The sequence below is a fragment of the Gorilla gorilla genome, chromosome 17, assembly GCF_029281585.2.
Source record: "Gorilla gorilla gorilla isolate KB3781 chromosome 17, NHGRI_mGorGor1-v2.1_pri, whole genome shotgun sequence".
NCBI classification, from domain to species: domain Eukaryota; kingdom Metazoa; phylum Chordata; class Mammalia; order Primates; family Hominidae; genus Gorilla; species Gorilla gorilla.
The window spans coordinates 70670396-70814574 of NC_073241.2; the positions used below are offsets into that span (position 1 = coordinate 70670396).

The 144179-nt window shown below is 36.9% G+C and overlaps 2 long non-coding RNA genes across 4 annotated transcripts; both read right to left on the reverse strand.

Annotated features, from left to right (window-relative positions):
- Window positions 1–19823: 19823 nt before the first annotated feature.
- On the reverse strand, window positions 19824–76100 carry LOC129528206 (uncharacterized). Of its 2 annotated transcripts, none has more exons than XR_008673421.2 (5): window positions 75946–76100; window positions 74953–75161; window positions 70999–71134; window positions 55747–55903; window positions 19824–21853 (listed from the first exon to the last, which is right to left on the reverse strand). It is a non-coding gene; the product is annotated as an uncharacterized lncRNA (long non-coding RNA). The 2 variants fall into 2 exon arrangements; XR_008673420.2 differs by lacking the exon at window positions 19824–21853 and adding exons at window positions 34970–35883; window positions 36907–37039 and having other exon boundaries at window positions 74953–76100.
- Window positions 76101–77055: 955 nt separating this feature from the next.
- Window positions 77056–119558, reverse strand: LOC134757397 (uncharacterized). 2 transcript variants are annotated; one of them, XR_010131282.1, is made up of 3 exons: window positions 119398–119558; window positions 79936–80107; window positions 77056–77147 (listed from the first exon to the last, which is right to left on the reverse strand). It is a non-coding gene; the product is annotated as an uncharacterized lncRNA (long non-coding RNA). The 2 variants fall into 2 exon arrangements; XR_010131283.1 differs by lacking the exon at window positions 119398–119558 and adding an exon at window positions 81381–82580.
- Window positions 119559–144179: the final 24621 nt, after the last annotated feature.

Here is a 144179-nt window from a genome sequence, read left to right on the forward strand (position 1 = left end):
ATATTAATGTTTAAAAATTATGTCATTTTACCACTTCATACCTATTAGGCGTTATTTTCAGAAAAGTGGGAAATAATTGTTGGCTAAAAAGAGGAGAGGTCAGAAATTTTGTATACTGTTAGTAGAAATGTAAAATGGTGCAGTCACTCTGGAAAACTGTTTGGTGATTCCTTTAAAGGTTAAACATAGAATTACTGTATGATCTATAAATTGCACTTCTTGGTGTATACCGAAAAGAATTGAAAGCAGAGACTCTAACAGGTATTTGTACACCCATGCTCGTGGTCACATTACTCATAATGGCCAAAAGGTTGAAGAAACTCAAGTGTCTATCAACAGATGAATGGATAAGCAAAGTGTGGTATAAACATATAATGGAATATTATTCAGCCTGAGAAAATGAATGAAATTCTAACTCATGATACAAAATAAATGAACTTTCAAAACATGCTAAGTGAAATAAAACAGACATAAAAGGGCAAATATCGTACAGTTCCACTGGTCTGAGGTACCCAGAATAGACAAACTCATACAGACAGACAGTAAAATGAAAGGTTACTTGGGGTTGGGGAAATGAGGGGTAGAGAATTATTGCTTAGTGGCTATAGAGTTTCTGTTTGGGATAATAAAATATTTCTGGAAATGTATAGTAGTGATGACTGCACACATTATGAATGGCCTAAATGCCACTGAATTTGTACACTTAAAATGGTTTAAGTATGTTTTACTACAATAAAACAAATATATATTTTTAAAAAGTCTATGGATTCTATAGGACTAAGTTGGATATTCGTATTTGTTTATTTTTTGTTTTATTTTTGTTGCTATTGTTGTTCCAACTGTGCCTACCCCAGAATGATTTTATAGGTCATATTTATCTCTATTTGTGTCTTCTAAGTTCCCATGCATGAAGAACTTAATCCTTTAGTCTGCCCATCTCCCTCCATTAAATGTGCTTACACGGCAATCTCTATCATACCATTGCCTCACTTTTCTACGGTGCAGCTACAATACTCCCTCACTCCTAACCACACTCCAGATGTTCAATTTAACAGAGTGGCTACCTCAGACACATGCAAACCAAAAAGAATTGCATTATAATTAGGAATCTGATTATATTGCAAATGAAATGAGACTCTGTACTGTTGCTTTCTCATAAAATATATGTTTCTACTTAATTCAGTCAAGGTTTCATAGGTTTAACTATATTTCCTCATTTTAATCTTATCTCACTGTTGACAACCAAGCTGTATTGAGTCTGTAAGTTTATTTTTTAAGGTAATTATTTTCTTTCCAATAAGGCTTCTTCTCCATAATTATCTAACTAATGAAGAGGTGGATCTTCTATGATTCAACTCAGACAAGTCTATTCAGATTACATTGTCTGACAATCTGACCAACAACTTTATGCTACCTATTTCTTTGTTTCTCAGGTAAATACTTACCATTCATTCTCAGGTAACATTAGTCATTCTAATCAGTTCCAGTATTTTCTCTTGTAACTAGAAGCTAAAGTAATTATGCTTTTGGCTTAGTTACCCCAGAAATGTCTCTTCAGTGACTGTCTAAAGGTTATTTAGCCTTCATAGAATTTTCTAGATTTCTATCCATTTTCTGGAAAAGAAGTTGAGTCAATGTTCTCTTATCATAATCAATGTATTTATTTTATTCACCATTGTTCAATACCATTTTAAATCTCATAGCAGAAGCAAACTGATTAGAAAGTCAAATTTATTGCATAACAACAAATTTGACTTTAGTTACGCTGCTATTTACCCATAGTGTTAACTTTGAAATTTCATTAACTCAATGTGACTCCAAGGAGTAAATATTAAGTCAATACATGTTGATAGTAAAAACTTTTAAGATCTCCTTGCAATAAAGAAAAACTTTTATTGTGATAGGAGAGCACATTACCATCAGCCACAGACACATTATCTGAGGAGGGGGTATAATGAAGAAGGAAAGGGAAAAATTTTAATTAAATAAATCAGTCATCACAAATTAAACAACAATAACAGTAAAACATAAGTCTGCAATTTGTTTCATTAGGTATATGAAACATAAACTCTATCCCAAAGGCTCTTAAAACATAGTGGGGGAGATAAAATAATGTGAACAAGCGGGTTGCCCTTTTTCATTGCTATGGGTTCACAGAAGAAAGCTCTGAGAGAGTCAAGGCCCAGAAATGGCTTTGCTAAATTGTTAGGTACCCCAGCATCATCAAGTTGGATAAGATTGGATTAATGCAGAGGAGGGTGTAACACCCAAGAAAGGGAAAGATCCACAGCATATGGGGGCTGTGGCAGATTTGATGTGACTGGAGGTGATTAAGACCATCAGGCTGATAGGAGGAACTGATACTAAACAGAGTTATCAGTGACTCAGATGTAGTCAAGTGGCTTGTGCAGACAGCTTGTGCAGAAAACCTGTGTATGGCTTTGAAGTCCAAAAGATCAGACTCTGTGTTTGAGCAGGGGAGGCACCACTTTTAGGGTAGCACTTTTGGAGAACAAATATACTTTGAAGAGAGAGACTATGGAAGACAACAAAAAGAGGAAAGAGAAGAACTAAGGTTGCCTAGTGTGACCTCATCTCCATGACTTTCCTGGTGGGGTGGAGTAGGTGGAGAAAAGTACATCAGGTTTGCACTTTTCTATATGGGGAGGGCAAAGCATTTCGTCTCACTGTTTATTTTTTTTTTCATACTATATACCTTGATATTTCATAAACTAGGATTTATGGCTGGATTCAGTGGCCTATAATCCCAGCCCTTTGGGAGGCTGAGACGGGAGGACAGCTTGAGCCCAGGAGTTAAAGACCAGCCTGGTCAATAAAGTGAAACCTTGTTTCTGTAACAAAATAAGAAAATTAACCCGGCATAGTGCCATGTGCCTATGGTTCCAGCTACACAGGAGGCTGATGTGGGGATATCACTTAAGCCTAAGCCTAAGCCTAAGCCTAAGCCTAGGAGGTCAATGCTGCAGTGAGCCATGATTGAACCACTGCTCATCACTCTGGGTAACAGTGAGACTCTGTCTCAAAAAAAAAAATGTTATGTATTAGTTTGTATTATTTCATTTTCACACTGCTGATAAGGCATACCTGAGAGTGGGCAATTTACAATACAAAGAGGTTTATTGGACTTACAGTTTCATGTGGCTGGGGAGGCCTCACAATCGTGGCAGAAGGCGAAAGGCAGGAAAGATCAAGTCATGTCTTACATGGATGGTGGCAGGCAAAAAGAGAGCTTGTGCAGGGAGACTCCCGTTTTTAAAACTATCAGATCTTGTGAGACTCATTCACTATCACGAGAACAGCACAGAAAAGACCTGCCCTCATAACTCAATCGCCTTCCACTGGGTTCCTCCCATGACATTTGAGAATTATAAGAGTTACAATTCAAGATAAGATTTGGTTGGAGACACAGCCAAACCATATCAGGATATATTATATTTTCCAATGGGGAAGTTCTTGAAGGTTAAGATCTATGGCTAAGTAATAGTTTGAACTTTTCTTGTTTATTTTTGTTAGTCCATTTTTCAATTTATTATAAGTATGAATAAAATTTTTTTAAAGGTACAAATAATCATCTACATTTTTAAGACATATGTAGGATTAAGTCAAAAAAAGATTTTAAGATAACAACAATAATACAATAGCTAACATGTATTGATATTTACTATGTACCATCTAATATTCTAAGCATTTTCCTTATAAAATCTTGTTTAATTAGCACAAAAATCTCTATAAGACAAGTACTATTATTGTTCTTACATTATAGGTGAAGAAACCAAGACACAGAAAGAATGAATATGTAGAGGATGTCAGAACTAGGAAGTGATGGAATCAGGAAGAGAGCCTGGACAGCCTGCCTTGTGACTCATAGGTCATCTGGCCACAAAAACAATGGTAAACAAAATCCAAGATAAAACCTCAAAGCATAGGTACTCCATTAATCAATAACAATAAGAGGAATAATTGGGATGCTATATAGTCATTTACAAATTCTTTTACCAACATATTGTTGCTTGAGATTTTCACCACTTAAGAGGAGAAACTGAAGCACTGAGAGAACTGAGTAAGACTACTTGATAGAATCCTCTCAAAGCTTTGAGTTTAAGCTTGAAGTTATTTCAGTGCTTCAATACTCTTCCACTTTACTTAGCATACACACAATTACCACCAAAATTTAGCAAGTAACATAAAAAATGTGAGATGTTCCCAAAGAGAAGAAAGTCACCAGCAATCAAAACTGAAAGGAATGTCAAAATTAACAAATAGCACCTGCAGAAAATGAATAAATTAGGCACTTGTAATGTTTTATTATTTTAAATTATGGCACCACTAACTGAGCTGGGAAGGCTTTTTTTCTGATTATTGTATCTTTAAAAATATGAATTCCATCTTGACTGCCTCTTTAAATAAGATTAATTCATGGCATTCCCCATTTAATTGCTTTATCTGTTTTGGTCCATTAGATTCTATTTGAGAATATAGCTTTTATGATAAATTAAATTCTAGGGTTTTATTTTGACATCTAAGTTAATTTTTAATTCTGGAAAAAGTTCTGCCCTGTGCAATTTAGTTCTTTCAGAAGTGCTGAAAAAAATGAGAGTTGAATCGCTGTAAGTTTTCTATAAAACAGGTATTTCACAGCCAGCCTGGCTGGGTTTTCTTTGGTTTTTCTTAGGCCTTAGCCACTCCAATGAAAGCCTTCTTTGAGGGATGCTTGCATATTAGCTTTTCCTAAAATTTCCAAGAAGCGACTTCATCACAGGAAATTGCTTGTTTGGTACATACCTGCCTGTCAGGATGGATTGAAGCTCTGATATAGTTTGGACGTTTATCCCCTCCGAATTTCATGTTGTATTTGACCATCAGTGTTGGAGTTGGGGCCCGGTGGTACGTGTTTGGACTATGAGAGCGGATCCCTCCTTAATGACAGTCCTCATGATAATGAGTGGAGTCTCACTCTTGGTTTCCATGAGACCTGGTTGTTGAAAGAGTCTGACACCTTCTCCCCTCTTTTTCCTCCTCTCTTGCCATGTGATGCCTGCTGTCCTTTCTCTTCTTCCATGAGTGGAAGCTTCCTGAAGCCTTCACCAAAAGCAGGTGTTGGCAGCATGCTTCTTCTAGAGTCTGCAGAACCGTGAGCCAAATAAAACACTTTTCTCTATAAAGTATCCAACCTCAGGCATTCCTTTGTAGCAATGCAAATGGACTAAGACAATGTCCATGCTGTTTTCACTTGAACAAATAAAAATGCATTTGAAATTTCCATATAGGCCATTGTCTATGGATTAGTCTGGGTTTGGCCATGGCCATGGAATCAGAGCCACTCTAACAATTAGAGGGATAAACAAATTTAATATAGGAATTAGGGCTAACACATATGTAAAAAAACAGCAGGGAGGCTGAAGGTCCGGAAGGTTGGAGAAACCGTCCTCCCATCAGCACTAGCCAATATAAAATTTTGACATATAATAGAAGCTTAATAAATATTTGAGGGATAACTGAAGATTGGATTTCAATTAACATAATATTTTTGTTTGTTTCTTTGTTTGCTTTTTCAGAAGAAAGGCAGAAATATATCTTTAGGCTGAGAGTAAACTCCTTGCTCCTTGTCATGGATGGTTCCCCAGTGCTAGGTAAGAGCATCACAGTTAGTGGTTAGATACCTAATCAAGAGTGCTTTACAGAGGTCTCAAACCAACAAATTAACTTTGAAACATTAGGAACTACAAAAAGAAGGACAAACTAAACCCAAGCAAGCAAAAAAAAGGAAATAAAAAGTAATAGAGCAGGATAAACAAAATATACAGTAGAAAAATCAATGGAGAAAATTATAAAATCAAAAGTTGATTTTTTTGAAAAGATCAACACAATGGATAAACTTCTAGCTAGATATAACTAAGAAAAACAGGCCTGGCACAGTGACTCTAACAGAGTTTCTCTTGCTTTCTTTTGGGCAGCACTGTTAAGTAGAGCCACTACTACAATTCAGAGCAGGCCAGAAGAGCAAATGATAAACTTTCTCTAGTAAAAACAAAGGAGAAGGTTGAGTGCGGTGGCTCATGCCTGTAATCCCAATACTTTGGGAGGCCAAGGTGGGTGGATCATGAGGTCAGGAGATCGAGACTATCCTGGCTAACACTGTGAAACCTTGTCTCTACTAAAAATACAAAAAATTAGCTGGACATGGTGACACACATCTGTAGTCCCAGCTACTTGGGAGTCTGAGGCAGAAGAATTGCTTGAACCCAGGAGGCAGAGGTTGCAGTGAGCCGAGATCATGCCACTGCACTCCAGCCTGAGCAACAGAGCAAGACTCCATCTCAAAAACAAACAAACAAACAAACAAAACTAAGGAAAAAATAAGACAGAAGACACAAGTTACTAAAATCAGAAATGAAAGTGGGAACATTACTACCAGTTCTAGAGAAATAAAAAGGGGTTATAAGACAGTACTGTGAATAATTATAGGCCAGCGGATTGGATAACTTGGATGAAATGAACAAATTCCTAACAAATTCTAAATCACAAATAAATAAAAACTATGAATAGATCTACAATGAGTAAGAAGAATGAATCAGTAATCAAATCTCCTAACACAGAAAAGCCATGGACCTGTTAGCTTTACTGGTTAATTTACCAAACATTTAAAGAAGAACTAACACCAATCCTTCTCAACTTTTCCAAAAATATGACGAGGAGGAAACACTTTTTGATTTATCTGATGAGGCCAGCATTAACTATGATACCAAAGTCAAACAAGAGACTATAAGAGAAGGTCAACATGCCTTATGAATATTGATTTTTAAAATTCTCAACCATATACTAGCAAGCTTAATTAAGCATTAAAGGGATTATATACATTGTGACCTAGTAGAATTTATTCTTGGAATGCAGGGATGAGTCAACATAGAAAAATCAATTAATGTAATATATCACATTAACAGAATGAAAGAAAGGAATCATATGATCATCTCTAATAATGCAGAAAAGGCATTTGAAAATACGTAACATCATTTTTTTCATTAAAACACTTAACAACAAAGGAGTAAAGGAAAACTACTTCAACATAACAAGAGCCATATATGAAAAGCCCCGAGCAAACCTCACACAAAATAGTGAAAGATTGAAAGCTTTTCCTGTAAAATCAGGAAAAAGGCAAGAATAACCACTTTTACCACTGCTATGCAATATAGTACTGGAAGTTCTAGCCAGGGCAATTAGGCAAGAAAGATCACACACACACACACACACACACACACATACACACACACACACATACACACACACACACCTGTTAGAACTAATAAATAAATTCAGCAAAGTATCAGAATACAAAATCAACATATAAAGATCAATTGCATTTATATACACCAACAATGAGCAATCTGAAAAAATGAAATTATAAAAACAATTCCATTTACAGTAGCATCAAAAAGAAAAAAAACTTAGAAATTAACAATGGCGGTGAAGGACCACCATATATTGCTGAAAGAAATTTAAAAAGACATAAACAAATGAAAATACATCCCATGTTCATGAACTGGAAGACCTAATAGTGTTAAGAAGCCAATAGCACCCAAAGTTATTTACAGATTTAATGCAGTCCTTATCAAAATCACAATGATTTTTTTTTTTTGCAGAAATAGAAAACCTATCCAATAATCAATATGGAATCTCAAGGGATCTCAAATAGCCAAAACAATCTTGAAACAGAAGAACAAAACTGAAGGACTCAACCTTTCTAATTTTAAAACTTACTACAAACCTAAAGTAACTAAAACAGTGTGGTATTGACATAAAGACAGAAATATAGACCAATGGAATAAAATAAAAAGCCTGGAAATAAATGCTCACATATATGGTCAAATGATTTATGACAAAAATGCCAAGACCATTCAATGGAAAAAAGGAAATCTTTTCAGCAAATGGAGCTGGGAAAAACTGGATACACATACAAAAGATTGAAGTCAAACTCTTCCCTCATGTCATATACAAAAATTAAATTAAAATGAATCAAAGGCCTAAATGTAAAACTTAGAATTACATAACCCCTAGAAAGAAAACACAGGAAAAAAGCTTCATAAAATTAGATTCAATTATTTTTTGAATATGACCTAGTCAATTATTTTTGAATATGAGACCAAATAAATAGGCGATAAAGGAAAAAAATAGATAAATTGGACTTATGAATTTTTAAATGTGCATAAAAAACACTATCAACATAGTAAACAGGCAACTTATAGAATGAGAGCAAATATTTGCAAATTATACATCTGATGAAGGATTAAAATTGAGAATAGGTAGAGAACTCCTAAAATGCAACAACAAAGAAATAAATGACCAGATTCAAAAATGGGGAAAACACTTGAATAGACATTTCCCCAAGGACAATACACAAATAGCTAATAAGCACATGAAAAGATGTTCAACATTAGAGAAATGCAAACAAGAAACTGCAACAAGATACCACCACACACCCATCAGGATAGCTACTACTGGGGAAAAAAAAAGTAAAAACAAAATAATAATAAGTGCTGGCAAAGATGTAGAGTATTTGAAACCCTTGGGCACTGTTAGTTGAAAGTAAAATGGTAGAACCACTGTAGACAGCAGTACAGCAATTCTTCAAAAAGTTAAAGGTAGAATTACCATATGATCCAGAAATTGCTCTTCGGGGTTTATACCCAAAGTAATTGAAAGAAGATGCAAAGAGATGTTTGAATACCCATGATTATAGTAGCATTTATTTATAATCGCTAAAATGTAGAAGTACCCCAAGTATCTATAGGATGAATGAATATGCAAAATGTAGGCTGAGGTATGAGAGAATTTGGAGTTACTGTTTAATGGGTACAGAGTTTCAGTTTTACAAGATAAAAATGTCAGCGATTGATGGTGGTGATGGTTACTTGACATTATGAATATTTTAAATCACCAAATCGTACATTAAGAATGGTTTATATGGCAATTTTTATGTTGTGTATATTTTTGCACAAATAAAAAAAGTGAGAAAGAATCTTCTATGACATCTACAAAATGTCACGAAGGAAGAAATTTCCTGTCTGTGTGTTCAATATTGATGGAACTGGCAAATTTTGGAAAAACATGCATGGTATAATATTATTATAAGAAATATATACCTAGTTTTAAATTTTAGAAGACTGACTCATATTCCTATTTGACAGAAACAATTCTGAGGACTCTAGGCTTAAAACCTTTTTGTAGCCACCTTGAGCCTTCAAACAGCCCTTCAAAAACTCAGTTTTTTAACCCAACAGACATTCAATCCTATACTAAGTTATGGGTTATTTTAAATCATTGTCTTCGGTTATTATTCCCTTGTACAATCAATTCACTTTGCATAGGGGTGTTTTTTTTTATTTAAGAACTTAAGTAACTTGAAGTTATGAATAAAATATAACAACATTTATTTGATATTGGGTTTTGTCCAGTCCAATTCAATATATAACAAGTAGTCAAGATATATCTTTAAGTCAATTCTTGATTCTTTAACTCATCTCAATCAAGTAAATGGTTTAGTGACTAACGTGTGTTCAGCACTGTTCTATGCGCTGTAGGAAGACAAATCTATGCAGGCTCCAGCATATTTGGAGAAAGAAGAGTGATGTTGCAAGGTTTCTCATCAAACACAAGGAGGTATTTAGAAATGTCTACAGTGCTTTTGGTTTTCACAGTGACGGGGCACATTGAAGCCATTAAATGCTAGAAATTTAGGGATGATCAATATTCTGCCATGTGGGGGACAGTCCCACAAAAGTAAGAATTATGTTGTCCAAAATGTTAGTAGCACTCTTAGTTGAGAAACCCTGGCTGGGTATTGTGGGAATTAGTTAGAGTTATGTGAAATGATAACTCATGCTGAGGAAGTAGGTTGTTATCCTTTAGACAATGGGAGCTATCAAGTGTGTTTAAGCATGGGGGAGACTTGATTAGCTTTTGATTTTAGAAAGGAAACTGAACATGTATAGGCAGAAATAAGATGCAGGAAGACCACATAGTGGGTAATGTCAGCAGTGCAGCTAAGGAGTTGTTTCTTGTTTCTCATCTTGGTGTAGCTCTGCCCAGGGCATTGTAAGACATAAAATCATCAAATATTTCTTTAAAAATAGGCAGGAAGAAGAGATTCTAGCAAAAGTGACATGCCCATCTTTAAGCACATTTGCATGCCCAGGTGATGGGACATGCTAATTGGATTATTGTGATTGGACTAACGCTTAGAGCTAGGAGTATGGCCAATCTTAAACCAGCTACCTGAGAATAGAGTGATATTCTATGGGAATTCAGCGTTCTTTCAAATATACCAAAGAAAGAGGAATAGGAACACACAATAATATATATATACAATGGGGAAACACATAAAATAGTTGTAAAATAGTATATAAAAGTACACATGGGAATGTGGAAACTTATTCTTCCAAAAGCTCTTGGAAGTCTTACAATACTTAGCATAGAATCAAATATGTAGTGAATCTCCAGTAAAAACCTGCTCAATTGTATTGTGGGAGGTGTAATACATTTTAATTTTACCTTTTGCAAGAGAAATATCTAAAAATTGCTTATCAATTGATGGACTGCATACAATATTTTGAGATATCTATGTAACCGACAACATACTAAACATTCTGTTCTCTGCAGAGAAATCAAAATAGCAAAGGTATTTATATACTAGATAAAAAGGTAAAAAAGAAACATATGAAGAAAGTAAAATCTAGTACTTAATTGAAGATATTTAATGCCAAGAATGAAAGGATTTCAGAGAAGAGTGATTGATATAAACCGGTGTAATCAGTAAAGTTTTTGGGGAAGAGAACAGCCTAGAAGAACAGAAAGAAGTTGGGTAAAAGGGTAAAGAATTGGGGCAAACAAATGAGACTTAAACAATTTGGGTCAAAAATGGTGATGTAGGCCTAGTCTCAATTTTGGCGTTTACTTCTCTGCGATTGATCCTTTTTGGTCTCAGATTTCTGATCTGTAAATGCAACTAAAGAGGCTTATCTTACAGGACTGCTATGAAAACTAACTGAGACGGTATGTGTCATAGCTCCCGGAACTGTGCTCAGAATGCGTGCTCAGATATTCTCAATCATTTGTTTGTTCATTCTTGGAATGAGAACTTGTAACTTTCACTGTGACAAGTCAAAATTGTGAAATGTTATTTTTAAGTGACCTAAGGATCACCTCTGACCATTTCAATGTCCTCTAGCCATTCAGCTGAGTTGCCCACACTGCAGGACTGGATGCTACTTTATTAGAAAACATATTTCATTTAGTACTGTTTCCACCTCTATTCACAAAAAATTGGGGAAAAGAAACCTGTTCTCATTACTCCACAGACACTGCCATTACCCAGGTTCCTGCATGGAAACCTCTGGTTAGAAATAGGACCCCTTTCATCACCAAGGAGAAGGAGGCCCTCATTCTTCCTCATCAAGTGTCTTTAATTAGGTTCTTGAGAAAACCACAGGAATCAATGTTTGACGCCAGAGATGACTAAAATAAAATTCAGTACTGAAACTTCCATTGTATATCCTGATTCTTTCACTTGACAAAAATTATTGACAAGTCATTGGGATGTCTTTTTGTAAGACTTGTTTCCTTCTTTCAGTTGCATAATTTATTTTCTGTTTTTTAAACATTTTTATAAGCTTTTTAAAGAATGATTTTATTATTTTTTCAAGCAGTATATTGTATATAAGTTCCCAAATTCAGGTAAATGTCCTTATTTTCCTTCTGCCTGAATTCCCTTTATAGACCCAGTTTTCCTTTTCTCTTTCTTCGGTACTTCACTCTCTGCCTTCCAGTCCTCCCTCCATATGCCCTGTTTCTTTCCATTTGTTGGTTTAATTTTCTGTGGTAGTTTGATTCCTCTCCGGTTGATCCCAGTCAACATAACAAAGATGGCAGCAGAGCGGGGATTGGACCGAATTCTAGAGACAGGCGCTGTTCTTCAGTCAGAGCAGGTGCACGGAAGCCAGAGGGATGCTCCGTGCCGGCAGAGCCAGCAGCTCTCTCAGCATCAAGGTAGCTGCTGCTGCCTTACTCAGAGCTCGTTACGTTAAATGGAAGTCAGCTTTAAACATTCATTCAGATCGATTTATTTAAAGGTGTTTAAGGTTCAGCTGAGTTTATTACTACAGATGTGGTTGGGGCCCTTGCAGTTTAGCATAATGTTTCATCAGTTGCAGTTCCAAATACACCCATGTGGTGTCCGTTGACAGGGGTATAGGGGTCTTTTATAGCAAAACAGAGATTGCCGGAGAAGGTTTGCTAGAGAACTTGTTTCCATAATACTCTGAGGGGGTTAACGTTTATGAAGATTTTAAATCTTTCCTCTTGGCTTGAATTATCTTTTTTTTTTCTTTTTACCCATCCCTGTCTCCAAAGAAAGCAATAAGCCTGTCAAAGGAGGAATTAATTAAGCAAATCAATCAGTCAGTTTTATTAAGGAATTACAAAACCCAAGTGGAGCATTAATTATTCAGATAATGGGATATCTCTGAGCCTTTCTTTTCAATTATTGATAAGCTGCTATCTATCATTCAAACTGCTTTAGTACTGATTTAGCTGTGAATGAAGCCAGGTCATTCAGCCAGAGCATATGCTAGTTATGAGCAGTGCTGGGAAGCTGAGGGTATAGGAACTGGCTGGGGTACTGTGTCCACCCAGTGTGAATGCAAGCAATAACTATCACGAGGCAGAGACTGGGCTACACTGCAGATATCTCAGTAAAAGTCTCACCTCACTGGCATCACCCACCTGATTAAAAATGTGCACTGAGGTGATGAAGCCAGGGACTTCTTTTCCTTTACCACATTTGCATTTTTTCTTGGCCTTACAAGAATGGCTACCAAGCAAAGTAACACTTGCCATAAAGCGAATGCTGTTGTTTTACAGCTAAGAACAATTTTTTAAATGGCCTTTGTTTTTTTATACCTGCAGAAACTTTAGATTTTTCCCCTCCAACATCAGGGACAAAATATTTCCTTCAACCTCAGAAATATCTGGAATGCTCCTTGTTTTAATGTTTATACATATATCGATACGAATAGATATATACAGATGTAAAAGATTAAAAGTTCTGCTCAAATCTTTTCTAATTTGTTTTAGGAGTTCAATCAATTATTCTCTCTCATCAAAGATTTATTTAGTACTTACTAGGTGCTGAATCCTGATCATGTAAAGACTGAGATTACAAGGCACTCATGGTGCTGTGACAAAGGCATATACTAACACAAGATTTATTTTATTTTAATCATACAAACCATCAGTCTCTCACAAGGAAATTTAAGATAAGCAGAACCAAAGATCTCAGTGTGGTACAGAGGATCACAGCAATGAGTAAAATAAACAGATAATTTGTTCCTCATAAATCATAGAAGAAAATGTATAAAACCCAAAGGGTCCACCAAAAAGTTAAAGAAACGCTCATGGAATAAAATGATATGTGGCTGGCACCAGGGCAAAGGGAAGAGTTTCTGGGCAGAGCCTGAGAGCATAGGAACAATCCTGACTCTTTATATCACTAATGGCTTAGTTTTGGGCTCACTGGCCACAGATAGATACATTTCTTAAGCTCTGTGCTCAAGCCAAATTTTGAAACATTAACAATATATCTCAATACTTAGAAAATTCAGGAGTCAGCACCAGCTTATTGGAAAACTGTTAAACAACACTGTAAAACTACCTACTTCCAAGTTATATCTCCCTCCTCTGAACTCTTATAGCACTTTACATTACTCATATCCCACTTAACATATCCTGTGCATGTTCAGCCAAAGGCTTTAAGCCTGATACCATATTAAAAGCTACTTGAGGCAACACCAAAAACATGAGCCATAAACTAAAACCTTGATTAATTAAAATTCATAAAATTAAAAATGCTTGCTCTGCAAAAAACACAATTCAGAGAATAAAAAGATCAAAGCCAAAGATAGGGATAAAATATTTGCAAATTGCATATCAACAAAAAAGTTACATCTAAGATAGATAAATAATTATCAAAACTCAAAAGTAAAAAACAATTAATTAAAATGGCTAAAAGGTTTGAATATAGACTTCACCAGAGAAGACATATAAATGACGAATATGCACATGAAAAGATGTTCACAATCATTAATCATTAGTAAATGCAAATTAGAACCATAATGAAATACTACACACCTACTAGAATGGATAACACTTTAAATCTGACAGTACCAAATAAATATGCAGAGCAACTGGAATTCTCATACATTGCTAGTGGAAATGTAAAATGGCAAAACTACTCTGGAAAATAGTTTGGCAGTTTCCCATACAATCAAACTTACACTTTTCATATGATCCAGCAATTTCACTCATTACCCAAGAGTATTAAAGACATGTTCACACAGAAACTTGTAAATGAATGTTCATAGCAGTTTTATTTTTAACTGCCTAAAACTGGAAACAACTCCGATGTTGTTCAACAGATGAATAGATAAAGACAATCTGGTACAACCATTCAATGGAATACTACTTATCAATAGAGCGCATTGAGCTGTTTATACATGCAGTAATATAGAAGAATCTCAAAAGCATTACGCTAAGTAAAAGAAAAACAGACAAAAGCTTACATACTGTATATTCTATAAGTATAAAATTCTGGAATATGCAAAACTATAGGAATAGTTTTTCACATATTATTGGCAGCCGAGGTTTGGGGGTGGAGATAAGGTTTGTCAACAAAGGAGCAGCATAAGGGAATATTAAGCAGGAGGATGAAACTATTCTGTATATTGATTGTTATTGTGTTTTTTTTTTTACAAAAAAGAGTAAAGTTTACTATATGAAAATTGAAAAATATATTTTGAGAAAAGAACTTCTTGAGTGTAGGAACTGTGCCATATTCACTCTTGTAGATGTCAGAGTATAAGTATCAAGATATATACATGGTAATAGTTTAACACACATTTATTGAGTAAAAGATACTATAGTTCAAACTTGAAACTTCCACAATTGTTCATAAATATTTGATAATTGTTAGAATAAACTGATTTAGAACATTATGCTTCTGCAAATAGTGATTTTTTTAAAAGATTTTATGTAAGTCCTGGTAACCAGATCTTTCTGCAAGAAATGCTCTTACTAGTGAACCAGACATCATGATAAAACAAGCTTGCCTTTACATTACTATTAGTACAGTTCTTGACTCAGCACAACTCAGCACTTGAATGACAAACAAGAAAAGGCAAACATTTGTTGAACATTTGGGATATGCAAGGAATTTTAATAAATTTTGAACTATTTTCTAATTTGCTCTTTAAGCAACAATTCAGGAAGCTATTATCTCTGTTTTGCAGATAAGAACAGTTAAGTATCTTACCCAAGTTACACAATTGTTAATGGGGAGAGACATGACTCAGCTGAAATCTTCCTGGTTCTAGTCCCTGTCCTGTCCATTAATCAAAGCACTTTATATCAGTAACCACACATGGAAAGCAGCAGGTGGGAAAAAGAAAAGCAAGACATCGAGATGAACCAGGAATCAGGGCTGAGTCTGGGATAAATCCCAGAAATTATAATGAATTTTGAGCTGCTACTCTGAACCCAGATAAGTGGTGAGGGTTGATACGCCAGGGCTTGATTATTATGACCAGGGCCAGAAGGAAGAAGAAGCATGTATTAGGGAGTAAGGAGAGGGGAAAATGTTTTGCAGATGAGCTAGTAATTAAAGCATACCAATATCAGATGGCAAAGGAAGACAAAGTTCCAAATGTTTAATGTGTTCCTATTATATGCCAGACCTTCTGGTGAGCAATAGGGCCAAAAGATAAATGAGACAGTGTCAGCCTTTGAGGAGCATAGAATATATTAGAGGGAGACCATAGGGTTTGTGGCTCCTTTCTTTTTTAATTAAAGCATGCCAAAATATGCTGCAATAGTTGTAGGCACAGGATACAGAGTGGTCATAAAAAAAGGAATGGCCGCATCTATTTGGAGGATTTAGTGAAGGCTTCAGGGAGGAAAGGATGTTGTCATAGTCTCAAAAGACGAGTTGATTAGCCAGATGGCCAGAAAAAAATGGAGATGGTGCTAACATTCCAGGAAGAAGGGATAGTGGGATTAAAGTGTGAAGCTGATACTGGCATGGTATGTGTGAGAATATGAAAGACATTCAAGAGGATTAGGTCATGAGATTTGAGCCAAGAGTCTGTGGAAATAAGATTAAAGTTATGGGCAGGTGCATATCATAGTGACCTTTGTTTTAGTCATGGCAAGAAAATTTGACTTTATTTAGTAATTACTTGAAATTTTTGGAGGCTTCTTCAAAGAAGCATAGTGTAATCAGACTTGCAACTTTGAAAGATGCGGCAAATAGTCTTAAGGATTGCAAAACTTGGGTGTGAAATCTAGTTAGGACACTACTGTTATTCCTCCAGGCACCAGACAATGAATGTCTTCTAGGTGAAGAAGATGGATTAATATTCATACTCATCTCCTTTGCTCTTCTCCTCTCCTAAACATCCTAAAGTACAATGTTTTAAAGAAACAATACAAAATGTAACTAAAAGCAAAAATATTATGAGTAGAATCATCAGTTCAAAAGAAATGTCGACCAGCCTGGCCAACATGGCGAATCCTCGTCTCTACTAAAAATATAAAAATTAGCTGGGCGTTGTGGTGGGTGCATGTAATCCTAGCTACTCTGGAGGCTGAGGCAGGAGAATCGCTTGGACCTGGGGGACGGAGGTTGCAGTGAGCCAAGATTGTGCCACTGCACTCCAGCCTGGGCGAAGGGGTGAAACTCCATCTCAAAAAAAAAAAAAAAAAGAAAAAGAAAAAGTAAAAGAAAGAAATGAAATGCCTGTAAACTTTTAGAAGCTAGAAAACAGACAGAGGAGAAGTAACTGATACTAAAGAACAGAAAATACCATGGTTTGGGAGCACGTTAAAAAAATTAAGAGCAAGAAGAAAGCTCTTTGTTTTGTTTCTGTAGAACCAAAAAATGTGTCAAATTCAAGGGAAGTTTGAATATAAAAGAGTTTGCCTCCTACTCCCTCACCTGGTTTCTTCTGCATGCACTAGGCTTGTATACATGTTTTGCCCCTCTTCCTGATTTTCCATCCTAAGATTTTGACATCCCTTGTAGTGACTATAGTGCTTCTTTGCTTGTAGTGACTCCTTTTAAATATTTATTCAATGAATCAGAGTCATAAACCATTCATCTCTCACTATACTCAGCCACCTTCAGAGCCCCTCCTAATTTGAATGATCAGATCATCTGACTGCTATTTTAAAATACTGCTATGTACTAGACATCATGCTGGGTTGATTAAAATAATTCAAATAAGCAAATTAATATGGAAAGGATTTTGGCAACACCACCTGTAATCCCATTCAGAGTTGAGTTGCAGAATTATCAGGTAGGCTATGTGATTTCCTCAGCCTGAGCACTATGTGACAGGGAGGCTATGTGCTTTGGTGGCTTCCTGGTAGAATAGCCCCCCACATCACAGAGAACTCAAGTGTATGTATTTTCTTTCCCAGCCTATTTTTCATTTCTCACCTCTGTCTTTAATGATGGACCAATAGCAATGCCTTTAAGATGGAATTTGGGTTTCATAAATAAATTTGAAAAAGAACTTAAAAGTGTTAAAGAATTGGGTGGAAAGGTGTCACATTGTGATTCTGACCTTTTGGTTAGAAATTGACTTCTGCATCTGTTTCCCCCACTTCACCACTATGACATTATAAGCCTAAGAGAACAGTATGCCAACCCCAGTAGCACTATTAAACTCTCTTGTCTTCCCAGCTTTGACATGAGGTGGTCCTCTGACTTCCTCCTTTTGCCTCTGGCTTCATGATGTTACTTGATATTACTCTTCCTCCCCAACAGCATTGACTTCAACCCTGACTGCAGAAGGAGCTATTGTATTTAGGAGAAAAGGGTAAAGAGGACAGACCACTTGGCCCTTGTTCTGAACTTAAATATTCTCTGCAGAGCAGTGGAGTCTTTTGAAAGCTCTGTTTATTGGTGTTCTAGGTCTGGATTCCTCATTTCCTTCTCTGTTTGAGAGGTGAGGATGAGGGGAATTTTGGCATTTGGATGCTTTCCAAAGCTGATTTTTTGTCAAAAGCTGGCTCCCCAAATATTACCAACACAACCTCTTAATAAGAAAAAACCCTAATTATTTGCTTATTATTGTAAGGAAGAACACTACTTTGCAACACTTTGTCAGTGTCTTGTGGAGAGAAGACAAGGTTAAAAACTATTGATTTTAGGCAAATCTTTCAAAGTTGGAGTTTGATTACATTTGGGTAAGGATTGTAATAAAACTGTCCAGGATTTGTGGAAATAGCACAGTGAATATTTTGAGTCAGGAATTCAAATAATTTGGGAGAACAAAGTGTTGATGTTTTCCATTGAAGAATTGAGTCTTTCAGGAAGTTCCTGTAATGAACAATCAAAATATTTGCCCAGTCAAGAGACTTTTGAAAGAATAAGGCCATGCTAATGAAGACAGAGCAATAACAAAGACAAGCTAACAGAGACAGAAAGATGGCACAGTCATGCTATTGTAGGTGATAAAATGTGGTTTCAGTTCTCAGTGCCCAGGCAGAGTGTGGAGATCGACGGCTTTGGCTCTCATTGTCACCACAGTATCTGTCAGTATTTTCTGATTATTTTGCCCATTTGTTTTTCAACTTTATTAATTATCTCACAATAAGATTGTGCTCATTTATTCCACATAGTGGAACTGAAGATATTGATATTTGATAGGATTAAGTTTGAATTCAGGGTCTGCCATTTCCTAGCACTGTGACCTTGGTTGAGTTACTTCATCTCTCAGAGCCTCAGCTTTCTTATCTGTAAATTGGGTGTCTTAGTCTGTTCCTGCTGCTATAATAAAATACCTCAGACTGGATAATTTATACAACAGAATAGTACTGTTTTCAGTTCTGGAGGCTGGAAAGTCCAAGATCAATTCTCCTACAGATTTGGTTTCTGGGTAAGGTTTGCTCTCTTTTTGAAATATGATGCCTTATTGCTACATCCTTCCATGATTAAAGAAGGCAAGAGAGCTCACTTGAGACTCTTCCATAAGTACACTAATCCCATTTACGAGAGTGGAGCCCTTATGACCGAATTATATCCCAAAGGCCCCACCTTTTAACTATATTAGGTATTTGGGTCCACCATATAAATTTTGAGAGGATACTAGCCTTCAGACTATAGTATTGGGATAATGTTACTTACCTCAAAGAACAGTAGCTCAGATCAAGAGTAGGATTTCACAGCGTTGTGATCTCTTTGATAATGCTATGTGTGTGCATTTTTACTGGGTTTTCTGTCCTGACTTTGTTTATTGTCTAAGTCCTCATTTTTGGACAATCATTTCCCTGAAAAACTGGCTAAATTTTTTATTTTTCCCCCTCAAGTTTTGTTGCATTTCCAAGGCACTGACAATTTTGCGTGAACATTTGATTTATTATTTGGCCCAACCTTCTGAAATTTATGCAGCCTTAAGCATGGCGAATTGGAAAGGGCACTGGAATTGAAGTCAGAAGTTCTTGACTTAATCCTCAACTCAGCTACCAACTCTCCCTGTGACCTTGGGCTAGGATAGCCAGGCTGAAATTTGGCTCATTTACACCCCTAGTTCTAAATCAGGCCCTGCTGAGTGTTTGGACTTTGAAATACTTCTCTGAAGAGCCATATACTCATCTAAGCAGTTTGCCAACAATTTCGTGGAGTTTCCTGACATATCTCCATGGAACTCTCAGACTTTTCGGAGCATGGTTGGAAAACAACTGCCATGAAATCATGGCATTGAATTAACAAAACTCATTTTTTTAATCCACTCATTTATTCCACAAATATTTATTTTTGATAAGTGCCAAGCTTAATATGAAATAAATAGAAATGATCCTAGGGATAGAAGATAATAATTTCTTTGATTTAGAAGTCTTGTGATTCCAAAGTCCTTAAAATGAAAAGAAACCCTATCTCCCATTCTACCCTACCCCCAACACACACACACATATGCACACACACTTCACCACCACCATAGCTGCCAAGCTTCATAAGTTCCTCCATCTCTGCACTGCTTGTTCATTAAGAGGGTGCCCCTTCAGCAGCACTGGGTCCAGGCTTCAGCTGCTCAGTCATTCTCAATTTGTCTCAGCCATATTATTTCTTCTACCAGCCATTTCGGAGCATGTCTATGCCTTCCTTCCATCGTTTCTCCATCTCATTTATTTTTTAGTATTTTCTTAACAGTTCCTCCAGACGCTCTCATTAAGTGCTGGGCTAATTAACCTCCTGTTTCTGAGCAGTGGTGCTGTGGTGAGCTGCCTGGCCCTGCAGGAGGGCTCCCTGTTGCGTCGGGGGAAGTCGGCCCAGCTCCAGTCCGCTTACACACCTACTAATGGCTCACAACCAGACCTGGCACCTACTCAGCAAGGTTGTTTTTGTTTTTGTTTTTGTTTTTTGATTTTTTTTTCAAAACTGATATTCTTTATTCCAGACAAGCATACACCATGGCCCCTGCCACCCTCACTCACTGACAATATCAGTGATTGAAATCTCTCAGCCCCAGAAACCAGAGCTCTCCATTAACGTTGCAGACATGTTTTCCATGCTACAGACTCAGTAGGCACTTAGCAGCTCCTCTCCAAGATGCTCTGGTTCATGGTCAAGAGCAGCTGATACAGCCAGTACCACAAAGAGCCTGCACAGAATCGAAAGCTAGGGATCTCTGGAATTCTGAGGTATGCAAAATGACATGTCACCACTGTGGCTTTTCCTCCCCATTTTTATATCCAAGTGAAAATACATTTGAATCTCTTCTCCTAGATTCCTAGCATACCCAGCTTTTTAGGGTCATGGTTGATGGAACAACTGTTCAATTCTGAACCCCACATTTATAAGAAGGAGAGCAGTAAAATAAACCCTCTCCCTGACCTATTCCATATATAGCTAAGAGAGGAATTTAGTATTTTGCCCATCCTTGGCTGAGTCTTTCTAGGTTGGGATAATTGATGAATCACTTTTTACTCATTCATCTTTGTGTATCCTGTGGACAAACTTTTTTTTTTTTTTTACCATAATAGCATTGTAAGTTATTAGATGCTCTCTACTTTTTCTCCCTTGCTCTAAATAACATTAGTGTATCACTTTATAGTTAGCAAAACACTTTTAAGCGTGTCATCTTATTGATTCCTCAGTTGGATGAAAGTGTTAGCACCATCTGAGATTCAGAAAGACTTGCCCAAAGCCACCCAAATGAAAATGAGAACACCAGGAAAAAAAAAAAGGAGAGAAACTTAACTGCCTGAATCTCTGGAGGCTCCCCAGGCCTATTAGGTTTAGCCCCGACGTTACCTCCCTCCATGCCCAACCCTTTTCTTCTTTCCTTCTCACCTCCACATTCTGCAGACCTTTCCCTTCTACCTCTACCCTCTCATTTGTTCCTGACCCCCTTTCCCAGAGCATGGCACAAACATTTTCAAGGCATAAATTTACTTATACATACGGCAATTTTCTTAGTGTCCTATGTCTGATAAATGTCAAAGCTATTCTTCACCAGGTTTCCGATAAAAGTAGGGCAAAGCTTGATTAACACTATTGTTGAGGAACCACTTGAGAAGTGATATGCATGACAGATTAATATCATTTCTACTTACATACTTTGCTCTTATTACAGCCAATAAAGCTAGTGTTGTTTTGATGTAAAAGTATTACCTTCCCAACTCCCGTTCTGGTTGCTTCTCCAAGTTTCTCTAGCTGCACTTTTGATGAAGGGAGGTAGGCTCAAATCTCATTGCTTGAAGCCCTCAGCTTCTCTCAGGACTCCTGAAAGTAGAACAAAGGAAATAAGGTTTTATAGCTAGAGAGCAATGGAGCAGGGAGTCAAGCCATGTTTTCCGATTCTGTATGCCTCCTGTGTGACTCTGTGAAAGTCACTAAACCCAACCTGACCTCAGTCATCTCACAAGTCAATTGAGAAGATAAGCTAATATGATTTCAGAGTTTTCTTCTAGCAATGAAATTTTACAATTTTATTTCATAAGGTAGAGAAAGTTTTTTTTCCCATTGAGCCAAAGTTTGCTCACTTTTTACCAATTGATACAAAAAAAAATCACTTTTTCCCCTTCTTCACACAATAATTGCCTCGAGTGATCATGGCAACTTCCACTTTCTCTGTAGTTATCTTCTCCTAAGGCTAATTAATTTTCCAGCAATGTACATGGCTTGGTTCTGATGCTTTTTGTTAACATTTTGAATAGCTTTAACACATCTATTAAAATAGAGTATGGCTTTTTGGGTAGGATGTTCTTTACAGAAAGTGCAATTACAACCTATGGGCTGCTTTTCTTTTTTCTTTCTTTTTTTTTTTTTTTTTTGTTTTTTGTTTTTGAGACAGAGTCTCACTCTGTTGCCCAGGCTGCAGTGCAGTGGTGCGATCTCAGCTCACTGCAAGCTCTGCCTCCCAGGTTCACGCCATTCTCCTGCCTCAGCCTCCCGAGTAGCTGGGACTACAGGCGCCCGCCACCATGCCCAGCTAATTTTTTTTTTTTTTGTATTGTTAGTAGAAACGGGGTTTCACCGTGTTAGCCAGGATGGTCTCGATCTCCTGACCTTGTGATCTGCCTGCCTCGGCCTCCCAAAGTGCTGGGATTACAGGCATAAGCTACGGCGCCCAGCCTGCTTTTCTTCCTTTGTAATGTTATTCTTCCTTCTAGAAGACCATTTTTTCCCCTGATGACATTAGAAGCACAATATATACACCATCAGTCAATCTATGCTATGGTGTCTCTGGCCTCCTGGGGCTCCAGGTGGAGGTGTCCCCAACCCCAGATGCTGACTGCAGACCCCTGGGCAATACTGCTGATGTGTCAGACATTGTTGGAATGCTTTTCCTTCTTAAGTGTTCAATAGTCAGAATAATGTGAGATATCTCATATTTCCACTATAGATGAAAACTGGAGGATCAGCTTGCCCAAACCCCACAGATCATTTGACTCCAAATCTCAAGCTTTAACCATTAGACTATGAAAAGTGGTGAGGAGGTCATAAGGAAACATAAAATAGATTCCAAGGTAGGATAACAATATCTCTGATTCCAACATAACTTAAATAATTGAAAATATCTCAATTCTTAGCTGAAATATTAAGGAAGGATTGAGCAGATGGCTTATAGTAAAAAGATGAACCAGAGGTGCCTTTGATTATGATGAGGATGAAAGAGTAAGAACATATAAACTGCTTTCAGCATGCTAACTTCTGCAAGCCTCAGAGTGGTTTCTAGTTGAGCAGGTAGAAACATGGATGTGGAGCAACTCTGGATCAATACCCTGGTTTTCCTCCCGCCATGCTATCTGCTAATTCTCAAGCCTCTTCCCCATCTCCTGACTTCGAAATGCCTGAGTACCCAGCATTCTGTGCACACCCTCAGCTCTTTTGTATCCACAGTCTCTTCCTAAATGTCCTTCACCCAGGACTAAAATCAGTCTTCTAATCTTGGAATCTGGAGACCAGAATTTGAGAGTCCTATAGCCTAATCAGTCATGGATGCCTCATTTTATTTTTTCTTGTTTGCTACTGAAACTCCAACTCTTAATTTGCTACCTTTTATTAAGATGCAACTATTTGTCAGAGAGTAACATTAACTAAGGTTTTAATTGCCAATATGTTGGTTCAAATGTATTTACCCAGGTCCTTTCTTGAGATAAGCCAATACAGGGATAAAGCTCAGCCAACATATAACACATCATCTCAAATGTGCAGGTCTTGATGGGATACCTCAGAAAACCAGGAGGCAGCATGAGGGAGACATGAGAAGGAGAGGAGAAGCAGATCATGGGGCCAGGAAGAAAACTGAGGGTGTAAACTCATATTAAATATCTCTGAGCAGGTACTATGTTGAGCACCCTCTGGAGCCTACCTCATTTGATCTTCACAAAAATTCTACTACATAAATATCGTTATCCATATGTCATATGTTATGGCAGAAACATTCTCAGAGAGTTTAGTTAATAGACCCCAAGTCAGCTGATCAAGGATGATGCAGAAATTTAAATCTGAATTTTCCTCCATAGCCCAAGCTCTTTTTCACATATGAGCTTCTCTTCCTGGTAAGGACAATGCCTAGTACTTGGAAGTAATATTTTAAATGGACTTGAAGGCTGTTAGATATTATCAGATTGTACTACCTCAACTTGTAAACCACAGTTGCACCACTGTATTTGGCAGGCTGATCTTTGGTACATTGTGAGGTCAGAAGAGCTGTTGTCAAGGTTTCCCTTTTCTTCTTTTCTCCTTCCTCCAGGTGCCCACTGCTCTCCTTTCCCTTACATAAATCCATGTGCAGTTCCCTCCTTGACAGTATGGGTTTCTATTCTCTCCCCACAGCTTCTCTCTAAAATCTGATATCCTCTGCACCCAGAAGTTGTGGGAAGCTGGACAACAACCACTGCCATATTGAACTACAGTTGCGAATGGAGAGTGGCATATTTTTCAGTTGTGCTGGGTTTATACAAAAAAAAAGTCTGAAAATTGCTTGTTTTAAATGAAAAAAAAATTTAAAGCAGAATTTGCATTTTAATAGGGATTGGAATGTAAAGTGAAAGGAATACAGCTTAGAAAGCAAGTTTTGAGTGAGGGATTCACCATGGCATTTCAAGATCCCTAAGACCATGCCACAGAAGCATGTAGTTAGCTCTTGGGTTAAATTCTGATTCTTAAATATGCTTCCTTGCATTATAGAAAATACAACTTATCTTTTATCCTTTTAGGCATTGTTTCCAAATGTTGTCTTAATCTGAAAAATAGGTATCCTAAAGAATAAAAGATAGGTTTTTATTTTCCCCATCTTCAGCGTTAGAACCTTGACCACTTCATCCATGCTCTGGTGCAGATGGCCGTATTCAGAGGAGCTGCAGTAAAAGTTTGACTCTACATCTTTATGCTACTTTGCTTTCTTCTCAGTTCATGCACAGGACCCATAGCCATAGCTGTGTGGACTATTTTTTCTTCAATCAGTGTTTTCACAGCAAGCTTGATTCTGGCAGCCAACCACAATAGAATCATCTGAGACTGGCTGCACACCAAGCCCCTTTGAACTTTGGTCTGCACCAAGGGAGAGGATCATTCTGGGGGTTTAATGCTCACTTGGCAAGTTGATCTTGAGTAAATTATTTAACCTTCTGTGACACAATTTCTTCATCTATAAAATAGAGGCATTAATAGCATCAAGCTCATAAGGTTGAGGATTAAATACCATAATCCAATATAAAGAGCTTTTTACAGCCCCAGTACACATTCTATATTCAATTAATGTTAGTTATTAATACAATACACTCTTATTCACCCACCTTTCTTCCTTGTCAAAACATTCCTTAACTCCCAGAAGGAAGGGAAGACACCTTCTTTCAGAGAACTATAAATATTTTCAGAAGTTTCTTGTCCCAATGTCTGCTTATTATAAAATAAATGAATAAATAAATATTAAAGTCATTATAAGCTATCTGCCTAATATTTGTTTTATATACATGCTGTGGAACAATCTCACTGGTCACTCCGAGCAACTTTAGCTAGCAGGATAGAATTCTCTTTCAAGTTATAGGCCAAATTGATGGGGTCGTAGAAGGCAACTATCTGGTCAACCCCAAAAGTAAGCTAAATGAAACAGTTTTAGGCTCTATGTGGACACTTGTAGCAATGACATTAATTCACTCTGAATGAACAGCTCATTGTTTAAGACTTCAGAAACACCATTGCCACTCAACTCAACTAAATTGTGATGACTACTTTTGGATATGAATTAAGCTATTGCAATAAACACTACTTTGTGCATTTACTATGTATACCCTTTGGGAAAGAACTAGGCAGTGCAGTTTTAGTTTTACCTGACCACTTCAACTTTGCAAGATCTTAACCTGGAAAATTACCTCCAATGTTATATATGTTATATAATACCTCTATCTCATGGGAATGAAGGTGATCTAATAATCTCATTACACTAAAGTGTTAAGGGCATCATGTATTAGTGTTACTAGAAGGAATTACTTTTTAAATGAGGAGTCTGGACAGGTCAGTGGGTAATCAAAAGCAGCGAAGATTGATAAACTTTCAGATATCAGTAGTTGAGATATTTGAAGAGAGGAAAATACCTGGCATCCATCAAATCACACCACTTAAATGACTCCTTCTGTATATAAAGTTTTTTTGTAGCTACTTATTTGTTCACACAAACGTCTTTGATGAGAAGTTACTACTTGCAAGTTAGAGGTGCTGGTGCAATAACCAAGACAAGAAAGGTAGACATTTAATAATAAATTAAAGAATTACTATAAGTTACAAAGTATAATGAGTATGTAACAGGACTTGAAGGAGTTTGGAGAGTGAGGGAAGACTGACTTGAAGGTTTTCTACTAAGCCTTGGTAGACATTATACATAAAAGCGAGTTTAACAAGGGAGAGGAAAAGCACTTCACAAAGATGGACTAACACTTGCAATGGTCCTAAAGTGAGACAAGTATCATTTCTACGAAGCATTGAGAGGTTGGTATAAACAAAACATACAGGGTGGAGGAAAAACGTTAATGAAATCGGAAACTAATAGAGCCCACAGGCTTAATTTGTTTATAAACTATGGTTAATGGTAGCCCCAAGAATATCTGAAACAATGGAGTAATTGGATTATATACGTGCCTTTAGAAAGCACTCTCTGGCTTCATTGTGAGGAATAGGTTAGGCAGAAAGAAGGGAAGAATAAATGGGGGACAGACCACACAGGAAGCTATAGCAGCTTCCCTGGGAGTTTGAACCAGAGTGGAGGTTATAAATGGAGAGGAGCGGAAGGGTTTGAGAGATAGTCCCAAGGTAAGAATTAATAAGATGTTGCATTTGATTTTATAAGAAAGCTGAGGGCAAAGGAGACATCAGGAATAGCCCTTGATTCTTTGATTTGCTTAGCTGGATGAATGATGATGCCATTTGCAGAGGCAGAATTGTCTGGAAACTCCAGGTGTTTCTTCTTCAAGATGACTCTGAGTTTGTACTCTGATCACTTCTTCTGCTTTGCCACATTTTAAATATGGGCAAAATATAGAATGGGAAAACCACAAAAACATAACTTGGAAACAAATAAAGGAAATATTTCCACAATCCAGAAATAAAAATTGAAAATAAGGTCTATTTTGTTTAATTAAAAGAATAAATTAAAAGAAGGGGCTAAACCTGAAGGTCATCTTACCCCAGATTTAAAAACAGGTGGTGGTGGCCAGGGATTCTGCTTCTCTGGGCAAAGGAGACCAAAAACACTGCATTTTGGAAAGTGACTGAATTCAGGCTCTTTGTTTGAAAGTACAGGATGACTTTACCACATTCATGAAAATAGGCTACACGAAACAACTTTCTATTCTGATTTCTATTAAGAGAAATGAAAACCAATTTGCTTACCTATAGAGAATGTTTATAGCTGCTTTATAGGTAATTGCCAAAAAATCGAATCACACCAAATAACTCTCAATTGTGAAACAGATAAGCAAACTGTGGTCCATTCATACAGTGGAATATTGCTTAGCAATTAAAAGGACTAAACTATTGACACATGCCACTACGTGCATAACATTCGAATACATGATGCCAAGTAAGGAATCCAGATTCAAAAGGCTGCACACTTTATGATTTCATGTATATGACATTCTGAAAAAGCCACAACTATCGGAATGGAGAATACATCAGTGGTTTCCAGGGGCTGAATGGTAGAAATGGGAGAAGGATGTGGAGGATGTCACTACAAAAGGTAGCACAGGGGAATTTCATACATGATGTGTTGATGAGGAATGTTGATAGAGCAGTTTTGTTTCTTGATTATAGTGGTAATTTCAGGATTACATGCATTTGTCAGAATCTTCACTGTAGACCAAAAACAAGAAATTTTGTTCTATGTTTAATTAAAAATGAATAAAATTAAACCTGGATTATGGTTCTCAGAATGATGCTTGCACTTATGAGACCTGGATCTTGAAAACTAGTGGAGGTAGTTGCAAAACCACTAGGAGTGAGAGACGAGCACAGAATAGAAAGAGAACTAGAGAAAAATAATCTCCACACAACATACACCTATATCCCCAAATTTCAAAACAAATGAAAAAGTCAAATACCAAGTAAGAAAGTCAAAAGAAAAAAAAAAACTGACTAGAAGAATGATTTCCTCATTTAAAACTAATGTTATAGTCAGATGAAGAATTTAAGATAATTATGTTTCATATGAGTAAGGATATAACTGATAAAATAAATTTATTTTAGAAGAAGAAATTATTTTTAAAATAAGCTAATAAAATCAAATGCAGATAAGTAAAAGAAATGACTAGAAAATCTTGCATGATCAAATATTCCTATTGATAGAAATATTTTATTGATAATGGCATTTCAAGATGGGCTACAATCATAATTGTGGTACAACAATAATATTTAGAGTTGAAGAGAATATTTTTAAAAATCCATTCCCAAAATGCAGCACAGAGAAACAAACAGGTAAAACAAGGCTAAGATATTATAACAAGGAAAAAAAAATCCATTTCACTCACAAATTCAGATGCAAAAATTCTAGACAAAATATTATCCAACAGAATCTGCTATCATGTAGAAAGCATAATTGCCAATGTGGGTTTATTTTAGAAACACATATTAATAGATTAAAAGGGAATATCCATATAATTGTTTCAATAATTTCATAAAACACTTAATAAAATTAAATATAAATTAATGTTAAAAGTTTACAGCAAACTAGGAAGGGAACAAAATTCTCTATTATTAGTATTATTAGCATTATTTTAAACAGGAAATGTTAGAAGAATTAGGAATGAGATAATACACTCACTTTTATCAATTCAACTCCTTGACTTTGTATGGGAGATCCTAGCTAGTGTGATTGAAACAAAATAAAAAGCTTAAAGTTCAGAAAAGAATAATCAAAATCTCATTAATGTAAATGATACGTGACTTTATATTAAAAATTTAAAGAAACTATGAATAAATTTTAGGATCATATGGGAGTTTAGCAAGATGGCTAGATAATAAGATAACCAAACAGAAGTCAGTTGCAATTTCATACTCCAGAAAATATAACTAAAAAGAAGACAATATCATAAAAGAGCACCAAGTAACCAAGAATGAATCTAACAAAAGATAAGCAAACCTGTACTTAGAAAATTATATTTTATTTATTTATAGTCATTAAAGAAAGGCTAAAGTGAAGAAATGCTGTGTTCAAAGAAGGAAAAGATTAGTATTTTAACATTGTCAATTATTTCCTTAATTTATAAATAGATTTGATAAATTGTAAATTTAAAAATATGTATGAAACAATAAAGAGCCAAAAATAACCAAGACTGCTTTGAAAAAGAGTGAGAAGAGAGAATTAGCACTATCCAACATCAAGTTTTATTGTAAACCTATAGAAATAAGTCCATAAAGCACTGGCATAGGCAGAAACAAATTGACAAAAGAAGTGAGGTTATAACCCCATAATTGACTCGTGCATTTATGAAAAAAGTGGCCTGGCATACAAATGGACAGCTGTGGCCCTACAGTATTTATTAAATGGAGTTTTTCAAAATTGGCTATACACTGAAAAAACTGTTTTTGGATTTCCCACCTAATATCATATACAAAAAAATCATCTGTAGATGTGAGAGTATGTATTTAAAGGTGACCTCCAAAACAGCTCATGTGTCAAAGAGGAAATTGCAGCAATGTGAATTATAAAATATTTAGAAGTGAATGATAATAAAAGCATGATGTAATCAAATTAGGGAGTTACAACTAACACAGGACTAGTGGGAAGTTTAGCTTTCTAGACACTAATTTAGAAAGAAAAAAGAAAGAAATTAAAGATTGGAAGTAAATGATTTATGTTGAACTTAGATGTCATAGAAAAAAAAATTTTTTTTTTAAAAAAAGATAAAGGAAACAAAACAATAAAAAGCAGCAAATTAAAGAAAATAAGATAAAAATTAGTGAAAGTAAAGGCAATTTTTAGGACTATCTCAGCAAGTCTGATTTAAAAAAACACACAAAGTTGGAGAAGAGAGATAAAGAAAGGAAATATGTCTATAAATTATGATTAGAAAAGAGAATAAAAATGCAAACATAGTAAGGATTTTGAAAATCAAAACAATGGCTGGGCGTGGTGGCTCACGCCTGTAATCCCAGCACTTTGGGAGGCCGAGGCAGGCGGATCACGAGGTCAGGAGATCGAGACCATCCTGCCTAACACGGTGAAACCCCGTCTCTACTAACAATACAAAAAAAAAAAATTAGTTGTGCGTGGTGGCGGGCTCCTGTAGTCCCAGCTACTTGGGAGTCTGAGGCAGGAGAATGGCATGAACCTGGGAGGCGGAGCTGGCAGTTAGACAAGATCGCACCACTGCACTCTAGCCTGGGCGACACAGCGAGACTCCATCTCAAAAAAAAAAAAAAAAAAGAAAGAAAATCAAAAGAGTGGTACATAAATCAGATACAATAAATAATTTTCTAAAACAATATATAAATTACCAAAGTATATCAATAAAAATTTAATAACCATTAAAATATGTACATTGTAGTAAAATTTCCTCTCTTTCAAAAGGAAACCAGTTATAGATTAACATACAGTCAAGTTTTGCCAAACTCTTAAATAACCAAATAATATTATTTTCTCAATATTTCAGTCTAGGACTTGTGATTAAGGTTACCAACTCATTTTCCAAAGTTAGTTTCACTTTAATTCTAAAATTATCAAGGGCCCATATAAGAAATAATAATTGCAGACCAACTGTATTGATGAAAATATTGACCAACTTATAAAAAACAGTAAACCAATTTTAGCATCAGGTTCATGCATTGTTTATCCTAGGAATGCAATGATTGTTTAAATCAGAAACGTATTAAAGTAATACTAATGTAATTCAGCATATTAATAATTAAAAGAAGAAAGAAAAAAATAGGATCTTCTCATAATACTTATTTCCCGGTTAAATCAGAAAAACATTTGATTTAATTTTACGTTTGCCTATGATAGAACACTCAGCCAACAGAAGTTTCAGGTTTCTAAAGCTCACAAAGAGTACTGTATTAGATTTTTTTTTAGAGCTGCTATAACAAATTATGACAAATATATTGGCTTAAAACCATACACCTTTATTATCTTACAGTTTTTTGTGTTAAAAGTTTGCTACAGTTCTCACTGGGCTGAAGTCAAGTTGTTGACATGGCTGTGTTTCTTCTAGAGGCTTTAGGAGAATATCTGCATTGCAGTTTTTAGTTGCTAGAGGCTGCCCGTTTTCCTTAACATGTGGCTCCTTCTTCCATCTTCAATGCCAGTAATGGCTGGTTAAGTCCTCACACTCCGCCACTCCTGTCTTCTCTTCTAACTCCCTTTTCCACTTTCAAAGACCCTTGTGATAACATTAGACCCCTCTGGATAATCCAGGATAATGTATCTATTTGAAATTCATTTTAAGGTTAGCAATCTTAATTCCACTGGTAACTTTAATTCTCTTTTTCCATGTATTTTAATATATCCACATCTTCTAGAGATTAGAATGTGAATACATTTGGGAGGCCATTATTCTGCCTACCACAAGTACATATGAGTTAGGTTTGTTTTCAGCAAAGAACAATCAAAATCCTATCAGAAAGGGCTTACATAAGAAAATCTTCACTTGTTCCATGCTTTGAGAAGCAGCAGTTCAGGACCGTATGGCAACACAGGCATGACATCAGAGTCTCCAGCCTCTTCTACTTTTCTGTTATATAATCTTTGATGCAAAAGATGGCTGCTTCTCTAAGAGGCATCATATCTGCATTCTAGGCAAGAAGAAAGTGGAAGAGGGGAGGGGCAGTGCCTATGTCAAGAATGCAAAAAGATTTCCCAGAAACCTTAAATTTGCATGTCATTATCTAGTACTGGTATTTTAGCTGCAATGGAGTTTGAAAAAGTAAGATTTTTTTAAAAATCTGGACATAGTGCTGCCCTTTTCAAAATCAATTACCTATTAGTAAGATGGAAGGGGGGTAATGAATACTGCATAGGAAACTAGCAGTGTCAGCTACTAAATAACTATCATCATATTTAATGGTGATATTTTAGAAGCGTTTCAATTCGAGTCACGGATAAGGTGGAGATGTCCACTATCACTTCTGTTCATTCTTTTGGAGTTTCCAATCAATGGTAATACCAAGAAAAATAAATAGAAGGTATAGGAAAAGAAAGCAGAAAATCACTGAAGATGGGCATATTGTCAGTAGGACATCATAAATTGTTTTGCAAGGATTTTTAGGCACCTAGATAATAACCAAATAAAAATGTTATAGTTGAATATATGGGTACATGAATAGAGATGCAAATTTGAATCATAAGGGAACAATGGCTCACGCCTGTAATCCCAGCACTTTGGGAGGCCGAGGCAGGTGGATCACCTGAAGTCAGGAGTTCGAGACCAGCCTGATCAACATGGTGAAACCTCGTCTCTACTAAAAATACAAAAATTAGCCAGGTGTGGTGGCACATGCCTGTAATCCCAGCTACTTGGGAGGCCAAGGCAGGAGAATCTCTTGAACCTGGGAGACAGAGGTTGCAGTGAGCCGAGATTGTGCCATTGCACTCCAGCCTGGGCAACAAGAGCAAAACTCCATCTCAGAGAAAAAAAGAAAGAGACAAAGAAAGAAAGAGAGAAAAAAGAAAGAAAGAAAGAAAGAAAGAGGGAGGGAGGAAGGAAGGAAGGAAGGAAAGAGGGAAGGAAGGAAGGGAGGAAGGAAGGAAGGAAAAGAAAAGAAAAGAAAAATCTCTGTAATTGACTACAATTGCCTGGTGGTAGAGAATAAGGTTAAATAGAGGGGAAGAGTTAAGACTGAACATTAAATAATTACAATATTTAAAGACAAAACTAAGAAATGTCCAGAGAAGTGGGAGTAAATACAGAAAATACAGAGAAGTATGGTGTTAATGTCAATGACAAGAAGAAAGTTTCAAGGGGAAGAAGCTAAAAATGTTTCATTTTGCTGAGAAGAACAAAAAATAAAAGATAAAAAATAAGACAAAGTTGACTTTATGATATGGTAGGCTTTGATGACCAAGGCATATACTAGAATAGTGGCAATTTTGATGTGAGCCTGATGAAAATGAGTTCAAGAGTTCGTGGGGTCACAATAGTCAAGATATGGAAGCAACCTAAATGTCCTTGGACAGATGATGGGATGAAGGGTAACGAAGATAGGATACATACATACAGTGAAATATGTACTATTCAGATGTACAAAAGAAGGACATTCTGGAGTATATGATGACATGGGTAAGCCTTGAAGACAATATGCTAAGTGAAATAAGAAAGTCATACACACACACACACACACACACACACACACACACACAAAACAAATACTGCATGATATCACTTATATGAGGTATCTAATAAAACACATTCATGGAATCAGGTATTGGAATGGTAGTTTCCAAGTGCTGGAGAGAGGAAAATGGGGAGTTAATAATCAATGGACATGAAGTTTCAGTCAAACAAGATGAATAAACCCTACAGATTGCTTATACAACATTGTACTTAAAACCAACAATAATGTTTTACACTTCTGAGTGTAGATGACATGTTAAGTTTTCTGACCATAGTAAAATAAAATACAGTTCAAGGGAAATGGAGACATTGAAACAGCATAAAAAACTTTTGAAAATTTTAATTTTCAAGTAAGCAGAAATATAGGGCAATATTGGGGAGTGGGAATAGGGGTGGAGTTCAGAGTATAATTTTATTTATGAGAGACTAGAGTTTGTTAACTGCTAATTGGGATGATCCTATAAAAGAGTCTTGTGGAAGTACCAACGAAGGGATTGGTGAGCAGAAATATATCATTCCTAAATATCTAGAAAGGAATTGGTATTAAAATAAGATGTATAACTCGCCTTTTTAAACAAGTTATAGAGATAAAAGAATGGGTGTAGCTAGAAAGATGAAAAGATACAAGAGCTCCCATATGACAGCTTCAATTTCCCCCGTGAAGAATAAGATCATCTGCTGAGAATTGACAGGGGCAGATGGGGAGAACCAGAAGATTAATGAAAATGGAATAGGTTTGAAATAGCCACTGTAAATATTGGAAAGAAATTGACCAGATCAACATACTAGAATTATTGGTTAGTCTTGTTATTGGAACTCAGCTGAGGTTAGCAATCATAAATTCACAATGGAATCACATTGTTATGTGATATTTTTCCGGGAAAACATGATATTTCCTGGCAATAGTTTTATCCAAGGTTTGGATTTGTCCCAGATAAAAGCAATATAGAACAGAGGGGCAGAAGGATTTAGCATTTATGTAAGGTTTAATTGTAATGTTGGGACAAGCAATCTAAGCTGCATAGGAAGGAGAGTGACAGCAGATTTAAATCCCATGGATAGCAAAACCAATAGGGGTGAAAGCTGCAGATCTGAACATTCATGGTAGGGTTGTTTGAACAAACAAGCTAGAAAGGTGGAAAATTCAGGCCAGAGAGTAGTAACTTTGAACTAGTTATTTTAAAAGTAAAATCATTTCAAGATTAAGGCAAAGAGCTGGAAAGAGTATTCAGGAGATAATTTGAGACTATGAAGAAATACGCTGCTCCTAGAGTAAACATCCCAAAGAGGAGAATAATAATTTAGGGTTGGACTCAAGGAAAGCAATATAGAACATTTGGGCAAGATGGTGCAGTTTATAAAGTGGAATGAAAACAAGGTGAACTCATCCCTCAGATATTGACCAGGGAGCATTGAGCACTGGACTATGCCATGAAATGTGGATCTCTACTAGCCACAGTCATGAATTGAATCATGGTATGGGATCCTTTTCTATATTCACAGAATGTTCCACACATCTTCAAATAGTACTCCCTCTGGGATGACTTGGTTCATCTCAGTGATAAGTGGCATCTTCTGTTATTCATCAATTTCCTAAGCAGCCCAGACATACAAAACTGGGGGGCACAAATTATGCTGAGTGATAGTATGATCACATGATTTGAGGTTGTAAGTTCGGCTCCACAGCCCGCCTTTGACACACGATAATTTTGGGTGCAGTTTTCTTCCATCAACCCCTCCTCCTCTTTATTCATCCCACCTCCATGTATACACAATTGACTTGTTTATCCCGACTCTTGGTTTTTCAGACCTTACCTTGTTGCCTCTCAGAAGTCTTAAAGCAGACCACAATGCTCTAGGCTCTATCCTCTTGGTGTTCAAACCCACCAAATGGTGACAATCTGTTTAGATTCTCATTCCTTTTGGGTCTTGTTGGTGACTGATTGGCTAATCGGTCAAAACAATTTATGCAGAAGCACAAATGGCTGAAGGTAGCATGGTGCATTGTAATGTCCTTGTAACCAATTCTTCACTCAGGTTATCAGAGCTTTAGTCTCAAAGAGTGATTAATGGTATGAGTTTCAAGCACTGTGCAAAAGACAGTTGGAGTCTCTTTTCCAGGAAGAAAATACTTAAAAGTATTTCTCAAGTTCATTCCTTAATTCATGCAATAGCTGAGAGTCTGTTATATCTGCTATATCCCAGACATTGCTTAAGGTTCTGGCCATAAGAAATGCCAAGGTCTCCGACCCACACCTTAAATAATTTATAGTCTGGGAAGAGACAGATGCATAACAAAAATGGGTAATAGCTGCCACAATAGAAATCTGTAAGTGTGCAAAAGAGACATAAAAGAGAAAGTGAAAATCCTCATTGTCTCATTTCCTCTGGGAACATGTTTCAATAATGATCCTTTCTCTTCTGTTTACTTTTTGTTTCTTCTCTACTGGTCCTTTCTAGTCATCCTATAACTCAAGTCCATTTCATCTAAAAACAAAATAAAATAAAACAACAGCCTATTATTAACTTTGGATATCCTTCCATTTTTGTATTTCTCCTTTATAGCCTTCTTAGCAAAAATGTTCTTAAATTAGGTTGCATATTCTAATTACCTGGGGAAGGGGACTCATGCCTGGACCCCACTCCACAGAAATTCTGTTTATTTGGTCTGGGAAGTAGGCATCAGGATTTTTAAAGTCTCCCAGGTATATTCTAATACGAATGAGCCAAGAATGAGAGCTGCCATTCTGAAGAACGATAAGACTGATCACTCCAACATTATGTGCAGTGCAGGACATATTAAGAACTCAATAAATGGCTATTACCATTGCATTAATCAATAAATACGAGTGTGCTTTGAGTGCATGGGTGTCACAATCTAGTTAACAGAAAACTGGTAGACATATTTGCCTGACTGAGGTGGAAATGACTTAGTATTTACCAGCTGTTCCAGATTTGTTTCACTTCAAACTGTTGACAGCTAAAAGGCAAGACTCTTAGCACTCAGTTTCTCCATCTGTAAAATGGGAAAAATCACTTATTCTGAATTACGGGGTTGGTTAGAGGATTAATTAGCTCATCTTTGTAAAATGCTCTGCAGAGGGGCAAAAAAAAAATCTATAAGAGCTAAGGATTATAGTCTCTCTGAAGCATCTATAATTTGTAGAGACTTTCATAGCCCATCTGGTCAGTGAAGCCTATAGTTTGGAGCCTTACTTTTGCTTCAAAGCTTTAGAACACAGACTCTGGTTAAACTAACTGGGCTTCACTTAGCCCCCGGGAAAATGACTATAAACTTGTTGCTGTCGAAAATGTCCACAATCTTTGCTCTTTATACTCTGAGTGAATGTTCAATCCTACATGTTCCCCAAATGCCATCTTTTATGTCTTCTCTTGGGAAAGACAGTGGTGGAAGTGAAGAAGAAGGGCAAATGGGACCACCTCCCCCAACCCCGCTTAAACCTATCCATCAGTTGGATGATGTGTTTGACAACTAAACTGGATCTTTACCTATTTTTCTTGCAGGATTTTCTAGTAGCTGCTTTCATACCCCATTCCAGTAATATTTAATGTTGCCTCATCGTTCCATTGTGCTCAAAGGTCTTTGTAAGGACACTGAAATAAAAACGATGATTCCTGGCATCTGCACAGAGTGAAGCAAGAGAATGTTACAAATGAGAAAATAGAGCTGGGGTCTGCTTTCTTTCTTTTGGCAAAAAACCTGCTATAGAAACTAATGTAGATGAGGGGGCACTGAGCCATATATAAGTGAGTAATTATCTACTGTTACAGGCCTTATTATCTCTCCAAATGTTTGCTAAAATTCTGTTGGGCAGCCATCTGGACCCAGAGATTTACCCGTGGATAGAGAGTAGATTGTTGTTTTAACTTGAGATAGGAAAATTTCTTTCTTTAATTCTTTTCTGTCATCTTCTGTTAAATAATTTAAGTGAATGTCTCTTACACAGCTCTCTGTGAGTCCTCAGAGTAAGTGGATTCAGTGTGATAAACTCATATAAAATATTTTTTGAAAGTTTTCTTTTTTCCCTTTTCCCCCACCAGAGAATCCAAGGACAGTTTGCCATCTGTTGTAAGAATTTCATTAATGCACCTATTTTCTCTTCCTTTTTGCAAGAGTGGTCAGTCCAAATAATTTGTAGCCCTCTCCTGTTATGGGAAGGATTCGCTGCCCGGAAGCATCACCCCATCACAGCTAAGTCCCTGCTCTCCATTATGGCTTTCTCTCAGGTGGCTTTGTTAGCTCAGAACAACAAAGCCTATGTCCCAAAGCCTGGTTGGGTATCAATAATTTAACAACATGTCATAGACAACAGTGAACCATGCTGCTAGGGTTGAAATATTCCTAGGGCTTACTATCTATTATGCTGGGTTTTCTCACTATGCAGTGAATGGAGTACAGGTGGGCCCAGCATTTTCCCAATTCAGAAACTTACAAGATAAGATAATGGCACAGGGGAGGGTTTATTTGCATTACAAAAGATTCCCTGATTTACCAAAGGGTTCACTTTGGATCTTCTTTAAATTAAGAGCTCGTTTTCAGCAATTAAATGTTTATAGGCTTAATTTGTTTGGCGCTTTCATGATAACACTCCCAAAGAACTGCCTTATTCAGACAAGATGACTCTCCTTCCGACTTGACTGGTCAAAAGTCTGTGCAAAAAATATTTGAAACATAATATTCAAAGCAGAACTTTTACTTCATATTTTCTTTTGGTCTAGATTTCATCACAGTCTGGTACAGATAAGTGTAGCTTAGAGTCGGCTGCACCTGATTTGAACACAACTGACCCCAAATTCTCACTGTCTCACTTAGACACATGACCCAGTTACTCCCCATAGTGCCAGATAAAATGCCCAGGCACCAAAAACATCAGGCATCAGTGCAGAACGTTCTGTTCTAGTAATTACATTTGGGAGACAGAGGAAGGTTTACAGTGCAGTCCCGTAGCACAAAACCACATAGATACCCAGACATAGTTACATCATTCCTAAAGTCCCTCTCCAAGAATCACAGGTCCTCTCCTGTCTGTCTTCCTCAGCAAGTGCCCAAACTCAGGACCTGTTCTTCACCCTCTTGGAGTTTGTCCCCGCTGTGCAGAGAATTCTGCCCTGCTCAGTCCAGTTTCTGCTTCCCTACTGTCAGTCATCTCTGTGGTTAGCTAAAAACCATCTCCCCAGCTACCAGAAACTCCCAGTATATGCCTTCTGCTCTTTTTCTTTTATATAATGGTTTCATTTGTTTGTTTGTTTTAGCTAAATTATTCACCTTCACTGGAAAGGTTTACTCTCTTTGAGACTGGCCTGCTGCCACATATCAAAGAGGACAAGCCCAAGTTTGGAGCATGACACAGGGCCATCTACCATAAATCATCAGAACAGTTTGAACAAGGGGCAATTATAAATGCCCAGGAAAGCCAGAGAATCATTGCACAACTGTTTCTTACACTGTCTGAGTAGTTTACGCCAGATCAAGTCAGAGTGATTGGGAGCCTCACCTCCCCTCCTCAGGATGGACTATGATCAGGAAACCCCTGATCATAGGGGTTTCCATCAATCATGGGTTGTGGGTCTGCACAGGAATTTTGCTAAGAAGGGCTTGAGAACTAAGTGAGGAATATGAGGGGTCAAGGGTCAGATTTAGGAAGAGGGTACTCCTTTCCTCCTGCTTTTCTTACTAGGATTTATCAGGAACTCTCTTCTCCTATAAATAACTATCTTTTTGTTGTGGGTCTCCATTGCTATCCATAAGAGCATCTTTGCTGCTCTCCTGGCATTCACCCTCTAAGCCCCTTGGATATCGTGGCCACAGAAATCTCACTAAAGCACCACTTCCATCCCACCATTTCTCCTGCTCAAAAACCTACACTGCTCCTTATGTTCCTGCATCAGTTATAAAAGGCATGCCCATATAATTTATTGCCCAAACCAGGACATATTTGAGAGTAAAAAAAGGTGCACTTAATATTTATGTCAAGACCACAGGTGTAAATGGAAAATGCCTCATGTAACAGGGATATATGGTCACCTTAAACATAATCTCCCTACCTTGTGTTTGAGACTATGTTTCCATACTACTTATCAACCTAATCTTATTCCAAAGGTCAGAGCACTACTGCAATACTAAAAATAATAGCAGCAAAGGCAACCATAATACTAGCAACCACTCATGAGTTCTCTTCTGCATAGCAAGCACTATGTCTCAGTGACATTTACTTTTTTCACTTTCCACATTCTTATGAGATCAGGGTGCCATTTTTGCCATTTTACAAGTGGGTAAACTGAAATAAAGAGGTTTAAATACTTGGCCAAGGTCATGCAGCTGGTGAATGGCACCCCTGGAATTTAAGTCCAGGATAGTTTGACCCTGTGCTTACCACTGTTTGCCAAACCATCTCCTTACTTTGTTGCTGTTGTTGTTGTTGTTGTTGTTGTTGTTGTTGTTGTTGTTGAGATGGAGTTTCGCTCTTGTTGCCCAGGCTGGAGTGCAGTGCCGCGGTCTCGGCTCACTGCAAACTCTGCCTCCCAGATTCAAACAATTCTCCTGCCTCTGTCTCCCAAGTAGATGGGACTACAGGCGCCTGTCATCATGCCTGGCTAATTTTTGTATTTTTAGTAGAGAGGAGGTTTCACCATGTTGGCCAGGCTGGTCTCGAACTCCTGACCTCAGGTGATCTGCTCGCCTCGGCCTCCCAAAGTGCGAGGATTACAGGTGTGAGTCACTGTGCCTGGCCCATCTCCTTACATTTTTAGTGTACTTTGTAAAGCACATAAAGAATATTTAGGATTACAACGGATGGAATGTTCTCCTAGTCTGGATGTGGTCTCCCCCATACTGCTGAATGGCTGAATTAACATTACCCAACTCCTTCCCACCCTTCCATCTTTGCTTATGCTGTTGTCTCTAAATTTATTGCCCTTCTATGTTTTTCGTGTCGATCCATGGTCAGTCCATCTGGCAAAGCCCAGTTTAATTTCACACCCTCTGTGAAACCATAGCTGGCTACTCAGTTGACATTAATCCCTCCCACCTGTATCCTCTTAGCCTAATTATCGTTCGTATGGTACACAAATTTGTAATAAATTAAAATTTTCCTTTTCAGTTCTCTAATGATTTTATGTTTGTTATTCTTCTTTCCTTAACCTGTATGCAAATCCTTCAAAGACAGGGGACCTCCTAGAACAAAATTTAACTTGAAATTTGGCCAGATAAATATTGTTTAGACATTTTTTTTAACAAACTCAGTTAAGAGATTAAATAACTCATCTAAAATTCATATTAAAAAAACTCCCTAAAAAGATTGTTAATTGTTTAATATTTTTTCTACCAAAAAATGAGATATTCCTAGTAGCATTATTAAGACACTTTGAAATAAGATTTTTATTTAAGTAAATGGACACATACTAAAACAATTATCTTAAAATAAAATACTCTTGCTTTTTAAAGAAATATATCCAACTGGTTTGAGTTGTCTCACCTTGTGATGAGGAAAAGTAAACTCCAACATTTTCCTCACACCTGTAATGGGAAAAACACAATATCCTGCTGCCTGGACCAGAAAAACCAGCAAGAACCCCAGGGATGTTCTGTAGTCTCAAATTCACTAGAAACTTATTTGGGGGGAACAAGAAGGAAACTGATCTCAAAACAGACGTGTTGACTATATTGCCCCAACAATAATGTATTGAAATTCCCGACGAGGCTGAACAATACCTAAACCATCAGCTTCACTCTGGCTTCATTCCTTTTGCTAATAAATTGATGTGAACTTCCCTGGCCATGCTGAGGTCATCTGCCAGCCTGTGACTGATGATTCTACATGGGGAAATAACGCAGTAAGTACTACTCAGATAGCCAGCAATCTACTCCCATTGTCCCCAGGCCCAGGGAAGCATGCAAGCCCTGGCTTCATGGAGTGGTGGCTTTGGGCCTGATGAAATAGGCACTGGGCACATCACTTTCCAAAAATGATCAGAGAGCCATGATGGAGAAAGAAGGCACTAAAGGAACAGGAGGCATTCTAGAATACAGACAGTGCAGAATATTACAGTCACTAATTTGCAAAAGATTATGCCAGTAGGAAATCTTATGGCCTATTTGCAAAAACACTTCCCTGAGTTACTCTGCAGGATCAGTCAGTGAAAAATTACAAAATTAGCCAAGGTGCTTTTTTTTTCCTTTTGTTCCAGCATCCTTGGTACACTTCTGATGCCTGAAGTCCTTATGCTCCTCACTGTTCTTTCTCTAATACTCTATTGCTTCTCAAAATAATAATAATAGCAAACATCTAGAGATTGCTTATTATGTTCTAGGAACTACACTTTTCATAGAACACCTCTTTGATTCTTACAAATCCACCTTGAAATTGGCTACAATTTTTACCTTGACCTGAAGTTGTTGACAAATTTTCCCAGACACACGGAACTAGTTAAACGGCAGAACTGGGTTGTAAAGCCAGGCAGGGCCACCTGAGTCCTGAGTTTCGGCATCCACATAAAGCATACACCCAATTCACTCATGCAGCTATTTTTCCACCAAGAAGGAATGTGGTTTCAGAAACTAGTTTACTCTGAGATTACAGACTTAACCAATCCCCTTCCCAAGGTTGCTCATATTTTAAAAAATCTCAGAATAGAAACATTGCATGTGTGTCAGTAAAATGTCATCCCAATGGTAGATAAGATTTTTCTTTGTATAAGACTAGTCTTTTTTACTTTTTTTAACTTTAAGTTCTGGGATACATGAGCTGAACGTGCAGGTTTGTTACATAGGTATATATGTGCCATGGTGGTTTGCTGCACCTATGAACTCATCATCTATGTTTTAAGCCCCACATGCATTAGGTATTTGTCCTAATGCTCTCCCTCTCCTTGCCCCTCTCCTACCCAACAGGCCCCAGTGTGTAATGTTTCCCTCCCTGTGTCCGTGTGTTCTCATTGTTCAACTCCCACTTATGAGTGAGAACATGCGGTGTTTGGATTTCTGCTCCTGTGTTTGTCTGCTGAGGACGATGGTTTCCAGCTTCATCCATGTCCCCGCAAAGGACATGAACTCATTTTTTATGGCTGCATAATATTCCATGGTGTATGTGCCATATTTTCTTTACCCAGTCTATCATTGATGGGCATTTGGGTTGGTTCCAAGTCTTTGCTATAGTAAATAGTGCTGAAATAAACTTATGTGTGCATGTGTTTTTATAACAGAGTAATTATTATAATCTTTTGGGTATATACCCACTAATGAGATTGCTGGGTCAAATGAAGACCCGTCTTCTTAATCGGCCTGTGAATTATACTAGAACAAATTTAACCTCTATGGATCACAGGACTAGAGTGGTAGGTCCTCTTCTGAGTTGCCCAGAAGCTCCAGAGGCTGAAATAGATTATTTCTCTATCCTTGGATTCAAATCTTCATGATTTCAGTTCTTGTACATGTATTCCTTCCCTCCACATAGCCGGGAACCACCTTTTTAATTTACAAAAAAAATTCCGCTAGTTCAAGACTCATGTTTTTCTTAATGTAAGTCCTTATCAATTACAACCCAAATATATAATTCTTCTTTGAATTTGCCGTACATACATACTTATAGCCTATAGATGATTCTTATACTTGATTAATTCTATCATGCTCTTCTCTGGTAAATGTGTTATGTTTCACTTTCTGACAAAACTCAAATGTGTTTATGTCTTACTTCCTGATAAAAGTTTCTCAGTGAATGGAAAAGCAGAGAGTTATCAATATTTCTGACTATTTCTAGCACAAACTAAGTATGAAGAAGCTTCTTAAATGAGATAATGTGTGGGAACCACTTATGAGTGGCTGGTATATAGAATGTGTTTACACACACAGAGACACATACATTACATTACATTATTTACCTCTCCCTTCTTTTACCTTAAAAAAACACTTTTGGCTAAACAAACAAAAACCTAGCCTTTCTATAGTTAAATTCAAACATATATTTAGTGAAATTAAGAATTGTGTTTGCCTTAAAATCCTGTGTGTAACTAGGAACTGAACAGATGGTGAAAGACCTGGTCTCAGGCACATATTCCTTCTCTTCAAATAAGATGCCCCTTGATTTAAGGAGAACAGCTCCTGGGAGTCTAATTCCATCAGTAGGCTAGTCTCATCGTGCAATCTTGACACATTTGAGGAATGTAGACCAAGATAATCAACTGTCCTCACTTGGGCCACCATCACCTTTGAGATCAGTGGAGCCTGTCTCATTGCAATTCGCCAGAGTAAGTCTGCTCAGAAAGCACCTGGCAGGACAGCCTAATTTAAGTATTTACCCTGGCAGCCAAACTAGCTCTTTCAGATTCATTACGGTTTCTCAAACGACTAAAATTAATTTCTTTAAGTGAATAGAGAAATGACATTTTAAAATAACCTTATAAGGATACAATATTTGAATTATCACAATTGTTAGCTATTTTTAAATTCTATTAATTAATATTATTTTATCTCCAACATATGTTCTTGTTTTTATGGAACTGTACTCGTGACTAGTCTGGGATAAAATGTCATCAGTAGCCTCTGGCAAGTAGAGATTTCACATCTGGGTAACTTCACCTGTCCTTACTTTATAATGCATGAGCACCAGTCTGACACTCTGGAGTTCTTCCATTGCCGTGCCAGCAGGTAAAGGGGGCGAGGGAGAATCTGTGTTGAAATCTTATGACACAATGGCCCAGATTTTAAAATGGGCATAAAGAAGGGGGAGGAGTCCTTGGGTTTATGTGAAAATCCTCTCTCAAGCAAGACCTTTTTAATAATATAACTAAATATGTCAACATATTAAAATATTTTTTAAAGAAAGAATTAGATATACAAGTTGATATCTTTCTTGCTCATTCCTGAAGTATTTCCTCTCACTGTTGATTTGTTACATTTTTCTTTGAAATTCAGGGCTTTGGTGCATCTTCCTAACTAGCACATTATTCTTATTTATGATTTTGCACTGGCAACAGAACTTCAAAAGCAAGGGTATTACTAGAAACAAGGGTGTATTCACTTACAGCAATATGTAGCAAACCAGATGCTTTCTAATACTTGAAAATGACATTAGACTAGCAAGTCACAGGAGAAAACAAAGCAATTATTTAAAATATGTTTCATCAAGTTTATATATTATTTGATGTCAGATACTTTTTGTCTACTGGTTTTACTAAGAAATTGGGAATAGAAATAACCATTCTTTTTATGCCAGTGTTATTACTCAGGTGTTAAGGTCAAGTGTAACTGCCTGCATTAAAATCTTTTTTTCTTCTTCTTCAAATAAAGATTTTGGCTTAATCAATGGAGTCCCATGTTTACGCACACCTACGTTTGCAAATTATAACCATTCTAAAACTACACAAAAATGGTTTATATGAGTTTCCCACTTCAATAAAGCCTCCCACTCCCATATCACACCTTAAACTATGACCCACCAGTAATGTCATTTCCTCCAAAATTTCACTTGTATTCCTATTTAACAAATCCCTCACACATTTATGCCACTATCTCCAGCCAACAGTCCATCAACATTGGTCCCTAATTCATAGCCCATCATTCTTTCATTATCAAAGAGCCATTTTTTTTCTTCTCTCCTTTCCCAGCTTTGACTCCAGAATCAATTACTTACTCATTCCCTTGACCTCCGGTCTCTCCTTGGTGAAACTCCTTTTCTCAACTATCCCACGTGTCCCCTAAAGCTAGGGAACATGGATTGGGAAAAATATGATAATGCTGATTGCTTTCACTTTAAGTTTATAACACTCCATCTCCTGTGGGCTCTTAAAATGTTTCTGCAGTCTTTCTATATATCCCTAGTTCCTCCACTCTCCAAATCTCCTCTAGAACCCCTTAACAACTTTTCCTTTCTTCTCAGACTTTTAACATATCTTCACCCTCCTTTCTCCGTTGATGACTTCAACTTTCATTTCTGTGAGAAAACAAAGAAATTGGAAGAGAGTAACATCCTCATCTCCCATTACCAAACCCACCAATATATCTCCACTCTCATTTTACAATGCTTTTCTTTTGTTACAGTGGCTAAATTTTTCTTACCTTCACTGAAAGTCAAATATTCCTTTCCCACACTGGATCCCATTGTCTCTAAAATACTCAAAGGGCTTTGTTCCTGCAACTTTACTTATCCCTCTTTAACTGCATCATCAATCACTCCACTGTTTGTTCTCGTCAGTCTAAGTACTAGTTGTAATACCTCTCATTTTAACAATTTCTGTGGCCCTTCATTTCACTCATACATATTTCTTCTTCTCATTGTAGGAAAACTGCTGGAAATAGTTGCTTATACCCATTCTTTTCATTTCTTAAACTCCAATTTTATTTTTGAAGCCATTCCAGTCAAGTTTTCATCCAGTCACTCCAATAACACTGTTCTTGTGAAGTCACCAAAAACCTCCATGTAGTTGAATCCATTAGTGAATTCTCAGTTCTAATCTTCCTCTACTCTGTAGCAGCATTTGGCACAGTTAATCATTCCCTCATCCTTGAAACACTGTATTAACTTGGCTTTGGAGATACCTTCCCCTCCAGTTATACATCCTAACTCACTGGCTGCTTTCCCAGACAGAAGATGATTTGTCTTCATCTTCCCAACTGGTGTTAGACTTCTATTATCTTGACTTGTCTTGTCCTGTCTTGTCTTGACTTGTCTTGACATCTTTTCTGAATTATCACTTTGTGCATTGGAGTGACACCAAGTTCATGGTTTTAAGAATCATCTGGGCTGGGCGCGATGGCTCACGCCTGTAATCCCAGCACTTTTGGAGGCCGAGGCGGGAGGATCACAAGGTCAGGAGATCAAGACCATCCTGGCTAACATGGTGAAACCCCGTCTCTACTAAAACCACAAAAAATTAGCTGGGCATGGTGGCCGGCGTCTGTAGTCCCAGCTACTCGGGAGGCTGAGGCAGGAGAATGGTGTGAACCCAGGAGGTGGAGCTTACAGTGAGCCAAGATCCCGCCACTGCACTCCAGCCTGGGTGACAGAGCGAGACTCCATCTCAAAAAAAAAAAAAAAAAAGCATCATCTGTCCACTAACACTTTCACACTGGTATTTCTTACCTTAGCTTTTCCATTCAGCTCTGGAGTTGAATGACAAATAAACATCAAGCTAAACTAATAGTTGAATACAGAAGTTTTGAGACCTCTTTTTACCACCTTGTGCTCCAATCTAAATCTGCTTCTTCCCCATTTTCACAAATGGTTCCAGAATTCAGTTAGTTCTAAAGTTAAGTGTCATTCATGACTTCCCTCTTTACCTCACATCATCATCCCAAACAATATTACACAATCATTTGTTTATTTTCTTCTTTGTAGTCTATAAACCCCAATAGGTCAGGAGATTTTTCTAGCTCATTTATCATTGCATGTCAGTGCATAAAACAGTCTTTGTCACCTGGTAGTAAATATTGGTTTTTTCAATGAATGAGTGAATGGATGGTTTCTTCTAATCTCTGAACAGTTTTGTTTTGCAAGTTGTAGTTGAACATCCTTCTGTTATAGAGTAGTTCAAGATGTATTACTTTTCACTGTATGTGTTTTTATTTAGCATATATCCACATAATCCAGCAGTTGATCATGCAGTGTTGAGTGTTATTATATAGGTGCTTTACATATATGGAGTTTTATCCCATCTAAAATATAAAGTTCCTTGTGGGCAGAAACCACACCTACATTCCTATGTCTCTTAGTTTCTCACATTGTGTTTAGAACCTAAAAACTGAAGAAGCACAGTTCTTCTAAGGCATTAAAAACTACTTATGATTATTTCTGATCCTAGAGTTAGAAAGACTCTAATATTATTTGAAATATTAGTAGTATTTTACTTTAGTAAAATATTAGTAGTATTTTACTTTAGTAAAATATTAGTAGTATTTTACTTTAGTAAAATATTAGTAGTATTTTACTTTAGTAAAATATTAGTAGTATTTTACTTTAGCATTTTACTTTGCCCTAGAACAAAGTAAAGGAATAACTTTCCTTTACTTGTTTCTGGGGCAAAGCTTATGCACATGGAGGCCATAAAATGCACCAGCCACAAACAACAACAATGCCTCAAAAGTTATTCTGATAAAAGATTGAGTGAAGTGTAACATTAAATAGGAGTATTTGCACATCTCATTAGTACTCCTAGGATGTTGAATTCTGATTATAAGTGAAATATACTAATTTAACATTTGAGATTATAGAAAATAACAACTGAAAGTCATTCTGAGAGAAAAATATCTGTTCTGGATAGCTAATGTGTGAGGGTCTTCTTAATATACTGAGTGCACCTTTTCATCCAATCTTCAGGCCAACTGGGTGAGTAGAAGGGGAAGTTAAATCATTTTGTGTGACAGATCAAAAAAGGGAGGACCAAGGCAGAGGGAAGTCCAGTCATATGGAGAGAAGCGTCACGATTGTCTACACCAGTGGATTTATGTCAAGTAGCAAACTCCTCTAGATATCACCCAGGAAGACATAACGGAGAAAAACTAATTAACCAGTCCCCAGTATACATTAATTATACTAGAAGAAGAAACCAAATCATGTGTACACTCTGCTTCCATGAATGTTCAGACCTGTATCACCGTATATTTCTAGAGAACAGTCTGAAAACTTTTCTCTTCATAACCTCCCCACCACCCCCCCTTTTTTTTAACTTGGTAGGGTTTGTCTGATGGCATTCCACATAGAAGTCTCCTAGTGAAGCATGAATAATACCAAAGCTTCCCCTTTAGCAAAAGAGGCAGCTGTTGCAGAAGTATAACCATCTCTGCTTGCGGCTTTGGTAATTGTTGGGAGGTGGAGCACTGAAGTACAATGTCCATGTGCTTCCATCATCACATCCAATCCTCAAGACTTTTTATTTTTTGCTTTGATGAAGAGTGTATTTGTGTGTCACCCCTCATGGTATTTCCAATTCATATAGCTTTTTCTTATGTCTTTTAAATGTCTTTCCATTTTTTTGGTCCTTATCTTCATTTCTCTTGTTAAGAAAGTTTCCTAAACTAATTCAATTGATTCCTAATCAGTTATTATTCTACTTTTCACACAGTCACTAAAGTGCTCTTTTTAAAATGCATCTGACCCAGCTAATCTCTGTTTACAGGCTTTTGTGAATCTCCATCACTCACAGAGAAAATTCTGTGGCCTCTAGCATGACACTGCAGGTCATCACATGGCATGGCTCCAGTCTATCTTCCCAGCTCCATCTAATGAACTAATGAACTACTACTCATCCGTAACTGACTTACGATCTAATTATATTAACCCACTTGTAGTTTCTTGGCCTTAGCATGTTCTCTCTCCCCTGCCTCAGTGTATTTCATTACCTCTGCAATACCTCCTGTGTGAATTCTTCTCTGGAAGCTCCAGGCAGAGTCATATTTTCATACCAGATCCTATACATAGCACCTACCACATTGATGAGTGTGTTTTGCTTTTGAATTACCTGACTCTTTCACTAAACTGTCAACTCTTAAGGCCAATAAAATATCTGGCTCATGTCTGGTCCCCTAACACTCAGAACATGAAGATAGGAAAGAGTTAAATGAGGAAAGAAGATAAAACATGATTTTCTGCATACATTGTATTCAAGGTACACAATGTACATTGGATTCTTTATATAGTATCATATTTAATGTTTACCATAGATGATATAGTCATTATTATCCCCAGTTTATATAATGGGGAAACGGTATGTTGAAAAAAGGTAAATAAGTTGTCAAATAAACCATTTACAAAGCAAATTCTCAAACCTAAGTAAGTTTGTTTTAGATTCTTTTCCTGGTCACACTGTTCCTCCCAATAAGCATGCAAAGCATTCATTAAATAAATGAACTAATGATTTTTCAAGCTAAAAGGAAGTTGTTATTGTGGTTCTCTCTCTCTCTCTCTCTCTCCAGTCATATATGGGAACTTTGCTCTTTGGCAAAAACTGACTCCTAAAGCAAATCTGTATGTTGCTTGCTCTCTGAAATTTATGTGGCAAGAATTTCTGATTTTTGCTGTGGAAATTCCTTCTTCTTTTGATCAATTTATCTTTCTTCAAAGCATAAGGCAAGGCACATTGCTAATTTTTAAAGTGAACCAGTGTGATGACTACATCTAGATGAAATAAAACAGACAATCTTTAGTAAACTCTTATGTTCCTTAATGTATACCTTAGAGTGTTTGTAGTAACTTTCTGGATTTGAGATATCTAGAAAGCATTTCCCAATGGAATGAGTCTGCTTCTTCAAAAAGCATATTCTGCACTAATTTATTGGAATTATGAAAGTATGTTTCTTCACTAGAGCTAAAATTCATGTTGTTGATACAACCATGTGGACAGGTCACCAGATATCTGGGCTTAAACTGAATGGTTTTGAAACTGTAAAAAATAAGTCAGACATAATGATGTTTAAAATTGATAAAAGGTGAAAAGTCTATGCAAAATATGTAAGAATAGCATACATAATTGAAATTTTATGTCAATATTTTGCTATATCATATAAATATTTTTGATCAAAAGGTTTTATCGTGTATGTTTAGTTGAAATGTGTCAACTCTCTATATATTTCTTATTAATCTTCCTCTGTTTATTCACTTATCCTTAATTGTTTGATTTTCTCAGTTACCCAACCTAGCTCTAGTTTTTTTCCTACATAATAATTATGTAAATGTTACACAATTCATTGATTATCACCCTAACAAATTTAAACTTTTTGCTATAGATTATTGTTTCAAGCAGGAAATTAATGTTGGTATGTGGGAACACAAGTATATCATGATCCTCTTTTCTGCAAGTTATAAATCAAATTGAAAAAAAAAGAAAGGAGTCAAGTATTACAGATGAACCAGTATCCATTTTACATTTGACAAGATTGGATGAGAGAATGTGGCTCACATGGATGGCCATAAGCAGGCTTCCTACTACTTTCCCTTTTTGTCTAGAGCTCAACTCAGCCTACCCCAGGAGGAATATTTGTCTTCAGGATTTGATACACTTATCTAAAATTACTGTCCTTCACACTGGTGTGATTACCCATTTATTTATCCAACAAATATTGAGAACCTACTGTGTGCCAGGTTCCAGATGCTGTAGATACTGTGTGAATCAAACAAACTAATTCCACTTAAAGTTTCTTAACGCAGGAGAACAGAAACTGACAAGTCTATGCAATCCTGCAGCCAGCCAGATCCTAAAATGGGAAAAAGAAAGATCTGGGATGTAGGCTCTCTCTTTTTTCTTTTCTTTTTCTTTTCTTTTCTTTCCTTTCCTTTTCTTTCCTTTCTTTTCTTTTTTTCTTTTCTTTTCTTTTCTCCTCCTTCCTTCCTTCCTTTCTTTCTTTTTCTTTCCCTCTTTCTTTCTTTCTTTTTTTTTTTGACAGAGTCTTACTTGTTGCCCAGGCTGGAGTGCAGTGGCATGATCTCAGCTCACTGCAACCTCCACCTCCTGGGTTCAAGCGACTCTCCTGCCTCAGCCTTCCAAGTAGCTGGGATTACAGGTGTCTGCCACCATGCCAGGCTAAGGTTTTTTTGTTGTTGTTGTTTGTTTGTTTTTTAGTAGAGACAAAGTTTTACCATGTTGGCCACGCTGGTCTCAAACTCTGACCTCAGGTGATTCACCCACCTCGGCCTCCCAAAGTGCCGGCATTACAGGCATGAGCCACCGCGCCTGGCCAGCTTTCACTTTCACCAGTCATTGAACCATTCCCTATCCACCTTCAGGGAGGAGTGAGTGAGAGGATGTGAGGAAAAAGGCTGACATGTTTCTTATATGACATTCCCTCCTGGCGACCATAAATTCCTTCCACAACATGGGAGAAGGTATATATATGATAGCCTTTGTGATTTAGAAAGATAGTCCTATTGGAAGTATAAAAGATAAAGAGAAGAGGGACATGTTAGTCTCAATGCCTTTTGTAAAAATTCTCTTAAATTTTTTTGGGCAAGTTGCCTTAATGATGGATGCACAATAAGTATAACATGAAGAAATGCCTATCTAGAACATAGTGTTGAAATAAAGATTAAGAAATATAGCATTGTCCCCAATTCCCTTTGCATAATCACCTTTCTGGTAGACTAGACATTGTTTCTAGAATTGCTTGAGAATGTGAATATATTATTACATTAAGAGGCCATGTCTTTACACTGCAATCACTAGAATATATGATAGAAATAATGAACAGAATTTGCAGTGAGATTTTATATCAATGCTGAATTTTTCCCCTGCTTTATGATTTTCTATTGAAAATTAGAATAACTGCCAGAGACCTTGCAATTTTACTTACTCACAATAAATGCAGTTGCTCTTTCTGTGGTATCATTCTCATACATCTTAAATTGTGAGAGTATTTTGTAATACCTTTCTAAATCACTGACACAGTTTGCTCTCATATCTGCAAAAATTGTAAGGAAAATATTTTTCTTATACAAAACCACCATTCTCTTTAATTTGCATGGACTTTAAAAAAATATTCAGGCCTGATGCTGTGCACCCCTAGTTGCAGTTAGTCAGGAGGTTGAGGCAGGAGGATTATTGAGCCCAGGAATTTAAGGCTGCAGTGCGCTGTGATGGCTCCTATGAATAGCCACTGCACTCCAGCCTGGGCAACATACAGACACCCTGTCTCTAAACAAATAAATAATAGGCTTTAATTTTTTTAGATGTTTTAGGTTTATGGAAAAATTGAGCAGAATGTACAGTTTCCTTATAGTCTCTAATCTCTTCCCCTGCTTCTTCTGCTCTTCTAGTATTAATATCACACATTGTTGTGGTACATATGTTATAACTGATAAATCGATATTGGTACACTGTTATTAACTCAAGTCTATCATTTACTTAATTCACTTTCTGCATTTTACATTCTATGGATTTTGACAAACATATAGTATGATGACACGTATCCAACTTTGTGGTATCATATAGTATACTTTCATTGCCCTAAATATCTCCTTCAATCTGCTTATCTCTCCCTCCCTCTCCCCAGACCTCTGGCAACCACTGATCCTGATCTTTTTTTTTTTTCCTTTCTTTCTTCCTTTCTTCTTTTTTTTTTTTTTTTTTTTTTTGAGACTGAGTCTCGCTCTACCACCCAGGCTGGAGTGCAGTGGTGCAATCTTGGCTCACTGCAACCTCTGCTTCCTGGGCTCAAGCAATTCTCCTGCCTCAGCCTCCTGAGTAGCTGGGACTACAGGCACGTGCCACCACGCCCGGTTAATTTTTTGTACTTTTAGGAGAGATGGGGTTTCACCATGTTGCCCAGGCTGGTCTTGAACTCCTGACCTCAGATAATCCACCTGCCTCAGCCTCCCAAAGTGCTGGGATTACAGGCGTGAGCCACTGCACCTGGCTGATCTTTTTACTGTCTCTGTAGCCTTGCCTTTTCCTGAATGTCATATATTTGAAATCATATAGAATGTAGCCTTTTCATATTGGCTTCTTTCACTTAGCCACCTGCATTTAAGTTTCCTCCATGTCTTTCTGTGGTTTGATAGCTCATTTATTGCTGTTGCTGAATAATATTCCATAGTATATATGTATCACAGTTAATTTATGCACTAACCCATGGAAGTAAATCTTGGTTACTTCCAAGTTTTGGAAATTATGTACACTTTTGATATAAATATTTGTGTGCATGTTTTTAATTCATTTGGGTAAATGTGTATACTTTTAAAGCTCAAGAAAGAAGAACTTAATTTTTGAAATAGTGTATCTCCATTACATTCAACGGATTGAACGTCATTTGTATGCATGCAATACTTTGGAGATGGCATTATAGTTCTATATGTTTTTGATCATCTGAGCTTTTATCTGCTGATTATCTCCTCCATTTACCCATACCTCACCATTATTCCTAAGGTCTCAGCCTTGGTACTTGCCTATCCATATATTTCTTACACCATCTTTACTTTATCCTTTCTACTAGTTCCTGGCTAAGCTTTTTTTATAAAAAAATTTTGCAGGAGATCGGAAACATAAAGTTACTGGGTTGGGGGCTGTGGCATAATTAGCTCCCTCTTGGTTCATCCGTAAGTCAGCTTTCCTTTTATCTAATCCCAGTTAAACAATTGTTAATATGTGAGTTGGGGCAGGTGAATGAGCAACATTCCTTTAACCAGTTAAGAAAAAACAAGCTGATTGGAATACACTCCTGGAACATGGTTGAGCTGTGGCGAATGGAGGGAGGGAGTTGAGTTTTGAAGCATTAAAAACTATAGCAGTGACAGCATTCTTGGAAAGCAGTTCTACCAGCACAGAGAGTTTAGTCTAATTTGCCCCACAAACTGGCCTTTCTTTCCATGAAACCCATTTGTTCCTGAGTAGTCAATGAATGATTCTGGACAAAGTAGAGTTTCATCAAAACATTGCAATACACTCTACATCTGTAGAGTGCCATATTTTGCCCTTTCTTTTCTATTTGTTTTGCAATCTGTTTTTTTTTTTTTCCACAACAAACTTCTAAGAAAGGGAATGAGGGCACAATTCCCATTTTATGGGTGGGGAAACTGAGACACACAAAGGTTCAAGGCCATGCCTAATGCCACATGGGTAATTATGGGAAAACAAGAAGACAAAATCTGGTGTTCTGGACTCTTAGCCCTATGTACTCTCTTCTATAACATGCTGCCTTCACAACTGTAGTCATTAGTCTGTGGCTGGGATTGTGATGGTGTCATGTCAGTGGGGCCAGAGCAACAAATTTAATGACACAGCTGGGAAAACTTAAAAGTCTGCCCTTGGCTGGGTCGTAAGTGGAGGTTAATACAATGGTGTCATTACAGAGTTTTGCCTGCCTCCCAAAACCATAGCACAGTTCAAGAGAATCAAAAAGTTTCCATTGGGGGTTGGCTCAGGTCTGAATGAGCAGCCGAGGTCAGAATGGAAATGTGGAATAGACAGGGAACTGTTGAGCCCAGTGCAAAGTTCAAAACTGCACAGTGAATCCCCCATGACCCAAAGCCTACCTTTGCCTGCCAATTAAAAGATCATCCACAGTTAGAGTTTAAATTAAGGCAGCGTACTGCTTCTTGGGCTACAGATCTGGTGATTTAATGCAACTTATTTCTAAATCAATCCTTTTCAAAGTAACATGCTTGAAACAAGGCTCTATTACCTGTCCAAACTATTTTTAAAAATATTCCCTCTGTAACTAAATACAACACTCCAAGGTCCCGTTGCACACTTCACACCCCCTACCGTGTACTATAACTTTAATTTCATAATATATGCAGTCTTAAATTCAACATTTATTTGTAACACCTATATTTTAATGAAACATGAAATATAAAATGAAACTCCAGTCTGCCTTGTATGAGCATGAAGAAAAATCCTAATTACCTGTTTCAAAAGTGTGAAGCGCTTTCTAATTTTCCACCAGCCAGTTTCCTTAGACAGCACCTAGTATTATAACTATTTATGCCAATTGTGCTATTTCATGCATAAAATTACCGCATTATTGTTGGAATAGATGCCAGAGAGATATCTAAGCAGGGTGCAATCACTTCAGTTTCTATCAAATTGGGCTCCTGAAAGGTATCATAAATTTTATTAGAAGGCAAGGGGCTAATGGCAGCCAATCAGTGTTAATGCTGATAAAATTGCTCTATTTTACATTATAAAAACCAGATGACATTTTTGTCAGAGGGCCACCTTTTGTTTTATTAAGAATGCATCATGAAAACTATATTGTAATCACAGAAGATACTTAGGAAAGCTGCTTCCCTTCCTCAGGATGTGGGGGTGACATTCCTCTCGGGGTGCCCTGACAGTGGTTGGTGAGGCAGTCTTTGCTCTTGGCTGTCTGATTAATGGTAGCATAAAATGAAGCAATGCAAAATGCATCCCTCACACTATGAGTACGGTAATACAATTGCTTGCAGCTTTATTCTCTTAGGGTCCACTCTTTGGGAAACAAATATTAATGTTCCACTGTTCCCAGGTCCTTTATTGTGCTATAAAAAAATTGTTTTCGATTAACCTGCCAATTGAATATGGAGAGCTAGGTGGTTTTTAAGACTCCCGTGCTTCTTCCTGAGGCACCACAGTAAAGAGTGGCAGATTATGATGATATTGAAACGGAAAAGAAGAAAGTTTGGTGCAGAGTTCAGGCCCTTTGATACAGTCCTGAGTTGCATTTTATCAATAGTAACAATGATTTCCATAAGTTGAAGGCTAAAATGTGCGACCTTGGGCAAATCAATTCCTCTCTCCAAGGCCTCTGTGTCCTTATTTCTGAAATGATGGTATAAAATGCTGCAGTCTTTAAGGCACCTTACACACACACACACACACACACACACACACACACACACACACCCTTGGAGAAATAACTTGATATCTTACCTTTGCTTCTATTGGCAACTCCTTACTTCAACTGATATCTGAGAGAAACGCTAATGTTATCAGACTTGAGGAAGCATAGGTTGAATGATCTGGCCTTTTGTTGCTGCTCCATTTCGTGGAGGAAAAGCTGGACAATGTAACTCTCTATGGTCAGCAACTAGCAACAATAAAAATAGATTAAATAATCATTCAAATGTTCTTTCAGACACCCAAAAACTTAGCACACAAGAATTTTCTCTCCCTAGTTTCTAACAACTGCATCGAGAATAAAGTGCAATCTAACTCTCAGTTATAACAGGACTTGTGTTATCTTGTGTTCAATCAGATACAAATGCTTCAAGGAAAAAGACCTATTTTCTATTTCATTTGAATACCCTTTATTGCTCAACACTAAGCAGTCACTCATAAGTGACTTCAGAACTCAGTGGTTAATGGTAAGTGGTTGACAGAACATGAAGAAACCATCAGTTGGCTTATATGATCGAGCATACTGGATTAAGCAAACTGTTTGCTAGAGGATAGTAGGCAGACATGTTTAAAACTATGTCTTCAATTTCTATTCCCATTAGACTATCACCATAAATCCACTTTTTTAAAAGTAAATTTCATATTTGTTTGCTTCTCTTTAGGTTGATTCTGGTATTTCCCCAAAGAACCACGGATGGCTGCCTTTTCCATGGCATTACAACACCCCTGCTGGAGCTAATAATTATAACTCTGTTACAAGTATTTCTAGAAGCTTGGGGGCATGCCTTACCAAAATGAACACATATTTATGTGACTAAACAATATACTAGTGTTTGTCTAAATCAAGTTACATACATTGTATACGGTAATAAATTACCAAGATTCTGTGACTAATGACTGTAACTTTGTACTAACCAGACAGGGGTGCCATATATGATTGTGCAGGTTGTGTGCCACACCAGAGCAAAGCCAGAACAGTGAGTGGTGAGTCACCAAGCTGTGCACCTGGTGTACGTGAATAACTATCAGAAAGACATTGCGCCTTTTTATTCTCAAGAAAGCATTTACCACTCTACCAGCCATGTACCCATAGGGAGAAGCCATGTTTTTCAATTCACACAAAGGGGTCATAAACATACCAGTAACTAGTAAAGCAAATGATCTTGAAATTCCGCTAAGAACCTCCTACATGCTGAATCCCAACTGATCTTTAATTCAGTTTCTACAAAGCAACAGAAGCTACAATCTGAGAAATTTTAGATTTCCTGAAAATAGTTCCAAGACCCTAGATCCCACTGACACCAAATGAAATCAAGCCATGCAAGACAATTTTTACTTGGATTTCCTAAGGAGGGGATAAAGATTGGAACAGATCCACAAATAAATGCTCAGAAACAAATGAAACAATGAGTTAAGAGATGTGGAGAAAGCCAGGCCTGCACCTACCAACCTGCATGTGCAATGGAGAGGCACAATGTTCTCATTATGTACATCATATGGTTGCCCCATTTTCAGATGTCTTAATGGCCTAGGAAGATTATTCCATTAGGGTTTCCTTAATTATTTTCACAGTTACTGTTACCTTTGCACCTGGCCTCAGAGTAGTTTGAGAATAGTGTATGAATGATGCTGCGATGCATTAACTATAGCTGAGCAATTACACCATTCAACCAGAATACAAAGGTAATTCAAAGCAATGAATCCTTAGCTATGTATATGACAGAAGAATTGGTTCTTCTCTATGGTCTTTCAGTCAGCCAGTTAATATGCATGTAATACAGGTTATTAGAAGTAGTTATTTTCAAGGGGAGTTAAAGAAGCTGGGACATGTTCCAAAGCTAGACATTGTTATTGATATAATTTTTTTTGTATTTCATTTAAAATAGTCAAATAATAAAAGTAAAATATGTGTAATTACCTAATTAACCTTGTGTGTGACATGTACTTATGACTTTTGCCTCATGTTTAAATCACACCCTGTTCCTAATCCCTGTCACCATCCCTCATACTATTCTTGAACCTCATACCATCCCTGAAAGTGATCATTGTTTATCCCAGTCCTAGGCCACTTTCTATCTCAAACTGCCTACCTAGGATTTAATATTTGCTTTTAAGCCAAATTAAAATGTACCTGAAGTGAAAACAGAGGCTTCAAAATGCCATGTGATCAACATAGCCTGGTCCCTCTAGCTGTTTAAAATACTGTTGGGAGATTTAGCCCATTAAAAATCTAACAACGAAATCTTAACAAATATTGCGCTCACAGAGTTGTCAGAAGCTGATAAATATGACTAATATTAAACAAGTGGATCTTTTAAGTGACCCAGGAGGTTGTCCCAGGAGGGACCCAGGAGGTGTGTGTATGCTTTCTCAAGTTTTAAATCTAATTGAAGATGCCTTCTGAAATTTGTTGACACTGTTAAGACGAGAAACCCTAAATAAAGAAATCTTAGCATGGATTGTGATCAGTGTGATGTGGGAGAGTTTCTTATGTCAAGAAGGTTAGGTGCCCAAGTTTCCGACAACAAATATTCTCAATAATCTATCTCACTCTTTCAGAATCTGTTAGTCCATTTTGCATTGTTATAAAGAAATACCTGAGTCTGGGTAATTTATAAAGAAAAGAGCTGTATGTGGCCTACAGTTTTGCAGACTGCACAAGAAGCATGACACCAGCATCTGCTTCTGGTTAGGCCTTAGAAAGTTTACAATCATAACAAAAGGTAGAGGGAGAGCCAGGAGTGTCACATGGCCAGAGGAAACGAGAGAGAGAGGGAAGGGGTGCCACACTCTTTTTAACAACCGGATTTTATGGTAACTCATTACCATGGGGAGGGCATCAATCCATTCATGAGAGATCCATCCCCGTAACCCAAACATCTCCCAGTAGGCTCTACCTCCAACACTGGGGATCACATTTCAACATGAGATTTGGAAGGGCCAAAATATCCAAACTGTGTCAGAATCCAAACATGGGCTGTTTGATTACGTGGAAAATTGTCCAGGTTTCCTTATCGCTCATGAAACTCTTTTATATCCATCCTACAGAGAGATGACTCATGGCCCAGGTGAAATTCAGGTCCAAGCTCTGGAGAGTGTGTGGGGACTGGTGAAAAGACATGGTAAGTTGAACACATGTGTAAGTGTAAGAGCATAAAGGGGCTTTGTTTCTATTGTTTGTTAGTGATTGTTTTGGATACTGTTTTAAATTTTTCAGTTTGGAAATTGAGTAGTAATAAAGTCTCCTTGGAGTAGAAAGTTAAGGAAGAGAAGAATAAAGTGGGAATAGGTAGGTCAGAGGACAGAAGCCTGGGAGTTTTACTTTTTTTGATAAACAAAGGGAATTCAAGGAAAATTTTAGTAAGAGAGTCGTGTGATTAAAGTGGGTTTACGGAAACAAAACTGGATACTTGGACAGATTATGTGAATGTGGATGATGACACACAGCATATTTATGTAGCCTGCAGCTAGTATTTCTACAAAATTATTTTGTGACCTCATAAAATCTCAGTAGTAACAATAACATATTATTTGAATCCTCAATGGGCTAAAAGTTTCACGATTCCATCCACATGCTGATTACATGAAACCTTGGTAATATACCCATAGCCAATATATCCTAAAGTCCAGATTGATTTATAACCTTGCAATCTTTTTGTACCCATTTAATATCTTTTATATAAAATCAGACATCCTGTGTTGTCTCTGATGCTGTATCTAAAGAGTTGAAAGAAGAGGAGTTTAGGCCACAGGAGTCTTTTTGGAGAGAGAATATAATGCAAGAGATCAGTAAAGCAATAAAAGGGTCTGACTGTCCCATTCCTAGTATATGAAATTCAGTTAAAAATATAACACCAAGATTTTTTAATAAAAGGATAGAAGCTTGTGGCTCCTGTCATTGAAGGTTCTAGTGCCAGATGAATCTTTACAACTCAGATCTTGGGTAGGAGGAGGAGGGATATGGGGGAAAAATGAATAAATCTCTAAAATTTGACAAGTGACAGATCTTTGCCTGGTTAACTGGCTATGCAAAGATTTTAGTAAATTCTTCTGTCATTCCCAGTTTATCTTATTCATGAGAATTTTATAATATTCAAATGACACAATGGAAGGTAATCCTATATTTGCTTTGCAGAACATTTTAAGACGTGCAGTCAGAGTATATAATGTAGTCCTGGTTTCACCACTTTGCAAAGACAAAGTTGTATAATAAGCTCCAAATCAGGGGAGAAAAACATATGGTATTATTTTCATTGTTTCAGAATATAGTAACACTGATAACATTAGAGCTGTTTTCAGCCAAAACACCTAAAATGCATGAATTGCTGCAACCTCTTGGCCCCCTTTCTCTCTTCGTGTCGGCAACCCTATCTCTATCTGCCTTTTTTTCCCTTGTCTCTGTGCCTGCTATTTTTGTCTCCCTCTGCCTTCTCTGTGTCTTTCTTTGTATCGGTTTCCCTCTTCTCCAGTTCGTCTCCTTCCCCACATTCCTACCTCAATAGACACTTCCCCGTTTGCTGTCCTATGTCTTCATACTTTTCCTAACATGAAAAAGGAAAATGCAAGCCTTTGCTTGGATGTTTAGTTTGCATTTCCTTCTAATGTACTTTCAGAAAACTCCGAACAAAATCAAGAATTTCAATCCAAACTCAAGGGAAAAACTGCAATAAAGTGGTACAAATTAGAACAGGGATGAGAAAAAGAAATATTGTCAAGTTCTTGGAATATTTTAAAATATTATTACTGTAGGGAATGGATGAAGAAACTGGTTTTAAGCAACTGATGCAATTATGATCAATAATTGAAGTTGAATAATTCTAAAAAAGACTATTAGCTCACAGATTGAGGTGCTCACTATGGGATCAGAGAGGCCTCAAAGTATGGATCAGAGGGACTTCGCTTCAACCCTCCCCTGTTATTTCTGGCTATAGGTCCTGAAGACTTATTTATCATCTCTAAGTCTTGGTTTACTTAACAAAACAAAATAGAAAATAATACTAGGGTAGCTGAATTAAGATAATTTAAGTAAAGTGCTTAGCACTACTCTGAAACGTAACATATGTTCAAACATGTTAGTCATTATCATCAACATTATGTTTTTTCTTATTTTTATTGGGTACAAGAATAACAATTTCCACATTAAATATTTACTCTCATAAAGACAATTATCCATTTAGAGCTCTGTGTTCTCTTCTTTCATGAAAGTTTAGCAAGTTCTTATTTTGATTTAATTTTTATTTCTATAAAACATATATGTACAAAGTTTAATAATCAGAGTATATACGTACAAAGTTTAATAAGCAAGGTTTCTCAAAAATTGTGAAGAAAATAAGTTTAGCCTTATCCATTTGCACTCTAAATTCTCATTTCCAGAAGTAATTATCTTTATTTTCCAATGTTGCATTTTTTTCTGAATATTCTTCCTTCCCTATGCCTAAATAACGTGTTTATTCTATTTTTTTCAGGTTTTATTATTATCTGTTTAGTTCCTGCTGCAGAAGATGAGACTCTCGCTCTCTTTGTAATTTCCCCACATGCACAGAAACACACACATTTCTACTTTTCTCATCCTCTCAACAGGCTATCATAATTTTTCTTAAATCAATAGTCAGTGTTTGTATATTATTATTGGATAAATATTACTTACAGTGGAACCCATTTTGTGTATGATTAGATATTCTTTCTTGTAGAACTTTATGTTTATCCAGGAGTTAATACTTATCTGATTATTTTCAGTTGCTTAATGTCCTATACACCTGTTATTAATTTATGCTGAACTCTCCAACAGAAACTGAAATCTTGTCTTACTATGTTTAAACACTTCGGGTATTCTACAAGTTTCTTTTCTTATTTATGTATAATCCTCCTAGGGCTTTCCATCTTCCTGCTCTAGTCTAAACTGGTTGTTCTCTAGGCCACTGGCAATGTTATCATCCTGATATTCTCCTTCACCATCAGCCTGGGAGTTCTGTTGGTTTTTCTCCTGTATGGAATCCTCTATTTCCTGTTATTTTCAAAAACCTGGTGTCAACCCTAATTTTCATGGGTATATTTATGCAATAACTTTTCAGAAAAAGTTACAAAAACAACATTTTTTTTTCCTGTGATTTTGCTTACTTGAAAATATCTTTATTCCGTTGGTCAGCCAACTATAGGCTGTAGGCTAAAATCCTCCCATTTTAGTGAATAAGGTTTTATTAGAATACAGCCACATCCATTTGTTTACTTATTATATATTATGCCACAATGGAAGATTTGAGAAATTGCAATAAAGAACATTTAGATGATAAAATCTACAACATTTATTATCTGGACCTTTACGAAGCAAATATTTGCTAACACTTGCTTTATTCTATGTTCACACAAAATTGTTAATTTTGCTAGATATAGAATTTTAAAGGGCTTTTTTTTATCTTCTAGCTTCCAGAGTGAATGTTTAATAGCCTTACAACATTCTGATTCCTAATCCTTTATATAAAAACTGTTATTTTGTTTGTTTTTGGAAGCTTCTGAAACCTTCTCCTTGTTCTTGGTATGAACACTTGTTTTTCTAATGCAATAAACACATGATGAACCCATTCAACATAAAATCAAACAGTGTATGTGATAATTTTTTATCTTCCCTTATTTTTCTCTTTTTCTGAACCAAATAGTCAAAGTATAGGTCTCCTAGACTAAATTAAAATCTTTTTAAGTCACATAAAAGCTGAAATAATTTATCACCAACAGACCTTTATTATAAGCAATGTTAAGAAAACTTACCCAGGAGGGAAAATGATGTCAAACAGAAATACTAATCTCTAAATAGGAATGAATAGCATCAGAAATCTAACTACATAAATCAATATGCAAAATTTTTTCTTAATATTTAAATCATTTTATAAGATATAATGAAGTTTGTTGTACAAACAAAAATAACAACAATGTAAAATAAAGCATAACGCATAACCCTAGTACCAAAACTGAGAGGTTTATAACAATATAAAGTCCATGACCATAACACAGAAACTGAGATGTGAGAAACACAGGTATATTATTGAAACATTCTAGTACTATTTGTGAATTATAAAATACCATTTGAAGAGCATCTGTGATAGATTAAAATATATTCTCTGAAAACTAGCACGACCACCAAAATAACAGAACAAAGAATAATAAATAACAAGCCAACAATGACAATAAAGTAAATCATCCTTACATAATGGAAAAGAAGTCAGAGAAAGAGGAAAAGGAAAGAAAGAACACATGGGACAAATAGAACACAAAAAGCAAAATTAGAGATCAATAATCATATTACATGTAAATGTTCTAAACACACAAATTGGAAGTCAGAGATTGTGATTAGATTTAAAAGAAAGAAGGAAAGACTCATCTATATGCTGCTTATAAGTGTACTCTAAATAAAAGAAGGAAATAGGTTAAAAGTAAAAGGATGGGATAAGATATACAAACTAACACTATTAAAAAATACTCTAGAGTAGTTATATTTACGTAAAATAAATTAGATTTCAAGGCAAAGAGTATTACTAGAGTTTAATATCATATTTATAATGACAGTTAAGTCATCAAAAAATAACAATTGTAAATATTCATGTAACTAAAAACAGAGCTTAGAAAATTCATAAAGCAGAACTAATACAATCACAAGGAGAAATATAAAAATCTCCATATAATTAGAAATTTTAATACCTCTCTGTCCTGATTGGTAAAACAAGTGGACAGAAAACCAGTAAGTATATAGAACAGCACCGTCAATCCACCTGACCAAATGGTATTTATAAGACACTCTACTGAACAACAAAAGAATAAGCATTATTTTCCAGTGCACATGGAACATTTACTAAGATGTATATTATTCTAATCTTAATACATTTAAAAGGATTTAAGTCACACACAAAAATGTTCTCAGATTACAATGAAATTAAATTAGAATTAAATAACAGAATGATATCTGGAAAACTTTTCAAATACTTGAAAACTAATTAATATACATCTAAATAACCTATGTATCAGAGAAAAAAATCAAAGGGGAAATGAGGAAGTATTTTGAATTGAATGAAAATAGAAAGACATGGCATTTGTATAATGCCAGTAAAGCAGTACTTAGGGGAAAATTTGTAGCAGTACACACCTACTTGAGAAAAGAGAAAAACATCAGATCAATGATCTCATCCCTCACCTTAAAAAAAGCAGAAAAAGAAGTAAAAATAAATGCAGATTAAAAAGAATAAAGGAAATAATAAAGATCAGAGCAGAAAGCAGTGAAAGAGAAAAACTAGAGAAATAAATGAAACTAAAAACTATTGTGTGTGTGTATTTTGAGATATATACAAACTTATAACTTTGTCCAGATTCAACAGGAAAAAGTACAGACAAACTATTACAAATACCAGGAATGATAGAAGTGATTTCACAAGAGTTTCTATAGATACCAAAATCTGACAAAGAGATTGCATGAAAGAATACTATAGACACACACACACACACACACACACATACACAAATAGGATCATAGGGTTATCGCTAAACACAATTTCAGCAAATAAAATTCATCTCTCTCTTTGTCTCTCTCACACACACATTTGTTTAGTGTTAAAACAAATTTGGAATTCCTGAAATAACCCTCATTTGGCTATGATAATATTGTGTATTTGTGTGTATATGGTGTGTATACACATACCATGTTATATATATAATATAGATACACACACCGTATATATATACACACATACGCATATATATGTAGCGCTATACTACATATACCATACTGTAAGTTATATACACACACCATACACACACACACGTACACACATACACAATATAATCATGACCAAGTGGGGTTTATTTCAGAAATTCCACATTTGTTTTAGCACTAAAGAATCCATTAATGTAATCCACCATATTAAGAAAATAAGAAAAATAACATGATCATATGAGTAGCCACCAAAAAAAGCATGTGGCAAAATCTATTTCCGATTAAAACTGTCAGCAAACTAGGAATAGAATGGAATTTCCTGAAGCTAATAAAAAACATCTACTATAAGCCTACAGCTAACACGATAGTGGTAAAAGACTAAATACTTCTCCCTAAGATTAGGAATATGATAAGGAAGTTCCCTCTCACCACCTTTATTCAACATTATACTGAAGGTTCTAGCTAGTTTAATACAGCAAGAATAAGGTATGAAAGACATCCAGATTGACACGGAAGACATAAAACTGTTTTTATTTGCACACAACATTATCATTTACATAGAAAGTTCAGTGATATCTCAAAAGAGCAACTAGAATAAGTGAGTTTAGCAATGTTGAATGATACAACATCAATATGTACAAATCAATTGTGTTTTCATGTACTAGTTACAAACCATCAACACTGAAATATAAAGCAATAACATTTATTATAACATAAAATATGAATACTTAGAAATAAAGCTGACAAAACATGTATGCTGAAAATTAAAAAAAAATTGCTAAGAGAAATTAACCTAAATAAGTGGAAATATATACCATGTTTATGGGTCAGATGAATGAATAATATTAGGATGTAAATTTTCCTAAAATTGTTCTATAGATTCAATGCAATCCCAATCAAAATCCTAGCAGGGATTTTTAGAAAATAGAAAGCTGATCTAAAATTCATGTAGAAATGCAAAAGACCTAGAATGCCCAAAAGAACTTTTAAAAGAAGACTTAACTTAGAGGACTAACATTTCTTGATTTTAAAACGTGTTATAAAGCCACAATAATCAAGACAGTGGGGTTTTAACGTTTCTTAACTTTAAAACATGTAATAAAACCACAATAGTCAAGACAGTGGGGTTTTGGCAACAACAGAGCTAAATAGTCCAAAGGAACACAGCCTAAAATTCAAACTTCACATATCTATAAAAGGAACTTTTTGACAAAGGTGCAAAGATCATACTTTAGAAAGAGATTGTCTTTTCAACAAATCAGGGTGGAACAAATGGATATTTATATGCAAAAATAAGATGATGTACTTGGATCCATAACTCTAATTAGCTAAAAATGTATTATAAACTTAAATGTGCAACTTAAAGTTTTAAAACTTCCTGAAGTAAACACAGAAAAAAGCCTTTGTGATCCTGGCTTAGGGGACAGTTTCTTAAACATGACAGCAAAAGCACAATCAGGAAAAGTTAATAAATTCAACTTCATCAAAGCTAAAAACTTTTGCTGTTTTAAAAACTGGGAGAAAATATTTTTAAATCTTATCCCTGATAAAGGCTCATATCGAAAATATATACAGAACTCTGAAAAAATTGTAAGAAGAAAACAAAAAATGTCATTTTTTAAAATAAAATATTTAAGGAGGTACTTCAAAAAAGATATACGGATGATAAATAAACACATGAAAAATGCTCTGCATCATTAGTTATTATGAAAATAAAATTTTTTAATGTATTTCTACATGCTTATTAGAAATGCTAATATTAAAAGGACTCATCATTTCCAGTGTTGTATGGATATGGAGCAAGTAGAACTCTCACACACCATTGGTAGAAGTCTAAAATGGTATTACCACCTTAAAAAATAATTTAGTATTTTCTGAAGAGTTAAACATACATCTACCATTTAGTCTAGCCATTCTGCCTCTTGGTATTTATGCTAGGAAAAATAAAAGCATATGTCCATACAAAGATTTGTACATCAATCTTCACAAAAGCTCTATTTTTAAGAGCCCAAAATGTGAAACAACCCAAATATCCATCAACAGGTGATTGGATAAAAAAATTGTAGTATAGCTATATTATAAAATACCATTCCACAATAAAAATGAGTAAACAATTGATAAATACAACACCTACACAAATAGCAGCATAATTATACCGACTGAAGGAAGTTAGATGAGGAAGAGTTCTTACCATATAATTCTATTTAGATAAAACTCTAAAAATTAAAAATTAATTAATAGTGAAAAAAAACAGACCAGTGATTGCCTGGGAATGATACGATTGTAGAGGAGAAGAATTATAAAAGGGCATGAGGAAACTTTTAAGGGTGATAGATATGTTTCTTATCGTGATTGAGGTGATAGTTTAATGGATTCATACAAATGCCAAACTGCATACTTGAAATATGTGCAGGTTTATTGTATGTCAATTGTATAAAGCTGTCAACCTAAACAAAATACAAAAAATCTATGTAGTGAAATGTTACCCTCCTATCTTTTTCTCTTAGCAACAGTTCCTTTCTCCTGAAGTAACCATTATTACCGGTTTCTCAATGTTTCTTTGTATCTGCTTCTTCTCTGTTTTGGTCTCTTTTATTTTAAGATCTTCAAATGTCAAGTGATTCCTAATCATTTGTTCATATTGAAAGTCCAGTAGACATAAACACAGTTTGAGAAATAGTGAAATTTTGCTTAGGCTTTTTATTTGTTTTTTTTTTTTATTTGTTTGTTTTTGTTTTTTTAGTAAATCTCAGCTTTTTCTTATGAGAAATCCCATTGTCTTTGGCTGCTGAGTATATCTAGAAAGCAATACTCAAATCTTACATCTGTAGTGTGCAGGGATAGCTGTCAATGGCTTTGTAGAAAACATGTAGATGTTATTGTTCATGGCAAGGTAATATGTTCCAGAGTATTCTGCAAATAAGGCAATGGGACACAGGAAATGTGTAGCTTATAAAGTTTTTTAGGCAATTTGACAATGCTTAACATCCTATATCAAAAAAGTTACTTGACTTAAAAATATGAAAATTGTACATTAAATTGGTCATATCAATGCTTTCAAACTAACTACCTTAGAAACACAGACTCTTAATCCAAAGGGCGGATATTAGAAAAATTTCTGAAGCTCCTTTTGGACTGGCATTTGGACCCAAAAATACTTCTTAGGAATATTCTTAATGCCCTAAAAATGACTCATTTTGAGAAACAGGAAAAGGAGAATTAGACGAACATGAACATGATCAAGCTGAGACTACAATTGTGACCTCGAAACAGGTGTCCTTTGAAAGTAGTGGTAATTAAACACCGGTTCTGAAGAAAATTTTAAAAGAGAAATTTCAAATGCCTGTTGAATGTTGACAACCTCATTAGAATAGATATATCTACTCCCAGGATGACTACTTTGAAAGACAGCTCTCACTCAGATGTATAAATTTACATGTGTCAGCACGGGTGGGAGTAATTAGGAGGTTCAATTTATTTCTTTACAGATATACTTTGGATAAGTATATCAGGTGAGGTCAAGAAAGTTGCCCATTACTCACCTGCAAAAGCCTATTAAGCTGGACTACCTCCTGAAGATGTGTGGCCGATGACAGCAGAAGACAAGAAGGCTACCGCTTTGATAAATACCCCAAGGGTCTGCAAAATGGCAGTGCTGGGAGGCATGTGCCAAATCATGTTTGGCTTTGGCCCTATAACTTGTGAGTCTGTCAAGGACTCAGCACGTCAATTGGTGGAAAATGGATTACTGTCATTCTTCAAGGCACGGCACATCATTCCCCATTGATTGGCATGCCAAATCCTTCACAAAGTAATGAGTCAGGACGATTCAAATCATCATCCAACTGTCAGCTTGATTGCATAGCCCTCTATCAATAGGATTAAACTGGTGTGGCATCCAAAACGTAATGAAATGCATTACTTTACTTGAAAAGTTGACAAGAAGACAGGGATGCTGGACCCAGGAGGCCTAGGCATACAGAAAAAAATAATAATCATAAAAGTGGGGGAGTGAATTGATAGATAATAAAAATATATATTTTTTTCAGCCTCACAGGAGATGCTGTGACTAAAGGGAATTACTTTTCTCTTCAACGAGTGTTTAAACTGAAAGGACATTGTAGAAAGGACATTGTAGAAATCATCTAGTTGGTGCGTTTTCTTTAACAACAACAAAAAACAAACTCAAGTAAAGTGAGTCACTAATGTTAGTTAATGTGAAGAGAATGGGGATACAATAGAAATCATGTTCTTTGGAGGAAAAAAAATAACGTGGTTTTCTGTCCTGATTCTTCAACCTACTAATTGTGTCATCATGGGAAAATTCCTTAGCCTTTGTCTCCTCACCTTCAAAATGGGGATAATTATACTACATATATCACATACATCAATATCCATTGATACATGCCAACCACATATATCATATTACATGTATATAATATATTTCATATATATCACAGTTAAGGAAGGATTAGGGGAACAAAACTATATGTAAAATAACTCTTACATAGCAGCTATGTTCCTTACTAAAATTGAGACAATTAGGATATTGTATCAGTGTTTGCCAAGAAAAAATGCTGCTGTGTGCTTAGTATGTAGCATACACACACACACACACACACACACACACATACACTCAAATCTACCGTAGAGACTCAAGCTGAATTTCTTATTTTTCTTCTGCCTTAGTGATCCCCACCACTTTATCTCAGAAAAAGGACCATCCCCTGGACAAACATAACTCGCGAACGTTACTTTGGTTAATGCAGTTTAGGGAAATCATAAATCTTGCTAAGGTCAAATACCCAGTAAGGGGTAGGGTTTTATTGGTGTGGCTCCAAAGCCATGGGCTGTTTTGCTCCTTGTGGTGATAATGTTTCCGGTTCTTCAGCAGCAGAGAATATTCTTCCAGTGTTTATTTTTTTTTAGCTGTAGCACTGGTAGCTTGCTGGATCAAATATATAGTGCTGTCTTCTTACAGTGGGTTGTGTTGCAAGAGGGTTGCCTTGCATATAGTCACTTAGGTGATTAAGTGAAACTTGTCCACACATTGCTCCAACAACATTTGTTAAGGTACATTAAACTTATTAAAATTACATTATTTTAGATTTTAGAAAAAAAATGTTTTGGGGTAGGGTTTATTACTTCTCTATCTTTATTAGCTAAAGGAATTATTTGACAACATAAAAAACTAAGTATTTGAGAAATTGTTGGGATATTGGGTCCTGAAAAAGGAGGTATCATTTTAGGGACAAAATCTCTTCCCAGTGTGGAGGCATCAAGATCAGGGTTGAAGATGTGATTCTAAGTGAACTATATTTAGACATCTATTTCATTGTTAGAAGTTTCACTATATTTTCTGCCAGATTCTTACATATGGATTCTGTGCAAAGTTATGGAAATTGTATATTTAGAGTGGCACTGACAATTCATGGTGCATACTAAGAAGGGAAAGCGGCCTTTGATCAAGGAAGTTGAAAAAATATTGCACACTATATCCCTTATAGCCCCAAAACTTACTAACATATTCAAGGGTCTAAGAAGTCTTGTTGTGAAGAAACCTGTTTAACTTTATTCTCTCCAGCATTTTGGCAGCTTCTTTGACAAGAGAAGTTCTTCATGTATAGTATCCACCATAGCACCTAGAACAGAGCCTGACTAGGAAGGGCTCAAGAAATACCTGGGATAAGAACGTTGAGGAAGTTCACAGTATATTCATGTCTAACAGTTATTATACAGAAAAAGTCGGTTTGATGGTTATATATTGTACTGTGGCAGGCACTGGGGAAAGAGTATAACACAATAAATATAAGATATGCATTGGCCTTAAAGGAGTTTAAAGTTTAGTGGATGAGACAGAAATGTTCATAAATTACAAAATGGAGGCAGCCCCACATAAATATTTAGAACAATGATTTTGGTCTCGGACAGAGCTGGGTTCAAGTTTTGATGTTGCCACTTGTTGGCTGGATGATCAAAAGTAAGTTATTTAATCACTCGAAAGCTTCAGTCTTCCAACCAGGAAAATGAAGATAACAGTGTCACGTATCTCACATGAACATTATTTGATGTAATGTATGTGAAGGAAAAGAATGGTATCTTGTTTCACTATTCCCAGAACCATCTAATGTTGAGCTTAAATATTTGTTTAGTGAATTAATGATGACTTAATTAATTATATATTTAAAATTTCTATCTAGCACAGTGCCTTACATGGAGTAGGTACCTAAGAAAGTATTACTGAATAAATAAAACAATGAATCAGAGGGATTTTCGAAGCTCAGCTTGCACTTTCTCCTGTGTACATAACTTTCCTGCCCTGCCATTGCATTTGTACCCATATAAGGGTACATTTATAAATATCCACCATTTTCTATGCTCTCTGTGGCAGCTTTGTAATGTGCCAACTTGGATAGGCTGAACTTCATTTGCCATAAATAGTTTTCTCGTATGTCTCTGGTTAGAGTGAGCCAAAAGAAACGTTCTTTCTTTTTCTTCTTCTACTTTTTTTTTTTTTAAGTGGAGGGGCAATATTTCAGTGTGAAAGTAAAGGAGTAGCTACTTTGTACCTTATCCATGTTGTCACTTACTTTCTGGCTCTTCCCCAGATGTAGGGTAGCAGACAGGCCTGCAGCTGCTTCATCTTCCCCTGGATTCTCCTTCCCTTTGTCTGACTCCTGTCCAGATATTCATTTAGCTTCACGATGGATACCAACTTGACCGTCCCTATCAAGGTTAAAAGCAGCAAACATTGACATGAGTTTCAGTCTACTCCTGTGGGTTCCAGTTCAAATTGCATAAAATATTTCTAAACAGCCCGTGTTTTCCCTTTAGTTAGGAAAACGTAAGGAAAAGTCTTCATTTCATATGAATGTGATTAGGTTCTTTAGGGCTAACTGGAGGGGCAACAGGGCAGTGTAAAGCTCGGCCCCAGACACGGGATATGGGATCTATTCCCAGCTCTCAATGTATCAGCCCTTGGGGCATGAGTAAATCAGTAATTTTGTGAGTTTCAGATTCTACTTTATTCAATGGATGGTGTCCATTCTTCTCCTGCTTATACAGCTACTGTAGAGATTAGCTATTACATGTAAAACCAATACACCTTGAAAAAATATATAAATCTCTAGTGTTTACAAATATTCAAGATTATTTTGGCACTATTGCTATTATTCTTTCAAATCTATCGTGTAGTAAGAACTTACTTTATAGCATGCACCATGCTGAGAGCACTTTTCATTTTTCCATTTATTCCCTGTAGAATAGGCCTTATTGTCCCAATTACACATTGTAAGAAAATGTTAGAAATTTGACTACCAACCCAGAGTTTATAGCCTACCCTATCTGCATAGCCAGAGTGCCTAGGCATTTCTTTATAACGAGCAGAACACATAGAAAAATTGAACAGATTTTGTTATTATGTGAATTATCTGCATTAGTTGTTACAATAGTTGTGCTATATGAAGTTGCTTACAAAACCTTTTATGAAATTTATAATGATGCAATACTGAATTTGAAAATTATTGCATATCACAAGATAGACAATTCAACTTCAGACAATGAAAATTGCCAAATCACTTGACTTACATCAGAAGTTTTTCAGATTTAGGAAAGGTTACTGTGAACTGACAAAGTACTTTAAAGAACTCTCCCTGAGGCATTAACCATCTATCAATCAAAAACTTTCAGTTGATATTTAAGAGTAGCTATTTAACTTCAAGTAGTATTATTTTAATTAGAGAAAATTGAAAGTGAACATTTAAATATGGTAAATAGTAAATGCGCATTAAATCATTTGATATGTCTTTAAAAATGATAATAAGATTAATATTTTAAGTTTGGGTTTTGGAAATTAGCTTGTCATATTGATAGCATATTTGCAATTGACCAGAAGTGCTTCAGAAAAATATTAAGAATCAGAATGTGAAAAAGGCTTACATTCTGTTTGAGATAATGAGGAAAAAGCTATTTGTGTAAAAAATAGACTCTTCTGTGTGAATATGGGTATGTGTAGTGTGTGTATATTCTGAAGATATGCAGTGTGTGTGTTTACATATTTTACAGAAAATCTATTATCAAATCAATATGTGTTTTATTATAAATGGTAACAGAGTTGAGGGAATTTGGTACATGTGTTTAAGCTGTTGTTAATTTTAAATCTTGCAAGTTGGAGCCAAGACTACAGATAGGTAAAAATATTCCAGGTAGGCAGTTCAAAGAAATGAACAATGTGGATTATTGTAAGCAGCTCAATCTGGTAAAAGGTCTACTTCATTTTTAATATGAGGTCTAAGATTTCATAAAATTTAAGTTAATTAAATTGTCAATAAGTTAGCTCCATGAATGATGAATCTAAAAGTAGAACAATGGTCTTTGATATTGAAGGAGAGATAAAGATAGGAGCTAAAGGGAGTAGGCTGAAATCATTAATTTTTTAAGATATTTAAATAAGTGCCCTGTTTTAGTAATAAAATGAAACCACAACTCTAGAAAAATTAGTAAATAAAAATGTTGGGAAGTAATTGTAACCATTGGAAGAGTGAGTTATAGCCTAGGAAGATAAGTAAATATGTGAATTGGAAGCCTACATAGAAAGAGAAACCAAAATCAAAAATTAGTATACAAAAACAAAAAGAAAAATATTAAGTATAAGTTAACACAAAAATGCAACAAATTATGTATAGCACACAACAGTTGTTTAGACAATTCCTTTGTTAAAGTTCATGACTTGATAGCAAAAATAGGGGAAATAATGTATATACCTATAAAATAAGACACATTTTAGGAAAAGCAATCTAGAGTAAGATGAAATAAATAGATTCCTAATCAAAAATAGAATATTTCACACATATATCTAATACATAAATAAATTCTCATGAAATTATGCTGTGACTGAGCAGTTATTGGTCTTTAGGGCAAGTAGGTATATGTTCTACATTACACAACACCGGTGTATACAGTTATGGTAATACAGAATGTACACGAGTAAAATTATGATAATGTAAATATTGAAGTAGCCAACAGGAAGAAGTCAAGTGAATGGAAAGCTCAGTCCTAATCTGTGATTAAATTCTAAGAACTAAAATATGTGTTTGGAAGTATGCTGCCTGCATTGTACAAGTTCCGTACCTTGTTATTTTCTCTTTGGTATAACAATATATTCTCCATTGCATATGGTAGAACTTCCTCTGATTGTTTATAAACATTATCTTTCCAAACAAAGATTAGAAACTTTCTGGTGACTGAGAGCTTGGAGCCAGGACTAGAGAAAGTTCCACCCAGAATCAAATTTTTTGCCCATAGGGATTTGGGCTCCAATTCAAAGTAAGATGAGTTTGGAGACATGAAACACCACTTGCCGTTAGTGACAGTATAAGGTCTGGTGAGAAAACTGAAATATCTACTCCCATTTTATCTTTTCGGTCTACCTTTTTAAAATATTTTTCCTCTTTCTAATTTCTAAGTCTCTTCCCTCCAACACTTCTTAGCGAAGTTTCTCATATTAGAAAAATATACATAATTATTACCTTAAATTATGATAATAAAGCTCCCAAGTGGGATTTTTAACATTTTTCTAATTACAAAATTAAACTTTCCTTGTGAAAAGATCTCATCCATCACCAGCAAAAACTTGAGGTTTTACCGGAGAGAATAAGGGCTTTACATTGCCCAAGAAATCTTCGCATTTGAACCACACTGAAGAACTCTCAGATTCTCCAACCACTCCTTGATCCATTAGACATTGTTCTACAATACAAATGGCTACATGGCTAAAAGTTCCATGCCACAGTGGCACAAGAGCCATGTGCAAGGAGCATCCTTGAAACTCAGGCTTAAATGTTGCTAGTTTGGTGTGCCTGACGAATTTTTGAATTTAATCAAATACTATTTGTAGATCAGTCAAAATGTGAAATACATAGAAGGGCTTCCAATTAACATTAATTCCTTTACACCCTGATCTCCCCGAGTCTGCAGAGGCCTTTCCACTGCACAGAAGCATGGTCCAAACAGCCTGGTAGTCTGGCTGCCTTTTTTTTTTTTAAACCAATATTTTAAACCTATTATTTGACCTGTCTCCTTAAGGTTCTTCTTCCTGTGACAGAAAATGTATAACTATTTTCAGGCCAGGCGTTATGGGTAAAAATGGCTTAATAAACCTCACCCTGATAATAATTTCCAGCCTAATAATAGAATAAAAGGGGGAAAAATACATTAGCTGTATGTAATTTGAGAATTTATTTTAGGGTAGAGTTTCATGCAAATCCTACCATATAGTCAGATATTTACATTGCTTATGTTTAAAGCTGGGTTAGGTTACATGTGCATACATAACCAAAGCGTAGTCTTCAAACTCACTTTGTATGTCCACAGCTGAAAAAAAATCCCTCTTTCCTTTGCCTGATGGATAAGAAACAGTGTGCTACATTTTTCTTAACTAAGGGTCTCACACATTGGCAATTTTGTCAACCTAGATGTAAACACCACTGCCACGTCCGAATCATAATAAATTTTGTTTACTGTAGTTAGACATTGGGTTTGCTTACATTTTAGTTAAAACAGCCGAAGATTTATCCTTCTGTCAGAGCCACTGGAAAATTGAGAGTCTTGTGCAAGTTGTAAGCTTTCTGCTTAATCTTCTGGAAACTTTTCCAATTTTCCTTTAATAACACCAGGAGGCCGGTGGTGTGCCACTTATGGATGGAGGGGGAGGAGTTCTCCATCCTGAGTTTCCCTCCTTTGCTCAGCTGACAGGCTCCACAGAAATGAAATGCAGTAATATACATTAGCACTAACTTATACACCAAGCTGTCACCATCAGGTAAAATTGATCACAAATTACTGATTACTGAATCAAGAAAGTCATCAGTTATATTGTACTTGATTACTTTCTCATAAGAGGAATATATTACTGAATATGCTAAGATTACTCATGCATAAGAATTTGGAACTGACACTCCAGCAGCCCACACTCAGGAGGGAAGACGAATTGTGCTGAGAAATTAGACTCTAAGTTCTATATAAAAATTATTTTAAACTGGTTCTTAAATTATGGCCAAGACATAATGTCTCCTTGAATAATTTTCAACTGTTTTACGGGGTGAAAGCTTCTTCATCACACATTCTTCTAGGATGTACCATGGTCACGCTCACCCGCTACCCTCCTTGGTAGGAAGCACTCTGATATTGGTCAAGTTTACAGAATTAAGCCAATAGAGTTTATGGAAATTTTTCTAGGACAAGGTAAGAAATAAAACATCCTTTTCTTTGTGATGTATTTTCTCCCTGAAGACCTGTTTTGAGCTTGAGCTTAGCCAAAAGGCCAAGAAGCAATTGAAGAACTGTTTCGATTTGTCTTACTCTTCTCTCTCCTCTCCTTTGCTGTTATCACTTTAAGAGTTACTGAAAACTGCCTCTCATCAAAAAGAGGCCCTTCTGCCCTTGGAAAACCATATGGGCCAGACGAGAGTCCTAAGACAGATCTTAAGCAAAATATGTGAAAGAGATATTAGCATTCATACATTGCCTAATTAACTCACCTGGAACATGAAGCTGAAGTTTCTTTTTCGACAAAAAGCACGCATTTGCCCATATAGAGATAATTTTATCATTGTCAACTGATAGCAGCTGATTGAAATTCAGTCTCTGTGAAAGGAGGCTGAACATACAAAAGAAATATAAAGTTAGGTTGACATCTTACACTTTACACCAAAATAAAATTTAGATGGGTAAGGCATGGGTTTTCCAAATAAACTCTGGCAAGGTTTTTTTCCCAAACTGGGATATGCAGAGAGTCTCAGGGAAAAACAGCAGTGTAGACAGAAGCATGAGAAATCAAAGAAAAAGCTGAAAACATCTTCCTAGATTGTTTATTTTTTGCTAATTTGGTATACTCACAGTCTGAAAACATTTAGGCCAATGTCTTATTTTTCTTTAAGTTCAGGGAGCATTATGCTTTTACGTTCAGGGAGTGTTTTACAATATTGTGTGTGTGTGTGTGTGTGTGTGTGTGTGTGTGTGTGTGTGTGTGTGTGTTATGTGCCTGTCAGCCCCATCGTCTTCACCACGTCATCAGCACAGTTGGTGCTGCATGAATACAGCTTGTTCTGCTGGGTTAACAGCACTCACTCCACTCCTGGTGGTAGTCTGCCAGTGATACTTAGTTACTAGTGGTGGTCAGTGGGAGTCAACAAGGACTGGAAGCTAAACAGGAGGGAGAAGATTAGGAAGCCTGTCTTCATCCACTGGTATAAGTCTGGATGTACCCACAGCTGTTGACCACATTTTTCATTGCCTATGCCCAAATTTTGTCAGTTTCCCCCAGCCAGTGTTACCTTATCCTCAGCATTCTAACTGCATTGCAAGTTAGCACTCAAAGCTAGTTTCCAACTGAATGGGCTTACTGCCTATAGATTCCTGATACAATTCCATCCATATGTTTGGATTTCTTTGAATAAAGATACCAGCCATAAACAAACCCAAGTCAATACTTGGTTTCAGAATATGGGTATTTGGGGCTGAATGCGGTGGCTCATGCCTGTAATCCCAGCACATTGGGAGGCCGAGGCAGGTGGAACACTTGAGGCCAGGAGTTTGAGACCAACTAAAAATAACATAAATTAGCTGGACATAGTGGTACACACCTGTAATCCCAGCTACTCAGGAGGCTGAGGCATGAGAATCACTTGAACATGGGAGGCTGAGGTTGCAGTGAGCCAAGATCACGCCATTGCACTCCAGCCTGGGTAACAGAGTGAGATTCTATCTCAAGGAAAATAATAATAATAATAATAATAATAATAATAATAATAATAATGATAAATAGAAAATGAGTATTTGGCTAACAGATTCTCCCTATTGGCTTCAGGTTTAGCACCATCTCCTTACGAATCATTACGGCACACTCTGTTCTGACTGAGAAACAAATGTCCAGTACAACTGAGAATCTTACAACTTGATATTTGTGAGAGCTAAAGAACACATCTTTTCAGAGAGAACAGAGTTCCTTTTCGGATCAAATGTCATGTGATATTACAAAGAGAAAAAATAATAATTGTAACTTAGTTGTTTATCTAATTATTCAATGGTAGAGTTTGAAAGAAGACTCATTGTAGTTCGGAATGTTGGACTGTCTCCTAGTAATTCATTATAAATATGTTCCAGACAGTGCTTTATGAAAAAAAATAATCCCAACCATTTAATCATCAAAGTTGGTTGTTTATAACAATAGGATATTTAATGCTATAGGACAGAAAACAAATGTCATGCAATGCAATTTTTTTTGCCTGAGCTTTAGTCTTCAGTAAAATCTGACAAATATTGGCATTATATGTCACTAAAAAGTAAAAGATCAGGCTCTGACCTTCAAGAATCCCCACAATATGTACATTATGTTGATGTGCCCTTTGTTTTTTCTATTTTGGTTTGCTTTGGCGGCCTCTGCAATTTCAGGATAAGGGAAGATTGTCTTACCGAGTTTCCAATGTCATCATTTTAGCCAAGGAATTAACTGAAAGGGAAGTCTACTTCTTCCACTATTTATTTATTTTCTTCTGACACAGCTGGGAGTCAAGACATATTGAAAAAGGCATAAGCCACATATGGCTCGGATGCTCATTTAGGGTGAGCCCAAAGTGACTTCACAAAAGCAAGTGTAAACTTTTCCAAAACAGTTTGGTTTTAAATTGAAGTCTCTTGAGAAGGAGCCCATCTGAGAAGGTCAGAATTTGTGCTTCTCCCTTTTGAAAGGCCTTCCACTCAGATGTCAAAAGTGTGCACCATCTTTAAGGTCCCAGTTACATTCCTCCTAATCCACGGAGACTTGCCCCCATCTCTGTTGCTGTATTCATTCATCTCCACTTTCTTTAAACTCCTAAAGTTCTTATAATCTCTACTGTACATTTCATTATTTAATTATATATTTCTTGTTATTGCATCAATTGTTTTGCCTCTAGCTAGAGGTCAAGGAAATTAATCTGAATGACCACATCTCTTTCTTATTACATGAATGGAACATGGTATATATACTCTTCATCCAATTCTTTTAATCGGCTTATGACCTAACTGCAGATTGGGTTTAAAAGCAGACAGATAAGAAAATAAAATATAAATATTGTTAGGTCCCTGCTTTCTCTTACAAAGTTAGATAATTTTCTTTCTAATATTAATCATATATTTTTGCTTTTCAAAGCAATTTATATTCACTATTATGATTGATCCTCATAATATCTCAAAGATAAACAGAACTGGTGTCCAAGTATATATGAGCATGTGTTCATACTAAGAGTAAGTGGCAGAGTCTAGAACTCAAGACTCATAATTCCCAACTGATGTGCTTGACTCTAAATAACATTGGCATAGAGCCGGGTGCAGTGGCTCATTCCTGTGATCTCAGCTACTTGGGAGGCTGAGGAAGGAAGATAGCTTGAGCCCAGGAGTTCAAGGCTGCAGTGAGCTATGATTATGCCACTGTCCTTCAACCTGAATGACAGAGCGTGACCTTGTCTCTTTAAAAAAAAGTAGTCCTGAGTAACAGTGGCATGACTTACTGCCCATTTAGGAAAAATTGTGCCTTAGGTTCTGCCAGATAATGGCATCATTAAGACAGTGTTACTAAACTGTAATGGAAAAAAAGAGTTTCCATTCAGTTTGGCAGACACCAGAAAATGTTCCCCTCAAATTCGTAACTGAAAAAGGAAATGGCTACACACAGGGTTAAAGTAGAATTACTGACAGAAAATTCAGCTGGGAGGCAGAAGTAAGAGAATGAGTCTCAATTCTGTACATCTCCACTCTGGGCCTCCATAATCTCAAAGAAAATAAGGAGTTAATTTCAAGCATCCCTTCTAGCCTAATACTTATGATTGACCTCTCTGTAACACTGATAATTAGGAGTAGCTTCTTTACTATTCAACTCTGTGATCCATGTCTACTCTATTATTTGGGCCTTGGCATGATACAATATTTGAGCAGAATTTGAATTGAGGCAGTATTTATTTTGAGTTCCCGGTATTGTTTACCTGGCTTATAGTTTAATTGCTTGGTTCATCTATTTATGCATATTTAAAGAGCTAACTGGTGATTATATTGTTTGTTTAAGAAGTCATGTTTCCTGGAGACATATGGCAAGTTCAATGTAGTGCTACTGAGAAAAAGAAATCCCCATTCCTCGTTAAAGTTTGACAGTGTCTTGATAAGTTGATATGTATTAAGTCCATATGCAATGCTCTATAACACTATCTGAGGCATGCTGAGAAATATAAACATAAGGAAAGGATCCTACTCTCAAATGCTCAACAATCTTGCAAGGAAGTAAAACATATAGATGTGAGCAATTTGCTGGCAACTCAAAGAAGTAAATAATAAATAACAAATTATTGGTATGTTTACTGTCAAATCATGTGCTGATAAATGTTTAACAACTGACTCTTTGGCAGGGGCTGAGGCAGGGGTGGAATAACCAGATTAGCAGCATTTGCCAATTTTCATGGTGTAAATATTCCTACACTGGTCAATTTCAAGCCACCAACCTGAGGTCGCTGGACAGAGTTGGGGACAGGTGCACACAACAGGCTGTGGCAATCCAATTCTAGCTGACTCTGGCATGCCAGCACACTTGTAGAAGTTTTGATCAAGTAAAGATCTCAAGGGCCAAAGTGGTTAAGCCTCTTCTGTGGAGGAATGCCTCTCATATCCATATCTCTGAAGGACAATGGGATAAATAGGGGAGAGTTGATGTGAAAACATTCCTGAAAGAGATGATGTAAGCAATGATCTAAGTGTCCTATGACCAAGAGAGCCTCCAAGAATAGAATTACGTCCATCAGAGCATTTACTGAGAATGATTTTAGATAGTAGGTAAAAAAAAAAAATAGGAAAGAACTCTTCAGTGATTCGGATTGTATCTTGTAAGTTTGCCTTTCCAAAGAAGTGAACGATATCTGTGTCAAGGAAGAAAAATGAATATTGAAAAATATCAAACCCATTTTCATTCAAAAATCAATTTGTTGATTGCAACAATTGTTATTTAAAAATATTTTGAAGTGAAAAATACAAAATTTGTTTATAGAGAGCTCTGCAGATCACAGGAAATCCCTGCAGCACAAAATTACTCTGGGAAAAGAAAATTTAAATCTCTCTTTAGCCAAAACACATTAAATTCTTACAGTAGTTATATTCAGTATCACATTGGAGCCCTTAAAATTCTTTTTTCCCAACAAATAAATCCATGTTTTGCCCTAGGAAACTTTTAACTTCAATCCTTCTTCACAGCAGAGTCCCCTGTTTTAGCACTATTCCAAAATATTTCCATTCTTGTCAGTATCCCTGAAGATAAGGCTTTATTTTGATAATTCATGTGGTTGGATATCAAACAGCTGCCAGGATATCTACCGACATCTGCTGTTTAGTTTTTATCAGTTTGTCCCATCTGGCCTGCATTCAACAGGACCCAAATCAAGGCTGAACAAAATCACAGGACCTTCAAAAGCAATTTTACATTATTTTTGGAAGCATCAAGTATTCTTTCTCAGTTGTTAGAGCCACAGACTGTGTTGTCTATTGTCCTAGAGACAACTCTGAAACTTTTCAGATTAAGCTTTTTAACACTGTCCTCTCCACAAAACTTTAAAATTTCTAAACTACATGCTTAGTATTCACCTAAACTGGCTTTTATTTGGCTTAGAAACATCAAATATGATAAAGAATGGTAAATTACTAGTATGCACAATTATTAAAATACATGTTAATCATTAATTTAATCTACACAGATAGAGCCAAGAAAATTTCTTATCTTGGGTATTTCCAATTTCTTTCTAGGATTCCTTGCTTCTACCTTTGCTCCTCATTTTCATGTAGCAAGTGTCTACTAATATCCTCCTTCAAGCCTCACATTCTAACTTGATGTATATCTTCTGCCTCTGCCCACACTTATCAACACAAGAAAAAGGATGAGGATTGTAAATATGGCACGTACCCTGTAACATAAAATTCCGCTGTGCCTTTGACTTCACTATCTTTCAACTTCTCCTGAGCTGATTCCTCTTCTGTGAGTCTTTCTAGCATATCTCCAGTCCCAGGGTCTCCCTTATGTTTAACACAGACCTGGCTTTCTACCTACTTAAGGGAAAATAAGATGTACAGTCTCATTTTAAAATGAAAACCAGTCACAAAGAAGGTAAACGATCTTCCAAAAGCCATGAGTGACTCAATGGCAGAACAAGGATGAAAACAGGAATATTTGACTCAAAAAATCCTATTCTTCCAAGAACTTCCCAGATGCAGACAGCAGCACAATATGTGTTTGCTAAGGCAGACTAGAAATGTGTTCTTTTTAAAAAGAATTTCAATGTTTCTTTTAGTTTTCTGGGGGTACATGTGCACGTTGGTTACATGAGCAAATTTTGCAATGCCGAAGTTTGGAGTATGAATGATCCCACCACCCAAATTGTAAGCATAGTACCCAAAAGGTAATTTTTTAGCCCTTCCTATCTCCTCCTCCAACTCTTTTTCCTCTTGCAATCCCCAGTTTCTATTGTTTTTATCTTTTTGTCCATGTGTACCCAGTGCTTAGCTCCCACTTTTAAGTGAGAACTTGTGGTATTTGGTTTTCCATTCCTGTTAGTTCACTTAGGATAATGGCCTCTGGCTGCATCCATGTTGCTGCAAAGGACATGATTTCATTCTTTTTTATGGCTGCATAGTATTCCATGATGTGTATATACCACATTCTTTATTCAGGCCATCATTGACGGGCACCTAGGTTGATTCAATATCTTTGCTATTGTGAATATTGCTGTGATGAATATCTGAGTACAAGTGTCTTTTTGGTACTACTATTTATTTTCATTGAGAATATACCCGGTAGTGGGATTGATGGGTTAAATGGTAGCTCTGTTTTAAGTTCTTTGAGAAATCTCTAAATTGCTTTCTACAGTGGTTGAACTAATTCACATTCCCATCAACAGTGTGTAAGTGTTCCCTTTTCTCCCCAGCCTCGCCAGCATCTGTTATTTTTTGACTTTTTAATAATAGCTGTGCCAAATGGTGTGAGATGGTGTCTCATTGTGGTTTTGTTCTTTATTTCAGCAAAAACTGTGGCTGAAAAACAAAAACTAATTGAGCATAAATGTATTCTTTTATTCACATCCTTTTCTATAAAATCATGATGAAAAGAAATAAATATATAGCTTGAAAATAGTAGCATTGTGGTTACATCCTTTCTTTTATTGTAGAATGTTTAACTACAGAATATTCATTTCCACTGTGTCCATACACTCAAGACCGAGAATTGAGATAATTCTCTACCATAAATCCCCTAAAGCAACCCTGCTCTCTTGCATTTGAAAAGTATTATTATCTATACAATTTCAAGTGAATTTCTATAATTTTTTCTTCCACATTGTACCAATGGTTTAGTGGAACAAATAATCCTGTTTAGGTTGTCTGTAAATGTTTAAAGGTGACAAGCAAATAATTGGGAGAATCAGGCTAACTGGGTATCTGGTTTCTAATTCTCATCCTAGTAACATCCCTTCTAACACCACCTTGGGATACACAGAACCCAGAAATTTGTTACCTAATTTCTCCGAACGCATTTCCAAGGTTTGCAAATGCCTCTTCCTCAGGTCTCTTCTTCCAAGAGCCAACCATAATTCCAGGGTGCACCTCATGTCCCCACTGGCCAAGTGCTGTGAATGGGGCTTGGATATGCAGAATGAAGTGTCCACACATGTAAGCATGAACAAGTGTAATGCAAACAACTGTAATGCTGAATAGAGCTGGGGATGGGAAGAACAGATCCTTGGTCAAAGACTGAAAACCAGGGCCCATGGCCAGGTCTCCCACGCATCACATTCTGCATGGATCCTAAGAACCTGTGAATTCTGCATTCAGATCTGATGCTCCTCCTGGTCTTTAATTTATTTACCAGTTTTTTTTATTGAGTTATAGTTTTTTAATATTCAGATATGTGGTATGAAAACTTCCATTAGTGCGTGTTCACCAGCCCTGCAAGTGTTATGTGTGGGTCTGCTTTTTCCCTTCAACCCCAAATGAATATAAATGTGTCTGACAAGGAAATTTCAAGGGATTTGATCAATGTAGTCAAAAATGGACAAGAATTATTTACCTCAAAATAATAATTCTTTAAGAATTTCATCTACACATTTAGGCAAAATTAAAATTTATGACTACAGAGAATTTTAAACTTCATTTTATTTTTCATTTCTTTAGTCAACACTGATCCATTTATTGATAGGATGTGAAATTTCTACTTTGTTCGAGACTCCAAAACAGAATAATTCTTTAGTTCCTTTCTACTGTGTCCATTCCAAAAGAGTAGCAAATTTAGCCTAGCTCTCCATTTCTTTGTATAGAGCAATGGTATTTTTATTGAAATGAGAAATTTACATGCTCATTACAAAGTGCTTATTCTTGCTCAAAATAGCTTTGGCATAGTATTGCGCAATATTTCTCCCCAAATATCAGGAAATGCTGAATTAACAGATCCAGTGTGGAGAATTTAGAGGTTGTGCCCAGTAACTTTACTATGTCTGTCAGGGAAGTCCCTCTCATCATTCTAGAGTAATTTCATCTTTGATTTGAGTAGAACTTTTGTAGCTTAATGGGTGATAATTTCCTCCTGTCAGACATCTCATATTCTGCATGCCCCTCATCTGGCCTGTGTCACATAAAGAGGAGGGAATATAATTTTCCACCCACCTGTAGAAAACAGCTAAGTTTTATCTCCTATGTGATTCCTAATACGCTGCCCCATGACAGGAATTCATTATCCACAGATGAAGTAATTATCCTCAAGAAGAGTGGAGTTGCAGCACATAAACTTTTCAGTCTGATAGGGATGGGTTTGAAAGCTGGCTCTCCCAACCCTTACATGCTATACGATCCCCGGAAAATTGCTTAATGTCTCAAAGATTCAGATTTCTCATTTATAAAGCAGAAATAATATATCTTTCTTGTAAAGTAATTGTGAGGATTAGATAAGACAATACATATAAAGTTTCTGGCACCTGGTAGGCACTCAATAATTGCCATTATTATTCGAGCATCTAAATAATCACAACCACGCTGCTATGAGTATTTTACTGTACCTATCACTTCTACGTGAATGATTCCTATGTGACCCCAAGTCTTTTAATCCAATGAGGCACCTCCACTCAGATGTCTCAGAATTATCTCAATTCAATATGTGCAATATAAAACATCATCAGATTTAAAAAATTAATCCACAAATTTCCTGAAATTAAAAAAATGTAGATACGAGATACTCCTTGTTTAATTTTTTAAAGCACTAATAAAGAAGGTGTGGAATTAAAAGTGACAATTTCTCCCTTCCGTAGGCTCTTCTCCCATTCCTTCCTCAAATACCCACAGCTAAACATGGTAACAGTTTGGTATGTTTCCTCGATGTCATGTTTTACTGCTCTTTCATTTTTCCAGTTTATGCTATTTATCACTAAATCCTAACTTTTATACTTTGCAAATGCCTCTCATGTCTGTTGCTTGTCCTCAGTTTCCATTCTATTGACACTGCTATAGGTCTTCATCATCACATATTAACCTAAACATCTATCTCTTTGACACTTGATCCCTCTCATTTTCCTTCTTCTTCCACCAACTTATTCTTCTGTTCAAGTTTTATTGCCTGCTGCATCCAGTAAGTAAACCAGTGTACCTGCTTTCAAGACCCTTTTGTATTTGTCCCCGTGTTTCTTCTTCACCTTGTATACTTTGATATCACTTGGTGGCAATTTCACATGAAGTGTATTTTTGTGCCTCAGATGCTTTGTTTATGCTGTTCTCTGCTGTTGCGGGTTGAAATCTCTTCCTCCATAATTTATCCTTTGAAGTTCTAATCCCCAGTACCTCTGATTGTAACCATATTTGGAGATAGGGCCTTAACGGAGGTAACCAAGTAAAAATGAAGTAATTAAGGTGGGCCTTAGTCCAACATAACTATTGTCCTTATCAGAAAGGGAAATTTAGAGACAGACGTCCATAGAGAAAGAACACCACGTGATCATCAAGGCAAAAATAGGGTGATGCATCTATGAGCCAAGGAACACCAAAGATGTCCAGCAAACACCAGAAGCTAAAAGACAGACATAGAGCAGATTTCCCTCACAGTGTTCAGAAGGAATCAATCCTGCTGACCTGGATCTTGGACTTCTAGCCTCCAGAACTGTGAGAGAATAAATTTCTATTGTTAAAGCTACCCAGTCTATTGTACTTTGTTATGAAAGCCATAGCTAATTATTACACCACTCCTTCAAGTAATTGTCCCTCTGCAAATGCTGAGTGTTGTACTCAAACTGAGGACATAATGAAGAAGTTGTTCCAGACCACACAAGCTGACACTGACTTCTCTTCTCTGCCTTTTCACAGTGCCTAACAGCTGTACCACTATTATGACATTTAATCATGGAGGCTGATACCATTCACTCTATGTTTTAATAACACAAAAGCCGTACCCCTTCATCTCTGCTTACAATAATCCTCAATTTTATTTTAAATGCAGAAAGTGTTTCACTGATTCCAGAAAATTAATTGTAAATGTTTAACCCATTTTTTTTTTTGAGGCAGAGTTTCACTCTTGTTGCCCAGGCTGGAGTCCAATGGCACAATCTCAGCTTACCGCAACCTCAGCCTCCTGGGTTCAGTCAATTCTCCTGCCTCAGCCTCCTGAGTAGCTGAGATTACAGGCATGTGTCACCACGCTCAGCTAATTTTGTATTTTTAGTAGAGACAGGGTTTCTCCATGTTGGTCAGGCTGGTCTCAAACTCCTGACCTCAGGTGATCCGCCTGCCTCAGCCTCCCAATTAACTCATTTTTAATAAGTTCTTTTTTATTTGCCAGTGATTTGACTAGAGAGAGAATGTGAACCCTATATGATAGGTAGGATATGAGGGTAAAACATGGAGGATTTCTAGGGAGGCTTTTGTTTTTCTGACAAGGGAGACAGATGTGGCTAATACTACCACCCTCCCTCTTCCTCTGGTTTTCAGCAAAGTATGCATACAACTATAGTAACTATCTTATGACCCAGAAGGATCAAGGGTGAGAAAAAATGGCCAACATGCTAAGAATGGCACAGAGCACAAAGACTATAAGTGCATGAGTCCTTGATGACATGATTGACAGCCAAATTAATACCAACAAACACCAATTTCCAGACTTCTTGTTACTTGAAGAAAATCACACTTTTTTGGTTTCAGCCACTATCATGAAATCATGCTCAATTGACAATGTGCCATAAAACTATTAAATGAAGTATTTTATATGTCTTGCTTACCAATAGTGGCTGGGACTTACTTTTTCCTGGCATGTAGTAGATGCTCAGTAGATGAATATCAACTTTCTTTATGTCATATTATACTCTTTATGAAGCTGTTAACATCCAACCAATGCAGGCTTAATTATTTTGCCAAAACCCTGAGTACACACGGATAATCCAGCAAGAAAATGTTTTTGTGATCTCAGCTCTGATGGCCATTAGTAGTACTCCCCAAATAGTTCAGAGTCCACCATACAGGCGCCATGGTAGAATTGCACTTGTCTACCCTATTTTAAATTAAGCATATGTATAGCACTTGCTTCAGCAAATATGAGCGGAAGTGATGTGTGTCACTTCCAGGCTTAAAAGCCAGTGCAGGATTTGTGACTATCTCTTTTGCTCCACTCTGGCAATGACAATGCTGCCAATATGGGCTCCCTAGGAGCCTGCGTCCCGGGATAAAATATGCAGCAGAGCTCTTGGCTGACACCTGATGGACTTTTAATGTAAATGAAAAGTTAACTTTGTTCTAAACCACAGAGATTTTTGCTTCCCATAGAGTAACCTAGCCTGACTAGTATATAAAACAATCTTATCTTCTGAAACAAGATTTCAGGTTGATCTGAACACTAAAACCTCCTATGACCACGATTTTGGCTTCAGTGATCTGTGATTTAGGTCTTTTTCTATGCCTTTTATTAACATTCATATAGTTTTGTAATAGTATATGGCTCTCACCCTGAATGGTGATGAATAATTTTATGACTTTATTAACCCAGGTCCTGCCCTCGAGGCACTTACAAGATCTATGGTGTATTGAGTTTCTCTATAAATATTCAGTACATGCACAAACCACTGGCAAAATGTAAAGCAACAACAGCATAAAAAGAAAAATTGCCAAACACATTTGGAAACTGAAGATTTAAGGAAAGAAAAAATGGGGGTAAACAATTTATTTTTCAACACTTTCAGCTTTCAATTCCATAAAACACTTTCTTTTATGTGTTACTGTAAGTGTTATTAATAGTCACATCTGAGTTCAGAGCACCTGATGGCAAAATTGCAAGGTCAGTAAGGTTTGTGTTATGGCCCCAAGCCTTGGCAGTAGGAACTGTTTCTCCATTTCCATAAAACTGCTTTCTCCAAACTCTATGCCCCATTTCTACTCTCTGTTTCTCCTAGTATCTTCTGCTCTTCCTTTATCAAAATCTAATCCAGGAACAAATATGTTATTCATGGCTTAAAATATATTATAATGGCAGATAATTTACATTTTGAATCTTTCCTGAAATCATGACTTGATGAGTTCTGATACCATTTCAATGCTCTAAAAGATGGATGATCTGGTAGAGATGAAATTTTAAGTGTCGTTGGACAAACTTGCTTCTTATCTCTGAAATCATATACTAGAATTGCTTTATCCAACATATAAGTAATTAAGATTTTCTCAAACTACACCAACCAGTGGACACCACAGTCTTAACAATTACTAACAACATTCCTGAGTACTGACTATGTGCTGGGCACTCTTCAGGGTATGTCCAGTGAAATAATGTATTCAATTCTGCAAACTATTCAATGGAATACATTGCAATATTTGGTCCTTGTTACAAATTGGTTAAGTAAATGTCCCAAGGTTGTGTGATTAGTATGATGCAAATCTAGGGTTTAAATTTAGACAGCCTGGCTCCAGATCCCACCCACTTCACTTCTCCTTCATTCTGCCTCTGTTATTTTAAGCGTAGCTTACATGGAGAACTGCTACTCTGGCATTATCCATGAGTCTTCGCCTAGGTGTGCCTGGAAGATGAAAGGCAAGAGAAAGACTGCCTTTATTGGATTTTTTACTTCCCTACTCGTCTCCTTACCCTTCCATAGACATAAACATGTCAGGCTAGAATGTGTAGAACCAACTGCTCTGCCGTCTCCTTCGAGGCCCTGTTGGCATTTTGTATTGTTTCCACACCTGTTCCATTGGACTGAAGAATAAATTTAGTCCTTATCTTCACATGCATTGGCCAATTTCCTAACTGATATTTAGCTACCTGCCTCTCTCCCTCTTGAAAGCCAGTTTTCTTGTTTTCCCATCCTATTAATAATTTTCCCAAATATGAAACAAAATATTCTGATTTGAGAATGATGCCTTACATTTGGAATTGGGCTATCTGTGTCAGAATTTTTATTTTTACTGTTGAGAGTTGTGCTCGGAGAATCCTCAAGATACAGAATTTTGGAGTAGGCGGGATGATACCTTGAAGGGTTTTATGTATAAACATAATGGTCATAAGATGGTTTAGAGAAAGACTGCAGGCTTCTAGCCCTCTTGCCTCTCATACGATGTTATGACAGGATGGGGCATACAATAAGAAGTCAATACATGCTATTGATTGACTTCTTAAATTCTTTGCTAAATTTGTTGACGAATTCTTTGTTCTTTAATTGTGGAACTCAAATTTATTTCAGGGAGAGTTAATTCTGTATTGGTGTGACTTATTTGCAATTTATTTTTTGAAGAAATTATTTGATGTCTAAGGGCCTTTAAAAAAAAAGAAGCCATTTCCTTTTGAACAATGAAATCACGTTTCACTGGCATAATTGGACTGGAACACAGACAGGCTCGAGTTTAGCTCTAAACTCAGAACCCATGAAGGTCGACTGGAAAAACGCAGTCGCCCATCCCAGTCTTAAGTGGCATTTTATTTTTTCAAATTGTGTCACAAACATGCATACAAAATAAGAGCTAAGTGTTACGGATTATAACCTAAAGCTTTCCAGCCAAGCCAATTGGGAGAGAAAATCAAAGGAAACTTGTGATACTTCAATTTAACTTTCTGCTTTCACAGAGTGTAGGAGGATGAAGGGAAATCAGATAGATTTAAGGTATAGCCTACAATATGATCAAAAGAAAAAAAAATCTATTACCATGCTTTGCTTTTATTTCAGAGTCCTATCCATCTGGCTACACCCTAAACAAACAAATTCTGTCTAAGAAACATCCATTATCATAACTACCTAATAAATCAGCAACAATAAAAGGTGTGTCCAGCTCACCGACAAATGTGCAGCAATTATATCAAGCTCTCTCACCTTGTACCTTCTTTGTTCAGCTGTTCACACTTACCTAGTTCCTACTGCTTACAGTCTTTATTCCCTCTACCAACCTGTCTTTATTCCCTCTACCAACGTTATCTGGCAGGTAATTTTACGGGCCCTAAGAGCTCTGTGAATACCATATTCATCCTTTGACTCTTCCTACTTCTAGGTCTGAGAAACTATCCCCTAAATTCACAATCACCTATGTGATTGGCTTGTCTATTAATACCCCAAAAAGGATTTTCCTGTCACCTACCATGGAGACATTCTACCGGACCAAAAGAGAAAGAAGCTATATGAAATGATAGAAAAGAGATAAGTCAATAGGATTAAAGAGACCTCTCAAGCAATTAAGTGGCAACACTGGCAGTAAGTGACTTCAGGGTAGACAAGTATAAAGACTACATATATATATATCTCCAAAGATAGTTACCCTTAGAAGGGCCCTAATTTAATCTGGTCCAAATGTTTTGTTTTATAGGTATTGATATTTAGCCCCTAAAGTCAAGAGAATTAGTGAAGTTTATATAGTGAATTAGTAACAAAACTGAAATTAAACCTAAAGTGTCCTAAATTAAAGACCAGAGTGCTTTTCTTCCCCAGTTCTCCAGGGATCTTTGTACTATTTTGTGCATTAAAGGGACTCTATATATATATATTGAAGGTAGTAAACCAGGAAAGCAGAGATTGAGGGAGGAAGTAAAGAAGGAAGATAATGTATTCTGCATTCTTGAAGCAAAGAAGAAGTATTTAGATAATGTAGTGTTTCCTGGCATAGCAAGAAGTGGAGCAGAGTCAAACAGTGAAACAAGAAATGCATACCAAGATTCATTCTCCAAATGAAAAGACCCAAGAGCAACACATCTGGAAGCACTAGAGAAGATATCATCAAACAAAGTGGGGATGTTCCCAATCATGATTGAGGATGAAGGCCACGAATTAGGACCCAAAGAAAACAGGTACATAAACAGAGAACAAAAATATACCCACAGTTGCTACAGCAAAGTGACCAATTCTGTCTAGTGTGGCTTTGTGCACCTGTGGCCAATTGTAACAAGCCAGATCTTGCTCCCCATCATTTGAAAAGTTACTAATCACTTCATTTTCTGGACAACTTCAGAAAAGTAAGTGGAAGTTTAACAAAAATATGAATCAAATTATGGGAAATATAAAAAAAGTATTATGGTGTGCTGTGTTGCCTACAGTATTTCAAAAATGTAAGATGAAATTGTAGAATATCAAGTTCCTTAAGTTACTTATAGGTGCAGATGAAAGTAAGAATCCTTACACAGGATAGCATCTTGAAAGTCTGCAGACATTTTTCTTTTTGCTACTTTTTTTATTGCTATACTTTATGTTCTGGGGTACATATGTAGAACATGTAGGTTTGTTACATAGGTATACATGTGCCATGGTGTTTTGCTGCACCCATCAACCCTTCATCTACATTAGGTATTTCTCCTAATGCTATCCCTCCCCTAGCCACCCCACCCCTGACAGGCACCTGTGTATGATGTTCCCCTCCCTGTGTCCAAGTGTTCTCATTGTCCAACTCGCACTTGAGAGTGAGAGAACATGCGGTGTTTGGTTTTCTGTTCTTGTGTAAGTTTGCTGAGAATGATGGTTTCCAGGTTCATCCATGTCCCTGCAAAAGGCATGAACTCATCCTTTTTATGGCTGCATAGTATTCCATGGTGTATATGTGCCACATTTGCTTTATCCAGTCTATCATCGATGGGCATTTGGGTTGGTTCCAAGTCTTTGCTATTGTGAACAGTGCTGCAATAAATATACTTGTGCATGGGAGATATTTTGAATGAGGAAAATAGAAAAAGCAATAGGAAACCAAACATAATTATATGTGATGCCTATATAGTGCCCAGCCAATTGATGGCTCAATTCTGATGTGGTACTGTGCAAAAAGAAAACAAAAACAAAAACAAACAAAAAACACACACACACACAATAGCATCTGGCAAGCAAAATAACTTAGGAAAACAATTTAATCTTTATTATATTCCCTCATGAAAGTATTAAAGGGAAAAATACTCATAATAAGGAATGAAACGTTTAAATCTTTCTCTCTCCATCAACTCTTGGGCTACGGTAGAGGCACAAGGAACAAAAAGAGAAGGGAATTACCACATGCCGCTCAGAGTGTCCAAGCTTGTCTGACACCCCCCAGCCCCAGTGTTCTATGATTCTAAGCCACTGACTCTGCCCCTTGTGCCTCAGTGCTTCCCAATCTCTGCAATTTAAATCCAAAAGCAACCTACTTTCATCAAAGATCATCCATCACTCCAATTCACCAACCTGTCAGCCTAACCATGCAATATAAACTTCACTCTTGCAGCTCTCTGAAATTCTTGCTATTCTCAGAACTTGACCTGCACACTCCCACATCATTGCCCCAAAATCTTCCCTTGGAATACCCTTCTGCCATTTTCCAGTTGTTAATAGTTTGCCTTAAATACCATGCCTTTTTTGAAGCTGCATCTAGTGCCCCAGTCAAATCAAATTCTCTCTCTTGTGCGGCTATCCAAACTGTGCCCCGACATTACAGGCTTATGTATTCTTCATCTCATTCAAAAGAGACTTGTGGCACTTAGTAGCGCTATTTGTGAAATGCCTGTCTTTCCCCACCAGCTTCTGAATTCCTCATGAAAACGGATGCAGCTTTATTTATCTAAAGCCTCTGTAAAATCCATTAAGGGCCCCTTGAAACAAGTATGAACCTAAACAAAGTTTATTCCCTCGAATGACCTGGCCTTATCTTACCAAACTTACATTCTGTAATCTCCTAAGTGAATGGCAAGAGTCATTTTGTTAAATGAAATTAATGTCATTAAGGTGAAATTAATTTGTACATGGGAAAAAAATATAGTCTCCAGGTTGTCTCCAAGCCAGTTGCCAATATTTGAGAACCACTATTTAACAATTACCAGTAAACTAGATCAGGACTGCCTAGAAGTTACCATCTGCTACCTTAGCATGGTCAAATAACAATTTATTATGGATTTGGATGCATGTAATGATTTTTTTCAGGTTAAATAAAGGAAGAAGAAAATGAAACAGAGTAAAGGAGAAGTAATCATGGTCAAGAAATGATGTCTCCAAAGTAACATCAATATAGTGTAATTAAAAGTCAAGAAGAAATCTTTTCTTTCTGAATGTACTTAAGTTCCTTATCTCTTTACTGGTTTGAAACATTGCATCAAACTTACACAGCAGCTATTCCCTGTGGGCCTTTACAGATACATAACAAATGTGAGGTTTGAAATTTCTGCTCTTTTGAGTAATTTTAAATACTTTTGGTTATTTTGTATGTATGTGTAAGCCTGCATGCATGAACACACAGACACATGCATACACACACACATGCACACATACTCTGGAAAGAGCAGGGAACATTCAGTCAGAAGCCAACACTGGCTCCACATCTTAACCTGACTCATTGGTGAAGCACCTTGCCTTCATGAATGGGTGTCTCCTTATCGTTGTAACTGGGACACTGAAAAAGATGATGTCTACATTATTTTCTGCTTTTAGATCTGTGAGTTCTATGCAAATGCACACCGTTTAAACAACTGCCTAATGTCGAACACGTAAACATTTTTTAAAAAGTATACCTAGTAAACTCTCTGGTAGAACCCTTAGGTCCCATGGATGGCCCTTACCCATGAGACTGTAAAAACAGCAGGAGGAATGTCCACTCCACAATCACACAGGAAGTCTGATGTCTAATCTAGATCAGAATTCAGAGGATGCTATCTCTGGCCCTAAAATTAATCAGAGTCAATTGCTCTCAGCCATAACATTAGAAGGAAGGATGTTTTAACTGAAACAATGCTCTGATTTAATCTCATATCAGGGGTTGCCATACAATCTTATTTTGTCTTCTCTCAGTTTGGTTTCACACATGAAAAAGAAAGCCCTTGCAAAATGTGTGCAAATTGTTAAATGTCAGCTGAATGTCATTTTCCAAGTTTGGCACTCAAATAGGGCTCTCTGAAAATTGGCTGTCATCCGCTGAGACTTAAAGGAAAGATCTTTGAAAAGGTCCTGGGAGGCTTCATTTCCAGAGGTTTTTAAGGTCCCACATGAGCTGACTGCTTCCTCACATAAGTCATTTCCCCATGGTCTGCAATGTCGCAGTTCTTCCTGCCTCCATGCCTTTGATTTTGTCACTACCCCGCCCATGAATGCTCTCTCTTTGCTCTCTGTCTATCCAAATGTGACAATTTCTCAAAGACAACACTAAGGTACTTCCTCCACAAAGCAGTCTTGACTTCTTCTGCCATACACAATCTTTCCACTCTGCCACCTGACCACCTGCATTTGAACCCTGCACCAGTTGGTCCTGGTTTAGACTAGCACTGGTCTAGAAAATGTTTGCATATACTACACTGTACCCATTTCTCTTGTCTTACTACTTATTTGTAAACTCTTTAAGTAAAAACCCAATTTTATTCTACCATTCGTATTGTTTACCACAAAACTGTTCATACAAGAGATGTTCCAACACACAATACTACTTCTATTTCATCTCCTGTTGTCCTCAAAAAGTACAGAAATTTCCATGGGCTTGTTGCCTTTAAGGATAGACTTACACAGCTGTTATTTTTTTCTAAGTTGATGGGTTACAGAGGCAGGGAATGAAGGCAAGTAATCAAATAATCAAGAGCAGAACTTATATGAGCATTTCAGCACTAAGCAACATTTGGGCCTAAATTACCCCCCACCTAATTAAACTTACACTCCCTAAAAGCATTTTCTCAAACCTGAGCTGCCCTTGACAACCTAGATATAGCTACCACAGCTCACTGGGAAACTTAAATATCACCAGTGCCCAGACTGAGTACCATTAGGGAACGAGGTGTGAACTGCCTAAGGATAGACATGAGTATCTGATGGCACTACACCCTCTCAAAATCCTGGGTATTTGTCTTACTGCCAGACTGACCTTCTCTTGAGAAATACAGTTATTTTTCTCTCATTGAGGTAGCATAATCGGTGTGTTGACTCTTGTTTTTCTTCCAGGTAAATGGGACAGAGACAGATGAAGAAAAACATAGAGGGAGCTTTGATGAATCTATGCAGTGTTTTATTGCTGATGCAGGCTGATTCCATACATTTCTGGAAATTTAACACTTTAGAAGAAGAGAGGGTGGGGTCCTAATTGAGTGAGGGGTGATGTAATAGAAGTTGATGCATCTTATCAGTAGTTGGGCAGACCCACTTACTCTGCAAATGGACCTCGTCACATAGGAAAAATCAGATGACACAGAATAGAGCCTAATGTTTTCATTAAAGTGAGAAGAGACCTTTACTTTCCTAAGAAAAATGTCTTAACTAAAACATAGATTTTTCAAAGACCACAGACAACAGCAAGGTAAAATGTGTCTGATTTATGGCAGGTTTAAAAGGTCTTCTTCCCACATGTGAGTCTAGAGCCACAGTAGGTGCCACAATAGGATGATAAATGAAGAAATAACTCAACAGGAAAGCAACAAGGCAGTGGGCTCTGGGGTAGTGATGGCTGTACCACTCGGCCTCAGAGTGGAATCTGAATGCTGAAGGTGAGCAACTATGTTGTGAGGTAGAAGAGGCAGATAAAGAAAAGAGGATGACACTAGGAATCAGAAAGGTAGAATTTTTGTTCCAAGTCTCCTACTAATTTCTTGCATGACCTTGGGGGAAATCACCTTACCTTTCTCTGCCTGTACTTTTGCATCTCTGAATGAGAATAACAAGAGCATGTTCCACTACTCTCTGGGATGTTATAAAAAATAAAACACAATGTGATAATAGATGAACTATGCTTTGAAGAGCTCAAAAGCACCGTGCAAATGTAAAGTATTAATTATGTTCTAAAGGTATCATTTCAGTGAGAGAGATAAAAAAGAAGGAACATATTATTAAATTACATATTTGAAAAGATAAGAGACATATTGGGAGGGCTGCTTTCAAGAGATATTGCAGAAGCTGGCATTCGATCTTCTAGACACCAGCCAATCCTCACATAAAAACACAGATCTGAGATGAGAGAGAAATAGATGACGGTGTACAGGGGATGAACCGTGTACCAAGGTAAATCGCAGAAACATACTGACAAAATAAAATTGGTGACTTACATAATGAGTATCAAAAATTAATAAGCATACAAAAGACTTAACATTACAAAGAAGAAAAGATAGAGGTTTAGGTAAATTCAAAGCTACAAGATGAGATTAAAAGGACAATTACTAAGAAGAACTCCTTCCTGCCCAAAGAAAGGGAGCAATAGAACAACAGGTTGTGAAAAACCAGGCCTTTAAGAGGTCCATCCTTCCAACGCCTGAGCAATAATTTCAGAAGATAACTACCCTCAGGTCCAAGCAAAACTAACCATTTAATAAATGACTTGTGCATTAGGTTTGGGGGAGACAAGAGAAGGAAAATCTGGGAAATTCTGCCCTTGTGGATGCCAGAAAGAAAGGATGAGAATATAAAAAACAGTGAAGTGAGGCTTAATTGCTAAACACAGGCTATGAACATTCTAGTTGGTTAGAAAAGAAATATAATGAGAGGGTTTGCTCTACTAGATATAAAAACATTTCTAGTCCTAAGATTCTAAAATTCTAAGAGCATTTTCTTTGCTAGAAATAACTTTCAGAGACTTCTTCCTCCTGGTTCTTAGAAAAAAAGACTAAAAACTAACTCTAAAGCGGTGGAAGTTGTGTGCTTTGTATTCAGGAATACCAGTCCCAGCTAAGAGTGAGGGTTCATGTTGAAAACAAAGACAGAGTAAGTGAAAGTCTATATACTGAAAACTGAGGTCCCTATCCTAGCTTCCAGAACACTGGCAATCAGGGTTATATCCCCTCAAACTCATCTCTTTTACTACCTTCAGAAAAAGAGATTGGAAGATACTTTTGGAGGAAATTCACAAATCCCAGAGGAAATATATATGCATATATATAGATTTTGGCAGATAGGGCTCAAGACCTGCTTTGGAACTTACAGTAGAGTTCACTACTAGTAAGCTCCATCTACACACAGTCTTGACAGCTCTAGATATGAGCAGATAGCCTGGAGTTACCAGCAAGCAGAGCACAGCCTTCACCGGAAAAGGTAAAGGCCAAAACCAACACTCAAACAGAAATAATTAAAGGAAATAGAAGATAGCAGAAAACTTCTGGGAGAAGAAAACTTTCTTTAAAAATCATTATAATTAACATTCTCAGAGGTTAAAAAAAATAAAGTTGAACCCCCTTTGAAAGAAAAACAATGATTATGAAAAATGAGAGACATTGTCCAGGCGTGGTAACTCAAGCCTGTAATCTCAGCACTTTGGGAGGCTGAGGAGAGAGAATTCCTTGAGCTCAGGAGTTCAAGACCAGCCTGGGCAACATAGAAAGACCCCCATCTCTACAAAGTAAAAAAAGTAGCCAGGCATGGTGATACTTGCCTGTAAGCCCAACTACATGGAAGGCTGAGGCAGGCGGGTCACTTAACCCTGAGAGGCCATGGCTGCAGTGAACTATGATCATGCCACTGCGCTTCAGCCTGGGTGACAGAACAAAACCTTGTCTCAAAAAAACAAAAACAAAAACAAAAATAAAACAGAGACACATATCAAAGTAAAGACAGTAATATAGTGAACCTTGTGTACTTACCAGCTAGCTTTAAAAATTATCAATATATTGCCATCTTTTTTACCTCTAAAACATCACCTACTCTCTATTCCAGATTATTTGAAATAATTCCTAGATTAATAGCATGTCATCTATAAATATTTTATGACAAGTCTCTAAAAACTTACTACTTTAAAAAGTACATAACTACTGTATAACTATCACACCAAAAAATTATTATCATTTATATCATCAAAATTCAGTCAGATTTTGAATTTTCCTAATTGTATCATTTATTTCATTTCAGTTTATTTATGGGTTGCTCAAGTCAGGATTCAAATTGTGATATTATTATTTTCATCCTATTGACTAAACCCTTAATCTATAGGGTTCATTTCATTTCTCTCTTTCTCTCCCTTTTTACCTCCCTTGCAATGTATTTTGGCAGCTATTGGTTTATTTTCCTACAGAGTATTTCACAGTCTGGATTTTGTACCTCTGTGGTATCATTAAACATATTTATTTATTCCTGATAATTCTTATTAATTGCTAATTGTATTTAGAGAGTTACTAAAACTTAGGCTCAATATTTAGGCAAGAATTTTCTGTAGTGGGTTACAAGTACTTCCATCAGCAGGGACATATTGTCTGGTTGTCTATCTTTTTGTGACATTTTAAGCCTTGAAAATCACTGCTTAATCACTAGAACTAAGTGTATATTTCATTTAGGGTTACAGAATATTCTAATTCTGCAATTTCTTCATCATTTTATTAACTGGAATACTTCTATGAAGAGAAACTTCCTTTTATCAAATATTCGTTCCCTGAGATACCTTTGTAGAAGAAAGGCATAATAAGTATTTCACTTTTACCTCTACCAACCAATTTTTACAATAATAAGTTGGTTCTCTAGCATTCTCCAAAATAATCCATGAGGTTTTTTTTTTTCAAATATCATTATAAACACATAGAATTATATGTCATTAATTTGTTACCCTCAGTCACAATTGCTATTGTTATCAGTGCTCAAAACCTCTTCCAGTTGGCCTTTGACTTTATCTGACATAAGGTGGAAGTCTCTGCCTTTTGATTTGGTAAGGTGTTCCAGGCTCGTCTTACACATTCCCAGCCTTAGACCTATATTCTTTTCACTCTCCAAAGCCATCTGGTTCTTTTTACTGGAAAGTGGTATTTCAAAACCGTAATTCTTTTTCCTCATGTTAGCTCTTTTTTTGCTTCTCAAGGATATTTAAAAATGTGTTTATCCAGAATGTTTGGTTATCTGAGAGAGAGGATTGGCCCAAAAAACCTAGCCCACTATTCATACCAACTCATACTGGGACCTTTGCTAAATTCGTTCATTGGCAAGTGTTTCCCCTGGTTATTTGCATGGCTTATTTTCCTAATTCTGTAAAGGCTTTGCTTAAAATTGAGCTTCTCAATGAATAGTTCCCTGATTGTACAGAGTGCAAAGAAGTGAGTGTTGAATAAATGAATAAATAGTGCCTAAATAAAACACAAGGGAAGCTTATTAAAAGGGAACACAGAAAGGTCAGAAAAAGAGATCTTAAAAAATTTAGGTATCATAACAAAATGAAACATTTAGATATAAATCTGGAAGCACAGATATCTAAACACAATGAAACAAACAAAAAAATCTGATAATACAGAATTATACAAAAGGGTTTTAGAATGTCTTAGACAAAGAATACTAGTTTCTAGAAAGCAACTAAAAGGAACCATAGGAACCATTGCATGCCAGTACGATGGACTAAAAAAAAAAGACTCCCATCGAAGCATATTATAACAAAATTTCACAACACCACGGACAAAGTGATGACCCTACAAGTGCTTATGCAGAGGCAAATGTGCTAATTAATACATAAGTTCAGGAGTTACAATGCCATTCAACTTCTCTACAGTAAAACACCTTTGCTAAATCTTGAGGAGAATGATTGTCAATCTAGAATATATTATTGATCAAGTGTAAGGAGGAGAATAAGGAAATATTCAAACACAAGTTCTCATGAAGACAGATTTCAGAATGATAACAAGCATAGAAAACTAGGAGCCTGAATAGTAGAGTAGGATGAAGGCCCACATGGAATACCTCCTAGCAATGAAGAACAGAGGGGGAAAGGAGGGAGAAAAAAGAGGAAAAGAGATCTTAAACATTTTAAATATCATAACAAAATGAAAATTTCAGTATCAATCCAGAAGCACAAATATTTAAAAACAAACAGACAAAAAACTACCAAACAGAAAAAGGACTACCTGACTCAGTTGAATTGACTGAAAGATTTCCACAACTTTCAGGTAATTTGGCGATGATTCATTGTTACATAAAAATGAAGCCAATAAAAAATTATTAAATAGAAACAAACAAAAATTGAAAGAGGATGTCGAAGAAAGGAAACAAAACTAGTATACCACATGGCTCAGCAATGAGTAATGTTTACAAAGTCATAACGAAGTAACTATTACATAATGATTTCAAAAATATGGCTTACTTATACTGGGAGAATTGGAAAAGAGAATAGTCTGGGCTGCTGTGTGTACACAAAGAGAAGTACATAAAAAAAAAGTTCATTTTCCAAAGGAGACATCAGAAAATACTATATTTAGCTGGAGATTTTAGAAATAACAGACTAAAAATGACATCTCTAAAAGTTAAAATGAACACTAAAAGATACAGTTAAAACTGTTAAAAATATTACTTTGGGGAAGCAGAAATTGGAGATGAGGAGATACTTTATTAAGTAAGAAAAAAACCTATTTGACTTTTTTTAAAGTTTATTTATTTATTCATGTGTTAAGAAACAAGGCCTCACTCTGCTGCTCAGGCTGGAGTGCAACAGTGCAATCATAGCTCACAGCAGCCTCTAACTCCTGGGCCGAAGCCAACCTCCTGCCTCAGCCACCTGAGTAGCTGGTATTACAAGCATGTGCCACCATGCCCAGCTAATTTAAAACAAAAATTATTTTACAGATGAGGTCTTGCTATGCTGCCCAGGCTGGTTTCAAACTCCGGGCCTCAAGCCATCCTCCTGCCTCAGTCTCTAGAGTGCATTGATCCTCCTGCCTCAATCTGTAGGTGCCAGCCATCACACCTGGATCCTTGGCTTTTTAAACTAGGTAAATATATATCTTTAATGAAAATGATTTTTTAAATGTGTTTTAGAAAGTGAAAAGATGTCTAAAGGGTACATTAAGGAAATGAATTAATCTGCTTATTAAAGATTTACGTAAGGTAAACACATGTCCTGTAGTACACGAGCAGGACAGTGATAGCTTGAACTATGTGGGACATGTGCAACCAAAGGTTTTCACACCTGAAACTGATGTGGGCAGTTTCAAACACAGAAACTGAAAGTTTTGTTGGCTTATCCCCTGGTCTCTCTTGATTTTCCCAAAGACTAACTTACCAGTCAGGAGAAGTTCCTTACAGGTTTAGATGCCCCCAGAAAATGACTGAAACTTCTGGGACATTGTCAATCTGGAGAGAAAAGCACTGTACAATCGTGAACACTGGGTATAGTGACACTGATTGAGACCAGGCCAGTGCAAGAAGTGATAGGCAAGTGCCAGGCCCATGACCCAGATTAAAACATGAATACAAAACCCTTCTATCATCCAAAAGGTAAACTCTTCCCCTTATATCTTTAGTTATTACCTCAGCTTCCTCCCAAACTCTATCATGCATCCTCATAACTCTCCTATGGTAACAAGAATGTACTGTTATAAAATCTCTTTCCCTTTATCCTTATTACACCATTTATGCATATTCAAAAAACTTGTTACCTAAGATGTTCCTCTAATTCTATATATTTAATGTATTCTTTTTTTGCCTGCAAAAAACACTATATAAAAATTATCTCCAAATATTCATGAGCATACATAGCAACCCTCAAAATGTACCTTTCTTTTATATATATATGTTATTGATATTCATGTTTCCTGTGTTTTAATACAATAAAATACTCCCTTGATAAGTACTCTTTCTCCACTTAGCTGTCATATTTAAAATCTTTTGGTCTTCTTATAAAGTGGGGCCCATTTCTGCATTTATCCACATCCTTGTTGTCTACTAAGAACGATCCTTCAAAATTTCTATGAAAAATCAGAATAAAAATTATTACCTGTTGAGAATTTATCAGTAACAAAGGCAGTGTCACACATAAACTACATTGGGTGGAGGATTTCAGCAGCATGCTAGGAGATATTGTGAAGTCTCCTGCAATCCAACAAAGTCTACATGTTGAATGTGTCTGAATTTTCTCAGAAAGATTATTCTGTTTTGGAATTAAAGAAGAGCATCTTTTATAACATGCAATTTTTATGCATGCTAAGGGTAAATATAAAACTCTCAGACTTTTATCTATAAACAAATTTGAATGGTGGAAGGAAAAATAAATATAACTATCCCAGGTAACTAGGCAGGGGCAAGTATTACCAAAGGGATAGGACTTCAGAAGTTTGAGGATGTTGACCATTAATTTGCATCCCAGTCTTCACCCATGTCAGCCACAGTATAAGAAATCTGATTTTTGACATGGGTGGGAACACATGCAGAAAGTAAGTTACTGATCTCACATCTGTCATGCTGATATACAGAGACCAGTGTCGTGTGTCCAATCTTATAATGACTATCTTGGGTCTGGTCTCACAAGGACATCTGTGCTGATGCCCTTTCTTTATCCTCCTTTGCACATGGCCAAACTCAGGCACAGCAACACCGAAGGCTAAAGGAATCAAATACATCTATTCACATATGGTGAATGACTGGCGGGGCTCAATGGACCCTTTGCATAGCTGTTTACAATCTATCAGTGAAAACAGAACTATAAACTATAATTTTTTGAGCTACTACCATATAGTAGGAATAGTCCTTTTAATGAATTGTTTAAACTCAAACCTTGCCAGGTCAGTTATTTCCCCCATTTTACAAGAGAGGTAACTGAGTCACAGGATCACCCAGCTAATAATCCACAGATAGGATTCAAAGCCAGTTCTGCTCAGCTCAAAAGCTCATGCTGCGTCTACTGTGCTGGTTGCTTCTCACAATAAAGCACAATTTCTAACCTCAGTGACAGACTAGTGGAGAACATCATTTGGAAAAAGTGGCCCTCAAATCAGACCAAAGTGACAATTATATAAACTGCCTTATGTGTAAGACTAGCCCTGGAGAAGAGGGTGTGTACCCATATGTAGGTGTGTAAGCATGTAAATACTGCAAATCCATGAGTGCATTGCATATATTAAACTTTATTATTCACTTAATAGATAATAATTCGAGGCTGTTTTGTAGCATATTTAAACCCCAACCCCAAAATTTCCTTCACTTTTTCCTAACTTTTTATTGCTTTCACACTGTGAATGCAGCATGTGCAGACCCTTGAGCTACCTAGATTAGTTATCTTCCTGTGTAAATCCCTTAGACTTTGGACTTGGTGTGGGATTTAATCCCGAGAGCCTAGAGCTAAAATAGTGAGAAAGAGATAATAAACAATAGTAAATAAAGAAAGAACAAAAATATTTCAGTACAAGAAAGCAGCAATTTCTGCTTCTGCATTAACACCATCCGATATTGGAAGCATTACTCTCCTTTAAAGTATTAATCAGCAGGGAGATTTTTAGAACTCAAAATTAATAAGATTTTTTTTTCAACCTGACATAAAGAACAGTCTCCCCACCCCTATGTTCATTTTGCTGACATTCTGTAACTTGATGGACATTAACAAATAGCCCAAAATGATTAACTCAGAGATTTCCAGAAAACTTGGCAGGACTTAAAGTACTGGGTTTTGGATGGGCAAGAAGAATATTAGACCTTCTGGGGTGTTATCCACCCAGTCAGAACATTTTACCATTCATCCGTCATTACTTATTTCCTCATTCCAACATGGCCACTTGCCATGACAGCCTGCCATGAGCGGCCTGACAATCGTTTCCATACACATTGCACCTTTGGCAGGGAGACTGCCATTTTTGTTTAAGGCAGTTATTGGTCTCACATTTGCGACAATTTATCAAATGTCTTGCTGAAATTCTATTTTCTATGAGGGTATATAAAAGACTCATAGCATCTTTTCTCTATTTGGCGAAAATTAAAAGCTTTGAAATTTGGCCTCTTTCGAGAAGGAAGCTTAAGGCAAATCCATTCCTCATATCTTCTGAAGGGATTGGCATCACCCTCAGGGCTGTAGGGATTTCTGATGCCAAGGTTGGCATGCTGAATCGTTATTTTCTGTAATCTATTGCATTAAAATATGTAAAATTCTGACAGTTGCATTTGGAATTGGGTCGTAGTCTAACAGGCACTAGAGCACCCCTAAGTAAGTCACTCAACTTCCACCCCCACCATCTAATACATCATTGCTGTCAACTCGTCTTGTATTAAGCATGTCTAAATGCATGAACATGGAGAAGAAAAGCAAGAAAGGAGAGAGGTCTAGGCTAGGCATCATGAGAGTTATGGGACCCTCCAATAAAATTAAGATTAACCCATATTAGAGATGGGTTAACTGAGGCTAAGGAAAAGTAAATAATTTACAAAATGACCACAAAACTCAAAAGTGTCATGTTTCATATCAGGACTCTCTGGCTTCAAAGACTATCTTATGTCCACCTAGTGATGTGTAGGAAGAGAATATATACATTGTTCAGAGTAAATGTCATGTCAAGAAATCTACATTTTTACACAATTGCTTGACATCCAGTTGAAAAAGATTTAAAGACACCCTCCTCTTCACTGCCAATGTATGCTGAAAGAATGCATTCACACACACACACACACACACACACACACACACCACACACACAAATATACTACCAGGTTAGTAACAGAGAGAAGCAGCATCACATAGCCACATTGTATAACTAATGCAACAGAAATTAGCATTAAGGAGAGTATAATTGAAGAAAAAGTTTTCTGTAAGCATCAATTTATAAAAGATCGGACACATAATAACAAAAACTTGACAGCCAATCTATTTTCAGAACATGGAAAGACATTTTCTTAATTGCAAGGGCACAGCCATGGTACTAAAACTGAAAACAGTAAAACTTCTATTCACTGCTATCCAATATAATCCACAAATGCAAGTCACAAATAAAATTTTAGATTTTGTAGTAGTCACATTAAAAAATTAAAAAGAAACAAGTAAAATTAATTTTAAGAATATGCTTTTATTAGTTTAATATGTCTAAAATACTATAAACCTCAAGACATAATCAATATATAAGTTGAATAAAATATTTTACATTTTAAAATAAATCTAGTCAGTATTTTATACTTTAAAGACATCTCAATTCAAACTAGGCACATTTCAAGTTTTCGGTAGCCACATTGAGCTATTGGCTACCATTGAAAAGCACAGCTCTTCACTATGTGCCATGAAAAAGAGATAGATGGGTCAGAATGCTATTTATTTTTTTCCTAATTGGTCCTTGGCTTATCAATAAAAGATCCAGACTAATTAGAAAACTGGAGAGTGGAAGAGAAGTAGAAGGGGCTGGGCAGAAGTTTCAAGGATAACTACAGGCAATGGCAATTGGCAACTTAATGGACAGAAATAGTCCATTTACAAGTAAAATGTTGACATGGATGGGTGAGTGGGGGAGAGAAAATGAGAAATCTTGGAACCAAGGCTTCTTATAATGTGCAGATTTTCATATACCTAAGAGTATCAGTGAACTAGCAGCGGAGAAAGTCAAAGAACCTTGAATGACAACATGTCTCCAAGAATAACAGAGCAGGATCTAGGCACATGCACTTGAGGCTGAAGTGTAGATCCCAAAAGATTTGCCCCCTGCTCAAGTTGATAAAGCCATACTTTGGTTGACAAGTATTTTGGGCGGCAAAGATTTCTTTCCAGAAAGCAAAACAACAAAACAAAAAAACTGCACAGAAACAATAATAGCAATAATTTGCACATAAACAGTAATAGCAATAATTTTAAAATAAAAAGAACACTATAAATCAGTAGCAAAATAAAATATTTTTTTAAAAATGGCATTGAGAATGTGAATTAGAAAAACTCTATGTATATCAAAGTGTTAAAGTTTTCTTTTTAATAAAACAACAAGCCAGAACAAAATATCAATATTTTCCCATGATAGGAAAAATGTTTCTAAACATCGAATTTATGAAAGAAAGCCATTTGAGGGTGTGAGAAATAATCAATATGTTTGTATCAAAAATAGAATAACTCTGAAACTCAACAAACATCCTAAACCAAATTAAAAACAAATGATAGGCCGGGCACGGTGGCTCACACCTGTAATCCCAGCACTTTGGGAAGCCAAAGCAGGTGGATCATGAGGTCAGGAGATCGAGACCATCCTGATCAACATGGTGAAATCCCACATCTACTAAAAAATACAAAAAATTAGCCAGGTGTGGTGTCATGCACCTGTAGTTCCAGCTACCCAGGAGGCTGAGGCAAGGGAATGGCTTGAACCCAGGAGGCAGAGGTTGCAGTAAGCCAAGATTGGGCCACTGCACACTCCAGCCTGGGGGCAGACCAAGACTGTGTCTAAAATAAATAAATAAATAAATAAATAAGAAAATATTTAATATAAATTGTGGTTTTACAAACCAATTGTAATTTTTTAAAATGAGTAAAAGACATTTACAGACATTTCACAAAAGAAAAGAATAGAAAAGTAGATGAAGGAAATGAAGGACATAAACAGACAATAGCCTAAAAGAATTCAAATAAACTGAAAACTGAATTACAATATTCAGTCTCAGCCATAATAAAATGAAACCTAATGCAAAAGGCACTTTACATGTCAAATCCATCTAAAAGGTGGTTATCATAGCATTATACACACTAGAAAAACACAAAAAAATGGAAGCATCCTATGTGCTAAGAGAAAAACTAGTTAAATTACATTAAAAATACATTCTTTTAGAATATTTACTGATATGCTTTAAATTTGTAGTGACAGAAGAAAATTTAGTCTACAAGTATTTATTTGATTTAATTTGAATTTTTAAAATGGAGTATAAACTCATCTACACATATAAATTTATTTTTGTTAAAATACTTGTTTATATTGTAATAAAATATAAAGATTAGATTTTATTAAGAATGCTTATACATGTGGTTCTATAAATAGATTAATTACATGTGTGTATACACACATATACAGAAACTGAGACAAACCTTCAGAAAACACATACATAGGAAAAAGCTTGAATACATATATTCATTTTTAAATAGTTATAAGTGGAAATAGTTATGAATTGTTATTTTTCTATATTTTATTGTTCTAAGTAGTTATATAGTAATCTTATTAAAAATTTTGAAAATTCCAAATATTAGTAGGCAATACATTTAATATGGGACAAGCGAGTGAGATGTCTACCAACAAAGTTTGTGGGATTTCTACTGCTGGAGATATCAAACTAAATAAGTAACTTCTGGTTCAGATGAAAAGAGTTGCTACAGTACAACATCCAGGGACAGAATACATATAGATTGGTTAACTAAAAGAACCTTGAAAAGTAGGAAGGGATCAATATGAGTAGGAATTATTAGGGTTTGTCTTATGCTGGAAATTAAAGTCGTCCATGTCCTTGAAGAGCTTGTGAAAAAACAACACACACACACACAGAGAAGAAGGTTAAAGACTTGGGATTGTGGAACATCATTGGTAAAGTCAAAATCATAAAGCAATGCTTGTGTGCAGAGAGTTTCTTTCATACAGGTGCAGGAAATGTATCCTTTCTACAAGGTCTCCACCTTCCAAAGAGAAATCCAAGCCATGCGGGATTTTTGGTTTTTTGCTTGTTTTTTCTTGTTTGTTTTGTTTTGTTTTTTTAGTCTGGATGTCTTTGTATCTAAGGTTGTGTAGTGGAAGACAAATCGTATCAAACTCTTAGACTTGTAGTTTAGAGACTCTGGTATCTCTCAATAAATGAATCATCCTCTAGAATAAAACTTCTAAGAATAAAATAAGCAGTAATTTCAGTTTAGTTCATTTAATTCATTCTTTGCTTGAGTCTTAGCCAAACACACAGATTACTTATTTGGCCAAAGTCTCAGGCTAAATAATTATTATACTTTAATTGACTTGTTCCTGGACAGAGGCTGAGTTCAAATTATACGATTAATATTTACTTCTCGACTTCTAAGAATGTGTTCTTATTGAAATAGACATTCCAGTCAGTTGTACACAGTTTGATTTGACTTATCTCAATCTTTATTTTCATATGGCAGGTGTCCATTCCCTCTCTTTCATTTCTATACCACTTGCTTTCCCAATCAATTCTTCCTCTTGGAGCTAGTTTTCTCTTTGTGCCTAGCTCTTTCACTTGCCTCAGGAAATTGTATCTGTCTAGTATTTATCTCCTAAATGTGACCCACACTGCAACCTAAGCAGTCTTCAGCCTACATTAGAATAGATAATCCAGGGAAAAAGTCTTCTTCAAGGAAGTATCTCTATGCAGACACATGGCACATTTCCCTTTGGTTTGGGACACAGAAATGCCAAAATAAAATAACACTTTTATTTCCAGTAAATCCAGAGCCTAAACCTTACTGTTTGCCCATTCCCAGACACGAGTACACTGTATGCTATGCTGTTACAAAACCTTTTCCCCTGAAACAATCCTCTTTCAATTAGTTGCTAAGCAGATTTCAGAGGTAGAATCCAAGCAACAACAGGGACCGAGCTGGGCATCCCAACCCTTGTAACTTGTTGATTCCTCAGGTGAACTTGAATTCTCTTCCTGAAGGTGAAATCTGTCTTCAGAGTCCACTGAGCCTTTTAGTCCCCTGAAAGTTCTTACAGTGTCTATAAAAATTTCTGCTCTTAACCTTTCTTGTGTTATAAAAAGCACAGCCACGTTCCTCATAACTATTTGATGTCTTATATAAAACCCTTTATAAAATAAAAAAAAAATCTCCCCAGATAGTCTCAAAAGAAAAGTTGCCCACCGTTGTCTTAAAACGGCATGCTTATCTAATATCGGCATGAAGACAGAGTCAGTGCTCTGAATTCTGGGCTGCCCATGCTGGCATTGAGGGGCACTGTTAAAACCTGCCAGTTGCTAAAATATCCCTTCTACTCCATGGGGAGATAGTGTCATGAGTTAAAGCCAGAAAGGGAAAATTTTGGCCGGCATCCAAAAACGGTTGTAGAAAAGAAGGTTCTCTCTCCGACAGCATTCTGACATGCTTTCTTCAGTCTTGCCATGAAGTTGAAATCTTTCCTCAGGAGAGATGAGTGTATATATAAAGACAGCATGCACGTGGTGGGCTCAGGAATTTCAAACATGGCCCAGTCTGACATGAAGGAAGGAAAGGGAGAAGGGGTGGGGACGAAATCGCTGAAGTTCCAGAAAGGGCTGTCAAAAAGTAAGCCATTTCAACAGGTTTGTCTTTGAAATATTTCTTCTGAGTGATTCTAGTATAATTGGACCCAATCCTTATATGATTTTATATGAAGCTGCTTGTTTGCTTGATTTCTGAAAGTTTGAATTTATCATATACATAATGATATATGTGATATACATGATAAAAGCAATTTTGCATTTACGCAGTAATTAGAACACAACACATTAGTATCCAAAGAACAGCTAAGATATACAGTCAAAATTTTAAAAGCATAACTAGAAGGAAGAAATGGGAAGGGATAATAGAAAAATATACAGAAAAATTCCTCCAACCTCAACTGGCAATGCCACTGTCACAGAGAAGATGATGGTAGGCCTTTGTTATCACTTGGCTTACAGAGTCTGTGAGGAGGAGGATGGCAGGAGGGTGTGTCTGTGCATGCACATGCCAACATATACAGGCAGAGAGGGCCTGGAGAGCCCCTCAAGCAAAATAAAGTTTCAAAAAAGATACATATGCACCTCTTTTCTACACTCAAGGCTATATCTCTAAAGAGTAAGCAATAAATACTTGGCAAACGTCTAAATAATTTCATGAATAACTTTAATATTAACAGCAGGCAATGAGTATATTGGACCTTGACCAACAGTGTAGGTTTATTAAAGCTGTCTTAATTTCATGTTTTTTTTATGTTTTGAATTTTAAGAAAGGGCAGAGGTTCTAATCCTAAGGACCTTCTGAATAAATGTTAATAAGTAAGCAGAGAAAGAGGCCATTGTATAATTGCTAAAAACTATTAAGAGTGAACTTCTAAATAAGCCTATGTAGCCATCAAAATCCACAATAAAAATATAAAGTGTCATTTTCTCGATTTGCCTATACAGTACATTTCTAATCTTGTCTTGATTCTGTCTCTAGCTAGTTGTTGATCTTCTTTATGGAAAACAATTCCTCTGAATGTCAATTTCCTCATTGGTAAAATAGAAATAATAATACTTGTTTCTTAGTGTTATGTGATTTCAAATGGTACAATGTGTGTATCTTTAGCAGACTATAAAATGCTGGACACATGTTGATCATCATGAATAGTAGTAATATCTCTGATCATTTCACTCACAAGATTGAAGAGAAGGGTTATTTCATAGTTTCTTAGATTTTAATCAGTTTCTAATGCACTAATTTCATGGTCATAAAATACTAGAGCTGAATGAGATCTTAGACATCATCTCATTCAAACTTCTTCATTTTTAAGGACCACAGAGTTTGTGGCGTGCTCAAAGTCAGACATCGACATGCATGGAATACAGATATTTTTAGGATACATATATCTGGAATGCAGGCTATTGTGAGCTTGTTAAATATTTCCGATAAGATTCTCTGACTGTTTCTAAAATCTGGCCTTAAAGAAAATTTCTGTAAACTGAATTTTCTGTTTACCATTAGTTCTTATAACACAAATTAGAAAAAAATGATCCCATGGGAACAGCAGCCGGAGACATCTTTTAAAGCTATAAATCCAATCCTCTCATACTCTTGCTTAAATCTTTCTATTGACCTTCGCTGGTCCTTATTATAAAAACCCCTCACCATCTCTTGCAAGGTTTACATGTTGTAATTCCTACTGGTTTAGACAAATTCATCTCTAATGAAACACCTCCTTCATGAATTACACTTTGACTCTACCTGCCTTTTTCATTTTCCTCCAAAATCTGAGGTTTGGGCTGTGATTTTTCCTTATATCATTGTATGGCAAACCTTTTGTCAGCTTAAGTGTCATCTCCTTAAAGAGAAACTTGTGACTGCCTCAGTCTCTTACCTGTTTCTCCCTATTTCACTCGTGGTGCTCAGCCCATAAGGAATGGTCTTGTTTATGGATATTTTGCATGTTTCAGATCAGCCTCAGCCACTGGAACATAAGCTTTATTAGGGCAGCAATTATTCTGTTTCTTATACACCATTGAATCCCCAGTATTTAGCTAGACTAGCCAGCACTAACTACATATAACAGGAGGCACTTCATAATTAGTTGTTGAATGAAACAATGAATGGATGAATGAATAGATAAATGAGTCCGCTACTGTCACTTTTGATATGAAAGAGGCTAAGGTGATGATTAGGATTGCTTTCACAGTAGAATGCAATACTGACCTGATCAAAACACTTTGGCAACCAGGACTGTGTTGGAAGAATTCTGTGAAGAAGGATTGGCACTTGATTGCAAGATGAAAGAACACCAAAGACAAACTTCACTGGAATCAGAACTTCACAGGAAACTAGGCCTCAGTATCAGGTAGTCATTAATTGTATGAAAAATAAAAATATTTCAAGCACTATATTCTATGTATATAGCATACAGGAGAGTTAAAAAGAAAAAAGATACATAAGACACACCCTTTGACATAAATTTCATACATAAGACACACCCTTTGACATAAATTTCAAATTTGCTTTGTGATATAAAGTATAAATGTAAAACAAATTGTGTGAGAGTGAGTCAGATGGAAGAGCTAATAGGTGCTCTGAATTTGAGAAGTGTTACCAACTTGCACACTGGTAAGGTTTTATTTTGAAAGAAGGCTATTAAGTCATCTGCGTTCATCATTTTGGGAAATAAGGGCTGTTGGGACCTCCTGATACTTATTTTATTCAGATACATAGAAGCAGAAGTGTCCATTTTCCTTTATTTCACCATACAAAAATATATCCTACGATTATCCAAAATGACAGTGGAAACCATGTAGGTACAGGACACAGAGCTTGTTTGTGAAAAAACTGAGACATGGGCAATCTGTGTGTTTTATGGCTCTTACATTACCTTTTGGGGTTTGCTATCTCCTGGTCCATTTGCAAATGACAGGACTAAGGTGTTCAGATGTGTTTAATTGTAGGTGATCAATTAACAGTGTGAATGAGACCAGAATGATTTCCTAGCTAGAGTATGAGTAAAACTAAGTCTCCTTACAGCTTTCTTCCACTAGACTGCAGTTGGTTATACTTCACATGTGATAAAGAAATAGTAACAGAGATACAGTAGAGTATAATATTTTAGCCCTTTCCTCCAATATTATCTTGGCATGTCTATCACAAATGGGGCTGGGTTGCTCTGGAAGCTTCTGTCAGAGATCAAAGCTTCAGGTCCCCAAAACACTATATCCGGCAGAGGACAAGCATCCACAACTGTAGGGTCAGGGCCCAATTCTGCTGGCTTGGGTTCTGATGACCCTTTCACCTTTGCAATTTTGTGTCCTGCCTGCTAGATCCAGGTAAAACATAGCTTGGTACAAAAGTGATTGCAGTTTTTGCCATTACACCAACCTAATACATAGTCTTCTTTACTTTGGCTCAGTTCTATGAACCAACACTTTTCACGGTATTAGGTATCAGTGGTGTTCATCAAATATGTGGGTGGTTAGATGAATGAAGGAATGCTTGGATTTATTTGCAACCTGGCCTATAAATACATACAGTATCTGTCAGATAATTTTTTTCCTAAGCTACAATCCCGCTTTACTTTAGAAATCTGGGGAATAGCTGAAACATAGATATTGGAATGACTTGAGGCTTGGGTTTAATGCCCGCTCACCACTGCTAGCTTTGAGATCCTGAACAAGACCATCAATATCCATGAATCTCGGTCTCTCTATTTTTAAAAAGTAAGATCATACATTTACTTTCTTCTGTTAAGACCAATAAATGAGATACTGTATATAACATACATTACTTTTCTTTTCCTGGCTATTTTGACAGGATTTTTTTACTCCTTGGTCTTAAAATTAGACTTCTGTTTGTTGGTGGTTGGACTTTATTTTTCTTTTCCCAAATCTAAGATTGTATTAAAGTATCTGATGCTTTTATCTATGCATAATGTTCTGTTGCTATTTTTTTTTTTCTATCGCTGACCTCTGCTGGGGGCAGGAAGCCAGGCAAAGCACTGGAGTAGGGGAGTCGTCTTATCCTGCACCTTAATATATATAGCAACATACTGCCTTTTGGTATAATACGTCATGAATAAATTTGAAAATGAGATTTTATTTAAATTATTTTCTATTATCCGAATTGTAACATTCATTTTGTAAAAAAAAATTCCCACTCGTCACTGTTTATTGTTCTCTAAAATAAAACTGTAAAATTGGAAAGGTGGTTAAGCTATTTATTTTAAAGCTAAGACTCTCTCATCATTCATATCTTTCCCCAATTTCCATCATTCTATGACTCAGGATCTTTCTCCTTATCACTTTAACACGGCACCCAGGCTTGGGGGCCATGAAAAACCTCATCGCGTCCTGGACAAGAGCATCCGTATCTCTTGGCAGCAGAACTGGGTTGGACGGTCCATTATCTGAGAAGGAGAGGGGAATGAGCACAACATTTAGAAAAGCTACTGTGGCAGACTCCGTGCAAATCAAAGATTTGTGGAAATGATCACATTTCTACCGCTCTCCTTCCCTCCACGGCACATTCTGCTCATTAATTCATTAATCTTTTTACCACCCCTGCAGCGAAGGCAACTATTATTAGCTTGGGTTTTTAGATGGAGAAATAGAACTAAAGTACAGTGAAGTTCAGCAACTTGCCCAAGATCACAGTGGGAGACATTGTTGGGAGTGGGATCTGAGCCCACGCATTTTGTCTCCCAAGTGCCTGCTCTAACACGGAGAAATCCCCCACCTACCCTGTCCATTAGCATAATGGTTAAGAGAAGCTGTCATTTTATTTCCTGGAGTTGCATTCACCTAAGCTGCTGAACTCTCCTGAACACACATACAGTTGAGTTGTTCTAACATTTACACTGCCAAACGTCTGCATAATTCCTCCCTTTTCCTTGTCTAACTGTCAGCAGCTGCCCTGCCTGACAGAATGCAGCCACTTGGTCAGGAAAATATAATTTTGAAAAAAAAAAAAAAGTACTGTTACTTTTCAGCCCAGTGCTACGAAAGAAGCATGATATTGTCACCTAGTGAAACAACTTCTGAAAGGAAAGGCATATCATATTATTTTTACGCACTGGTCCTCTCTGTGCATCCTATCCCGAGGTGCAAATGACATTTTGGTTTATCACCACGATGCTGATGATGAAAATGATCTGACAGTCAAGATGTTTGGCCTGATCAACTTGTAACCTTTGATTTGATTTCAGGATACCTGTAGAGATATAGATCAGAGAGTAAACCACTGGGGGCTGAGGGCCTGCCATGTGCCTACCACTGTGCTGGGCTCACTGATTGTCACAAAGCCACAAGGTGGGTACTTCTGCTGTAGTTACATAACTGAAGAAATAGAAATCTTGAGAGGTGAGTTAGACCCAGATTGCTCAGCTACCAGCTACAGCCAGGATTTGAACCCACTTCTATCTAAATCACTCTAAATCATGTTAAATATATATATATATATATATTCACATTTTCATATATATTCATATTTCATATATATTTTCATATATGTATGAAAATAAGCAATAAGCATGTATCAATGATATTTACTTTTATTTCAGCTGAACTCACCTAATAGAATTTTTACTTCTGAAAGAGAGGGCCCTTGCATTAGAAATTATTTGCTGAGCATGAGCAGATGGCTGTGCTGGGTTATTGGGATTTTGTGGATGTGTACACAGTTGATTATCAGGTCAGATTGTAATAACTGTTATTCTTGAGGTAGAAATGAAATGCACTAAAAGTGAGGTATCCCAGCCTAGACTGCTGAGTAAATGAATCTAGAGGCTGGATATGTGGAGAGGAATTTAGTGTTTGGGTCTATTAGAATCAAGGTATCCAAGTAGACAAATGTGTATTCATTACCTACCAAGTGCCAAGCAATGTGACAGGTCATCTCTCCATTCAGAAATGTTGAAACAGCTCAGAAGGAGGAGGTGAGTTGTTCAAGTCACTAAGCTAGCTAGTGACCAAGCTAAGGCTGAGTCCATGTTCTCCTGACTTCTCAGCATAATTGTCACTGGGTCTCAGGGTTTTGTCCCCTACACCACACCTAAACTTTCTGCACATCTGCCAACCAATTAGAAACCTTTCTCCTTTCTCTATCTTTCCTCTTTGCTTCTCTGATAAGCATACTGTGAGAGGAAGGATAATTAGTCCTTCCTGGAAAATTGTTTCTAATTTCATATTTAAACTTGGCTGAAAAAGTTACTAAATGTAGTGATTTTCAGGATATTTATTTGGAAAACACATTCAGAAATATTTATACACCTATTATGCTATTTAGCATTTAGATATGAAACAAGCACCATTGTAACTGCAACTTCAGTTAAGAAAATACAGTAAGTCTTTTTCAGCACCTCAAAAGTTCCCATGCCACTCTTTCCTTTCCTGATAAAGGTAACCATTATCCTGACATACCAAATAATTCCCCCTATTTTGTCTCACAAACCTAATGTTGAACAGACAACACACCAAAATACTTGTACAATACAATTCTATTCATAAAAGTCAAAAGATAAAACTCTCTGGCTTAGAAGCATATACAAGGGTGGCAAAACTACAAAGAAAAATAAGAAGTGATTTTTAAAATAATGTAAATCAAAACATGCCCTCTCTCTGCTATAGTTCATCAGCAACTTTTCTTTACCATAAAATAAAATTCTATTTCCTTACTCTAACCCAGAAATGTGTGTGAAATCTGGTGCTGCCCACTTCTCTGACTTGACCTCAATGCATGCTCCCTCTCTAGCCTTTGCTTTCCAGAAACAACTTCAGACTGTTCCAAAAACAGAGCAAACTCACTGGGGCCTAGCGCCTTTCCCAGCCACATTCTGAGGACCTTCACGTTGTTGGTACCTGTCACTCAGTTCTCAGTTTAATGTCTCTTCCTAAGAGAGGTCCTCTCCCTCCACCTCCCATCTAAATTACCTTCTATTCACCTTCCTATATTTTCATCATAGCATTTATCATTACTTAATATTTTGTGTTTTGGTTTTTACCTACTTTTTGGATTATGTCTGTGTGACTCCACTAGAACATAATTTTCATGAGAGAAGGACCACCTCTGTCTTGTCTGATGCTGTTTTTTTTAGCAACAAAAACATTGCCTGACCCGTAGTAGATGCTGAATAATGCCCGTTGAGTGAATAGTCAAAGAATAAATTGTCCCGTTTAGACTGCCATAGGTTAGGCTTTATGTCCCCACCCAAATCTCATCTTGAATTACAATCCCTGTAATCCCCATAATCTCCACATGTCAAGGGAGAGACCAGGTGGAGGTAACTGAATCATGGATGTTGTTTCCCCCATGCTATTCTCATTATAGTGAGTGAGTTCTCACAAGATCTGATGGTTTTATAAGGGGCTCTCCCCACTTCACTTGGCACTTCTCCTTCCTGCTGCTTTGTGAAGAAGGTGACTTGCTCCCCCTTTGCCTTCCACCATGATTCTAAGTTTCCTGAGGCCTCCCCAGCCAGGCTGAACTGTGAGTCAATTAAACCTCTTTCCTTTATAAATTACCCAGTCTTGGACAGTTTTTTATACCAGCATAAAAATAGACTAATACAGATGGGAATCAAACATCAAGAATACATACATGCTTCATTGAATTCTGAGCTTTGGGCTGAGAGCTGGCCAGTGAGAAGAACCAGCCAGATGAAGAGGACAAGGAACACTCTCTAACGAACTTTGCGCCAGAGGTGAGGCTAGGACATGAAATCTCGTCTTAAGATTCACAGGCAAGTAATGGATTCTACCTACTTTTTATAAATCTCAACCCCACTCCCACCTTCTCGGTTATGGAAAGAAGCTTTTGATTATACCATCCCCTGCCCATTCTTTCTCTCCTCGCACACCAATAACAGGGAACAGGGGGAGCTAAGGAATAGAAAAGGAATGTGAGAACTCAGCCCAGGTGAGCTGGGACTTTTGAAGACTCATCCTTCTCCGTGTCTAGTCCTAACTCATGCTGCAGCCGTCACCCAGCTGTGTTATCAACGGACCACAGGTCCCATTCAGGGTCAGGTGACCTTGTGAAGCAGAAATAATATGTCACAAAGATACAGTGTAATAAAAGATGCGTGCAAGGCTTGGCTGGCAAGCCAGCTTTTCTAAATAACATTCTGATTGCATTGGATGCCTCAGCAACCCCTCTATTCTTGCTGCTCAGGCACTCTGCAGCCAATATATGCACTGGATGATGAAAAGCCGAGGGACCCACTGGGCAAAAACCAAATCACATATCGGCAACATCGGCAAAAGAGCATATAAAGCAATCCTGTTAAATATTTAGATGTGTAGGGCCCCAGAGCATGACAAACACTCAACTAAAAATGTACTTTTTTTAAAACCAGGAAACTTCAGATTACAAACCACTGTAATATTGTGCATTTTAAAGGAGAGTGCATCTAAGAAGGATTTGTTGCATATTGACCTATGAGATTTAAGTCATCGCCACCAAATCACACACTGGTCTGGGACTGGGCTCATTGAATCACAGAATTAATCCCATACATTTACATTTTACTTCTTTTGTTGCAAATCACTTTCACAAGCATTATGTTGTTTGATGCTTGAAACAAAAACCCATTGAGATAAGTTTATTAGCAAGATTATTTGATCCTTTACTCAGGACTAGGCAACAGATTATGCACTAGGAAAAATACAAAGAATAATTCACAATTTGAGAAAGAGGACACATGTAGAAATAGACAGATATTATCTCCTTGAGGGAAACTATAATGAAATGAGCATCGGAAGCATATCTAAGATAAAAGTAGAGTTTAACAGCAAGAACAAGCATTCATCATATGCCTGTTATCATCAAGAAACAGTCCCAGGTTTTAGGCTTACAACTGACACCCTACTCTGACACCCTATATTTGTGCTCAGAGCACAAATGAAAAGATAGAACACTTCAATAACAGAATAATTGTAAGTAAATTAATATAAGTAAGTGCCCACTGAGAAATCCAAATTATGAACATGTAAGCATTTGGAAGAAGATAGGCTAAATAGAAGAATTATAGAAGAATTGGGTTGTGGGTTAATATTTGAAGGAAAGGTGATACAAGGATAAAAGTGTGAGTCTATGTTTTTGACAGTGTATTAAGGTGTTTTATTAGTTGAGGGCTTACTTTTCACAAGGAGAACAATGTGAATTTTCAAGGATTACAAAGCTAACCAGTTAGAACCCAAATATATGGACTTCCCTGCTACAAAACGCTACCTCCAAACAAGTGACATGATCTGTTCATTGCAGAAATGATAGTCCCACTGACAAAGCAGGAAGCAGGAAATCTCCAGGGCAGGTAGGTGGGGATCCTGGATGAGGTATCTGAGCTGATTTAGAACATCAATAGGAGTCAGCAAGAGAAGACATGGAGTAAGGGGATTTCTGATGGAAGAAAGAAAAAAAAAATGAAAGAAGAAAGTCTTCCATGTGTAAAGTAGGGTGCCTTCCTTTTGGTAGCAAGTACTATCCAGGCACTGAGCCCAGCAGGGTCTTCATCTCTCTGCCTTTGCGACAATGTAAGGAAGAAAGGTCACAATGCACAGCCCACCAGGAGTGAGCGCTGCAGGAATCCAGAAGCAAGGGTCAACACCGAACAGAGGAAATTACAGCACAGGTCCTCCCATGGCCCCAGCCACAGGGGCGAGTCCTGAGGACTCTGCTTGTGACAAGATCCCAAGGATGCTGCAGCTAGGAGCAGAGCTGAGGCCTCTGTGAGGCTCCTGTCCTCACCAGTCAGAACTCCCTGGGAAGGCCAGACACACTGACCCCACTGTGTCCTCCAGGCCACACACTTGATCACACTTACCTGGGTCCAGAAGATGCTGCCCTTCAGATTCTAGTCAAGGTCAAAACAGAGGTTTAAGAATATCTGGGAACTGAACTGACAGCAAATAATGAAGATGAAATTGATATAAAGCCTCAAGTATAAGTACATTTCTTCAGCCTTCTGTATTTTTCCTTTATCCTCTTTAATTTTCTTTGATGGTTCTTGAAGGTTTGGCCAAATAATTAAGGTTAAGTATATTAGGTTTCATTGAACCACTTTTGTTCAAAGTTAAAAAATGATAGTTGTACTTCTTGATCTTCTCTTACTGAACTGGCTAAAGCAATGCTTTGAAGAAAAGGAATAGTCTGTAGCTATAGCTCACCATCAGGGACAATTACTCACTGAAACTTTCTTTGAAGAGAAACCCTCAGATGATCTCACCTCTTATGTTATTGATAAGATATTCAGAATAAAAAAAAGTGAATAACTCATGTAAATAAATGTGACACTGTTATTTTTCCCCCCACTGTAATGTCAGAGAAACAGTTACTACATGGACACTAAGTGCAAAAGAAATAAAAATTAAGAAAAATCTGAGCAATCCATTCAGTTGAGCATCACTAAGTACATCAGAAGACACAGATCTGGGCACTAGATTCACCACTTCTAAGTTGTGACTTTCTTAGAATCATCACTGTTAAATGTGGATAGCCTAATGGGAGCAGGTCAATTATGAAACGTGTATGCATGATCAAAGTATGCTGAAGGTCTCCCACAACCACCAGTGTAGTTATTGCTAAGCTATTAAGCCAAGGCCCCAGTGTTAACAGAGCCCTGCCTAGACCCATACAGGAATGACGACTGACCGAGACATCGGCTAGGTTAGTTTAAGACAAAGAGAAAAACTAAAATTGTGTATCATTTTTACCTGCACGAAGAAAAACAACTTCTGAAATTGCCATTGTAGAAAATAATGTAACCATCTCTTCAGACTGGCTTTCGTTTCTTTTTTCTGTCTGAGGTTTTTCTGAAAATGGATTATTCAGGCAAGTGAAAAAGCAAAATAAACAAATAAATAAATGAATAAATAAACACTGCTACTGTTTTCAAATTACAGCAACTACCATGGCTGTTAGTAACCTTGATCAGTGCTGCCACACTTCAGTAACAGTATCCCATATACTTCCTTCTTACCAGAAATCCTTAAAGTATGGGATGCATATATATGTATATATAATTTTTATCAGAACCTTCAAAACTGCATTTATGAGAGAGGAAATCTGCTATATGAATTTGAGGTTTAGTTCTCCTGGCAAAAACACAGGAAAAAAAATAAATCCTAAAATACAATTGTGACAGTATTGTTAAAAATATTGAATCCAGTTGACGTCCTTTCTTCTGCCTTTTTTTCCCAAGCACTGGGATAGGATATGGCTGTTGAGTCTGTCAACTGGAAAATTCTTCCTAAAGGGCAAAATGCAACATTATGGATCACAGTCAACCAAAAGGGGAAAAAATAAAGTAGAAAATTGTCCTCCAAGCTGATAAAAACCCACCTGCCTCCCATAACAAGGCAGAGCCATTCTTCACCACCTCTCATCCTGAAGACATTTAGAGGGTCATAATTTTCAGTTCTTTTTTCTCTTATTCTCCTTTCTTTTTCTCGGTGGGAGGAGGCAGTTCTGAAAGAAGCTACTTGCTGAAGACAAAGAAGATGGCCTGAACTAATTCATCTTGTGACCTTTTAGTGCCTTCACACTAGGGTGATTTAATAGCACTTAATCTGTCAAAAATCTGAAGCTTTGTTATAACTGTATATTAAACCAGTTTTTATGGAGCATTAGTGAAAGTCCTTTCAGTTTACAAAGAAAGAGAGAAAGAAGAGAGAAAACTTGCAATGTTTGTCCTCATTAAACTTCCAGAGACTCCCTACTGTATTCCTGTGCCATGCAGTGACTGACCCACAAGGCAGTCTTGTCCCTTCATTGTAGGGTGTCCCAAGGAGGGCTGGACCATAACTGGCCTGACCAGAGTAATGTAGGCTGGGTCATGCTGCTGATTCTGAAAATGGATTTCTTATTAAGAGCCACTGGGAAGAGGCATGGGCAAACTCCACAAACTCCACACCATTGGGCCTTGTGACTGTCTTCGATCCAGAGTACTTTGCTGCAAACTGAAAGGTGTTGTGATTGGTTTGTCTTGGTGTTTGGCTTTTTCCAATATTAACAACCAATTCCCCAACACCAACTGGGTGTCCAATAATTCAATTTAATTCTGACATTATCTAATGTCAGATAATGTCAGTTATTGTTAGATCCCACAAGTTTAAGAGAGAAGTCCCACAACACTGCCCTTACTGCCAGCCACAAGCTCAGGTGACCAATACTTTCCCCCAGCTGACTACAAATCTGGGGGTTCCCACGATCCTTCCACAGGTTCAGTAGTTCGCTAATGACTCACAGAATTCGGAGAAGTGCTTTACTTACGTTTACTGGTTTATTATAAAGGACACAACTCAGAAACAACCAAATAGAAAGACACATAGGGCAAAATATAGGGCTGGGGGGCACAGAGCTGCCATTCCCTCTCTAGGTATGCCACTGTCTCAGCACCTCAATATGTTCACCAACCTAGAAACTCCTTAAATTCCATTGTTAAGAGTTTTTATAACCCAATCCCCAGCTCCCTTCTCCTCTCTGGAGGTCAGGGCATGAAGCTGAAATTTCCCAAACTCTAATCACCTGTTTGGTGTTTCTGGTGACCAGAACCATCCTGAAGCTATATAGCAGCACCTCCCTCAACCCCACTAGCTGACTCTACTCAGGAGTATAAACTCACATGTAGTGAAAAGGATTAGAGGTTGGGAAATAAAATAAAATAAATATTTTATTTTACCACAGTCTGTGCAGTCTGAAAAAGCCAGGTTAGAAATGTTATCTTGAATGGGCCTAAAATTTTACTTCTTAAAATAGTGCACTTAAATCCACCTGCTGTTCATGCTCCTGTTTGTCTCCTTGCCATTAAGCCAGATCCTTTTTTTCCATATCTGTTTAATACTATCTCCCTATCAACCATCCCCTAGTGTTCAGTTTCAGCTCACCCTTCACCCAAGCCTTCTTTTCCTGACCTCCCAAACCTTACCACCTTTACCTCCCTTCCCCTTTTCTGAGTTCCTATGTTACCTGGAATCTGTGACATAAGCTTCATTCATGTTGGATTTTCCCAATTGAATCATAACTTCTGTCTTGTTTGATGTCAAATTAGTAGTAGATGGCACATTTAAGTCAGAATAAATTGAGGAAGATTTAATAGAAGAATTATTTTCAAAAGTGGTGATCAGGTACAAGAAAACCAAAAGGACACCAAGGCTAGCAATGGTCCTGTTACCATTCCTAGGCCTGAAGAGATGGAGGAAGGAGCTAGTGCCAGACCTCGACAAAGAGAGTTGTACAGAGATGGACTCCTTTAAAGGAGCTGTGATTTCTGCTAGAGAAATGGAATTAACCCCAGGTAATACCACAAAAGGGGATAAGGGAAAGATGATCTCAAACCCATTCTCTAATTTCTCACTAGGGCTTGCCATTGGATGAATCAAACATGGAACCATGGGCAAGTAAGCCCACTGATGAGTTCGTAGAGGTCAGCCCCTAGGACAGAGAGAAGGCAGAGAGCAGCTCTGGAAGGACAGTACCACAGAGAATAGTTTAATAAACAGTCTCTGAGGCATGGATCCAGAGGCCTATAGAAACTTCCCAAATCCAGATAGACCCTTTTCTATGGTTGTCATGCCCCAGTGCATCTTTACATCCTCTGTCTGCCTGGATACCTTAAAGAAGCACTCTCTTTCATTTTTCTATTTTTAGGGAAAGGGTCTTGCTCTTTTCCCTAGGCTGGGATTTTAGGTATGTGTCACCACATCCAGCCATTTCTAAAGAATTTTTGTAGAGATGGGAGTCTCACTAAGTTGCCCAGGCTGATCTCAACCTCCTGACCTCAAGTGATCCTCCCATCTTGGCCTCCCAAATGATCTCTTCATTGACTGACATTTAGCAAAAAGAGCAAAAGGAACTAAGGGTCTATCAAGGATTTAACGTAGCAAACACAAAGGCCAGGGAACAATACTCTGCATGTCTTCTATCTTTAAGATGCTCTTTCTCTTAGTTTCCACAAAGCTGCCTTCCATTTTTTCTCTTTCCTCACTGCAACTCCTGGGCTCTTCTGCTAGTTCCTTCTCCTTCATGCATTCTCTTTGGGCTCTTCTGGCTTTTGTTGTTGTTGTTTCGTTTTTTATTCTACACCTTTTTTTTTCTTTTGTTTTTGGAGACAGAGTCTCACTCCCACCACCCAGGCTATAGTGCAGTGGCACAATCATGGCTCACTGCAGCTTCTATCTCCCAGGCTCAAGTAATCCTCCCACCTCAGCCTCCTGAGTAGCTGGGACTACAGTTGTGTGCCACCATGCCCTGCTAATGTTTTGTACTTTTTGCAGACATCGGGTTTCATCGTTTTGTCCAGACTGGTCTCAAACTCCTGGGCTCAAGGGATCCTCCCACCTCGACTTCCCAAAATGCTGGGATTACAGACTTGAGCTACTGTACCATGCTACACTTTCTTACTAAAAGAGCACTCAGTTGTCATGACTTTAATACCATGGATATGCTTATACCATGGAAAAATTTTAAATCTCAAATCAGACCTTTATGGTAAATTTGAAGCAAGTATATAAAGCTCCTGACCTAGTAGCTCTTGTTGAACGTCTCACATATATCTCAGGACTCATCTTTGCAAATAAACTGATTCTTCATTTTTTCCTAACTCATTTAACAGTAGCACTAGCCAGGGAGCTGTCCAAGCCAGAATTGGGGGTCATATTATCTCCTTCCTCCTCTATCTCCCACCTGGAAACTATGCCAAATTCTGCAAACTCTCCCTTGCCCAGAGGATACATATTTTTTTCTATTCCAACAAAGCCATTTTCCCATCCAAACAACCACCATCTCTACTGAATTACCAACTGACCTATCTTTCTGCTTCTTCTCTTTGTTCTCTGCAAATCACTATCCTCACTGCTGGCAAAATGTGCATGTTAAAGGGCTAATCCAATTCTGTATTCTTCTTAACGCCCTTTACTGGCTTCCCCATGCACTTGAAATCAAATCCAAATTCCTTCCTCTGGTCTACAAGACCCTACATAATCCATGATCAGGCTCTGCCTTTCTCTACAGACTAACCAGCCTGATTGACCCCCTGACACTCTACTCTTCCCTCACTCTTTGACCTACCAAACTCATTCCTCTCGGAGAACCTTCATTATAGGTGCTGAATGTTCTTCCTGAAGAACGTTATAGGTTGCAGTTCAGTGTTACCTTTTCAGAAAATACATTTACCGATTGTCTCATGTAAAATAAATCTCCATCCTGTTGACTCTTAAATCTCCTACATGAGAAAATGACTGTTTTGGAATAGAGGAAATTATGTATCCTCTGGGCAAGGGAGGGTTTGCAGGATTTGGCAGAATTTACAGGTGGAGGATAAAGAGGAGGAAGGGGAATATATGACCCCTGCTTCTGACTTGGAAAATTCCCTAGCTAGAGCTACTGTCAAATGAGTTAGGAAAAAAACGAAGAAGTAGCTTATTTGCAAAAATGAGTTCTGAGATGTATGTGAGACAATCAACAAGAGCTACTAGGCAAGTCAGTTTCATTCTTTCAGAGCCTTGTCACTAACTGAAATTATACAATTATCTGTTAATAATCTTCTCCACTAGAATGAGAATCCCTAGAAATAATCAGTCTTCACTGCCTAAGTAAAGGCTGGTGCATAACAGTTCCTGAATAAATAAATATGTTTTATTCTGAAATTAGTAAATGAATGAATAAAATAAGTCAGGAATAAAAGGAAGTTCTTTCTCTAGTATTTCTTTAATTCAATTAATTAAGCACCTATCTATAATAACTTAATATATTAGTTGCTCATATAAAATATTTATTTTTCCCAAATACAGTGAAAGATTTTGAAGGCTGGAGAATGTTTTATATAAGTTTCAGTCCTCATGGCTTTCAGCACATTATTTGCAGCCTAAGTGTTGCTAAGTAAATATTTGTTGAATGAATAAGTGGAAGAGTCAAATGGGAGGGAATGAAGGAACAAAGTACCTTTCTCTTCATATGATAACAAACTCAGCATCCAAAATAAACAGCTCGAGCCAACAGCAGCTTGAACACATCTGCTCATGGCTACTATCTTCTTCTTCATGCTTAATATTCTCCCCCGGTGTTCCTTATTTCTTTATCGTTTTAGCCTTTGCACAAAATCCAAAGAAACAAAGAGGCACAACTTAAGGCCTCAGAAAAGCTTGGTTAAAGGATGAGAAACAGAGGTAAGTGGTGGATATGATTTAAGACAGGTACTTCAGACTCCATAAATTTCCGCAGTCAGCATTAGAGCTGTTTAATATTTTATACAGCATTACTTGCCTAGGTGTGACATCCAGAAAACCTCATAAATGTATAAGCTTTCTCTTTTGATTTGTTTTTTTCTCCTGGCATTAGGGATGATTTTTGCCCATACTGCCTAAATTCTCCTCCTTCCCTTTTTACTTGTTCACCTCAATTATAAATATCTGAAGTTTTCTTTGATTACAGTTAAGAAAAAGATTCTAGATCATTATCTTTATTAATTTAAATAAAACATGGAGATTACAACAGAGATCATTGCTTTATGCCACATGAACATGGGAAGTCTGATGAGTCCTGCATTCATTTACTCATCCCTCAGTCAGGATCTACTGTACTAAGTGTGTTGAAATAGAAACAGAGATTAATAAAAACAGGTCTATCTGCACTTTCTTCTCATGACATAAATGTTGGACAAAGATTTCAAACTGGATTTTAACACAACATCAAAGTCCAATTTGTAAACTTGAGGCTTTCTTTTTCCCATAACCAACCCATATTCAACTCTATCCTATGTTTCATGCTGGTTTCTTACTAACTGCATGGAGTGTGTGTATACGGTAAGTGTACGTGTGTGTCTGTCTGTGTGTGTGTGAGAGAGAGAGAGAGAAAGAGAGAGAGAGAGAGAGAGAGAGAGAGAGAGAGAGAGAGAGAGAGAGAGAGACAGTTCTGCTTCCTACAGGACTTTAGGTTCCATTGAAAGAAGAGGTAATTCCTGCACATTTTACATACCTCCTGCATGCCTCCCAAATACAGTTTGGATATATAGCAGGCACAAATAATCAAATCATTCTATAACATTTCATTACATTTATATATTTTTGCAACTCAATTCAATTTGGCTTCAAGCTTTCATTTGCCAAGTTTAGTGAGCTCCATTAGCAGCCATGTTCTATGCATCAATTTTACTCTCTGAGGTCCTCATAGGTCCATGGGGATTACAAAGTTTTGGAAATGGGGGAAATGCTCTGGTCATCATCCTAAGCTCTCAGTACTCACTGAAGTTTCTGTTGCTAGCTGGAACCCTCACCGCAAGGCTGGCTATAGGCCCCCTTCTACTGTTCTAATAATTCTAGTACTTGTGATCATGCTCCATATGCATTCATCAGACCCAAGCATTTCCCATCCAACAACCTGCTCCACCCTGTAAATGCTGCATGTAAGCAGGCCAAATGCCTCTAGTAAAACAAATAAATCCCAGTTTTTTTTTCTCAATCTTAAGAAAGTCATACTCTCCTCTGATACTCTAATATCTCCCCAGTAATGCAGTCCCTACTTATTCGTTCCAAAAATTACCTAAATGTTGGTTCTCAACCTTATCAAACCCAACGCATCTATTTATAAAAAATAATACATTATATTTGTAACAAATATTTTATAATGCACCATTTTTATACTGAAATAAAATTCATAGCATACTTGTTTATGTGATTTCACATAAACCAATAATAAAACTAAGAATTCAAAGATTTGCATTGACAAAAGGTTAGACTTTGTTGGATAGAGATTTAGAGAAATGAAAGATAACTCAGGAGAAAATACCTTGACTATACTAAACTGTGGTGAAAAAATGGAAATATAGCATAGAACATAAAAGACACAGAAGACAGAGTGAGAGGCATGCATGCTTTCAATTTGAGTCCTGGAAGAAGAGAAATAATATTGACAAGAAGCAACATTTGTGGAGAAAATAGCTGAGAATTTTCTAATACTGAAAAACACACACACAAAAAAAACACATCACATAAAATTCAACAATTACTACAAACCTCAATAAGGATAAGTAAAAGAAATCCCTAAAAACATCATAGTAAACTGTTAAAGAAATAAAAAAAGAAAAAGAAAAATCTTAAAAACATCTAGCCAAACAAATTCTATTACCTTCAAAGGAGCAACAGCTGATCACTCTCCCTCTCAGAGAAAAGTCAAAAGAGAGTGAAATGATATCTTCGAGGTGGTGAAACAAATCCTAATAATTCATAATTCTATATCCATTGAGGAAAAAATAATGCCCCAGAAATGATGACCAAGTAAATAAATTTTCAGAGAACTGATAGCTAAAAGAGTTTGTCACTGGCAGTCTCCTCATAAATAAAATATTAAAAACAGAAGGAAAATAATCCACCTTACAAGAAAAAGTGCAAAACATCAGACAGCTTAAATATATGGGAAATATGGGAAATATACATAATATATATATAAAATTTCTTTTGTGTGTGTGTATACGTGTATATATATTTGTATAATATGTATTGTACATAATATACAGTATGTAGGTCTTGGGTTGATGACCAGAACATTTCCCTCATTTACCAGACTTTGTAACATCCAGTCCTATCAGGACCTCAGAGAGTAAAACTGATGCATAGAACATGGCTGTTAATGGATCCCACCAAACTTGGCAAATGAAAGCTTGCAGTCAAATTAACTTGAGTTGCAAATATATATATATATTTGCACACACACATACAGATATATACAGGTACACGTACATGTATATATGCATATATGCATATACATATATACATATATGTATTTATACATGTCTATACATATATACATGTACATTTATCTCTCTGTGTGTATGTACATATATACATATATACACACATGTATATATGCATAAATACATGTACATATACATAAGTATATACATATACACATATGAATACACATATGTATATGTGTGCATATACATATATACACATGTATACACACATATGTATGCACACATATATACATATATACATGTATGCATATATACATATATACATAGATGTATACATATATACATATATACACACATATACATGTATATGTATATATGTATACATATATGTAAACACACAGAGAGAAATGTACATGTATATATGTATATACATGTATGTACATATGTACATTACACACACACAAAGATAGAAATGTAAGAGAGAAATGTTGGTAACTGTATCAGAAATGTATAAGAGAAATGTTGGTAACTGCCATCAGGGTCAAGAAAGCCCTAGAAATCAAGAACTCAAAGGGCTTCTTGCTTGTCTTGCAAAATGAATATGAAAATTTGATTTTCATTTTTTTAGTTGATAATTACACAACAAGAAAGAGAAAGAGAGAGAGATCACTTAATTTCTTATAAAGTTTCACAAATGATGGTTAAATACATACATAAAAGAAAGCATTACTCTTGCATTCAAAGAGACTCAAGTCTGGAAGCAATAAATCACAGCCAAAAATCACTGAAATAGAATAGAGAACAAGTGCCATACAAAGGTAATGAAAACAATTGCAAGTGAGATTTAAAAAAAAAAGGTCACTCTTATTTTTTGTAATATATATACTCCCTGATTAGTCATAAGTATTTTTTAAATGTCACAAAAATGTCTCTAATACAATGTGAGAGACTACAGTTAATGTTTCATGTTCTCAAGTTGGAAAATAATTGTGCACTGGTATCCTAACTATATAATTTTTACTTAAAACTTTATGCCACAAAGTTTCTTGGTATAAGATTTGTTAAAACGGAGATCTTAGGTGCTACACAGAGATTCTGATTTGATTAATCTGGAGACTTATGCAGAAGTCTTCATTTTATAAGGTCAACCGAGAATTTTGATGCAGGCAAAACTTAGGACTATACCTTTAAAAGGCTTTTCTGAAGATACTTAGCACATTTATTCTGATACGATGTATTTCCTAATTTAAATCAAGAGTGGTAGCTTCTCTCAAAAAAGCCAAGTATGTGGAGTGTAGAGAGAATCATCTATAGAGAATGGCTTACTTTAAGAAAGGAGGTGTGCATCTTCAGCCCTAACCTGGTGACATGCTAGGCTCACTCTAGCATTGCTGAAGAGCAGAGTAAAAAGAGTCTATTTAGGGAATCAGTTCCTGGAGAGCTTTAAATGTTGGGGCCTGTGAATATTGAAAGCTGTGCCTTCTTTTTTTTGTGATGGAGTGTTGCTCTTGTTGCCCAGTCTGGAGTGCAATGGCACGATCTTAGCTCACTACATCCTACGCCTCCTGGGTTCAAGTGATTCTCCTGCCTCAGCCTCCCTAGTAGCTGGGATTACAACCTGTGCCTTCTTTTCTGCAGCAGTCTGAAGATGGAAAAAAGAGGGTGGAGGGTGCCATTCCAGTTTCCATTTGCCTGTAATGCATTCAAAAGAATTCCTCTGTGGTTCCTGGAGCTGATTCTAAAGGGAGGCAGATCTCAAAAAACAAAAAGTTGAGAGTGGTGGGGCTGCCCGGGGAGCCATAGGCCAACCAAAACTAAGACCCAGCAGGAGTGCTACTGGGGACATGGATCGTTGTCATAATAAAGTAAAAACAAGATAATACTCTGTGATACAGATTCAGTAATAGGGAGGGCTAGGGTGAACTGGACCCTGCACCAAGGAAACTCATAAGCCATCTGTGCCTAAGTCTCCTCACTGGCGGAGACAAACAGCCACTTACAGACACAGAACAAACTACAGAGAGACTGCTGTGATATCCACACCTCTGAGTATGTGACCAACTTTGAAAGATCTCAGTCTCTCCATTCCCTTTACTCAGGTCCCACTCCAAAAAGAGGTAGACCCAGAGTTGGTCAAGAAATGAAATTGGAGACCATGCTCAGAAGGAAAGTCCCTCAGAGCCACAATTCAAGTCTCTACTAATGGGAAGGTGGGGGAAAAAAGTCAAGACTGTGGATTAAAACTGCTCTGATTTAATTTTAATAACAAAGTGACCATGAAGTTTTGGAATCTGCTTCCCAGCGGGAAGGGAGTTGAAACAGAGAACAGTTGAAAGAAGTACAAGTTGGGTACCACTCAAGTGAAAATTCGAAATCTGAAATGCTCCAAAATCTGAAACATTTTGAGTGCCAACACGACACTCAAAGGAGATGCTCAATGAGGCATTTCAAATTTCTGATGTTTGGATTATCGGATTAGGAATGCTCAACCAGTAGGTGTAATACAAATATTCCAAAATATAAAAAAATTCAAAATTCTAAACACTTTTGGTTCCAAGCATTTCGGATGAAGGATATTCAACCGGCATTTGGAAAAACAAAGCCTATTTAGTATTTGAAACTCCACTGAGCTGAGACCCCTCAATATATTGGTTCATAGCTATTCAGTAGCAGAAGTGCGACTTAAAACTGACCTGAATCCCTCCCTCCAAGTGTCTGGACACTTCCAGGTCTCACTTTCTTCTCAAGCCTGAGTAATTCCTCTTATACTCATACCCCTTGTGATTTCAAAGAAAAACTGTATCTTCAGCAGGTCCTGAGTGGAACATGCCCTTTCTTTTGTTTTCATCCTTGTTATCTGAGAAAGATCTTGAGCCTAAATTTCAAGAATACAACAGAGTCCATGAATTGGCAAAGTCTTGAAACACCACTGACTGCAACTGATACCAATTTGGAGCCATGGGATCACCAGATGACTGACCTCGGCCTTTCCAACACAGGCAAGGTTGGGCTGGGACTGGCTGTCCATCGATCTGGCTTTCTTTTCTCCTGCACTTCTTGGAGTGCTAGGAGCTGCCTTGTAGGTGGGGAGGAATTGCATTACCATAACTCTCCAATTAGAGAGACTCCCTGGCAGGGTGATCTGATCCCTTTCAAGAGCTACTGATGATGGCCAAGTTTTGCCACTGATCTGCATATTCACTTGCTCAGAAGACACAACAAGTAGCAGAAAAGAGATATGGGAAAGGCATTCTGCTGAACGAATTTGGTACCTAAGGGTTGCTCACAGACCTAGCTCCCAGGTATGGGGAGGATTAGAAATTAGTAAGCAGATCACTGTCCACTTTTACTGAGAAGACACTAATTCTCCCCTTTCTGAAACTGCTTTGACTTAGGGATACTCGGAATCATCTGGGACATTTTTAGTTCAGTTGTTCCTAAGAAACTACCTGGAAGATCAGTGGGAGGACATCCTAACCCCTAGATAAATAATCATACTTCTCTATTCATCAGTTTCATAATACATAAAAAGCGAATACTGATAATGTAGTCTCTAGTGAAATAACAATAAGATCAGCATTTATTGAAAATTGAATAGGTTTCTCTTCCAGTTCCAGGTATTTGGTTCTAAAACTTAGATTCTAGTATATCATAAACAAGAGTTCTCGTATAAATGTCTGAACACCCACATGTCTACACACACTTTAATAAATACGTACATGCTTTCTTACATATTGCTCATTCATCACCTCATGTGTTTCAGTCCAATACATGAAATACATATGAAGTGATGAATGAGGAATAACCCTTAATATATATCACAGTAAGTAACAAATCATCCAAATTCAGATCAAATAGTAGAAACTGGTACGTGTAAAGGTCAATGACAACATTTTCTATTTTACTTCGTTAAGTCCAAACATACCTGATGCAATAGTTAATCTAGAATAGTCAAGAACTTATCAAATCCCAGCCTTTAATAAATGTGTGCTTGAATGATATAAATCTTCCATGAGCCCAGGGTCACTTTGATCCTTTTAGTGGCTCGTAAAGCAGCATGTATCCTCCTGCAGACAAAGGAGGCAGCGACCAAGTCAGAGGAGAGAGCTGCAGAGGGGTCTTTGAAGGGAAGAAAGGGATTTGGTTGATTCTCAGATTGCCTCCAATACTGAGACTGCAGTTTTCTACACTCGGTTTGGAAGAGAAAGACAATGAAAACTGGAAATTTTATAATTTGAACTCATCTTCTAATCCTTCCCCATTGCTATCTACAGGTTGGGGGTATGACATTTAATGTTCAGTGTGGTGTTCTGATGCAATCAAATTTGTTGAATGGAGCTTAAGTGCCCCCTGAAAGATCATCAACCTAAGATCAGAAACTGAATGGTCAAAACAAAGGACTGTTGAGGGGAAACACATGGCCTAAGCTATTTGGAAAGTGTTTTAGCAAAAAATGGTTTTCTCATTCATTTGCCGGTAACTAATTCGTTTTATACTTTTTTATTTCTAAAACTTGAGGTGGGTACAGTTGGTTTTATATATGTATATATATATATATATATATATATATATACACACACACACACACACACACACATACATACATACATACATATATGAATAAACAGTACTTTTACATTAAGAGCTGGTTCACAGCTGAGCTGCCAGTTATCTGAGGAGATTGTGACACAGGCCAGTTAAACAAAGGTCTACTGGGAGCCACACTCTCCTTGCTTACATGTAAATATGAGGTAAACAAGCCATTTTTGCTTTCCAGAGTCCAGAGGAGGAATGATGAGATAGTGAATTTTAAAAGCCTTTTGGTGTTTTTTAGTAAAGACAGTTTATGAGGCCAGGGCATAAATATTATTGTTCTTATTCTGATGCCTACTGAGTAACACAGCCTTGCTGAAGGCGTGTTCTCTTAGTAAACTCCCTCTAGAGATTCCACCAAGGGTCTGATAGGTGAAAGGTCAGACTTTTCATTAGATAACCCCCAAGCAAGGTTGGAAAACATGTTTTTAATAAGATGAGCCTTTTCCAGTCTAAGTTTTCAGTGTGTTGACATAGTTTCTCATATTGCAATTTCAGAATAAGTGCTTCTGGCAGGGCTGTAGCCAACAAGTCTCCCTTTACTAATCTGGAAGAGAAACAGTGGTAAGCAGCATATCATTGCAAAGGCAGGATTCCTTCAGTCAAGGCAGGGTGAGGTATCTAATGCTTCTGGCGAACCCACTACCAGGCAAGACAAATTTGCTGTTACTAACTTTTCTAAAACTGAATAAAAGTTGTCATTTATGTTTGTTTCTATCCATTGATTTAACCATAATTTTAAAAAATATAATTATTTCAACAATTAAATGGTTCCTGTCACCACTGCCTCATGTAAGAATAACATACAAACATGGAAAGAGATGAAGAGAGAGTCCCTATGTGGCATATACCTGGTTAGAAAAAGTAATATGCTCATAATGCATGTTTCATAAAATATCTAGAAAAGGGGAATTCTATGAATCCATGCATTTCACTGTATGCATTTTAAATTTTTATTGTAAAAATAAATATCCAAATAAGTGTATAAGATTTATCAATAATCAATGACTTATCACAAAATTAATGTGTTACCACCTCCTAGGTAAAGAAAGCCCTCTCTGACCCCTTCCAACCACTACCCTCCTCTTCTAGTAACCACTAGCCTGGTTTAAAAGTAATCATATATTTTTTTCTAGTATTTTTCCCAAGCATGCATCTCTGAATACTATAATTTGGGTTCATTTGAGTTTTGAAATTCATGTAACTGAAATTATTCTGTATGCATGGAATGCCTGTATAAGTTCCCTTAGCCACTCTGTCTTCAGTTCTTCTAGAAGCCAAAGGGATACAATACAGCTCAAAATTTCAGGCATACCAAAATAGGTGTTTGCCATAAATCACATTGTTAGCATCAACAACATGGTGTAGCCTGAAGTCTCACATATACAAAACACTCTTATCACACAGGTGGGGGTAAATGGAGTTAAATCTAAGGTCTCTGCACTTTCTGGGAAAATGGTAAATTAAAAAATTAAAGATCTGGATAATTTCACTCCACAGATCCCTGAAACACCATTGCAATGAGAAAGATAGATACTTTGGTACTGTTTAGGGAGGTTGTGGCCAGGAGGCATTCTTACTTCAGTAGGGTGGTCTGTGAAAAATGGAGAGAGGGGGGCAGAAAGAGTACTGGTGGATGCCTATTTCTGTAGTCCAGGCAAGCCAATCCTTCCAGTTGGCTCGTATTTTGGGTTTGGAATTCTGACTTCTGGGTAAAAATATCAAGACAAAGTCCATATGTGTTCTTGCAGTGTGTATCTGTGTGGGAGTGTTGGAGCAAAGAGCATGAAGGGGGTGGGGGTTAAGAGATATACATGGCTGCTGTCCAGCCAATGAGGACACCCAGAGGTCATCCTCTGAATCTATGAGCAAGGATAAAAGGAGTTGACGAAGAACTCAACAGAATTTTCAGCCCTATGCACCTAAATCATTGCTTCCTGCTGGAAGTTGTAGAATGTCAGGATAAACATTATGAAGTAAATATTTCGCACAATGGGGAGGGAATTCGCTGTGCAATTCCCATTAATGCTAATGAGACTTTGGTGGTTAATTTCCCATGCCTTGTGCTGAATATTTGCCCCAATTAGTTATGTCAAGCTTGTGCCACACTCCAACCAAGTTTTCACTTTTGGGGAGGGGTGCCAAGGGGAGTGGGTAATTGTCCTCATCATTTCTTTTAAGTTCAGATGGTGAAGGCAAGGCAGGAGTCATCTAATCATATTGTTTGCTTCTTCGGATGAAAACCCTCTGAGAAGCTAGCATTTTGCCAAAACTTGCAAAATGCATAACCCCTTGGAAATCATTGTTTTCATTAGTAAGCTACCTGCTGGGGCATTCTCTTATAGGAGACGGGTTTATTTTAGTTTATTTATTTTACTCCAAAGAATAATTTCATCTCTATTCTCATTAGACCTACAGTTTGGTTTAACATCCCTATTACTTCCATGATGATGCTCCAGATAATAGGAAATTAGAGAAGATGTAGGAGTGATTTTTACAAAAGTACAATCAGATGGATCAGTCCATAATAAGCTTTTATTCTGTGTACAAAATCGGGTTTTCTTTTTTGTTCCAAATAAATGTGTGTATCCCTCATTTAAGGTACCTCTCTCACACCTGCCTTCTATACTACATATATTTCTCATATTTTACCTACTGAAGTGTAAACTCCTGAAGAGTTGGAAGTGTTTCGTGTGCCTTCTCTTCCCCTACTAATATCAAGCAAAGCATTAGACACTTAGTTTATATTTACTAATGAATGAAAATATATACATACATAACAGATATAAGTATGGAGTAATATCAGATAGTGTCAAATATCCAGCAGAAATTCTCTTTAAATCAAATCTTAGAGTACGTGTAGCCACATTATATACATTTTCACAATTCCAAAAAATATGTTCTTATGAAAGTTGACCTGGGAGTAATTTGTTAAAAAGGAAATAAGAGTGTGTTTGAAATAAAAATCAGCGTCAGAAATGAGGGTGGAAAGAAGAGACACTTTTGCAGTAAGCTTTTGGGAAAGATATATGGAAATGAGGAGAAATTGAATTCAACTTTTAAGCTGGATTCAGATGGCTTTTGTGGAGTGAGGATAGGCTAGCTTATCTATACGCTACAATGGCACAATGCCACAATGGCAGGTCTTCTGTAACAAAGAGAGTGAGGACTATATAGCTCTGGGTTTTGAGGAAAGGAGTTGATGAATATAAACTCAAAGAGGCTGCCTTGAGGTTTTTATATATCGAACCTCCCTGTTAACCCTCATAGTTCTTCTGTGGGATGGAAGTAGGACTTGGTAGACATAAGAGAAAAACTTCTGGTCAAGAATCAGAAAGGAACTTTTAAATTTTAATTAAAAAACATATGCAGGCAGAAAACTACAAACGATTCCTCTTTATGCGTATTATCTGTAACAAAACAAAACACTCTTTAAGTGTTCCATTGAAACCTGAGAAAAGTAATCCCAAAACAATATTAATGAGTAAAAGAAAATAAAACTAATAGTACAGTATCTCATCTTATAAATGTAAGATATTTAAAATGTTATGAACGCAGTCTTTAGTCTTTACTCAGTAGATGCTCAATATATATGGACTGAATAAATGAATAGATTGTCCCAAAGCATTACCACCCCTACACTGGTCTTGGAAGATATTAGATTTTCTGTCCTTCAACAGTAGGTTAAGAAAAGTACTCTTCCTAAGCAGCAACTTCTGACCACCAGGAAAGAAGAACATCCATGTCCTAGCCATCAGACTTTCCTTTTTATATCATTGTGCATAAAATAATCTCAATGTTTCCTGTGTGCCAAGCAATACTGTAAACATGTGTATTCACTCATTTAATCCTCCCAATCACCCTATGATGCTAATATTAACATTACCATTATTTTACAATTGTAGAAAATAAGGCATAGAGAGTCTTGATAACATCCCCAATGTCACTAGTCATTAAAACGATCAGGATTTGAACCCCAGAAGCCTGGTTCCACACCTTGCTTGCGTTCTTTCCCTTTTTTTCTTTCTTTTGTTTTTCTTTACTTTTCCTTCTTTTTTTCCACAAGAAAACATCTGTAATTTCTTTTTTCCTTCCCTTCCTTCCTTCTTTTCCTTCCTTCCTTCCTTCTTTTCTTCTTCCCTACATCCCTCCTTGTCTCTCTTTCTCTTTCTCTTTCTTTCTCTTTCTTTCCTCTTTCCCTTCCTTCCTTCCTTACTTCTTTCTTTCTTTTCTCTTTCTTTCTTGTTTTCCTTCCTTCTTTCCTTCCTTCCTTCCTTCCTTCCTTCCTTCCTTCCTTTCTTTCTTTCTTTCTTTCTTTCTTTCTTTCTTTCTTTCTTTCTTTCTTTCTTTCTTTCTTTCTTTCTTTCTTTCTTTCATCTCTTTCTTTCTAACTTCATTGAGATGTAATTCACACACCGCTCTGGGCTTCATTGTGCCTTCCTCCCAAATTCTGTGTTGAAGTTCTAACCCCCAGTACCTTAGAATGTGAGCATATTTGGAGATAAGGTATTTGCTGAGGTGATTAAGTTAAAACTTAGGTCATTAGGGACAGCCAAAATTCAATATGACTAGTGTCCTTATAAAAAGAAGAGAGGCCAGGCGTGATGGTTCACACCTGTAATCCCAGCACTTTGAGAGGCCAAGGTGGGCGGATCACTATGTCAGGAGATCGAGACCATTCTGGCTAACATGGTGAAACCCAGTCTCTACTAAAAATACAAAAAATTAGCTGGGCGTGGTGGCACCCACATGTAGCCCCAGCTACTCAGGAGGCTGAGGCAGGAGAATCGCTTGAACTCGGGAGGCAGAGGTTGCAGTGAGCTGAGTTCGCACCACTGCACTCCAGCCTGGGTGGCAGAGCAAGACTCCATCTAAAAAAAAAAAAAAAAAGAAGAAGAAGTGATTTGGACACACATAACTACAGAGGAAAGAGGATGTGAAGATACTGGAATAATATATCCATCTACAAGGCAAGGAGAGAAGCCTGGAAGAGATCCTTTCCTCATAGCCTCAGAAGGAACCAACCCTGTTGACACTTTGATTTTGGACTTCCAGCCTCCAGAACTGTGAGAAAATTAATTTCTGTTGTTTAAGCCATTCATTCTGCATCATTTTATTAAAGCAGCCTTAACAAACTAGTACACATACCATACACTTTACCTACTTAACTTTGCCTATTTAACATGGACAATAAAGTGGTTTTTAGTATATTCACAAAGTTCTGCAACCAACACCACAATCAATTTTAAAACATACGTCACCTCCTGAAAACCCCATACTCATTAGCTGAGGTTCCCCACACGCTGCCCCTGGCAATCACCAGTCTACTTTCTATCTCTGTGGATTTGCCTATTCTAGACATTTCATAAAAATTAAATTATATAACATGTGGCCTTTTGTGTGTGGCTTCTTTGACTTAAAGCCCACTTACTCGACCCCATCTTACTATGCTATATTATTTTACTATCTTACCTCTTTATTCTTGTTTTAATCAATATATAATAATCTAACAATTACTCCTAATTCATATAAATTCTCGATAGCACTCTGAAACAATAAATTTTAAGATAAATTACTGAAACATATAACTACATGGAAGAATGATGGTGAACTACAGTGAAAAAAATACATTAAAAAGTAAAAATGCATTACAAAAATGAATTAATCTAGTCAGGTACAGTGGCCCATGCCTGTAATCCTAGCATTTTTGGAGGCCGAGGCAGGCAGATCACTTCAGGTCAGGAGTTCGAGATCAGCCTGACCAATATGGCAAAACCCCATCTCTACTAAAAATACAAAAATTAGCTGGGCGTGGTGGTGGGTGCCTATAATCCCAGATACTCTGGAGGTTGAGGCAGGAGAATTGCTTGAACCCAGGATGCAGATGTTGCAGTGAGCCAAGATCATGCCACTGTACTCCAGTCTGAGCAACAGAGCAAGACTCCATCTTAAAAAGAATTAATCTAGATGATATTGTTGCTTTTTCCTATGAATTATATAAATAGTTCTGTCTGCATTTCTGGGGCCTTTAAATGCCTCTAAAGCATTTGTCCATGCCCCACTTTCTGTTCAACATATATCAATGATGTAAACAAAAAAAGAGAGACATTTCAACCCACCATTTTAAAAAGTCTTTCTAAGAGCCGCCTGGAAAAGAAAAACAAATGAAAGACCTCATTTATAGGTCCTCAGTATTACCTTGGTTAAGTCTGCCACTGCAACACGTCTATCCTCCAAAATCTAGCACTTAAAGATTAATAAGCATCATAGCATAGAGGAAGTAAAGTAAGGCATTAGCTCTGTGGGTGTTTCTGGACTGGATATGAGGCAGAAGGAAATGAATGGCACCCTGATTCTCAACATTGGTTTCCATCCCATTGAATCCGCCTTGCATGAAGGAGCATTCAAATGTGATGATGCTCCCAGGAAGAGCTTTGGTTGCTCATTGGATAAGCATGTTTCTGGAAATATGAGATGAATTAGAGTGCACCTTGCAGGGGACTTGGGACCTGAATTGAAAGGGCTTCTGTAGTATCAGGGGTCCACCTGGGAACTGAGGTCCATTCACCCTGCAATGTAGCAGAGATAGACAGGAGAATTTTAAAAATTCATTTCAAAAGGGTAAGTAAAAGATTCCGGATGTGTGGAAAAGAGAGACAGATGCCCAGGTAATTTAGAGAACTCAGCCATATTGCTTTGATTCAAACTTTCCCTTTTTTTTTAAATACACAAATGCAAGTTTAAAAATGTGTATTGGGACCAAGCCCCCCACCCCGTCCCCACTATATACCTAGATCTGGGCTAGGTACTCAGTGAGTGTTTACCACAACAAGGAGACAGCAATGGAGCATACATACCCTAAGACAGGGCTCTTGTCCTATGCAGATCACCATCTACTTGAAGCTGCAACTGCACACAAATGAATCAATGCACAAAACAGAGGGTCCATGAACCAGAAATAAATTAAACAGTTCCGATTGTACTGTTAAAGGACTTCTTGCCTTTGTCTTTATTATTGCCTTTAATTCTCTTCCAAACATAGATTGTAATATTCTCCTAAATATGTGCCTGTTTCAAAATTATTTTCCTTAGATTATAAACAAATAAGTTTACAGGGTCAAGTTTTTATTTTATTCATGTTTAAATTTTAGAATCACCTCATCTGAGTGTGATTCAACTTGCACCAGATTTAAAAAACTCCATTAGGAGACTGGGTTTGGTCACCATGGGTGAGGCATGCTACCAGAGTGTTCTCATCTGATCTAGGTACATAATAAAGTCATGGGCATTGAATCCCATTAGCAAAAGTGTAGGAGAAAAAAAAGAAATCTAGAATACAAGATACAAAGTAATGAACCATTGCTATTGTCATCATACAGCCTCACATAGTTTATGTCCCAGAGCTTACAGGGGACAGATTTTGCCATCCTCATATCATAGAAAGAATTTCAGAGCCCCACCCTCCAGAATTAGTATTAACTTTTCTAGTCCTCACTCTCAGGAAATGGCGTAACCACTTAAGCAGCCAAATCTCTATTGGATATTTATTATATAACCCTGTCCCGTGTCAGGAACCAGGCCAGAGACAAGAAGTTGAGAAAACACTGTCCAAGAACTTGAGGGTGATGTAGAAAACACCAACACATTCAATATAAATAGATAATAATTACATCAAAAGAGCAAGCCAGAAAAGGAATGGAACCTTATAAGCTGGGCAGTGGGTAACGGAAGGCTACAGAGAGAAGGCAGATGAAATTTGACACTGACATTTGAAATGGTCAGGAGTCTTTCAGTCAACCAACAAAACCAGGAATTTATTGGTTGATGAAAACTCCAGGTATAGTGCTGATTTTAAGCATGCCTCAGTCCAAATGCTCAAATAATGTTTTTCTCATTTTGTGTCACACTGTCTCCCACCTGGTCTCAGCACTCCTTTCCTGGGAGTTTATTTTCTTTCTCAGGCACTCTTTTCACAGAAGAAAGAGGGCCACTTCCAGCTTCTGGTTTCTATCAGTCCTCACTATTTGGTATCCCAGCGGCAAAGCATTTTTCCTCTCTGGTTTCTATCTGTCTAATGGAATCTCCATAGGACACCTATTGGCTCTGCATGGCTGGGAACTCACCTTGTAGGCAGAGTACCATGGACAGAGTTGCCACAAGTATTAAATGCCCATCCCTGAGGCCAGGAGTGGTGAGGTAATATGAGTGACAGTCCTCTCGTAATCCATGAGATGGGGAAGGGCAATCACCTAATAGAAATGAGAGTAGGTAGGTAAACATGAGCAATGGCTGTCCATGCATCTTCAACAACTGAAAAAGAATGTCTAGGCAGAGAGAAGAGGTGGAAAGCTATAAAAGTGTATTGATAATATATGAATTAAGTTTTATAGAAGGAAATTAGCATGGTACCTGCGTTTGGAGAGGAAAGGAGGATGTGGTATATTATGTGCAGAATATATTGATTACAAAGGAAAATCTAAGCATGGATATCATAACATTTCTTCTTTCTCCCACTTTCCACTCCTCCTCTCTTTACAGAGTAAACCAAGCAACTGTTTGTGGAATGCCCGATGAGAACAAAAACTAATCTAGTTTATCTGATATAAGATGCGATGCCGAACTTTGTGAGTTCACATACCAACTGTAGAGAAAATATATATATACATATGGAAAGCTGTCTAACAATGGATGCTCACAGATTAACACACAACCAAGTCTAATACTCCAAAATAAATCAGCCTTTACAAGGCAGCCCCCAGGCTTGGGGTTGACACTTCAATATGAAGAAACCAGGTCCAGTGAGCTTCCTGTACGGGTCCTGCTAGACCAAAGTTGGCCTCAGATTTCAGCCTCTTCCTCACCCTGTGAAGGTCGGATTGTAGCTCAAAAGAAATCCTGGTGACATAAATTATGTAAAACAACCACTTCAGGGTGTTAAACTGAACTGAAGTCTGAATTTAACTGCCCAGCAAATCACTGAAAAGGGACTATAGCAATATCTTTAATAGATGATATAAATACTTAGGGCATAAAACTGCCTATTTTACTTATTTCCATTACAGCAATTCCCCTCCTCTTCCAGACCTGATTAGGACAGATAAACAGGCTCTCAAGCTTCTGTTTTCTGTGCATGTGCATTTTTCCTAAGTTTACCACATCTTCCACAACACCCAAACTTACTTGTTTGGGTTTTATCTGGGATTCATAACTGGGAGACCAGAAGCAGGGGCCAAGACCTGCTGTTTTGGACAGGATACTTAGATTACTAAGGTTCGTAAATTCCAGTGTTGGGCACAGTTTCAGTCTGATATAAAACCTGTCAAAATCTAGTCTGGTCCTATGTCATCCTTTAAGCTCCATATCCCTACTGCCCAACCCAATTCCCACCTCCTTCGATGACCCCTGAGCACATAAATCTGTCTTCCCTCCTGTTGTGACCATCATGGGTTGCCTGTGTGTTCATTTTCCATGTCTGCATCTTTTCTCTCAAGTTGAATGAGTAAAGATTTCTCTGAATCAGAGACCACCTTTGATTTTCATTCTCCAGAGCACAGTAAAATGTCTTGGGAGGCAATATGAGGAGTTGGGGGATCAGCAAGCAGTGTTTTGAAGCCACAGAGTTTCAGGCATGAAACCAACTCTGTCACTATTATTTTTGTGCCACAGTTTGCTCCTCCTGTAAAATAAGGATAACTACCTAACTCCTAATTGTTAGAGTTAAAACAAAAGAGTAAATGTTTGTTTCTTTCATGCTGTTCTTTTTCCTTTCCTTTTCTTTTCTTCATGCTCATCGGTGTACCTTCTGGATCCTTAATGATTATTGTTGACAGGTCCAGCTGTTCTTCCAACACCTGGAGACACACCTCACATCCTTTCTGCCTCTCAAATTCTACCAGCATTTCAAAGTCCAACTCAAGTCCTAATTTTCTCATTGTCTAACTGTTGTAACTTTTACTATTTTCTGTTGTCTCCAAGAGCCCTTTTTACTCTATCCCAATAGCTAAGTACTTATTACAATTTTCATATTTATTATTTTCTCATTCCCATCAAACTCCTTGATAGCAGGGGTTACACTTTTTTTTTTTTTTTGCCTTTTTTGTGTGCCTGCTTATAAGTAGCGAAGTACTGGCCTATTAATAGAAACAACATAAATAGGCGTTGATAACATAGACAAAAATGATGCCACAATCAATAATGTACCAAGCAGAAAATGATCAATTATAACAGAAAGGCTACAAAAATTTGGTAGGAATCAAATGGTCTTCCAAAACATTTTGCACATATTATCTTACTGAAACAAAGGCCTAAATGTATGTTTTTCAAAACTAATCATATACTCAGGAATGGGAGATCGTTGAATTATTTAAATTTCTCCAGAAAAAGCTGTTGTAGAAAAGATATAATTTCTGGAGAAATTCAAATGGTTCTAGTGGCAAGGCTACAATTAGAAAAAGCTTGCAGAGATTGGATAATGTTATTTTCCTATAATATATGGTCTATCAATCAGCCAGAAAATGTGTAAAATATGACTAATTCCTTAGGGTCCACTTCCCCAGCCTAATTATGTTGTTTCTTGTGTTCCTGTGATCCCTTCCATCTGTGACCATATAGATAAGCACTTCTGTGGATACTTCTGCCTTCTTTGTGGTTTCCTGTGTGTATGATTTTGTTTCTAACTAAATTTTAACTTTCTTTCAGAGACAGAGATGTTTTCCATCTTCAAAAAACCTAATACATACCTGAGAATACAGACGGCATGCAACACATTTTTTTCATTAGACTCACTAAATTTCATCCATTCCAAATATCACTGTGAAATCCAACTACATCTCAAAAGCCTGCTATCTTTCAGTAAGGAAACACATGACAGAGTGCCACTACAAACAGCAATTCCTTTTCTAAACTCCTCTAGGAAGTGAAACCATGTTGCACAGTAGAGCATAACAATTTGATATCCTGAAATACAAAGCAAGGTTGCACACCCAGAAATGAGGTTCATCCCCCACACTGTGGCATCTGGTTACTAACAGAGGACTAATTTCTGTCCTTGGATGCCTGAGTCCACCTCCTATTACACTAACTTAAATGAAAACCCCCAAGGGGGAACTTGACCCTAACGATTTATCTGACAGTATGGCCGTATTAGATCCTTTCAAATCCTTTAATTTGCAAAAAGTCCCAAAGTCAGTGAACCAAACAATAGCAGCTCTCTCCCCATGCTGTGTAACTTGGGTGATATTTATGGACAGGGAGAAGCTCTGTGTTCAGCAATTTCCTAATCAAGTAAGAACAAATGGAGAAAGCAAATCCATGAAATAGGAAAGGGCAAGTCCACCGAGCTATAACTCAAAAGGCGGCAGAGAAATGTTAGTGCCATTATGCTGCTGAGCCTCCTGCTCCAGTCAAAATGCATCCATCAGAGATGTTACAGAAGCTGAAACTTGGGGAAATGGCTGAAAGATGTTTAAGCTAGAGCCTTGTGACAGCATCCCTGTGGAAGAGGGCCCTGCAAACCAAAATGGGCCTGCATCTAACCTCAAATATCAGTTGCATGTCTCACTGGATTCTTTTTTTAATAGGGTATAATTCATCATTGGCTGTTTCTGAGAATCTTACAAATTCAAATCCAAGAAATCTTTTAAAAATACTATTATTTGCATGTCAATACCCGGGAAAGACTGTATAGAACCTCACAAACAGAAGAAAAGACGGTCCCATCAAAATGGAATATTCCAGGAGATGGCTTTTGTTTGTGATGTTCCTGTTGCTTGTGCCTGCAGATGATGTGCCCTTCACTTGGAAATCCATCTCTCTACTTTTCTGCCTTCAGCGACTTTAAATATGAAGTGCTTCCGGCAGAAGGACCATGTACTCTGTTGTTTTCCAAAAGCTCTTGCAAGACCCGGTTTCACACCATGAAATCCCCACTGCCAAGAAAATATTTCCTGAAACATGACTGAACTGCCTCCATGCTGAATTTCCCATTGTTTCTTCTCTTCCTTTCATTCATAGGAAAGAGAATAACCCGTTTTCTTTTTATGACTCTGTTTATATTCACAGACTTAGACATATGGAATCATACTTCTGAATCTATGGAATATAACTGCAGAATTTCTCCACACAGTGAGCACCAGAAGGTAAAAGAATGAGAGAACATCAGTGCTCAAGGGATTGCAGAGTGGCTCCCTTTCCGCTCAGCTTCCTGCTGTTTCC